This window comes from Labeo rohita, chromosome 20 (genome assembly GCF_022985175.1).
Source record: "Labeo rohita strain BAU-BD-2019 chromosome 20, IGBB_LRoh.1.0, whole genome shotgun sequence".
NCBI lineage: Eukaryota > Metazoa > Chordata > Actinopteri > Cypriniformes > Cyprinidae > Labeo > Labeo rohita.
In genome coordinates this window covers 31,488,817-31,632,995 of record NC_066888.1, presented here as the reverse complement: position 1 = coordinate 31,632,995, position 144,179 = coordinate 31,488,817, and the positions used below count along the sequence as shown (strand labels likewise).

Sequence of the window (144,179 nt, the reverse complement as noted above, 5' to 3'; positions counted from 1 at the left end):
CTTTCCTATGGAAATAGTATGATTTAATACGCATTAATTTTCTTGTTTCCGGTGGTTGTCATGTGGTTCAATTATAATCTCTACCACTCGACCCAGTGCTGATGCATTGTGGGATATCGAAGCGATATTTAGGCGCGTCGTGAAGCCATTTCCTCATGCCTTTAACGTGAGAGAACTCTGAAGAGACTTTACATATTTTTATGCCTTTTCACCATTTTTGAACGCCCGTATTCCCGTTCGACCGCTTTTAGTCTGCTCACGTGATTATTCGCCAGCTCGCCTGTGTTTATTTTAACGTTTGATTCGTCGTGCGTCTGCTCTTATGATTTCTTTTCCTAGCGGAAAGGCACATATGATGTCATATTGACAAAGTATTTGTACGTTTCTTTGAGCTGCGTGTACAATAAAATATTCTCACCAATTAGACACAATAGAAACAGATGAACGTCTGTGTTTGTACATCCCAGGTTTCACACAGTCAGCAGGTGATTTAAATGTATTAATGGATGTTGCATGATGATGAAACACGAGCAGAATTGAATGTGATTGTTTACATAACACATTCATCACAAATAATTCACTGAATTGCAATAATTTATATATATTAAAAAAACATTCCCAGAATGTTTTTATGCACACAAAATCTGCTTGTGTTTCATAAACGAGGCCTGTGAATGCTGTCCTCTGTGTCCTCATGCAATGCTTTTGAAACAAAATGGAAAAATACTTCAATACTCAAAACAAACAAAAATCCATTGACCTTTTTTTGTTTTTCCTTGCATATACTGTTTTGTTTGATATTAGAGTAAATTATTTTAGGAAGTGTGTGGAGAGGATGTATCTTGTGCGCAGTAAGAGTGTCTGCATCATGTGTTGAAATCCTAGGGAAGAAACTGTTTTAAAAATATGTGGCATTGATTTGACAGGAATGAATGAGTTGAATAAAGCTGCTTTTTCCTGTAGTTTTGATGAATGTGTTTACTGGCGAATCCAGGATCGTGCATCTTAACATCTTTCAACAAGAACTCTCTAAGGAGTCAGCAGTTATGCTCTGGACTAATTAATCCAGGACATTTGCATTAAGTAATTAATCATACCAGCATTTTCCCCAAAGAGAACCCTTTTGTTGTGCTAAAAATCCTTTTCTTAATTTGGTTTGGTTTTTTGGTGCTAATTGAAGCTAAACAAGTTGATTAAAAAAAATTATATCCAGTATTTGGTAATAATATAGCATAACATGGCAAATTTATATGCAATTTTTGTAGGTGGGTCATTTTTGACCTGGAGCACAAAAAAGTGGAGACCAGTGTTGGGAGAAACGCATTACAAGTAACACGAGTTATGTAATCAGATTACTTTTTTCAAGTAACTAGTAAAGTAACATTACTGTTAAATTTACAATAAAAAAGTTACTTTTTCACACGAGTAATGCAAGTTAATTTTCTTTTTCCATTTAACAAAATTTTTAACTTTTAAAACTTTCGGGGATTTTTATTTAAAAAAAAAAAAAAAAAAAAAAAAAAAGGAAGTCCAGCCCAGGTTACAAAAAGTAATGCAAAAGTAATGTAATGCATTACTTTTCACAAAAAGTAACTAAGTATCGTAATGCATTACTTTTTTTAATGGAGCGACACAATATTGTAATGAATTACTTTTAAAAGTAACTTTCTCCAACACTGGTTGTGACCAATGTTAATGGTAACGCATTACAAGTTACTTAAGTCATGTAATCAGATTACTTTTTTTGAAGTAACTAGTAAAATAACACATTACTTTTAAATTTACAAGAAAAAGGTTACTTTTTCATACAAGAGCTCAAGTTAATTTGTTTTTCCATTTAACAGAAGTTTTAACTTTTAAAATTTTGGGGGTTTTTATTAAAAAAAAAAAATAAGCATGCCCAGCCCAGGTGACAAACAGTAAGGCCAAAGTAATGTAATGCATTATTTTTCACAAAAAGTAACTATCGCAATAAGTTACTTTTTAAATGGAGCAACACAATATTGTAATGCATTACTTTTAAAATTAACTTTCTCCAACACTGGTTGATGGTAACGCATTACAAGTTACTCGAGTTATGTGATCAGATTACTTTTTTCAAGTAACTAGTAAAGTAACACATTACTTTTATATTTGCAAGAAAAGAGTTACTTTTTCACACAAGTAACGCAAGTTAATTTGTTTTTCCATTTAACAAAAGTTTTAACTTTTAGAATTTTTGGGGTTTTTATTAAAAAAAAAAAAAAGCAAGCCCAGCCCAAGTGACAAACAGTAACGCCTACTTTTCACAAAAAGTAATGAAGTATCGCAGTAAGTTACTTTTTTTTTAATGGAGCAACACAATATTGTACTGCATGTACTGCAAAGTAACTTTCCTCAACACTGGTTGTGACCAGTGCTGACGGTAACGCGTTACAAGTAACATGAGTTATGTAATCAGATTACTTTTTTCAAGTAAATAATTAAGTACTTTCATTACTTTTTAATTTACAAGAAAATACCAGAGTTAGTTTTTCACACAAGTAACGCAAGTTAATTAGTTTTTCCACTTTATTTTTACAAAGTAACTTTCAACTAGTGTTGGGGGGTAACACATTACAAGTAACATGAGCTATGTAATCAATTACTTTCTTCCAAGTAACTAGTAATGCATTACTTTTTAATTTACAAGAAAATATCGGTTACTTTTTCAAATAAGTAACGTCTGTGACTTTGTTTTCCCATGTATTGACTTACAGCTCTCTTGTTGCCATGTTGAGAGACAAAAACAAAGGCACAAAAACAGAATTCCAAATTCAGTTTTCCGCAAAATTAATAAAAACGTCAAGTGCAAACTCAGAATATGACGCAAAACTGCTATAATTAAATGTGTTAAATAACGCAAATATCCTTTATGTATTTAATTCTGTTTTATTAACTAATGTCTTTGCTGCTGACCTTTGTTGATTCAATTCAACCATACTAATATGGAAAAATTACTTTAGATAAACCATTTGTGCTTTTTTTATTATTACAGAAGAGTGTTAAACTTTCTTCTACTGTACAAATGTAAATTTACTTTTCCTTCAGCCTAAAGTGTATTCATTTCACTTTTGGTGTTAAAGGGCTTTTTTTATTTTAAAAACTAACAAGCAAGCCCTGCACAGATTTAAAAATTAACGCAATACATTACTTTCCATTAAAAGTAACTAGGTAACGTAATTAGTTACTTTTTTTTTTTTTTTTTTTTTTTTTTAGAAGTAACACGATATTGTAACACATTTTTAAAAGTAATTTTCCCCAACACTAGTTGTAACACCTTGTGTAAGAAAAGTTTTAGAATGTTTCAGTCTAGTAAGTTTTTGTAACATTAACATTTATAAAAAATACGAACTATCAAACTTTATTTGGTATCCATTTTAAGAAGTGCATTAAAAATTTGCATGGTTTAGAATATGTTTAAAAAAACAGATGTAATGTTGCAAATGATGTATTATGTGATTTTTATATTTGTGGTTGGTGAATCATGCTGATTTGATTAATTTGATTCTTTACACCTGTGTGAGGAGGTTTGACTTACATCCACTAAAAATGACCAAAACACCAGCTACTCCTTAGAACACATTTTATTATTTAATGCACTTAAATTTGTTCTATTTTTAAGTGTTGAAATACTTTTAGAGACCCTGTCTCAACGTCTTTCTGGAAGGAACTCACATGGGATTTCTACACTAATGATGCACTTTCTATAAATACAGGTAATTTGCATTTGGCAATAATTCATGATTTGCCTGCATGTTCTCATTCAGTCATATGTATATGAAATTTCAGTGACACTATTGCTGTAAATAACTGGTTGAAGATTGAACTTTATTAGTTAGCCATTACAGTTATCGTGTTTCCTTGAGGTCAGTCTGATATTTCAGGCTGAAGTGTGTTTATAAAATATTCATGATTCAAGCAGCATCGTCATTTATTAGAAATGAGACATTCGAAAAAGCTGTGTAATAATACACGCCATGATAGGCAACGTCCATTAAACAACATGATGTATAAAGTCTTCACAGAAATGCAATACTTTTAACCATTTAGTTGATTCTGAGACTCCAAAACTGACATAAAATTAAACAACCCGATGCAGGAAAACATCTCCATTAGTTATTTCCTAATTTGTAAACCTCCTGTGACAATAAAACCGTAATGAAGCAGTAAAGGTTAGGCTAGTCTCCAAACAGCGCTAGCCAAACTTCATCAGAAATTTTTTTTTTTTTGGTAAACTTGGTTTAAACTATTTGAGAAATTAATCCTGTAGTAACTATCACAAAATAACCAGACTGAACTATTAATCAAAGAGCGAAGTGTGGAGCGAATTACAAAACTGACATGCTGATGCTCAAACTGCTCCAGTTTCTCCTTTCACATGGTCAAGATCATATTTACTGGCTTTCTGATTCATACTTAATTAAAATATCTAAAATATTAAAGAATACAAGGTCATAGATTTTCAGTGATATTAATGAGCCATAAAAAGATTTTAAAGAAAGAAGGCCTTGTTATGCTAAATTAGCTAGCTGATACGCAGCTACCCAACACTGCTGTGGAAAAAAATAGTTGATAAACATCTAAATAAATCTCAAAAACAACATATTTAGATATTTGAGACGTTTAGTGTTGTTTTTTAGTGTTTTCATGAGCTCCACTGTATGTAGCATTAGCAAGCGATGCAGATATTCAATAAAAGCAATAAACTTGTCTGTTAAACAACATTTATAAAGGAATAGTATATCCAAAAGTTATCTTTCTGTCATTATTTACTCACCCTCACATAATCCCAAATTTGTATGCCGTTTTTCCCACAGTACTGCATATGCAAAAATCAAAGTTATATTAGTTATATGTTCAGATTCAGTCGGTTTTAAGAATCAAAAAGCTGCTGAATCGCATTAGAAATGGTTCGAAATATTCGAGATTTTCACTGAATAACAGTTTAATATTTTGTATGGCCTCAGAAAGACTTTTTTTGGTGCAAATGGTGCTATCCCAGATAGTACACGTACGTCTGCAAGATGTCTGTTAAAGATCTCTTGATCTGGAAAGCATCTGCTGTGTACAAACATCTGTAAGATGTGTTTTACATACATCCTAAATCATAAACATCTTAAAGACATCTAATAGATGTCTATTTGACATCTGATTGGAAACGTCCTATAGACGCATTGCAGATATACATCTTGCAGACGTCAAATAGACGTCTCTGAGATGTACGTGTGCTATGAGGGTTGTCTTTTGTTTCAGTCTTTGTAGATTATAAACTGGGATTGCACGAAAAAGAGACTTTCTTATAATAACAGCATACAGGTTTGGAAGATGAGGGCGAGCTGTTTCTTTAATGCAATAAAAATATAAAACCAATGGGGAGTTATGTTATATCCAAGTTATATCCATCTGTTTCCATCACACAAAAGCATTTGTACACAATTCAGTTTTTCAAACAGTTTCCATTTCAACCGCTCGTCTCTCTCTCAGATGAAGCACCGTAGAGACATCAGGCTGCGTCCCAAACTTCAGACTGGAGATATGAAGAAAAGTGTCCGATATTGCAAGGAATGTGAGAGGTGATGCACCAAACGTATCCGAGAAATATAACCTCTACTGTTCCCCAAAGTGTTTGGCTGTAGGATCTTTGTTTAGTCTTTGTGCAAAGTCTGGTTAAGGTGCAGGTAAAGTGGTTTCTTCGTCAGGAGGTTGAGTTTTTTCCTCTTGAAGTCAGTCGGTTTCTTGTACCTGAAATCAGATTAATACACAAATATATAAATGCAATGAATAGACGTTGAATAACTCTGAATAACTCTGCCACTTACAGTTCTATAACAATGGGACCTGGTTTGATTTCATCCATTTCCATGAAAGCAAAACACTTAGTGCTAGTGAATCTTTTCTTGGGTTTGTAGTGTTTGAATTCGAAGAAAATAGCTGCACCTACAGAAGAGACAAACGCAATCACGCACAAATGTATATTTGTAATATATACCATGCACGGTCTCTTATATCTTAATGCAAGATGTAGATGAGTTTGTTTCTTCATCAGATTTGGAGAAATGTAGCATTCTGTCACATGCTCACCAATGGATTCTCTGGAGTGAATGGGTGCCGTCAGAATAAGAGTCCAAACAGCTGATAAAAGCATCACAATAATACATAAGCAATCCACACCACTCCAGACCATCAGTTAACATCTTGAGAAGACAAAAGCTGCATGTTTGTAAGAAACAAATCCATCATTAATATGTTTTTAACTTTTGAAACCATTTTAAACTTGCTTAACTTAGTCCAAAATTCATAATAACACGTCCTCCGGTGAAAAAGTCAATCTTATGTTCTATCTCAATGACGCTTGATCTGTGCAGATTTCTCCCCTGATTCAGACCAGATGACTTTTTCACTGGAGGAAGCGTTATAAACGAATACATTAATGATGGATTTGTTTCTTACAAACATGCAGCTTTTGTCTTCTCAAGATCTTAATTGTTGAACTGGAGTGGTGTGGATTATTTGTGGATTATTGTGATGTTTTTATCAGCTGTTTGGACTCTCATTCTGACGGCACCCATTCACTGCAGAGGATCCATTGGTGAGCAAGTGTTGGAATGCTATATTTCTTCAAATCTGATGAAGAAAGAAACTCTACATCTTGGATGTAAAAAAAATATATTCCAATAAGAGCAGTGCAAGACCTTTTGGTAGTTTTTCTACATGTTTCTGAATTTCCACATCCACGCTAAAATGAATATACGTGTCCTCCTTCCGCGTAGCCACTGGCGTGTCCTGAACTGGGTTCAAGTCTATACCGTTCAGATCTGGATAGTGAAAAGGAAACGTATACATTTAAGAAAAATGTTAATACAGACCTAATATGTGACCCTGGACCACAAAACCAGTCTTAAGTATCACGGGTATATTTGTGCAATAGTCAAAAATACATTGTATGGGTCAAAATTATCAATTTTTCCCATATGTCAAAAACCATTCGGACATTAAGTAAAGATCATGTTCCATGAAGCTATTTTGTAAATTTCCTACCATAAATATAAACTTAATCTTTGATTAGTAATATGCATTAAGAACTTCATTTGGACAACTTTAAAAGTGATTTTCTCAATATTTAGATTTTTTTTTTGCACCTTCAGATTCCAGTTATCTCAGACAAATATTATATTCTAACAAACCATACATCAATGGAAAGCTTATTTATTCAGCTTTCAGATGATGTATACATTTCAATTTTTTTTTTTAAAAAAAATCGAGCCTTATGACTGGTTTTGTGGTCCAGGGTCACATGTGATAATAACAAGCGCTGCTGAGCTTTACCTTTAACACTGACTGTGATGTAGGGGTCAATGCACTGTCCTGCGTCTTTCAGACCGATCTTCTCTATCGTCAGCGTCAGCAAAGTCATTCCAGGCTCCGAGGGTAACCGTGGCAACAGCGTACCTGTCAAAGACGTCAAACTTTCATTAAAACCATAAAAAAAGCACAAATGAGAATTTGTTTGCTTGCTGATGGTTTAAAGTTCTCAAAAAATAATTCCATAGATGTATTAAAGTATTGTAAGTTCATCTACTGTGCATTTATATTTAATTTAATATTGCCATAACAGAGCTTGGGTTGTAATTGTTAAACTAAAACTTTTCTTTATGCGTGTAGAAGTATTTCTACACATTTTGCCATTATTATTGCTGTTCTCCTACCCAGTAATGACACATTGTTTTGTATATTTTCAAAATAAGTTTACTAAAGCAAAAACAAAAAAAACATTTAGTAAATTTCTTTTAAATTGTTTCTCATGATTTCAATTATTTACACATGATTTTTGATATTTTTTAATTTAACCATTTAAATAGAGTCCAAAAAATGAAAACAGAGAAAGAAACTAAAAAATAAGATAGAAAAAATGAAATTTAGAAAAATAAATAAAATGCAATTTGGGAAAAATAAAACTGAATTTAAGAAATAAAATGGAATTTGGGAAAAAAATAAAACTGAAAGAGGAACAAAAATTTAATTTCTGTTAAACGTTTTAATTAAAAAAGAAAAAAAAAATGTAAAAATTCAGTGCAAAAAAATATTTTCTTACTCAGTATTTTTGTCATCTTTTTTTAGAACAAATATCTAAACATCTTAAATCAAGATACATTTACTTGTAGCAAATGACGAGATATTAAGTCTCGTTTTTGAAAAATGTATCAATATTTTGTTAGTTTTTGCTTAAAACAAGCAAAAATATCTGCCAATGGGGATTTTTTGGCAGATTTTTTTTTTTTTTTCATAAAAAATGTATTTTTCAGAAAGCAAAACTAAATATCTTAAGTCAATTTACTTCTCATGTACATGTATTTTGCTTTAAGAATGTTTAGGTATTTGTAATGGAAATCCAGAGAAAAATACTAAGTAAGGAAATAATTTTTGCAGTGCATTACAGTGCAGTGCAAAATTTAATTTCAGCTAATTGCCAAAACAATACTATTATTATTTTTTATTTATTTATTTATTTGTTTTTGTTTAGCTTGAAGTTGTAGTAGTAAAATAACTAAAATGAAATTAATCTCAATCAAACTGCAGCTGGGTTATGTTGATTAAGTAAAAATACAATAAAAACATGCTAACATAACAAAAAAAACATGATTTTTGAAAATTAAAAAAATTGAGTTATCTGTTTTTGCAAATAAACTCTACAGATAAACTAAGGCATAAAACTACATGAACATATTTAAAAAGAAAAACTAATAAAAATGACAAAAACACAAAATAAAAACAAAAAAAAAATGATATTTAAGGCTGATCATGTCCATAACATAATGATTACAAGACATGCATCAAAGTAAGTCCAACTGAACGTCATGCACTATGAAGTGAATCACCTGGGACCCTTGAAGGAAATGATGGTGTTGAACCTGCTCCGGTCCCGGCATCCAGCTCCTCCTCAAGCTCAAGGTTTTCCTCCTCACCTGGTGCAAGAATCTTCCTAAAAACACAGAATCAATCATCAATCATCAATCACAGCAGCAGATAAATTACATTTGCTCACATCTGTGAAACGACAACAGATTCTGTTGGAACAAAGTATGTTAGTATAAGAAGAACAATGTTATAAATGGAACACTGAACTGACCAATCGGCATCCAGGAACGATCCATTCTATAAATAAACACTGAAGAATTACCTCAAAGGCACTGGTTGGACATCAAAAGGGAAATCTTTGTTGTAAGTCAGAATGTTCTTTATAACTGTGGAGTAACAGAGAAATGGCAGTGACACTGTTTATATAAGAGTACAATTACACTAAAAGAACTTTGACTTGATAAAAAACAGAAGACACAGATCGTGTACGACAGGTTTAACAGCAAAATTTGATCATTTAGAGACCTTCATCTATCAAATATGATACAGCGGGATTTATACAGTTAAAAATCATTTATATCCACATATTAATGTACATACTGGGCTCCAGTTTTTTCAGGTCTTCCAACTTGAAATCCTCTTGAGATTGTGTGCACTGACAAAGACAAATGAACAGCACTGATTATCTGTGTATTATTCTTATTCATTATATTCACAACGCCAGCTAATAAATAGCTGCCGGTGGGATGGTTTCAACAGTATCTTTAATTAAATGTTTACATTTTCTGGAAAAACTGTCAGTAATAATTAAAGCAGAAGTCCACTTCCAGAACAACAATTCACAAATAATTTACTCATCCCCTTGTCATCCAAGATGTTCATGTCTTTCTGTCTTCAGTCGTAAAGAAATGATGGTTTTTGAGGAAAACATTTCAGGATTTTTCTTCATATAATGGACTTCAATTGTGCCACAGATTTTGAACTTCCAAAATGTAGTTTAAATGCAGCTTCAAAGGCTCTAAACGATCCCAGCTGAGGAAGAAGGGTCTTATCTAGCGAAATGATCGCTCATATTTTTCGGAAAATAAAAATGTGTATACTTAAGCACAAAAGCTTGTGTAGCACAGGCTCTGGGATGCGCGTTTACGACACTACGTACTATTGAATCAGGTCGAAAGGTCACACTGAACTACAGACCCAGTGTTTACAAAGTGAACTCGCAAAGACTAAGGAAGTCCAAGTAAGTCAAATGCTGTTTACAAACAAAGTTTTTCACCATTCTCTAACTTTTTTAGCCAGAGTACACAGACGATGAACTTAGACATGATTCGTAGTAGTGATGGGAAGTTCGGATCATTTTACCGACTCTGACCTTTAAGTCTCACTCAGCAAAATAAACATCATTGAGTCATTTCGTTCATTTTAGCTAAATCAGCATCATGTGACAGCCCCATAAGATGAACGAATGACTCGAAACAGGTGAACTAATTCCAGATCTCCAGAAAAAAAATCTAAATATTGAGAAAATCACCTTTAAAGTTGTCCAAATAAAGTTCTTAACAATGTATATTACTAATCAAAAATTAAGTTTTGATATATTTACAGTAGGAATTTTACAAAATATCTTAATGGAACATGAACTTAATATCCTAATGATTTTTGGCATAAAATAAAAATCTATAATTTTGACCCACACAATGTATTTTTGGCTGTTGCTACAAATATACCCCAGCGACTTAAGACTGATTTTGTGGTCCAGGGTCACATATGATGTTGCGCATGCACGACTGAACGAATCGCTCCCTGAGACGACTCGTTCTTGACGAGTCACATTAAAGATTCGTTCAAAATGAACGAATCGTTCAAGAACGACCTGTGGACGTGCATCCCAGAGTCTGTGCTACACAAGCTTGTGTGCTTAAAAAGTATACAAATTTTTATTTTCCGAAAAATATGAGCGATCATTTCGCTAGATAAGACCCTTCTTTGTCGGCTGGGATCGTTTAGAGCCTTTGAAGCTGCATTTAAACTACATTTTGGAAGTTCAAAATCGGGGGCAGCATATCAGTCCATTATATGAAGAAAAATCCTGAAATGTTTTCCTCAAAAACCATAATTTCTTTACGACTGAAGACAGAAAGACATGAAGATCTTGGATGACAAGGGGGTGAGTAAATTATTTGTGAACTGTTGTTCTGGAAGTGGACTTCTCCTTTAACTCTCATCTCATCTGATGAACAATTAGACTCATTTGATAACAATACTAACCTGTAAGGCTGCACTTCGCATTTCAAGGCATGTTGCAAACTTTCCCAGGGTTTTCTGGAAAATAAGTTCATAAAATAAAAATAATAATCCACATACGTATATATTAGAATATCAATTCCAAACATGCAATTGCATTTTCTGTAATGTTAAGCATCTAAAAGTGATTGACCGCTGTCATCTCTATGAAACAGACTTACCTTCTGTTCCTCTGTAAAATCATGCGAGTTTGACGACTGCACTTCTTTCTGAAGCTGCCTTGCGAGTCTGATGAAACATCACAATTATTAGTTACAAAATGACTGAATGTCCTTTTCATTTCTACACTGAAATACTAAATATACTTCTATCCACGTTTTTGTACTTCATAGATCATGATGGGAAAAAACACGTCACGAGACTTAAGAATAATTAAAACATAACTTGAATGATCATTTTGTTTATGGACACATCTGCTGTCCAGCTAAGAGATGAAATAAAGTTTTTTGAACAGTAAGATTTTAATGTTTTTAAAGAAGTCTTTTCTGCTCACCAAGCCTGCATTTATTTATTTGATCCAAAGTACAGCAAAAACAGTAAAATTGTGAAATATTTTTATCATTTAAAATAGCTGCTTTCTGTTTGAATATATTGTAAAATGTAATTTATTTCTGTGATCAAAGCTGAATTTTCTTCAGTGTCACATGATCCTTCAGAAATCATTCTAATATGCTGATTTACTGTTGAAGAAACATTTATTATTAATAAATAAATAACTATTGAGCACATTTTTTTAGGGAACTGACAAATATAAAGATCCAAAGATCTGCATTTATTTTAAATAAAAAGCTTTTGTAACATTATACACTATACCATTCAAAAGCATGGAGTCAGTATAATTTTTTAATAGAAATTAATACTTTTATTCAGCAAGGATGCTTTAAATTGATCAAAATTGATACTAAAGACATGCTGTTCTTCTGAATTTTCTATTCATCAAAGAAACCTTTTTGAGCAGCAAATCAATATATTAGAATGATTTCTGAAGGATCATGTGACTGGAGTAACGATGCTAAAAATTCAGCTTTGAAATCACAGAAATAAATTACATTTTAAAATATTTTCAAATAGAAAACAGTTATTTTAAATAATAAAAATATTTTTTAAATTTTACTGTTTTTCCTATACTTTGGATGTTTCATAAATGCAGGCTTGGTGAGCAGAGGAGACTTATTAAAAAAAAAAAAAATCAAACATTTTTTGACTAGTAGTGTACTGTAAGAGAATAAATAATAAAAGTCCTTTACCGGCAGTCTAATGCAGTTGTTGACATTGTGAAATGCACATTAAACGCATGAATAAAATGCAAAAGTAGAGTGCGAAGAACAGACACACTGAAGCTGTTGTCAGCATTGACCTAAATGGCATGAGTTCAGATTGAGACAGTGTAACTCCACCCAGTGCTGGAGGGTGTGGCGCGCAACATAATGCAAACAGGCTGTCAAACACTCAACACTTATTTATTTACTCACCGCATCTCATGCATTTCATGCATCAGATCGAACAATGCAAGAACACTGCATAACGTACAAATGAATCTATAATTTGCCTTTGTGACGGGAAATAATTTGCAACTTTGTGTAATTGCAATGCATCACTTGCCATGTAAGTATTGTTTGTAATAAAAAAAAAAACACCCGCTCACTTTTAACCAGCTCTGATCCAGAGATCGCCAAATATATATATTTTTATTTTGATGAAAAATGCGCAACTTACATTTGATATTCATCGATGGCTTCCACCAGCTGCCCCCACGAATCAAAGTCCGTGCCCTTTTTAAAACTCGCGTGCCATTTCTGGACGGTCTTGGTGACATCTGACATCTTCTCGGGTTAAAGTTGCGCGAAAGCTCCGGGCTCTGACATCGCTGGTGAAGTTTTATCTCCAGCGCCGCATTGTTGCGCACCGCCGGGGAAACGCACTGGGCTCCGGATGCACCGGTGGCACCGCCACACACCGCCACAGGCCTGATGCGAGTGCAACCGAACTACCTGCGACTGCGCCGGAAGCCGCCTAGTAGCGTTTTCAAAATAAAAGTCACATTTCGAGTTTAATACAAAAAGCAGACGTGAGTGACAGAGGACTCTGACTGTTAACATTTATGAAAAATTTAGTGCTCTCAAATCGCGATTAATCGCAACCAAAATAAAAGTTTTTGTTTATGTGTGTGTGTTGTGTATATTTATTATGTATACATAAATTCACACACATATGCGTGAATATGTGACCCTGGATCACAAAACCACTAATAAGGGTAATTTTTAAAATTAAATTAAATAAATTATATTAAAAAATAATAATTAATTAATTATTATTATTTTTAGATATTTACATAATCGGAAAGCTGAATAAATACGCTTCCAATTGATTTATAGTTTGTTATGGTATGACAATATTTGGCTGAGACACAACTATGAAAAAATCTGGAATTTTAAAGTTTTAAATTAAGTTCTTAGCAATGCATATTACTAATCAAAAATTAAATGAGAAGAATTAGATCTTAATGGAATATGATCTTTACTTAATACCCTAATGATTTTTGGCATAAAAGAAAAATTGATCATTTTAACCTATTTATTTTTAATTACTACAAATGTACCCGTGCTACTTATGACTGGTTTTGTGGTCCAGGGTTACATATATTAAAGATAAATATGTTATGTTTATATATTAAATATATTTATATATAATGTAAATATACACTACACACACACACACACACATATTAGTGCATTCAAAATAAAAGTTTTTGTTTACATAATATATGTGTGTATACTGTGTATATTTACTATGTATATATAAATACACACACATACAGTATATATTTTGAGAATATATATATTTGCATGTTAATATAATTGATATTATATATAAATATTTTTAAAATATAAACAACTTTTATTTTGGATGCAATTCATCACGATTAATCAATGTAAACAAAAACTTTTATTTCCTATGCGATTAATCACAGTTATTCATTTTGACAGCACTTACACATGTATTATGTAAACAAAAACTTTTATTTTGCATGTGATTAGTTGCAATTAATCATTTTGACAGCACTAACACATTTATTATATAAACAAACACTTTTATTTTGCATGCGATTAATCGCGAGTATTGTTTTGACAGCACTTACATATATTATGTAAACAAAAACTTTTATTTCCTATGCGATTAATCACAATTATTCATTTTGACAGCACTTACACATGTATTATGTAAACAAAAACTTTTATTTTGTATGCGATTAATTGCGAGTATCGTTTTGACAGCACTAACATATATTATGTAAACAAAAACTTTTATTTCCTATGCGATTAATCACAATTATTCATTTTGACAGCACTTACACATATATTATGTAAACAAAAACTTTTATTTCCTATGCGATTAATCACAGTTGTTCATTTTGACAGCACTTACACATGTATTATGTAAACAGAAACTTTTATTTAGCATGCGATTAATCGTAAGTATTGTTTTGACAGCACTAACATATATTATGTAAACAAAAACTTACATTTTGCATGCGATTAATTGCGATTAACCATTTTGACAGCACTAACACATTTATTATATAAACAAAAACTTTTATTTAGCATGCGATTAATCACGATTAATCATTTTGACTGCACTAACACATATATTATGTAAACAAAAACTTTTATTTTGCATGCAATTAATCACGATTAATCATTTTGACAGCACTAACACATATATTATGTAAACAAAACTTTTATTTTGCATGCAATTAATCACGATTAATCATTTTGACTGCACTAACATATATATTGTAAAAAAAAAACTTATTTTGCATGCGATTAATTGCGATTAATCACGATAAATCATTTGACAGCACTAACACATTTATTATATAAACAAAAACTTTTATTAGCATGCGATTACTCACGATTAATCATTTTGACAGCACTAACATATATTATGTAAAAAAAGCTTTTATTTTGCATGCAATCAATTGCAATTATTTGTTTGTCAGCACTAGAGATTTGTAATAAAAGTGTAAAATTAGTGAGTAATTACATAAGCGCTATATTAATAACATTTTCTTGTCTTAGTCAATGATTTGTGATTAATATCCAATGAAACGCTGATCATATAGCAGAGATCAATAGATCAATAGCACATCCAATGCCGAAACATGAGCTAAAATTAATTCAGACTTTTATTACACAGAATAAATCCTTATTGTCATGTAAACTGTTGTCATTGTAATGGTTTTTTAAAAAAAAAAATGGCAAAAAATATGTGTAACTCTTTTCCTATCTTTAGTGACATGTAAGTCTCAAAGTGTTTTTTCCAGTTTGTAATGTATTAAACACCCCCCTTTTCTTTTTTTCTTTTATTTATTTATTTTAATTTACTTCTTGTCATTGTCTATAATTTTTTATGGTTGTATTATTGTTTGTATACTCTTTCTGAGCAATAAAAAAGATGCAGAAATGAATACATCTTATTCTATAACCTATGTTTCCTTAATTTTGCAGTAAGTAAAATGAGTTAATTGGCTAGTTGGTGGAAAAAAACGGGTTTTAAAATGTTATGGCTGTTTTTCCTCCTCACACCAAGTCATTCTGACTTATGTAAGTCGTTTTCTGTTAAAGTAAAATTTGTATCCGTTTCCTTTAGACTATTTGTACTCACAAATACAAATTATTTTTATGCATATAAAGTTAGAAACTCTTCTCTTAATTCAAGAAACAAAAATGATAATGTGCAAATACAACAAGTGATAAAACGCTACCAAAACACGCACCAAAATAATTACGTAAGCGTGGGTTTTAAACCAATGGGCGTGTGCATGACGTCAGCGCCCGATATACGTCATACAGGAAGAGCGTTCATTGTTTTGGCGTTTCCTGATCTACATCTTTGGAGTGTTGCCGATTAAAACAACAAACATCTGACAGTCGACATATTTCTGGTATAAACCCATTTCTATTTTATTTCAAACAAGCATTATGAATCTACTGTAAGATTTGAGCGCGTAGCTACTGTGTTTACTGCTGTTGAATAGCGAGTCTCTGACTCAGTTGATTTCTCTCAGGTTTTAATCATATTATAAACAACATTAAGATTTCAGGTCAGTGAGTTTTCATTTGTAGACGATAAAGAATCAACTGTAGGTGGTTTTCTAACCGATGTATTGGATCTACGTCCGTTTTCATTCATATAGATCTGTAGATAAACAAGGCCGAGATGTTATAAATAGAGCTGCCGTATCAAATGACTCATTGATCATTCACTGAACCGATAAACTGTAGTTTGATCTTATGATCTGAACTCTAAAGTGTTGTTTTGTCAATAAATAATGCTTCTTAATGGGAAAATGCACTGCTTATATTAATAGATGTGAAATACACAACCAGTCAAAAGTTTTCGAACAGTACGATTTTTGATGTTTTTTTTTTAAAGAAGTCTCTTTTGCTCACCAAGCCTGCATTTATTTGATTCAAAGTATAGCAAAATTTTTTAAAATATTTTATTATTTAAAATAACTGCTGTCTATTTGAGTATATTTTAAAATGTAATTTATTCCTGTGGTTTCAAAGCTGAATTTTCAGCATCATTGTTCCAGGCTTCAGTGTCACATGATCCTTCAGAACTTTTATTATTATTATTATTATTATTATTATTATTGTTATGTTGAAAACAGCTGAGTAGATTTTTTTTTCAGGTTTCTTTGATGAGTAAAAAGTTCAAAAGAACAGCATTTATCTGAAATAGAAATCTTTGCAACATTATAAATGTCTTTAGCATCACTTTTAAACAATTTATTGCTATATAAAAATATTAATTTCTATAAAACAAAATAATACTGACTCCAAGATTTTGAATGGTATAGTGTATAATGTTACAAAAGCTTTTCATTTCAAATAAACGCTGATATTTCGGTCTTTTTATTAATCAGAAAATCCTGAATAAATGTACTCAACTGTTTTAAATATTGATAATAATAATACAAAAATGTTTCTTGAACAGCAAATCAGCATATTAGAATGATTTCTGAAGGATCATGTGATACTGAAGACTGAAGTAATGATGTTAAAAATTAATAGCTTTGATCACAGGAATAAATTACATTTTAAAATATATTGAAATAGAAAGCAGTTATTTTAAATAGCAAAAATATTTCACAATATTACGGCTTTTGCTGTATTTTGGATTAATAAATGCAAGCTTGGTGAGCAGAAGAAAACGTTAGAAAAGTCTTAATGTTCACAAACTTTTGACTGGTAGTGTATGTTCATTCATTTAGTTGCCTATAACTTGTATATCTGTCACAAGCATTGAAAATATCAGTGTTAGTAACATCTGTGAGGACTGAGTTATATGGAAAGTCATGTCTAATCAAGTTGTTTTAGTCAACTAAAAGTGGTTCTCAGATGGTCAGGATCCAGATTTTACACTGGATGTTTGGTGGTGATCATAAAACAGCAAATAAAATTGAATGAAATATTTTCAATTCAATTCAGTTCAAATTTATTTGTATAGCGCTTTTCACAATGCATATTGCTGCAAAGCAGCTTTACACCAAATTGACATTTTTACAATATATGTACTTGATGTACATATGGCAGAGATGTGTGGTAAAGATCAATTAATGACGTAATCAAACAGACAAAGAACACTATAAATTAGTAGCAGAATTCGGTAGTGCTGTATGTTTTCAGGGTTGGCATCATCTGAAGTCCTCTGTGGGGTTGACATCATCTCTTCTTAAGTGTTCTGGATCCAGACTGGAGCTTGTGAATTCCTAGTTACCATGGGATGTCAATCCCATGGCAAAACAGAGAACAAATAGGAACATAATTAGCGTAGCTGCTGTTCAAACTAAGAAAAGGAAGATTTGTTAAACCAGAGCTAAAAGATTAATAATGAGCATTTGATCAGATATAGCTGCAGGAAAAGTTTATGAGATGCATTATTTGAATGCTTGGCTAAAAAGATGTGTCTTTAATCTAGATTTATACAGAGAGAGTGTGTCTGAACCCCAAACGTTATCAGGAAGGCTGTGTCAGAGTTTGGGTGCCAAATGCGAAAAAGCTCTACCTCCTTTAGTGGACTTTGCTATCCTAGGTACTACCAACAGTCCAGAGTTTTGCGACCTTAGGGAGCGTGATGGATTGTAGCGTGGTAGAATACTAGTTAGGTACGCAGGAGCTAAACCGTTAAGTGCCTTATAGGTAAGAAGTACTATTTTGTAGCTGATGCGGAACCTAATAGGTAGCCAGTGCAGAGACTTTAAAATTGGGGTAATATGATCATATTTTCTTGACCTGGTAAGGACTCTAGCAGCTGCATTTTGGACTATCTGTAGCTTGTTTGTTGAAGATGCAGGACAAACACCTAGTAGTGCATTACAATAGTCCAGTCTAGAGCTCATGAATGCATGAACTAGCTTTTCTGCATCAGAAACAGGTAACATATTTACCTGTTTCTTTACATTTCTTCTCATTCAGGTATCTTCTCGCCATGACTCACTGGTTCCATCGAAACCCTTTGAAAGCCACAGCGCCCGTGTCCTTCAACCTGTACGGCGTGGCATCCAGCCCCGCTGCCAATAAGATCTGCAAGTGAGCATTTTATTCAGATATTATATATTTATTGTATGTTAGGGCGACCATATGTAGTCTTTTCCTGACTGGTATTTCTGAATTGCCTAAAATATCCAGATTTTGGCTTGGTTTTCCAATAGTTTGATCAATAGTGTGAAGACCAGTCAACCAATCATGGCACATAAGAAGTCTACAATCTACAAAGAACGGCCAAAACAATGCAAATATGCATGCATATAATATGTAGAGAGCATGTCAATAGGACAACAAAGCCAAAACACGGATATATTTGAGGCATTTTAGAAATCCCGTCTGGGAAAAATAGTATGTATGGTCACCCTACTTGTATGTGCATGATCATTTGTCTAATATAAATGTTAAATCTGTGTCTTAGTGACTTGAGAACGACACGGGCCCGACTGCTGGACATGTTCACAGATGCCACATGTTCCCCAGAGATCATGAAGAAATCCAGTGATGAATATTTTGCTCTTTTACAAGGTTCGTGCACTGTTTTATTTCCTCTCGGGTCAGATATTTCCATGTTGCACGTGCTTCTTTTTATTCATTTCCATTTATTCTGTTTAGAGACATGCTGCTGTTGTTTTGTTGTTGTTTAGGATTAATTTTGCCGCTGGATGGAACCACACAAGAGAACAAGCTCCGCTTCATCCAGAACTTCAAATGGACTGACACTTTACAGGGAAATATCGCAAGGTGACTCTGAAAGATCCGGAAACTGTTACACTATGTGGTTTTGTGGTTTAGCACAGTGGTTTTCAACTGGTTTCCTTTTTTGGGACCTATATTTTACATTTCATCAACTAGTGAAAAAAGTAAACAAAAAAGAGCAAAACATGAAGCTTTTGTAAATGGATTATATAAGTATTTTGATGCATTAATTCGGCCATGTAATGCACCTTATAATGCCTTATAATTGTAAACACAGTTATAATACATTATAATAATTATTTATTCATTGTTACACTTTTAGAAACTATAATAGATTAAAACAAAAAACAACCAATTTCAAATATAATCTGCGAATGTATTTTAAAATGACAGTTCAATTGGACATAAAGTGACATGTTTTGATCAAAATTAAATCTGATTTGTGTTTTTCAGTGCCCAGCAGGATGCTGTTTTTGAGCTGGTGTCTATGGCGTTTAATGTCGCCCTCTGGTACACCAAGTTTGCCTCACGATTGGCCGGAAAGGAGAAGTAAGTTACATGTGTTACTGCTGTTTGGAATGATTGGTCTGTGACAGGATTCTGTGATTTTAAAATGTTATATGATGTTATTATATGAAGTTGCATCTACAGCTGCTAGAGTCGTACACATACAGATGGACGTATTTGATGTGGTGTGAAGTCCAAAATAGTTCCACATTTTAAACCAGGCAACCAGTTTCTACATAGTTTTCTGTGTCATTTTTCAACTAAAAGTAAAACTATTTAAAAAACAACATGCATTAATAAATAAATAACATCCTTTATCTTTATATATAAGAAAGTAATTAGAAAAAGATGACAATTAAACAAAAAATAAAAGCTAAATAAAAAAATAAATAAAATTACAAGTATTGAAAAGTGACTAGAACTTAAACTAAAATTAATAAAAATAATTTAAATTATTTGAAACTGAAATTAATGAAAAATCTGACTAATAGTGATAAATTCTATAATAGTACACTACCAGTCAAAAGTTTTTGAATGGTAAGATTTTTAATGATTTTAAAGAAGTCTCTTTTGCTCTCCAAACATGCATTTATTGGATCCAAAATACAGCAAAAGCAGTAATATTGTGAAATATTTTTACTATTTAAAATAACTGCTTTCTATTTTAATATATTGTAAAATGTAATTTATTGCTGTGATCAAATCTGAATTTTCAGCATCATTACTCCAGTCTTCAGTGTCACGTGATCCTTTAGAAATCATCTATCATTATTATTATTATTATTATTATTATCAATATTTAAAACACTTGAGTACATTTTGTTTTAGGATTTTTTGATGAATAAAAAGATCCAAAGATCAGCATTTATCTAAAATAATAAGCTTTTGTAACAAATGTGTTTTTGTTTTTTGTTTTTTTTTGGAGAAAGAGATTATAAAAATGAATACTTCTATTTAGCAAGGATGCTTTAAATTGATCAAAAGTGATGATAAAGACTTTTATAATGTTATAAAAAAATTATTTCAGATAGATGTTGTTCTAAACTTTCTATTCATCAAAAAAACCTGAAAAAAAATTCTACTCAGCTATTTCAACAGTAATAATAATATATGTATTGTGAGCAGCGAATCAGTATATTAGAATGATTTCTGAAGGATCATGTGACTGGAGTAACGATGCTAAAAATTCAGCTTTGAAATCACAGGAAAAAATTACATTTTAAAATATATTCAAATAGAAAACAGTTATTTTAAATAGTAAAAATATTTCACAATATTACTGCTTTTGCTGTATTTTAGATCGAACATTATAAAATTATTTAAATTTCAAAATCAATATTTTGTTTATTTCTTTTTTATGTATTTATTTGGTAAGTTGGCGTGTAATGAATGAGTTTATGTAAATTATGTACAGTCAGCTGGTTATTATCACAAATTAAACTGACAGACTGTACTCTAGTGTGTAATGTAATACAATTATAAGTGTAATGAATTAAAACAGAATGTTTTATTTGAGTATTTTATTAAAGAAAAGTTATTTTTGTTTTCAATTGCAGCATCACAGAGGACGAAGCCAAAGACGTTCACAAGAGTTTGAAAATTGCTGCTGGAATATTTAAAACCCTCAAGGTAAAATGTTTATTTTGTGGAAAAGCAACAGAGATTCTATAGAGATTTATTTTACCACACAGAGTATCTAAAACCCCTAAAACTTGGTCAAATCACTCCAAAGCATGGTTATGACTGTCCTACTGCTCAAGCAGTGGTAATATATTGTCTCTGTTACTTGTCTTTTCTTGCTGAATGTGCTCATGTGGTGTGTTTCCTGTCAGGAGACTCATATTCCTCGGCTCATCACTCCAGCAGAGAAGGGTCGAGACCTGGAGCCGCGAGTCATTGACACCTACATTGTGCAGAGTCAGGCAGAGGCTCAGGAGGGTAAAACACACTGATAGTCCTGATCGCTGGAGAGCTGCTCTGTGTGTGTGTGTGTGTGTATGTATGTGATGGTTCTTGTGTCTCTGTTTTTAGTCACCATCGCCAGAGCCATCGAGCTGAAGCACAACGCCTCCCTCATCGCAGCGCTGTCATTCGAGACGGCAAACTTCTACCAAAAGGCTGGTAGGTTCAGAGACTGATATTGTGCATTAAAACTTAGGGTGAACTATCACTTATATATTTAATTGAAATAACGTATTAAATATTTTACATTTATTTACATATGTTTGTGTGTGTATATATTACTGTATTATTGTGTATACATTATATATATATATATATATATATATATAATTGTAAAATATTTAATACGTTATTTATATAAATATATATATATATATATATATATATATATATTTATATTACTGATTTCCATTAAAAAATTAGCGGCCCATAAATGTTTTTATTCAGCAAGGGGACATACATTTTTTTTTTTAAGTGACAGTAAAGACATTTATAATGTTATAAAAGATTTGTATTTCAAATAAATGCTGTTCTTTTGAACTTTCTATTCTTAAAAAAAATCTGAAAAATAAAATGTATTACAGATTCCACAAAAATATGAACCAAAACAAATGGTTTTTAACTTTGCTAATAATCATAAATGTTTGTTGAGCAGCAAATCAGCATATTAGAATGATTTCTGAAGGATCATGTGACACTGAAAACTGGAGTAACGATGCTGAAAATTCAGCTTTGATCACAGAAATAAATTATATTTGAACAGATATTCACATAGAAAACAATTATTTGAAATTGCAATAATATTTTACAATATTACTTATATGTATATATATATATATATATATATATATATATGTGTGTGTGTGTGTGTATATATATATATATATATATACTTTACAAGATACATTAGGATAGTCCATCTTAAATGAAATCATACATGTATATATGTATGTGTGTGTGTATATATATATATATATATATATATACACACACATACATATATACATGTATGATTTCATTTAAGATGGACTATATACAATACTTCATCATTTATTAATCTTAGGTTATTTATTATTTAGTAATAAATTTTGAAAATGTTACAAAAAGTTGTATTGATTATGAACTAAAATGATTTGCTAATGTTAGCTAATGCCATAACTAATGTATCTTGTAAAGTCTTCCTATAATCTTATATTATTCATAAAATGTATTCATGTAATAAATACATTACATTTTAACATTTTCACATAGAAAATAATTATTTAAAATTGCAATAATATTGTACTATATATATATATATATATATTTTTTTTTTTTTTTTTTCTTGCAGAAATGGTTTTATTAGTTAAGATTAACTATCAACAATAATTTATCATCATTTCTTAATCATTTGTCTTAGTTTTTTTTATCATTTACTGTAACTGCATTTAGCAGTACATTTTGAAAATGTTACAAAAAGTTCTTTAATGTACAATGAATTAACATTAATTTCTTTTCAAGTTCATGTTAGCTCATGCCTTAATTAATGTTAACAAATAAGATCTTGTAAAGTCGTACCATATAATCTTCTGAGATTATTTACAAAATATATTTATAGAATATATGTAAAGGGTCATGCAGAGCCAAATATATATAAATTGATATAATATTTAAATAAATAAATATATGGATATGAATATTGATTTGGATTAAAATGACTGTATCATGTTGAGAGTGCAGAGAGACACGTAAGACATTGAAATAATTCCTTTCAGACAATTGTTAACATGCAGTTTAGTCATTATACAGAAATATTCAGAAATATTTTAGAGCACTGTATAATAAAATTATATATTATTTTTAAGATTATGTTTTATTTTGGCCTAGATCACACTCTGAACACTTTGGATCCAGAATGCAGCAGTAAATGGAAGAAATACCTGCAGCTGAAGCAGCACTTCTACATGGCTTATGTGAGTCTATCTAAACCTGAGAACATCTGGATATCTCTGTGATGATTTGGCATTAAATGATTGATGTTTCTAGGTCATTTTAAATGAAATAATAATTTAACATGCAATACGGACATGTCTTTCTGTTAGTTTGAACAATGGAAGACGAGTGGAGTGTTTGGATACGATCACTATTGGTCACACTAATGCAATAAATAACTTACTGTACGATTTGTTTATGTTATGTGCAGGCCCACTGCTATCATGGACAGACTCTTCTCGCAGGGGATAAATGTGGAGAGGCCATACGATCCCTGCAGGAGGCCGAGAAATGTACGCAAAAGATGAATGCCTCAGCAAATTATCATATTTTAGCCATATATGTCACCCTGTCATTGGACGATATTTGGCCGAGATACAACTATTTGAAAATCTGTAATGTGAGGGTGCCAAAAAATCTAAATATTGAGAAAATCGCCTTTAAAGTTGTCCAAATGAAGTTCTTAGCAATGCATATTGCTAGTCAGATTAAGTTTTGATATATTTACGGTAGGAAATTTACAAAATATCTTCATGGAACATGATCTTAATATCCTAATGATTTTTGGCATAAAAGAAACATCGATAATTTTGACCCATACAATGTATTTTTGGCTATTGCTACAAATATACCAGTGCCACTTAAGACTGGATTTGTGGTCTAGGGTCACACTTGATGTACTGTTGGGTATTTTAATGGACATATTTTACATTTAAAGACATATTTTGTTATTTATATCAAAGAAAGATCATTTGTAATGTTTCTTTTATTTTCATTAGAAAGGTTATAATAGTTCAAATATACATACACTGAAAAAAAAAAATGAATAGTATATAAACCGTTTTTACTCAGAAATTGGTAGTAAATCTCACAATTAATTACAAAGAAATGGCAAGTAATAAATTTGAAATTTTAAAGTAGAAAAATATAGTATTTTCTTGTAAAACACTGATAATCTTTGTTTTATTTGCAACTGAATATATTTCTTACAGTGTATTTTTCTAAAATGATGAGGTAATGGTTTTTAGTTTTAGTTTTCTCTGTGAAATCCTTCCTTTTAATGGTTGTAATGAATTTTTGTGTCTCAGTTTACTCCCGCGCTGAAGCCTTGTGTAAAGAGTACCGTCAGATGAAGGGTCCCGGCAGCACGGCCAAACCCTCCGAACAGCTCTTCTTTAAGAAACTGGGCACGTTCATCAAAAACACCCTGGAGAAATGCCAGAGAGAGAACGGCTTCATGTGAGTCAAACACGGGTTCAGATAATGTCATTTAACATGCAAATGCAGCAGAATGATAAAACGATTCCTAGAGAGCTCCATTTTCACAGCTGGATTTCTGTGTCAGTTACTTTCATAAGGTTCCTGCTGAAGCTCCAGCGTTGGAACTGAAGGCCAGTTACGGTTTGGCTGAACCGACTGCATTCGAGCTGCCGCCTCTCAACGCTCAGTGCACGCCTGAAGTCTACGCGACCTTTGACCTGACCAAAGGACCCAAAGAAGACAAGGTGAGGAGAGATTTCCGTTCCCATAAATTATACAGTTGAGGTCAAAAGTTTACATACACTTTGTAGAGTATGTAAAATGTTATTTCACCAAAATAAGAGGGATTGTACAAAATCATTTCTTTTTTTATTTAATACTGACCTGAATAAGATACTTTATATAAAAGACATTTACATATAGTCCATAAGAGAAAATAACAGCTGAATTTATAAAAATGACCCGTTCTAAAGTTTACATACGCTTGATTAATACTGTATTGTTACCTGAATGATTCACAGCTGTTTTTTTGTTTAGTGATGGTTGTTCATGAGTCCCTTGTTTGTCCTGAGCAGTTAAACTGCCTGCTGTTCTTCAGAAAAATCCTTCAGGTTGATTTTTCAGCATTTTTGTGTATTTGAACCCTACAACAATGACTGTATGATTTTGAGATCCATCTTTTCACACTGAGGACAACTGAGGGACTCATATGCAACTATTGCAGAAGGTTCGAAGACTCACTGATGCTTCAGAAGGAAACACAATGCATTAAGAGCGGAATTTGAAGATCAGGGTAAATTGAACTTATTTTGTCTTTTGGGAAACATGTAAGTATCTTCTGTAGCTTCTGAAGGCCAGTACTAAATTAAAAAAAATGATATTTAGGCAAAATAAGGAAAATTTACACATTTCCATTCTGTTCAAAAGTTTTCACCCCCTGCTCTTAATGCATGGTTTTTCCTTCTGGAGCATCAGTGAGTGTTTGAACCTTCTCTAATAGTTGTGTATGAGTCCCTCAGTTGTCCTCAGTGTGAAAAGATGCATCTCAAAATCATACAGTCATTGTTGGATTCAAATACACAAAAATGCTGAAAAACCAAAAAAAAAAAAGTTTTTTTCTGAAGAACAGCAGGCAGTTTAACTGTTCAGGACAAACGAGGGACTCATGAACAACTTTCACTAAACAAAAAAGCACATCTGTGGATCATTCAGGCAACAACACAGTATTAAGAATGAAGCGTATGTAAACTTATAAATTCAACTATTATTTTGTGTTCTGGACTACATGTAAACATCTTTTATGATGTTAGATATCTTATAAAATAACATGCATTTCATATGATCCCTCTTATTTTGCTAAAATAATTGACATTTTGCAGATTCTGCAAGGTGTATGCAAACTTTTGACCTCATCTGTATATGGTATAGCGTTGTTAAGATTTTTTTTTCTTTTAGACTGCATTTTGACAAATGCATGAAAAACTGTAATATTGTGAAATATTATTAGAATTTAAAATAGCTGTTTTCTATGTGAATATATGTTAAAATGTAATTTATTTCTGTGATCAAAGCTGAATTTTCAACATCATTACCCCAGTCTTCAATGTCGCATGATTCTTCAGAAATCATTCTAATATGCTGATTTGCTGCTCAACAAACATTTCTGATTATTATCAATGATGAAAACAGTTGTGCTGCACAATATTTTTGTGGAAACTGTGATGCATTTTATTTTTAATGATTCTTTGATGAATATTAAGTTCAAAAGAACAGCATTTAATTGAAATAGAAATCTTTTGTAACATTAAACATCTTTACTGTAACTTTTGAACAATTTAATGCATCCTTGATGAATAAAAGTATTAATCTCATTTTTTTTTTTGGCGCTTTATTTTTACAACAAGCTAAAACCTTAAAATATTAACATTTTTAAATGATTTTCCTCTCTCCAGGCGAAAGCGAAGCACGATGAGGAGATAAAGCCGGTGAAGGAGCCGGATCTGAAGCCGCAGAAGGACACGGGCTGCGTCATCTCTTAAACTCCCGCTGAAGCATCGACAGACAGGTGAAGCATGTGACGTCCTGGAGATCTGGAGGAGTCTGTAATCTTCTCTTGTGTAATTCTCTCCCCTGCTCAGATATATCCCAATATAACATAGTGATATAACAGTGGCGTCTGTCTCGTGATAAGATTCTGTTTAAGGTGTTTCGTCTACAAACGACACATGTTCTAATGAAGGATTGCGTGACTAATCTGACGAACAGTTAATCCTAATAACCCAGTTTGAAACTGAATTATACGACCATTTGATTTGTACTTGATTATCTCTCTGTAGCAGAATATAGGTGATTTTAGTCAGAAGATGATTTTAAGGTTTATCGGGTCCATTGATTAGAGAATAACTTCACTAAATTCATAAAACTAAATATATATTATTCTTCATAGTGATACTGGAAAATGATCCATTGTTCAATGCAAATGCAAAAACAGTCTCAGAAAGAAACATCAGATTTCACCTCAACATTAAAAAAAAAAAAAAGAAAATATGTCTTGCATAAAGAAAATGAATATTTATTGCATTATAACATTATTTTCATGACAGTTAAGCACATTGTCCTCATCACTACAGTATTGTTATATATATATATATATATATATATATATATATATATATACACTACCGCTCAATTTTGGAATCAGTTAGATTTTTAATGTATTTTAAATAAGTTTCTAATGCTCATCAATGCTTCTATTTGATCAAAAATACCGAAAAAAACATAAATATTGTGAAATATTATTACGATGTAAAGCAACGTTCTTCTGTTTTAATATACATTAAAAGTCTAATTTATTTCTGTGGTCAAAGCTGAATTTTTCGGCATCTTACTCCAGTCTTAAGTGTCACATGATCCTTCAGAAATCATTCTAATATACTGATTTATTATCAGTGTTGAAAACAGTTGAGTTGCTTAATATTTTTTTGGAACCTGTGAGCCTTTTTTTTTTTTTTTTTTTTTTTTTTTTTTTTACAATTCTTAGATTAATAAAAGGTTAAAAAAAAACATTTATTTAAAATAGAATCTTTTCTGTTCAAAAGCTTGGGGCTAGTACATTTTTATCCTTTCTTAATAAGAAATTAATACTTTTATTCACCAAGGATGTGTTAAATTAATTAAAAGTGACAGCATAGATTTACATTGTTAGAAAAGATTTATATTTTGAATACATCCTGTTCTTTTTAACTTGTTATTCCTAAAAAAAGACTCACAGGTTCCAAAAAAATGTTTCCAACATTGAAATTCTAAAATATAAATTCTAATAATAAATCAGAATATTAGAATGATTTCTGAAGGATCATGTGACACTGAGTAACAGCTGATGAAAATTTAGCTTATACAGGAATAAATTATATTTTAAGCATATTACAATAAAAACTATTATTTTATATTGCAATAACATTTTTCAGCATTATTGTTTTTCCTGTATTTTTGATTAAATAAATGCATTCTTGACAAGACTTCTTTAAAAAAAACATTACAAGTCTTACAGATCCCAACCTTTTGAGCGGTTGTGTATATATATATATATATATATATATATATATATATATATATATATATTATCTGTGGTTTAAATGTGCTTAATTGTCATAAATATATATTGCATTGTATAATGATATATCGTCATGCATATAATGTCATAATGCAATAAATAAGTGTTTGCAAAATAGGTTTCATACAAAATATAAGATGAGATTCATTACAGTACAACACAGTATATTAGTTTAATAAAATAAATGATTATTGCCTATAACTCACTTATTGCACTCAAAATATCTGCTGTATGTTGATATTTGTTAGCGGGAGGAGCGGACAAGCACATTTTTCTTTGGGTTGGGTTATGAAAAGAACAGAACGATTATTCCCAATTATATTTGTCATGGCCTGAGTAGTTAATTAAACTCATCCTCGTTAACAGGGTGACATGAAGTGCCATGAGCTTTGGTCTGATTATAATCTTACCATCTCTCATATCAACTTAATTTCCATATGTGTATATATTTACAGTCATTTATGAAAAAACTATTTGCTTCTGATTTGAAACCTGTCTAAATAATCCAGATACGCTGTAAAAAACACAATTTGTTGAGTCAACTTAAAATTTTAAGTTCAGTCAACTCAAATAAATTGAAATACTAAGTAAAATCTTAGATATTTGAGTTGACTACACTGTAAAAAACAATTTGTGGAGTCAACTTAAAATAATTTGTGGCTGCCTTAAAATTTTAAGTTCAGTCAACTCAAAAACAGTTTATTCAACTTGAAATGTTAAATTATACTAAGTGACAACTTAGATGTTTGAGTTCAATCAACTTAATAAACTTATTTGAGTTGACTGAACTTAAAATTTTAAGGCAGCAGGGTAACAAATTATTTTAAGCTGACTCAACAAGTTGTGTTTTTTATTTTTTACAGTGACAGTTTGGTTTGTTAAACTTTGTTGAATGAACTCAAATATTTAAGTTGTCACTTAGTACAACTTAACATTTGAAGTTGACTAAACGTTTTTGTAAGTTGAATCAACAAATAGATTTTTACAGTGTATGAACTGCTTTGCTGTGACAGGAAATTCAGCTTCCCGGTTGTTTTTGCTGGTTTAATTGGATAGGTTGGTTGTTTATTTTCTGTAAGCTCCACACTGACATTTGTATAAATATGTTTAACCGTCTTTGAGTTAGTAAATGTGACACTGGTGCTTCATTTCAAGAGTCACACTTGTAAAAACTTCAGCGATACTATATGCACTTTCACGTCGGCTACAGGTACAGAAATGATGACTAAATGTTTCTCGCTTGTTATTTTGGCCCCTGCTGTAATTCATATGCGAACGCATACTGAAAATGAAGAGTTTGTGTGCTTATCAAGGGTAAATGATTGTCTGATATTTTGCTGTATATTTATTTAACACAAATCTGAACAAGACTTTCTGTAGCATTGTAAGAGGACACTCCACGATCACTTTTAGTTTTTGTAATTATTTGCTTTGCCATCTATGCAGTTGTATGGATATGTATTCATCATCATATATACTCACAGATTACGATGTCAAACTGTAACTCACAGTCATGCATTTAATGGTTTTTCCCATTAAAATGTGTGTAAGCTATTTGTTTTGAGCAGCGTTTGTTCCAGACGTGCATGAGTTTTGAAATCATGTGGTTCATACCTGTGCAATCTTTGTGTAATACTAGCAATACGAGTATATCAAGATTATACGAACGCAAGACTGACGTCTACGTCAGCAAATATGTAACCCATGTGCCCTGGAACGAAGTTAGACAAACAACATCCGTGTGCATGAAACTAACTTCCTCCTGTGATGGTGAAGGAAACTTTCGTGTGAGGAAAATTGTTATTCGAGGATTTTTTTCTTGAAGATATTCTCAACAAAAGAGCACAACGCAACAAGAAAAGGCACAACATGCACACAGACGTAAGTGTGTTTTCTCTCAGTTGCATTAGATCAGCTGTCTTCATCTCAAGAGCAGCATGTCAGTATCTGCGTTGTTATCTTTTAGCTTTTTTAACCAAGCCTTTATTTAATGTACGTACATGTATTGCAGCACCTGCCCTTGGTAAACACCCCTTCACACTTCCTCACAAAAATTCAGGCTTAAATGCAAAATGTATGATTTTGAATGGCATATAAAGTTTATAAGACCACACAGTTTTATTGTAAACTAATAAACTTAATGTGATGCATATTTGGCAGTCGTACATAAATGAAACAGCTCATATTTCTGTAATAGTACTAATAAACTGAATGTGTTTTAAACGCACAGTAAGCAGGGTTATATATTTATTGCACATTTTAACTGAATATTGCTTGTTTCTCAGCTAGCCATATTTTAACCTTTTTAATTGAATGCATTTAATTGTTTTCACTCTAAGCAATTTGTGGAAATGCATTTTGAAAATGATTATTTAAAATCAAATAGACACTTTATGATTTTTTGAGTGCAGAAATCTGACCTCTTTATGTGTGACTGACAAATATGTATCACGTTAAGTTATTATTTTATGTTAAATGTAATTCAAAATGGATAAAAGATAAAAATTATATGCAATTCATAAATCTTAAATTTAGGCCTAAATATCATAGGTTCAGTTTTTTTTTAATTGAGATTTATACATTATCTGAAAGCTGAAAATAAATAAGCTTTCCGTTGATGTATGTTTTTTTAGGATAGGACAATATTTTGCCCGAGATACAACTACACTGTAAAAAACAATTAAAAAAATAAGTTGTTAAGTCAACTTCAAATAATTTGTAACCTGGGTGCCTTAAAATTTTAAGTTCAGTCAACTCCAAGTTTATTTAACTTGAAATGTTAAATTATAGTAAGTGACAACTTCGATATTTGAGTTGAATCAACTTAAAAGTTTAAGGCAGCTGGGTTACTTACCCATCTGTTAAGTTTAGCAAACAAAAATATCGAAGTTGTTACTTAGTACAACTTAACATTTCAAGTTGAATAAACTTATTTTAGTTGACTGAACTTAAAATTTTAAGGCAGCAGGGTAACAAATTATTTTAAGCTGACTCAACAAATTGTGTTTTTTTTTACTTTTTACAGTGTATTTGGAAATCTGTAATCTGAGGGTGCAAAAAAGTCAAAATATTGAGGAAATTGCCTTTAAAGTTGTCTAAATGAAGTTCTTATCAATGCATATTACTAATCTAAATGAAGTTTGATATATTTATGATAAAAAATTACAAAATATCTTCATGGAACATGATCTTAATATCCTAATGATTTTTGGCGTAAAAGAAAAATCGATAATTTTGACCCAGACAGTGTATTGTTGGCTATTGCTGCAAATCATCTTCACTGTAAGAAGAAAAGTTTAGTTTTGATCATCCACAATGCTGATGTACAGGAGCCGCTGAGAGACGTCAATCCTAGACAGGTGAAGGTGATTCATTTCTCTAGTGGAGAGACTCTGACAGAGGATGACAGTGAGGAAGAAGAGGCACAGCATCAGCTTCATCAAGCACCCAGTGCTTCTAACCGGGTCAGTATGAATGACACACTTAATAATAGAGTACTACATTTTTTTTAATATTTTAGGTATATGCAAACAACCAAAGGTTGTTTACTATTTATTACCTTTTAGGGAAACTGGACATGGAGGGATTATTCTCGGGTTTGGGGAACACAGATTTTGAGAAAGTCCTTGCGATGTAAGAAAAACTTGGAAAACACTTATATTTTTAAGGACATTCACAAGTCATTGTGTAATTTTATATTACATATTCATAAAACGAAAACTTTCATGCTAATAGGTAAAGATAAATTTACATGCAACCAAATAATAAATTAGTAATCGGACTGACAGCTCAATTGGACTAAAAGCCTCAATATAAAAGGATAAAACGAACCGAATGAGATCGATCCTATGGAAGCCTGTTTCAGCCATAAATTAAAAAATCGGTCATAGCGACTTTTATCTCACAATTCTGACTTTTTTCGGAATTGTGAGATATAAACTTGCAATTGCGTTTATAAAGTCAGAATTGTGAGATAAAAACTTGCAATTCTATTTTTTTAAATGTATTTCTTTATTTTGTTCCACAATTTTGACTTTTTTCTTGCTGTTGCGAGTTTGTATCGCTCAGAATTGTGGGGAAAAAAGAGAAAGTCCAATTTTGAGGGGGAAAAATATGTTCTTAAGTCACAATTCTGACTTAATTCGCAGTTGCCTGTTATAAAATCACAACTGTGAAATATAAACTCGCAATTCTGAGAAAAGAAGTCAGAATTGTCAGTCTTGCAATTCTGACTTGATAACTCACAATTATGAGTTTATATCTCATAATTCTGAGAAAAAAAGTCTGAATTGTGAGAAAAATTTGCAATTACCTCTTTTTTTTTTTTTTATTCAGTGGCGCGAACGGGCTTCCATACGATCCATATAAAACAACTGCGCAGACTTAAAATAATCCGATTAACAGGAAAGAGTGTGTAGATATGAAAGCCCACTTCCACCACTGAATTAAAAATAAAAAAAGTAATGACAACTTCTTATCTCAAAATTTTGACTTTTTTCGGAATTGCGACTTTGTATCTCACAATTCTGAACTGTGAGAAAAAAAAAGAAAAAGTCCAATTTTGAATGGGGAAAAAATATGTTCTCAGAATTGTGAGTTTAGATCTCACAGTTCTAACTTAACTCGCAATTGCGTGTTAAAAAGTCACAGTTGTGAAATATAAACTCGCAATTCTGAGAAAAGAAGTCAGAATTGTCAGTTTAGTCTTTATCTTGCAGTTCTGACTTTATAACTCACAATTGCGAGTTTATATCTCACAATTCTGAGAAAAAAAAGTCTGATGTAAACTTGCGTTTGCGAGGAAAAAAATGTCAGAATTGTGAAAAAATGTGTGAAAACATTTCCACCATTGAATTAAAAATAAAAAAAGTAATGGCAACTTTTTATCTCACAATTCTGACTTTTTTTTCGGAATTGTGAGATATAAACTCACAATTGCATGTTATAAACTCACATTTGCCAGAAAAAGGTAAATGCGACTTTTTATCTTACAATTCTGACTTTTATTCTCGCAATTGCAAATTTGACCTTGCAATCTGCAATTGCGAGAATAAAAGTCAGAATTGTAAGATAAAAAGTCGCATTTACCTTTTTCTGGCAAATGTGAGTTTATATCTTACAACTCTGAGGGGAAAAAAGTTTGAATCGTGAGATAAAAAGTTGCAATTAACTTATTTACAATTTTTTATTCAGTGGCGCAAACGGGCTTACTATCCGGATAAAAGGGTTGTGTAGACCTAAAATAATCAGATCAACAAGAAAGAGTGTGTAAATATGGAAGCCCGTTTCTGCCTCTAAATAAAAAATTAAAAAAAAAAGGTGATTGCGACTCTTTATCTCACAATTCTGACTTTTTTTTTTTTTTACTTTTAGTTGTAAGATATAAACTCACAATTACATGTTATAAACTCACATTTGCGAGAAAGAAGTCAGAATCACAATTCCGGCTTTTTTTCCCAGAATTGTGAGACATAAACTCGCAATTGTGAGTTATAAAGTCAAATTCTGAGGGGGAAAAAGACTGACATTCTCAGAATTGCGAGTTTATATCTCACAGTTCGGACTTAATAACTCGCCGTTGCACAGTATATCACAATTCTGAGAAAAAAAAAAAAATGCGAGTTTGTATAATGAAATTCTAGAAAAAAAGTCAGAACTGCGAGATAAAAAGTCACAATTACCTTAAACGATATACACTACCATTCAAAAGTTTGGGGTCAGTAAGACTTGTAATAGTCTTTAAAGAAGTCTCTTATGCTCATCAAGGCTGCATTTATTTGATTAAAAATATAGAAAAAAACAGTAATATTGCAAAATGTTTTTACAATATAAAATAATGTTTTTTATTTTAACATACTTTAAAATAGAATTTATTCCTGTGATGAAAAGCTGAATTTTTATCAGCTGTTACTCCAGTCTTAAGTGTCACATGATCCTTCAGAAATCATTCTAATATGCGGATTTATTATTAGAATGATCAATGTTGGCTAATATCAACAGTTGTGCTGCCAAATATTTTTTGGAACCTGTGATTTTTTTTTTTTTTTTTTTTTTTTTTTTTTTTTTTTTTTTTCAGGATTCTTTCATGAATAACAAGTTTAAAAAGTACAGTGTTTATTCAAAATATAAATATTTTATAACAATGTAAATTATTTATTATTAACTTTTAATAAACTTTTAATTATTAACTTAATACATCCTTGGTGAATAAAAGTATTAATTTCTTAAAAAAAAAAAAAAAAAAGAAACAATAAAAATGTACTGACCCCAAACTTTTGAATGGTAGTGTACACTGTAAAAAATAAAAAACACAATTTGTTGAGTCAGCTTAAAATAATTTGTTTCCCTGCTGCCTTAAAATTTTAAGTTCAGTCAACTAAAATAAGTTTATTCAACTTGAAATGTTAAGTTGTACTAAGTAACAACTTCGATATTTTTGTTTGCTAAACTTAACAGATGGGTAAGTAACCCAGCTGCCTTAAACTTTTAAGTTGATTCAACTCAAATATCGAAGTTGTCACTTACTATAATTTAACATTTCAGGTTGAATAAACTTTTTTTGAGTTGACTGAACTTAAAATTTTAAGGCAGCCAGGTTACAAATTTTTTTTAGTTGTCTCAACAAATTGTTTTTTACAGTGCAGTGCTGTGATGCGTTTGTTTACATCATGTATTTTTATTCACGTTAGTGGAGACTGAAGATTTTTTAAATGTTTTCTAAAAAGCTCTTGGGACATAGAAATGTCATAAATGTTTCATTTTGGACATGTTATCAAGGCAAAACAGCCATAGTCTCCCGTTCTGAAACCAGCGACTGTGCATGTGCAGAAGAGTCATTTGTGATTGAAAAATGAGTAAAAATTGCGTTTATATAATGTCTTTACTAAAGATTCAGGTGTGGATAGTAAAACAGACTTTATTTTAATTCTGAAGCATTAAGTATGAGTGATACTTGTCTAATTACGATAATACAGAAATATTGTATGTAATCATTATAACTATATGACTTCGTTTCTCTGTAGTTTGTGATTTTCTTGGAGAGAAAATGGCTGGTTTGCTGGGTCTGAATACTGCTAAATATCAGTATGCTGTTGACCAGTATCACAGAGAACATAAGGTAGCAAATTTCCTAAAACTTTCAACAGTACTCTTATATGCTTTATGTTTTTGGAGAGACCCTTTTGAATTCCTAAATATCAAAACACAAATCTAAAGAACTTATAGACGTAATGAAGCCTTGAGAAAATGCAAATATTTCATTTGAAATTTCATAACAGATTATGTTACTTACATTTGTGTGTTTATATAGTTTGATGTATAATTCAGAGTGTTTTGTCTGTGCAGAATGAAACAGAAGGAGAAGTTTTGTCTGCAAGCACCAGTGTGAATAATGACGAGAGAATTAACCTGTCAAAAACTGTGAGCAAACAGTATGGAGCCACAAATGTGCAGGAACAGACAGAACAACAAACCCTGAAAGAAACGCTACGATATAAAGGGGAGCAGAACGAAGGATACAACTCTAATGAATAATGGATCTAGAAGATCTAAAAGAATGTGAATTTTTTCATTTCCTTGATCAATATATGGCCATCAAACTAAGCATTGAAGGTATTTCTGATAAAAAATAAAAACATTTTGGTTCAAGGACATAGGTTTGATTTTGGCATTGGACATAACAGCAGACAACAGACATTTAATTGCTTGATCAAAATGATTGCTAAGGACAATTTAGTTGTCACTGGATATTAGTTGGGATGTGTCTCTAGCATCCCTACTAAATTCTACACTATATTCTTCTAAGAGAATATAGGAAAATATAACTTAATTTGTGTTTTCTGATGTTCTGTTTCTTTATTGGACCAGTATGGAAACTATCCACAGAAAAAAGTACTATCCACAAATTAACCATAGCATTTGTAGTTAAACTCTGTTTACTACACTTTTACTATAATAAAACCATGGCTGTACGTTTCTTAAGGTATTTCTGTATACTTTCTGTATTTTTTCTTTGTTTTGTTTTTATAACATTACTGCTGCATTAATAGTTTGATGTTTTCTACTGTTTTCTACTGTTTAATTTAAAGAAAGGAAATCAGAAAAAAGATTGGTGAGACTCGCTCCGAATTCGTGATCTGAATCAAATGATTCGCGATTCGAGCTTCGAAGTATCGATGTGAATAATGATTCTCGAACCATCATTTCAGATCGGGAATTTGGAGCGTGAATCATTCAGTTCGCGAAATGATTCGCGAAACCGCTCCTAAGTTCTGATTTAACAAAAAAAAAAAAAAAAAATCACGAACTCGCGCCGAATTCCCGATCTGAATCAATTCGCGAACGTGATCCTAACTTCTAATCTGAATCAAAAGATTCACAAACCCGCGGCGATTCCTAAACTGAATCAAATGATTCGCGAAATCGCTCCTAAGTTCTGATCTGAATAAAAAATATCACGAACCCGCGCCGAATTCCCGATCTGAATCAAATGATTCGCGAACGTGCTCCTAACTTCTAACCTGAATCAAAAGATTCACAATCCCGCGGCGAGTCCTGATCTGAATCAAATGATTCGCGAAATCGCTCCTAAGTTCTGATCTGAATAAAAAATATCACGAACCCGCGCCGAATTCCCGATCTGAATCAAATGATTCGCGAACGTGCTCCTAACTTCTAACCTGAATCAAAAGATTCACAAACCCGCGGTGAGTCCAGATCTGAATCAAATGATTCGCGAACCCGCTCTGAAGCTCAAATCTAAATTAAATGATTTGCGATCTGCGCTCCTAAGTCCCGATCTGAAATTAATTCTTTAACCATCATTTCAGATCGGGAATTCAGAGCGGGAATCATTCAGTTCGCAAAATGATTCGCGAAACCGCTCCTAAGTTCTGATTTTAAAAAAAAAAAAAATCACGAACTCGCGCCGAATTCCCGATCTGAATCAATTCGCGAACGTGATCCTAACTTCTAATCTGAATCAAAAGATTCACAAACCCGCGGCGAGTCCCGATTTGAATAAAATGATTCGCGATACGTGAAGTCCCGATCTGAATCGAATGATTCGCGAACCCGCTCCGAAGCTACAATTTAAATCAAACGATTTGGATCCGCGCTCCTAAGTCTCGATCTGAAACATTATTCTTGAACCATCATTTCAGATCGGGACTTCGGAGCGCGAATCATGAAAATGAATCGCGAACCCGCTCTAAAGTTCCGATCTAAATCAAATGATTCATGATGCGCGATTTGAATTCCGATGTTAATCAAATGATTCGTGATGTGCGATCAGATTGGAGCGCATCGAAACAATAAATCATTTTGAGACGCAATCTTTTGAAATTATTTTTGCTAGTGAATCGCTTGAACTGAGTGATCGAAGTCACGCGCTTGAATCAATCGGAGCGGTTCCGGCATAAATGACTCACTTAAACGATTCTGTTTGTCTGTTGCTCCGCTTTTCGCTTCTTCAGTCATGTTTACACGACACTGTCGGTACTATTCCTGTCTTAGCCCGCTATAACGTAAAGATATTACCTAGGATAAGCGGGGAAAATGTATGTTAACAAAGAAAATATCCAACATAGGCCTAAATCTACGAACATATTGAGGTGAGGTACTGCTAATTAGTAAAACACTCCATTAAAATGACGAGCAAATGAGGAGCTGCAGCTCAAAATGGAAATATTGTGCTAGATGATGGAGTTTGTAGCTTAATTCACTATATTTGAAATAGTTTGAGCACTGCAGTTCAGCTGGTAAAACCATTAAAGTGAATGTTAAAATAATCAGTATATACTGTAATTCATTTTTAAGAAATTATTGTTTTTTTCGGGCTGTGCTAGTCTATATAAGGTGATAATCAATGTAAAAAAAAAGAGCAGATGAACACAAAACAGTTAAAGAGGGTACATTTTATCTTTAAAGTTCATCTGAACTGTCCTCCTATGCAGGGTTGCCAGGTTTACACAACAAAACCCGCCCAATTGCTACTCAAAACCAAGGCCGGTTCTACGCAGGGGCAAGAGGGGGCAGTGCCCCCTCAAATAAATGTCTTGCCCCCTCAAATCAAAATTTTGAAAACTTGAGAAAGCACATGTTAATATACTCACAAAATGAATATATTACAAGTTGACAAAATGATCTGCGGTAGCGGAAAAATCCGCCGAAAAAGGGACACTACATTATACGGTATTAGATTTTCCTCATGTCTCTGTCCCTCCGCTGTGTGTATTCATTCACAGGCTGCAGCGCACGCACACACGCGCACACACACACACTCCTCCCCTGAGCCCTCGGTAAACATCCAATCACCGTCCGTATGCAAATGAGTCAAGAAGCAGGCTAACGTAGTGTTGTGTCGGATTTCAGCGCGGTCACGGAGTGGAAAGACTTTGAAGAAGCTGCAGCGTTTTTATGAAAAAAAAAAAAAAAAAAAAAAAAAAAAAAAATATATATATATATATATATATATATAAAAATGAATAAAAAAACATAATATGATCTGTTCTATAGCCCATCTGCTTTTACTTAGTTTTTTTTTATTATTCATAAGACAACCTTTCAGTTTTGTAAATATTCTAGTAATAGTGTTAAGTCTTACTTTAGGTTAAACGTTTTTGAGAATTAGACCACCCAGCTAAAATAAATGTTATGTTGTTGATTGATAAAATCTGGATTAAGGATATTTTATTTTATTTTGTTTTATTTATTTAATTTTTATTTTTCAGTTTCCCCTCTGAGGGATTGCCACCTTATTCTGGTCAGGGGGTTTGCGTGCCTCAGTGACCTTAAGAGCTATACCAGCAGGAGCTTAGTCTTCAAGTGGGACACCCAAATTGGACAGGTCTGAAGGTAGAGGCCTGACAAAGTGCAATCCACTTCTCCAGGCTTTGGACACAGCTAACAACACAATTCAGCAAGGAAAATACTGTTACTATAAGCACAGGGAAAAAAACAGTGCTCGAACATGATGTGTACACATGATGCCCCCTTCACATTTCTGACTGCCCCCCCATATGTGCCTGTCTAGAACCGGCCCTGCTCAAAACTAGCCCAAATCGCGTTCCGGGGTATAAAATACACGTTTTTATGGGTTCCCCCGGTATTTCAGGGGCTAAGTATGACGTTATTGGGGTCGCTTCAACCCGCAGCAACAGTGTTAAAGTAGCCCAGTTCCGCGGGAAAACCGCGTACTTGGCAACACTGCTCCTATGTTTGAAACACTTTGAATGCGCAGTTTTCTAACACATTCTGCATTGCAGATGCGTACGAAATTATAACAACAGTGATTAAATACTCTCTGAGCAAAATTATTGCTAGGTACACGTCTACTAAATTCTACACTCTTCTAGATTTAAAGTAGAGCAGCACTTATTACATTTTAGGCCGCTTACGGACACTACATTTCCCAGCTTGCACTTCGGTAACGCAACATGTGACTTAAAAATACGCATGCGCAGATTCCTCGCTACTTCAAACAGTCAGATTCTTACGAAATAAATCAAGCGGATAGAGTGGCAACGTGTAATTAGTATCTAATACGGGCGGGGTCTGTTATTTCTGATTGGACAGGTATGATGATCAGGCACGTCTGTTTTAAATAACTTTTACATTTTTGTTTAGCTGTAATTCACCCTCAAAACCGCTAGGAAAGCTAGGCGTTCGTTGGAATTGTCACGCGGTATATGTTACTTTTCTCCGCGCTGGTCGGGATGAACCAATCACAGCCGTGTGTGATTACTAGCGATCAATTTGTAACATCAACTTGTAGCGAATCCGCTATGGCAGAGTTCTAATTGTAAAGAAATTATTATTAATAATAAATTAAAAGATGATACATAGTTGTCTCCAATAAGACAAAAATCGTGCTTAAATGCGAACACGGTCCAATGAGAATTAGGCTTTTTGGGCCACCGAGCGCCCCCTGCAGGAATAACCGCTCATGTGTCATTACACACCGTTATTAGCTGGAAAGATTTGCCGCCCAATGCTAACAACAATGGAGGAGAGGTTAATAGCAGCGGTGTCCGACTATCCTGAGTTATACAATTCTACAATAAATTCATATAAAGACGCTGCCAGAAAAGCCAAAGCATGGAGAGCCGTGAGTCTGCAAGTTGAAATTCCAGGTAAGATTTGAGGTTTTTCAAGTTGTCTGTTGCTTACTAAACTGCTAGCTGTTAGCTTGTTGCAGAGTAGGCTAACAGCAATCCAGATTTGAAGATTTAAGTTATATATCATGAATGCTGTTTCCATTTCATCAGAGAACTATCAGAACATGTTTTTGAGTTGCAAAGGCGTTTGATGGGTGAATCGGGCTGATGTGACACTTTACTGTACGCAAACGTGAGTTGTTTAGAGTTTGGTGACCTGCACAGTAAAGTGGGATTTGATTTCATCCAAAGTTCATAGAGTTTGTGCTCTGCGTTACAGCTACAGCTGAATTTTAGTTTGATGCACAAAACGATAACTTTAATTAGAGATGCATCAGTCAGATTTGTTTTTTGTATAGTGAAAAATGTGAAACAATTAGTTTAACATTCAGTAATTGTTTGCAAAGTATGATGTACACGCATGCACTTTTTTCTGATGCTGTATGCATACATGAAATGCATGCCTAGGACCAATTTAGAACATAATTTACAGAAATAGATTACTAGATATGTTTTTTAATATGCTGGGAAAGTTTTACATATTCACTGTTGCATGTTGTAAATTATGATCTAAACTGGCCCTAGACGCATTTATTTTTATGCAAGAAAAAAAATATAAATATATATATCATTTACATTTTTCTTTTATGTTAATTAAATTTAAATATGCAATTTATACAATTTAAATAAATTGTAAAATATGTATTTAGTGTATATATACATAATTATGTTTAAAAAACTACTTATTGTAAGATGTGTTAATTACACTATTCATTAAATATGCTTAAATCAATATTTATTAATTATTGTAAAATTATTTAATTGTATTATTAAATATACATATGCTTAAATTACTACTATTACTACTTGTAAGATTTATTGTTATTGATTTAAATATGCTTAAATCACTGTTTATATTACTATAATTTATTGTTAATTATGTTATAAATTAAACATGCAGTGCCGTTGCGCTACGGGTGTCCCGAGTTCAAATCCATCTCGAGGACATTTCCCGATCCCACCCCCTTTTTTCGCTTCCTGTCCTGTATGATCTGTCCTATCATAATAAAGGCCAAAAATAAATCTTAAAAAAAAAAAAAAGGCAAAGATATTAAAGATGTTTAAAGTACAATTGTAAAATTATAAAATATGCATGTGTGTGTGTGTATATATACATAAACATTAGTAATAATTATACTATTAATTAAATATGCTTAAATCATTATTTATTAATTATTGTAAAATTATTTAATTCTATTATTAAATATACATATGCTTAAATTACTACTTATTGTTAGATTTATTAAGTTAATATGCTTAAATCACTATTTATGACAAATTTATTGTTAGTTATTTATTGTTAATTATATATATATATATATATATATATATATATATATATATATATATATATCAATATTTTAATAAAAAATACACAATTAATATAATTATTATTAATTGTTTAAATTATTACTTATTGTATGATATATTAATTATATTATTAATTAAATGATTAAATCAATAATCTATTAGTTATTGAACAATTATTTAATTTTATTATTAAATATATTATTAAATATATTAAATTACTACTAATTGTATGATTTAGTAAGTTAATATGCTTAAATCACTATTTATATTACTGTAATTTATTGTTAGTTATTTATTGTTAATTATATATTTAATCAATATTTTAATAAAACAATATAACATGTAATTAATATAATAATAATAATAATAATAATAATAATAATAATAATAATAATTATTATTATTATTATTATTATTGTTGTTTAAATTACAACTTATTGTAAGATATATTAATTATATTATTAATTAAATATGATTAAATAAATAAATTATTAATTATTGTAAAATTATTTAATTCCATTTATATATACATATGCTTAAATTACTACTTGTAAGATTTATTAAGATTTATTGTGTGAACACACTTGGTCTTTCTGATTATTATTGTTAATTAAATATGGTTAAATTGTAAAATATATCTATTTTTAATGAATATTTTTAGAATATATATATTTAATTAATATAATATAATTGTTTAAATTACTACTTATTTTAAGATGTATTAATTATATTATTAATTAAATATGCTTAAATCAGTATTTATTAACTATTGTAAAGTTACTTAACTCAAGTAGTAAATTAAATGTTTAAATTACTACTTATTGTAAAAATGTATTATTAATTAAATATGCTTAAATCACCATTTCTTGATTATTGTAACATTTATTGTTAATTATATTATGAATTTAGCATACATATTCTTAAATTACTACATCATTGTAAGATTTATTGCTAATAATATTATTAAATATGCTTAAATCACTTTTTGATTATTGTAACATTTATTGTTAGTAATATTAATTCAATATGCTTAAGTAGCTTTTTATTAATTACTGTAATTTAATTATATATATGCTTCACCATTTGTATTATAAACTGAATTATATTATTTAAATATATGCTTAAATTATGATTATTTGAGTATTGCAATTTTTTTTATATTTTAAATATTTAAGTTAATTTATTATTTTAAAATATAGTTAATGCTTAAATCCTGCATTCTGAAAATTTGTTGTTTATTAAATTATTTAAATGTACGTATTATTAAACCACTATTTGTTATTATATGATATATTGTTAATTTTATGTATAATTTGTTGTTGTTTTTTTTAATTGTGCATATGCTAAAATGACTGTTAATTGATTATTGTTACTTTTTTTTGTTAATTGCATTAAGTATTTATATGCTTAAAAACAGTAAATTGCAAAAAAAAAATTACAATGATGAAATATGTCACCGTTTATATTTCATGACTTTTTTTGCCTCAGTTGAGCGTGTATGATATCATGCATGTTTTAAGCAGTATTTGTTGCGTCTCTGTGCAGAAGAGGACTGTCGCAGGAGATGGAAGAGTTTGCGGGACATGTTCATCAAAGACAAGCGTGCGGAGCAGCGCCGGCGAGCCTCGGGAACGTCCCACCGCAGCTGGAAGTACAGCTGGCAGATGTCTTTCCTGACGCCTTTCATCCAGTCCAGATCGCTGGCCGCCGACGAGCCCGAGGAAGACCGAGACGAAGAGGACAAGGAGGAGGAGAGGACGGCGGACGGGAACTCGTCGTTTGTCGTCCAGGACTTTGAGGGGGATCACGGGATGCTGGACGGATCCTCGCACTACTCGGCGTCGGGGTCGCAGGGCTCGGGACGCAAGAGGAAGTGGCAGATGGAGGCCAATGAGGACTTGGAGGACGAGATGTTCTTGTTTAGTTTACTGCCGTATCTCCGACGGCTGCCTTACGCCAAGAAGAGCGCCGTCAAATTAAAAATTCACCAGCTGTTGTACGAGGCAGAGTTTAAGTGATGTTCTATAGTTTCTTAATATTTTTCTATCTTTTATTGAAATTCTATCCACTGCATTTTTTAACATTCATAACATATTGTATCGATGCTGGTAGATGTTTGTTTCATCGGAGATCAGTGATTAAACAGACATGTGCACTACGAGAGTGATGTTTGTGTCTGCAAATATACAAGTTATTTTTTGTACGAAACTGCATCTCAAAAAGATGAACGCTAAAATGTACTGTTTGAGTGTATTATTTTACTAGCACTGTTATTGTAATATAATTGAGATACTATTGTAGTTTTTATTAAGATTTTGGGTTTTAGATTTAACATTTAAATTTTAGTAATTAAATCTTTTTTTTAATCATTTTAAAAAATGTAAATGTTTTTAATAATTTATATCAGTTTTATTTTAGCATATCAACTAATTTTAAAATAAAATTTGTTGAAATAAAAAGTCATTTTTAATATTGTATTTAGTTAACATTATTTCAAGTAATTTATTTTATTGATTTTATTTATTGATTTCAAGTAATTTATTTTATTATTATTATTGTTAGTTGGAAAGTTTTCAAAAAATATAGTCAGATAATTAAAAGTTTTTTCTTAGTGCTTTTAACTAACTGTTATTTCAGTTTTAACTGAACATCAACTAATTTTAAAATGAAAAATGTTTTAAAGTTATTTTTTAATATTTTATTTAGTTAACATCATTTCTATTTATTTATTTATTTGTAGTAGTAGTAACCTATAATAACTTTAGTCTCAAGTTTTAAAAAATATATAGTAATCAAGTTTTTTCTTAGCACTTTTAACTAATTATTTCAGTTTTATTTTAGTACATCAACTAATTTTAAAACAAAAAGTGTTTGAATAAAAAGCTATTTTTGGTATTTTATTTAGTTAACATTGTCAAGTTATTTATTTCTTAATATTATTATTGTTAACTATAATAACCCTAGTCTCAAGTTTTCAGAAAATATGCAAAGTCAAATATTAAAAGTTTTTTTTCTTGCCACTTTTTATTTCTAGTTATTATTTATCTAATTATTATTTCAGTTTTATTTTAGTATATCAACTAATTTTAAGTTATTTTTTAATATCTTATTTAGTTAACATTATTTCTATTTATTTATTTATTTATTAGTAGTAGTTAACTATAATAACCCTGGTCTCAATTTTTCAAAAGTTTTTTTTTAACACTTTTAACTAATTATTTCAGTTTTATTTTAGTACATCAACTAATTTTAAAATGACAAATGTTTAAATAAAAAATGTTATTTTTAATATTTTTTATTTAACATTATTTCAAGTAATTAATTTATTTTATTATTATTATTATTATTATTATTAGTTAACTATAATAACCTTAGTCTCAAGTTTAAAAAAAATTTATAGTAAAATAATCAATTTTTTTCTTAGGACTTTAATTATTTCAGCATTATTTTAGTACATCAACTCATTTTAAAATATTTTTTTTTTTTTAAATAAGTTTAATATTTTATATAGTCACATTATTTCTATTTATTTATTTATTTATTATTATTAGTAGTAGATAACTATAATAATCCTGGTCTCAATTTTTCAAACTTTTTTTTTAGCACTTTTAACTAATTATTTCAGTTTTATTTTAGTACATCAACTAATTTTAAAACGAAACGATGTTTAAATAAAGTTATAATAACTATTTTTAAAACAAGATTGTTTGAATAAAAAAAAAGATTTATTTATTATTATTATTATTATTAGTTAATTAGATTAACTGGATAATTATAGCCATTAAATATTATATAATTTGTAATATGTAATGGCCCTTACCTTTTTTTTTTATTTTATCATTATTAACAATTCTATAGCATAATAATTTTTTTCAGCAATATTTCACACAAAATATACCACCTTTCATAATAAATGTCTCATTAATATAATATATAACATATAGTATAATATATACATACAGTCTTTCCTTTCAATTTCATACTAAATAATAAAATTATAATCTAAAAAAAAAAAATGCAGGATCAGTATTTCAAGTTAGCAACTATCTTCAACATCACTATATAAAATATTGATACTAAAATATATAAAGATGGGAATATTGGTTATGCTGCCTTTAAAAATAAAAAAAAATAATTTATAGCAAATAATCTTAAAATGCATCTTAAAATAGTAATGCAATACATACTGCACACTATTCGGTTAACTAGTACATCAAAAAAGGTTATTGTGAGGTGTAGTGCAGAAAATGCAAAATACTACGCATAGTGTGCTTTGTATATTCCATACTTCTAAAGCAGCCCGTGTAGTACGCTAGTGTGTTATTTGGGACACGGCCCGAGTGTTATGTTGTGTCCGGCCGATCTGCGCAGGTCCTGCGTGAATGTTCTCGGGATCTGCCCCTCACTTCCTGTAGTTCCTTCCCACCTTCCCACCCAAACAGCCAACCAACCTGCCCCGTCTCACATTATCCGCGAGCTCAGACGCCAAACGGCTGCCGGACATTGAGGTAAGATGCGTTTGGCGCGCCGCCGCTGTTACTTTGTATCTTTAATCCATTATGACGCGCCGTCTGTCCATGATGACGCACACGCGTCTGGAAATCACTGCGAACGCCGCGTTTCTCGCTCTGTCTGTGCCGTGTTCCGCTCGTTGTTCGCGGAAAATGCGATGCGAGTGTTCAGGGCACAACTTTTCAGTTCCGTCGGCGTGTTTTGGTGTGTTTCAGGCTGCTTTTGACGTGTAACCGTGAGGTTGTATGTGTGGCGCTTCAGCCGTGTTGTGTGACCGCAGCTGGATGTGTATTGGCGTGTGTTAGTGATGTGAATGGAGGAGATGCTTGTGTTGAGTTGTATTGTTGAGGTGGGATGCGATGCTCAGTATTGTTATGCAGGACTGTGTGTGTGTGTGTGTGTGTGTGTGTGTGTGTGTGTGTGTTTACTCTTCCCACCCGAGGAAACTGTTGCAGTCCACCCCCCCCCCCAATGCTTTAACATACATGTGTCCCAACATTCAGCTAGCTTTATTATCATCTGCGTAAGTTTGTTGTCAAAGAGGGAAAAACCTGTCAAAAACATGCGCAGATCATATTCAGATTCATATTCATTAACCCCAAAAAGAAAGAAAGGAGACACAATATTTGGCAAAAAAAAACAACAACTTTTTTTTTTTTACTATTTTTACTATAATTTGCATTAAATAATTATATGAAATTGTATGAAATATAAGTGGTTTTTAAAACCATTAAGATGCATTAACATTTTTAAGACATTATTTTAATGACCACAAACCAAATTTATATTACTCTGTTATACTGTAATGTAAAAATATATCTATATCTATATCTATATATATATATACACACTACCGTTCAAAAGTTTGGAGTCAGTAAGACTTGTAATAGTCTTTAAAGAAGTCTCTTATGCTCATCAAGGCTGCATTTATTTGATTAAAAATATAGAAAAAAAACAGTAATATTGCAAAATGTTTTTACAATATAAAATAATGTTTTTTATTTTAACATACTTTAAAATAGAATTTATTCCTGTGATGAGAAGCTGAATTTTTATCAGCTGTTACTCCAGTCTTAAGTGTCACATGATCCTTCAGAAATCATTCTAATATGCAGATTTATTATTAGAATGATCAATGTTGGATAATATCAACAGTTGTGCTGCCAAATATTTTTTGGAACCTATAATTTTTTTCAGGATTCTTTCATGAATAACAAGTTTAAAAAGTACAGTGTTTATTCAAATTATAAATATTTTATAACAATGTAAATTATTTATTATGAACTTTTAATAAACTTTTAATTATTAACTTAATACATCCTTGGTGAATAAAAGTATTAATTTCTTAAAAAAAAAAAAAAAAAGAAACAAGAAAAATGTACTGACCCCAAACTTTTGAACGCTAGTGTGTGTATATATATATATATATATATATATATATATATATATATATATATATATATATATATATATATATATATATATATATATTATACAACAATGCTAAAACAAATGTGTATATTATAAAGTATTTTTAAATCATTGTATCATTTTTCTTGATGCAAAATATTATTTTGATGAAATTATGTTGTTAAAAAGTGAAAACCGTGTAGATCATATTTAAAATAAAAAAATAAGAAACTATATTTTGCACTATATGAAGACTGTTTTTAAAACTATTAAGATTTAGCAATTTTGTGACAATATTTTCATGCCAGTTAAAGACATTTCCCTCTGCATTCATATTATTGTAAATAATAATAAGCAAATAAATAAACAATTTTATTAAAATTTTATAAAATAAAATATTTTGTTAAAATTTTTTTATCATTTATTTATGTTTAATATTATTTTGATGAAATTATGTCAAATAGTGAAAACTGTGTAGATCATATTTCAAAAGAAATAAGTGAGAAACTATATTTTGCATTAAATAAAATGATATGAAGACTGTTATAAAAACTTTTAAGATTTCCCACTGAATTCATGTTCTTGTGAATAATAGTAATATTAATAATAAATAAATAATTAAATAAATTCAAATGTTATAAAATAAAATATTTTATCAATCATTTGATAATCCATTTAGACTATTTTGCTTTAGGCAAAATATTATTTGGATGAAATTGTGGCCAAAGAGTGAAAACTGTAGATCATATTTCATAGTTTCATAGTTTTCCACTATATGAAATTATATAAAGGCTGTTTTTAAAACTATTGCGATTTTGCATTTTTGTGACATTATTTACATGGCAATTAAGCACATTTCCCACTGAATTCATATTATTGTAAATAATAATAATCAAATTAAGAAACAATTTTATAAAAAATAAAATACATTTTGTAAATTATTTGATCATTTATTTAGACAGTTTTTCTTGTCAAATAGTGAAAACCGTGTAGATCATATTTCAAAAGAAATAAGTGAGAAACTATATTTTGCATTACATAAAATTATATGAAGACTGTTTTTAAATCTTGTAAGATTTCCCACTGAATTCATATTATTGTAAGTAATAATAAATAAATAAATAAATAAATAAAAATTGAATAAAATATTTTATCAATCATTTTATCATTTATTTAGACTATTTTTTATTATAAAAATATTATTTTTATGAAATTGTCATCAAAGACTGAAAACTGTAGATCATATTTCAAAATAAATGAGAAACTATATTTTGCATTATATGAAATTATATGAAGACTGTTTTTAAAACTATTAAGATTTTACATTTTTGTGACGTTGTTTACATGCCAGTTAAGCACATTTCCCACTGAATTCATATTATTGTTAATAATAATAATAATAATAATTAATAATTTAATTAAAATGTATTAAAATAAAATACTTTGTAAATCTTTGTATTATTTTAGACTATTTTTCTTTCTGCAAAATATTATGTAATTAAAGAGTGAAAATCGTGTAGATCATATTTCAAAAAAATAAATGAGAAACTATATTTTCCACTATATGAAGTTATATGAAGACTGTTTTAAAAACTATTAAGATTTTACATTTTTGTGACGTTGTTTACATGCCAATTAAACACATTTCCCACTGAATTCATATTATTGTAAATAATAATAATAATAATAAATAATTGAATTAAAATGTATTCAAATAAAATACTTTGTAAATCATTTTAAATGATTTTTCTTTTTGCAAAATATTATTTTGATGAAATTATGTAATTAAAGAGTGAAAATCGTGTAGATCGTATTTAAAAAAAAAAAAATAAAAACTATATTTTGCACTATATGAAATTATTTGAAGACTTTGAAGATTTTGCATTTTTGTGACATTATTTTTATGCCAATTAAGCGTATTTCCTACCAAATTCATATAATTGTAAAGCGTAATAAATAAATAAAATGTTTTATCAATTAAAATATTATAGCATTTATACTCATTTCACTTGATAAATATATCAGCATAATTATTATATTATATTATATTATTAAATGTGACTTCCCTTGGGAAAAACAAGGTTTCTAGGCCTTGAAAAGTCCTTTTTTATGTCACAAGAAATAAAAGCGTCTGCCAAATGTGTAAATGTAAATCCAAACTCTATAAAATTATTTGTAAAAATCCTTCTGCTCTAATCTTGAAGGTCTAGAAAAGTGGAAAACTGTATTGTTCATGCGGGAATGTTTTGCTCTGCTGTGTGTAAACGTGAAAGCTTGCATTCATAGCATGCATTCAGTCGTCTTGCGTTGTGCTGCAGCGCTGCAGGTCTTCTCTTCATCTGTCCTCTGATATGTTGCTGTTTGACTAGTTGCTGACCCAGATTGTAAATGTTTCACAGAAATGCCCTTGTCTGTTCCCTTGATGTTGAAGCGTCCACTCCGGCTGATATATAGTGTCTGGGAATGACTTCAGTTCAGCTCATCTCTGCCGGCCGGATCCTTGCACCTGGCTTACTGATTAATTTCCCCCCATTGTTTGCCGTAATACTTCATCAGGCTTTCCAGGACAGAGAAAAATGAGAATATGTGTCCGAGAGGGTCGACGCTGAAAAGTTCAGCCATGTTTCCCAGGGCTTTTCCCCTGAAAACATGGAAATGTTTATCTCCATCTACATGCCGTTATACGGTCCGCCGTAGACTGCCAGACGCGCTTGAAATGAAAAATGCAATGAAATGGGAATTTAATTGAAGTTGACAAAATGATTTTTTCCCTCAAGCCTAAGCGCAGCCAAAACTGAAAGCAAGAGTGACAGAAAGAGAAAAAAACTTACTTGCAAAATACTTGAACCTGTTTTATAAAGAAGGCTTCTTTATAAAAAGCTATATATATATTTATGATTTTTTTTTTTTTTTATGCTGAGATGTGCGACCTTGACATGTTTTGGGTGAGATTCACCCATGAGCTCATCCACAAGAGGGTGCCGGTTTACTAACACATCCGTTACGAGTCCGTGTAATTTACTGAGTTGAAGTAAAGCATAAAGTTGGTTACCAGTGAGCGAGTCCGAATGTGAAATATAGCCAGACTGACCCATTATATGAGGCTCAAATGTGTTTTTGCTTTATTTGCTTTTTACCCAGGATGACAGTAAACACTGGCAACCAACACAAAGACCTCGAAATCTAATATCCAGATTCAACCCTGGTGATTTGTCACTCGTGTCCCTTTTCGTTGGCCCGAGCTGTGATTCTGGCGATGACTGGCTGGATTTCTCTTTCCGCTTGCACAGTATGTGTCCAAAAGGGATAAAAATCAATAAGGAAAACAGATGTTGTCCTGTTAACTCCGGGCTTTCATGATAAGAGGCTGTAAAAGCGATCGGGGACAGAAATAGGTCCAAACCTACATACTTTTCTTCTGCTGGGCATCTCCTTAAAATGCTCTCATTGGGAACCTGCGTCTCATTTTCACTTTTCACGCTTTAAGGACGGTTGCATTGAGCGATTAGCCAAACCAAGGACTTTTGCTGTCTCATGACCATTTCGAGACGCTTCTGCAATCGCACTTGACTGCTGGTCGTGAAGACGGCCAGCTGTTTTATAACTTGGAGCTGAATGTGTGTGAAATCGCATTAGTGTTGTGTTGTCAGGAGCCATCAGCACTTATTTTGTGTGTCGTGTCATCGTATTGCAGCTTCTGGGTCACATCAACTAAAGTTCAGAAACTTCCCTGGCTAAAATTTTTTTTTTGTTTTTGTTTGAAGAAAGCAAACATAAATAGTGGTGAATATTTACTGAGTAATCCACTGTTTTGTAGATTATTACGATTGTCACCTGAGATTTGGAGCCAAATTCCAGGGGGCTAAAAATAATTTTAGAAAGATGGCAGCATGATTACTTTATTTTTACACAGAGATAGGTAGGTCTATTAGTAAAATCTCTTGACTTTAGTTGTCTTTGTTGCATTATATGCCAGTGGAGACGGTGCAAAAATGGAAAAAGCATGTTTTTATGTTTTGACATTTTTTTTCTCTCTCTCTAAAGTTTGCATGCGTGTAACTCAAGAAGTTTTAAAGATACCCTAACGCCCTTTTAGATTTTGCTTCCTAACAAACATTTCTTTTTGCACACCAATTTTTAAGGCCATGTATGGATCAGTTCCAGAGATATGGGGATCTCAGTGTGGCTCCATGAGTAAATTGTACACATTTTCAGTGGTCCGAAACCAATTGTGGGTCACTTATGGCTGATACTTTTTAGTTTTTGTATTGTGGCTTCTGGGTCACATCAACTAAAGTTCAGAAAGTTCCCTGGCTAAAATTTTTTGTTTTGTTCATATTTTGTTTGAAGAAAGCAAACATAAATAGTGGTGAAGCCAAAATATTAAATGCCATGGATGAATATTTACGGAGTAATCCACTGTTTTGTGGAGGAGGGGTAAAATTATGATTGTCACCTGAGATTTGGAGCCAAATTCCAGGGGGCTAAAAATAATTTTAGAAAAATGGCAGCATGATTATTTTATTTTTACACAGAGATAGGTAGGTCTGTTAGTAAAATCTCTTGACTTTAGCTATCTTTGTTGCATTATATGCCAGTGGTGATGGTGCAAAAATGGGAAAAAGCACTTTTTACGTTTTTTTTTCTCCAGAGTTTCTATGCATGTAACTCAAGATTTATTAAAGATATCTTAATGCCTAATGCCTAATGCCCAATTTTTAAGGCCATGTATGGATCAGTTCCAGAGATATGGGGATCTCAGTGTGGCTCCACGAGTAAATTGTACACATTTTCAGTGGTTCGAAACCAACTGAGGGTCACTGCGTACAGCTAATACATTTTTGTTTTAAAGCGGAATGTCTGAAGAACAGATAATGTTCAAACTAATAAAGTATCTTGTATCCCTCTATCAAAATGGCTGCATAAAATTCCCGTTTGAGTGACCAAAATGTAATTTTTTCAAAGTTTGTGTGCATGTTACTCAAGAAGTATTTAAGATATCCTAATGCCCTTTTATATTCTGCTTCCTAACAAACATTTCTTTTTGCACACCAATTTTTAAGGCCATGTATGGTTCAGTTCCAGAGATATGAGGATCTCAATATGGCTCCATGAGTAAATTTGACAGTAAATTTCAGTGATCAAAAGTCATGTCGGTCCCTATGCATACAGCTGATACTTTTTGTTTTAAAGAGGGATGTCTGAAGGAGAAATAATGTTCAAACTAGAAATGTATCTTATTTCTCTCTATGAAAACAATTGCATAGAACATACCCATTTGAGTGACAAAAATCTAATTTTTTCAAAGTTTGCAAGCCTGTAATTAACGATGCATTTAACATATCTTAATTTCCTTTAAGATTCTGGTTCTTAACAAACATTTCTTTTTGTATACCAATTCTTAAGGCCCTATATGATTCAGTTCCAGAGATATGGGCGTATCAATGTGGCTCCATGAGTAAATTTTACACATTTTCAGTGGTATAAAATCAAATATGTGTTCCTATGCGTACAACTGATACTTTGTGTTTTAAAGAGGAATGTCTGAAGAACAAATACTGTTGAAACTAGAAATGCATCCTATTTCCCTCTATGACAACAATTGCGTAGAACAAAAATCACAAATATCACATTTTTTCGAAGTTTGCATGCCTGTAATTAACAATGCATTTAACATTTCTTAATTTCCTTTAAGATTCTGGTTCTTAACAAACTTTTCCTTTGGTATCCCAATTCGTAAGGCCCTGTATGGTTCAGTTCCAGAGATATTGGCATCTCAATTTGGCTCCAAGAGTGAATTTGTTAAGCTGTACACATTTTCAGTGATCAAATTCCAAATGTGCGTAACTTTACATACACATTTGGATGATGAATGACACAATTGATTAAATCGACCACAAAATGTGTTAGTTTGATGCTGTAACTCTCTACTGACTGTGTGATCCTAGTAATCTCTGAGTTCATGGGTGAAATCGGGCCAGGCTCGGGTCACTGGAAGCAGGTTTGACCCGGGCTGACGTCGCTTTGACCTTTGCTTGTAGTAGCTGCTCGTAGCACCAGATTAAGTTACAAATGCATCCCAAACACTGGCAATTAAATGGCAAGAGAACGAGAGGAAATTAGTCATTAGCCACAGTTTTCTTTTGGAGACCGCGAGCGAGGGTTCGATTTCAGGGGTAGATATGATATCCCGATTAACGACCCACTCAGGTTTAGTGGAATTGTTGAATTATACCTCAGACCGGTCATAACATTTATACTGGGGCTGACAATGTCAATTTAAGCTCTATGAATATCACAATGATTTCAGTGTGCTGTAATACTTTCAGTTTCAGTTAACTGATTGGAATTTCTAGTTCTCTTGCTAAAGATTATATTTACAGTGTTGGGTGTGTGTATATGTGTATATGTATATGTGTGTATTTATGTGTGTATGTATGTATGCGTGTGTATAGTACCATTAGTAGGTCCTTTAACAATTTTTTAGTAAGTAAATAAATAAATAAATCTTGTAGAAAATAAAGGAGCATTTTAGGACCATTACTAATTTCAAATAAATAAATAAAATTCTTAGAAAATGAAGCTTATTTTAGCACCTTTAGTAATAAAAAATTTAAATAAATTAATAAAATAAAATAGAAAAAAACATCTAATAGAAAATAAAGCCAATTTTAGTACCATTAATAATTTTAAATAAATAAATAATTTTTTTCTTACAGAATATAAAGTGTATTTCTGCGTCCTTTAACAACTTTAAATAAATTAAATAAATAAATAAATACATAAATTCTCTTATAGGAAATAAAGCCTATTTTAGTACCACTAAAAACTGTAAATAAATAAAACATTTTTATTTATTTTAGGATCATTACTAATTTTAATTAAATAAATATCATTTTTGGAAAATGGAGCTTATTTTAGGACCTTTAGTAATTTTAAATAACAAAATAAAATAATGAAATAAAAGTTCTATTAGAAAATGAAACCTATTTTAGTACCATTAATAATTTTAAATAAATAAATAATTTTTTCTTATAGAAATTGAAGCCTATTATAGGATCGTTACTAATTTTAAATGAGTAAATACATAGTAAATAAATAAATAAATGAATACAATTCTTAGAAAATGATGCTTATTTTAGGACCTTAGTAATTTTAATTAATAAAATAAAACTAGTAAAATAAAAATGACCTTATAGAAAATTAACCCTATTTTAATACCATTAATAATTTAAATAAATATTTTTTCGTATATAAAACAAAGCCTTTTTCTAGGTAAATCAACAATTTTAAATAAAATAAATAAATAAATAAACTTATAGAAAAGTAACAATTCCTAATTTTAAATAAATAAAATTCTTAGAAAATGAAGCTTATTTTAGCACCTTTAGTAACTTAAAAAAAAAGAAAAGAAAAGAAAAGATAAAATAAAATAAAATAAAATAAAAATGCTCTTATAGAAAATAAAGCTGACCTATGTCTAGGTCATTAACAATTTTAAATAAATAAATAAATAAATAAAACAATTCTTATAGAAAGTGAAGCCTATTTTAGGACCATTACTATTTTTTTAAATAAGTAAATGCATAGTAAAAACAATAAATACATAAATAAATAAAATTCTTAGAAAAAGAAGCTTATTTTAGGACCTTTAGCCGTTTTAAATAATAAATAAATAAATTACTTAATTTATTTCAAAGTTCAAAGTAAAAAAATTACAAATACAAATGTTCTTTATCTTACAGAAAATGAAGAATATATTAGCACTAATAATAATTATAAATAAAAAAAAAGAAATTCCTGTTTATAGCTTAGTTTAGTTATTTTAGTTTTATTTTATTTTTTTTGTAATTTTAGTGTTTCAGCTTTTTTGTGTCATTTTCCATTGTTTAATTTTTAATTTTTAATTTAATATTTACTTTTTATATATATATTTGATCAATTTAATGCTTCCTTGCTGATTAAAATGATTAAATTCTTAAACAAAACAAACAAACAAACATTTGAGTGGTAGTGTGTGTAATATATAAAAAGCCCTGCTCTGCACCGATCAGTTCAATTAGGTTTTTGTAGATTTTATCCAGGTCTGTTTTCCTTTGACTCATCATATGGTGGTGTGGGTGTATATCACGTCCTCAGTGTCACAGACTTTACGGTCGAGGTAATTGGAAGCAGTTCTTCCTCCGAAGGCGAGTCCGAGACGGGAGAAATCGATAGCGTGTGACGGCGTTCAGAAGTCATATGTGAAATATTACAGACGGAGCGCTCGCGTCGGGCTCTGGGCCGTTTGACCTGTCAGGCGGTGCTCTCGCCGTCTCCGTCCATCAGTCGGCACAGCTGTCACCGTGCCTGAGCAGAAACAGGTGTTGTGTATTAGTTCCACTTTTTTATTCCCCCTCACCAAAATGTCACCGGGCTGGATAGAGTTGTCAGAGCGCATTATTGTGAAATACGGCTGGAGGTTTTTGTTTGACTATTGCTACAAAACATTTTCTTTCCCCGAGGAAAGAAAAATGGGAAAAATGTCATCCAGGTGGACCGACCTCACAAATGAGAGCGGAGCGAGACAAAGCCTTTGAATTGGTGAAAGACTCCTGCTGCTTTTTGCTTGTTAATCTAGCTTAGTTTAACTAGGTTTAGCTCATTGACTAGTGCTTCCCAGTTCCCACATTCATTACTTGAATACTGAACTAAAATGGGTCCTAAATGCCACTGGATTAGTTTCAAAACACTTGTGTTGTTTTAGTATGTTTTATGTTACTAAACATATTAACAGTACTAAAATACTTTTTATAATTTATAGCTTTTATTAATATTTTGAATGATCTTTTATTAGTTTTCATTTTTATTTATAATTAATTTTAAACACACAAACACACGTACAAGCATACATACATAAAAATGTTCTTATTAAATAAAAATTATAAAGATATTTTTTTTTGTTTATAGAAAAAGAAGCCTATTTGAGGCCTTCTTAAATAAATAGCCTATTTGAATAAATAAATAAATACATAAATAAATGTTCTTGTTAAATAAAAATAATTTTAAAAATTATTACAGAAATATTAAAAAAATCTTATAGAATAGAAAGCCAATTTTAGGACCTTTAATCATTTAGCATACATAAATAAATACATAAAATGTTCTTAAAATAATACAAAATTCCTAGAAAAATATTAAATAAATATTTTTTAAAAAAATAAAAAAAGGAAGCCTATTTTAGGATATTTAATCCTTATATATAAATAAATAAATAAATAAATACATAAATAAATAAATGTTCTTATTAGATATAAATTCTTAAAAAATTAAAACATTTTTTCTTATAGAAAAGAGAGCCTATTTTAGGATCTTTAATCATTTTAAAAACATAAATACACAAATAAAATGTTCTTATTAAATAACATTTTTTTTTTAAAAATCTTATAGAAAAGAAAGCCTATTTTAGGATTTTTACTCAATTTAAATACATAAATACATAAATAAAATATAAAAACATATATATTTTTTTTCTTATAGAAAAGGAAGCATGTTTTAGGATCTTTAATAATTTTGAATAAATAAACAAATACATAAATAAAATGTTCACATTAAATAAAAATTCCTAAATATTATTTCTTTTCTTATAGAAAAGGAAGCCTGTTTTAGGATCTTTAATAATTTTTAAATAATTAAGTAAAAACAATGTTCTTATTAAATACAAATTCTTTAAAAACTATTAAATAAATATTTTTTGTCTTATAGAAAAGGAAATTTATTAATTTTAAGTAAATAAGTATATAAATACAAATTTTCTTATACATAATAAGGACAATTTTAGGACCATTAATAATTTTAAATAAATAGATAAATTTCAATTTTTCAATAAATTTCAAAAAGTTTTAGTTTTTATTTATTTCCGTTTAGTTTATTTTATTTATTTTATTTTTTATGTTTTAGTTTACTGTAATAACCCCGATTTAATTACCAAAAATGTTTTAAATGGTTTTATTTATAGTTAAATATAATAACCCTGTTTCAAAATGGTTTTATATGGATTTTATATGGCACTTTGGTCAGATTTGACCTACTACTAACAAACTAACAAAGTAAATGTTGTAGTCCGGCTCAGGATCTGTTCAGGACCTCTGATGGTTTGGAAACGGAGCGGCGTGACCTCCTGCCTCAAAACTCGGTTTCATTGCACAACCTGTTCACATTTATCATGTTTTCAGCTGATGCCTTGAAGACGGATGGCTCTACTCAAGGTCTCGCTGCAGCGTCCAAAAGTCTGCGCCCTTAATTCAATGAGATAAATTGGAAAAATGTGCAAATGCAAGTCATATTTGCGAGCCAGCGTCGGGAGTGCATTTCGTACCCCACTAAATCTTGCCAGAGTTTCATGCGCTGGGCTGCAGAAGGGCTGACACTAACCAGAGGAAAGATCTGGAAACACGGCCTTCTCTGCTGACCCTGGACACGGACCAAACGTCCCGCTCCTCAACAACACACTTGTGAGCGATTTCAGGAGCTGTTTATGCCCGGTTTGTTGGTCCGTAATGAAAAAGTAATGAATTTAGCTGTACTTTTTGAGGCAGACGTCACTGTTTCAGAAATATGCTCTTATGTGCATACGTGCAAAGCCAGATGAATGCGGACAAATGCAACGTTAATAGCTTGATTCATCTGAACTTTTGCAACCTCTTAAATACTAAACAGTGATTTCTCCTGCTTAAACCTTAATATATGAGGTTTGGGTTCTTTTGAGTTCTTCCCCAAAATATGCAAATTACATGTCCTTAAATATGCTTCGTTTTCTATACAGAAATTATATATATATGTGTATGTGTGGACCACAAAACCAGTCATAAGGGTCAATTTGTCCAAATTGAGATTTATAAATCATCTGAAAGATGAATATATAAGCTTTCCATTGATGTATGGGTTGCTATAATAGACCAATATTTGGCTGAGATACAACAATTTGAAAATCTGGAATTTAAGGGTGCAAAAAAATCAAAATATTGAGAAAATCTCCTTTAAAGTTGTCAAAAGAAGTTCTTAGCAATGCATATTACTAATCGAAAATTACATTTTGATATATTTAAAGTAGGAATTTTACCAAATATCTTCATGGAACATGATCTTTACTTAATGTCTTAATGATTTTTGGCATAAAACAAAAATCAATAATTTTGACCCATACAGTGTATTTTTGGCTATTGCTACAAATATACCCCAGCGACTTAAGACTGGTTTTGTGGTCCAGGGTCACATATATATATATATATATATATATATATATATATATATATATGTGTGTTTATATAATATTTAGTTATTTATTTATTATTTAAAATTATTACCAATTCTAAAATAGGCTTTTTTTTTATAAGAAAAAAAAAAAAAATTTTCTTAAAAATATTAATAGCCCTAAAATATGCTTTAGAATTTATAAGAAAAATGTATTCATTTTTTTATTTATTTAAAAATATTAATGGTCCTAAAGTAAGCTTCATTTCTAAAAGATTATTTATTTATTTATCTATTTGTTTATTAACAGTCCTCAAAGAGGCTTCAGTTTCTATAAGAAAAATAGTATTTATTAAAAAGTATTACCAATTCTAAAAATAGGCTTAACTTTGTATAAGAAAAATGTATTTATTTTCTTAAAAATATTAATGGCCCTAAAATATTCTTCATAATTTGTTAAAAAAAAATGAATTTATTTATTTACAAATATTAATGGTCCTAAAATAGGCTTCCTTTTTTTTATACATTTATTTATTTATTTATTTACGTCATAAATAAGGCTTCAGTTTTTTATAAGAAAATGTATAGTATTTATTTCAAATTATTACCAATCCTAGAATAGGCTTCACTTTGTATAAGAAAAAAAATATTGATTTTCTTAAAAATATTAATGGCCCTAAAATACGCTTCATAATTTGTAAGAAAAATTGATTCATTTATTTATTTATTAAAAAATATTATTGGTCCTGAAATAGGCTTCCTTTTCTATAACTTTTATTTTATTTTATTTTATTTTATTTTATTTTATTTTATTTTAATGGTCCTAAAAGACACTTCATTTTCAGTAAGAAAAATATTTATTTATTTAAAAATATTATTGGTCCTAAAATAGGCTTCCTTTTCTATAACAATTTTTTATTTATTTAAATTAAATTAACTTAATTTCTGTAAGAAAAAATTTATTTATTTAAAAATATTATTGGTCCTATATTAGGCTTCCTTTTCTATAACAATTTTTTATTTATTTAAATTAAATTAAATTAAATTAAATTAATTTTATTTTTATTCCTAAAATTTATTTTTGGTCCTAAAAGACCATTAAAATAAAAGAAAAATATTTATTTATTTATGTATTTAAAAATATTATTGGTCCTAAAATAGGCTTCCTTTTCTATAAGACAAATACTCACTTTTTAAAAATTAATTAATTAATTTATGAACCTAAAAGGCTTCACTTTATATAAGAAAAATATTTGCTATTTTGTTATAAATATTTATGGTCCTAAAATAGGCTTCATGTTCTATAAGAAAATGTATTTATTTATTTGCTTGCTTGTTTGTTTGTCCTAAAATAAGCTTGATTTTCTATAAGAAAAATATATTATTCATTTAAAATTATTAACAATCCTAAAACAGGCTTCACTTTGTATAAGAAAAAAAAAAAATTTAATATTAATGGTCCTAAAATAGGCTTCATAATTTGTAAGAAAAATGTATGCATTTATTTATTTATTTAAATGATTAATGGTTCTAAAATAAGCTTAATTTTCTATTAAAACAATATGTATATTTATTTAAAGTGATTAATGGTCATAAATAAGCCTAATTTTCATACTTTTATCCCCAAAACAACATAAAAAGAGGCACAAAAACAATTTGTCAAAGAGCCAGTAAGCAACCACCTAGCAACGGCATAGCAACACCTTTTTTGCACATACAAACATCACGTTTTCTTAAAAAAAAAAAGACACATCTGCTTAAAGCAATGTTAGCAGATGTTTGTAGTTTCTGTAAAGTGAATCGGTTCAGTAGTTCATTTGAAGTTCTCGATGTGATCTGTCACTCTGCTTCAGTTGTTTAGTTTAACTACAAAAACATTCATTAGGCAGTCTGGCTTTTGATTGTGGAAAAAAGTAAAGGATTTTTGAAAGATGAATGTGCTTCTGCATGCGACGAGTTGAGATTGAACAGAGCTGTTTTGGAGCTTCACCTGTAGCAATGTTTTATGTATAAGGTTTTAGTTTTAGCATAGACTAATTCATTATTCTTTGGACGTTTCAGTGAACCCGAGTGGTTTGTTTAATTTCTGAATTGCGTTTTTTGAGCTTTGTGTTCTTGAGTACTTCTTCGTGACCTGATGCTGTTTCGTTTTTCCAGACTTTAGTAGCTCAAGTGCTTTTCCTGGCACTGGCACACTGTCTTGATTGGAAGCTAGCACTCAATTCTTAGGCTAGAAATATACTTGATGGTGGTACGCCAGCGCAGACGTGAATGTCCGCTCGGTGCATTGCTAATGCTTTTATCAGTAGAGCTGAAAGAGAAAACAGACTGTAGAAGAAGATCGTTTTGATCACTTTAGCGCCTCTAGTGGCGGTACTAACCATGATGATGTAACCTATTAACATATATATTAACAGCTTTATTTACAATGAGATTTTTTTTTTAGGAAAAATTTATTTGTCCCAAAATAGGCTTAATTTTCTATAAGAATTTTTTTTATTTATTTATTTATTTAAAATCAATAATGGTCCTAAAACAGGCTTATATTTAATTATTTAATTAATTTAATTTTATATTTAATTTTAATGATTAATTATTTTGTTTGGATGTGTTTATATTTAACTATTATCCTAATGTTTTTTTTTTCTATAGAAATATTTATTTATTTGAAATTAATAATTATCCTAAATTATGCTCCATTTTCTATAGTTTATTTATTCGTTTATTTATTTAAAAGGATTAATTATCCTAAAGGATTCATGTTCTGTGTGCAATGTATTTATTTATTTTTATGTATTTATTTAAATGGTTAATGATACTAAAACATGTTTGTATCAGAATTAATATTAATATTAAATTTGCATGTATTTATTTATTTAAAGTTAATAATGGTAAAAAAAACATGCTTATATTTAATTATTTTGTTTTAATTATTTCTAAGTTTGTTTGTATGTATGTTTGTTTTTGTTTATTTTTTATTTATTATCATTTGTTTTATTTTCTATAAGAGATATTTATTTAAAATGATAATACTGATCCTAAAATACACTTTATTTTCTAAAAATGATATATTTATTTATTTATTTATTTTATTTTATTTTTTTATTTTATTTTATTTTATTTTATTTTATTTTATTTTATTTTTTAAAGTATTAATCGTCCTAAAATAGGCCTCATGTTGTGTAGAACATTTTATTTATTTATTTATTTAAATTGTTTTAAATTTATTTAAAACATATTTATATTATTATTATTATTATTATTATTATTATTTATTTTTTTTTTTTTTATGTATTTATTTATGTATAGTTCATAATGGTCCTAAAACATGCTTACATTTACTTATTTTGTTTTAATTACTTATTAGTTTGTTTGTTTGTATATGTTTATTTGTTTTTGTTAATTTTTTCTTACATTAATTTCTTCATTTATTATCTTATTTAGTTAGTTTTTATTTATTTAAATATTATATATTAATAATGATCCTAAAATATGCTTTATTTTCTATAAGGTATTTATTTATTTGCTTTCTTAGTTATTTAAAACTATTAATGGTCCTAAAATAGGCCTCATGTTCTGTAGGAAATGTATTTATTTATTTATTTATTTATTTATTGTTAATGGTACTAAAACATGATTTTTTTTTTTAAATATCAGAGGTATTTATTTATTTATTTAACCAAATGTATTCATAGTTTTAAAATAGGTTTCATTTTCTGTCAGAAAATATATTTATTTATTTTAAATTATTAATGATCCTCAAATAGGCATAATTTTCTATAAGAAAAAATAATGTTTGTTTGCATATTTGTTTATTTTAATTATTAATGACTGTAAAGTAGGCTTTATTTTTCCATAACAAATTTTTATTTATCTAAATAGGCTTAATTTTCTATAAGAAAAAGGTTTATTTATTGTTTGTTAGTTTACAATTTGTGCTTTTACTTCTGTCTTTCTGTCAGATGTGACCCATACCCAGGATGGACTTTATATTCCATCTCACATTTTCCAAATGCATGAAATGGCGACAGTGACTGTTTATTTTCCCCAAAGACGCTACACAGCATTTCCTTTTCTTCAAAGGACGCCTTTGACTCCAGCGAGCTCTTTACGTATTCAGCAAACACTCAGATGTGCTCATGTTTGGCAGCCAGAGACGGGACTGAGCTCACTTTCTCTTGACACTTGTTGATCGTCCCGTGATACCAGAGCGAATGCTGAATCACTCCGTCCAATACGCGCTCCTCCTGCATACTAACAGATCCCGGCTTCGTGAAATTCAAGCCAGATTGAACGATTAGAGGGCAAAGATCAGGATCGATCCAAGTGTGGGATGTGGGAAAGAAAAACATCTTTTGTTGCATCCACAAAATACATTTTCCTAAGAGAGCTGGACTGTAAATGAAACTGTATATGAGTCTGTTTTAAGCATGAGTGCTTTAAAGCAGAGCCGCTTCTGCGATATCAATCTGACGCGGCGGTTAGCAGTTTTTAGATGATTGATACACAGTCTGGTTTTTGTTAGGTAGAAAATGCACCCTCAGACCGTCCAAGATGTAAATGAGTTTGTTTCTTCATCAGATTTGGAGAAATATAGTATTCCATCACTCGCTCACCAATGGATGTGAATGGGTGCCGTCAGAATGAGAGTCCAAACAGTTGATAAAAACATCACAATAATCCACAGGTAATCCACACCACTCCAGTCCATCAGTTAACATCTTGAGAAGACAAAAGCTGAGTGTCTGTAAGAAAAAAAAAATACATTTTTAAGATATTTTAAAGTAAAATACAAGTCTATAATCCATACTAACGCTTCCTCCAGTGAAAAAGTGGTCTGGTCTGAATCAGGAGAGAAATCTGCACAGATCAAGCACTGTTTAAAACCGCTCTAACAGCTCTAAACATGGACTTTTTTTTACTGGAGGAAGCATTATTATGGATTATGGACTTGTATTTTAGCCATAAGCAATGGTATGAAGTTTAAAAAATGTCTTAATGATTAATTTGTTTCTTAGAAAAACTCAGCTTTTGTCTTAAAGGAATAGTTTACCCAAAAATGACAATTTGTTAAAAATATGCTCACCCTTAGGCCGTCCAAGATGTAGATGAGTTTGTTTCTTCGACAGATTTGGAGAAAAGTAGCATTGCATCACTTGCTCACCAATGGATGTGAATGGGTGCCGTCAGATTGAGAGTCTAAACAGCTGATAAAAACATCACAATAATCCACAAGTAATCCACACCACTCCAGTCCATCAGTTAACATCTTGAGAAAACAAAAGATGAGTGTTTTTTGTAAGAAACAAATGCATTTTTCAAGATATTTTAAAGTAAAATACAAGTCCATAATCCATACTAACACTTCCTCCAGTGAAATAGTGGTCTGGTCTGAATCAGGAGAGAAATCTGCACAAATCAAGCACTGTTTATAACCGCTCTAACAGCTCTAAACATGGACTTTTTTTACTGGAGGAAGCATTATTATGGATTATGGACTTGTATTTTAGCCATAAGCAATGGTTTGAAGTTAAAAAACGTCTTAATGATATATTAATTTCTTACAAACACTCTTTAAGTTAAGTAATTCATCATTAAGACGTTTTTTAACTTCAAACCATTGCTTATGGCTAAAATGCAAGTCCATAATCCAAAATAATGCCTCCTCTAGTAAAAAAAAAAGTCCATGCTTAGAGCTTTTGTATTTTACTTTAAAATATCTTTAAAAATGGATTTGTTTCTTACAAACACTCAGCTTTTGTCTTCACAAGATGTTCACTGATGGACTGGAGTGGTGTGGATTACTTGTGGATTATTGTGATGTTTTTATCAGCTGTTTGGACTCTCATTCTGACGGCACCCATTCACATCCATTGATGAGCAAGTGATGCAATGCTACATTTCTCCAAATCTGATGAAGAAACAAACTCATCTACATCTTGGATGGCCTGTCACCCACAGTATGTTTTCAGCAAATTTTAATTTTTGGGCAAACTATTTCTTTAATGCTGGAAAGCTCTCTGTGTATTTTTTTTGGTCAGCCTCATTTTGACTTCGAGCGTCATCTTGCATTCAAAAAAGACATTCATTTTTGTTTTCAGCTTGAGCAAACCAAATAAAGTAATTTTTCTAGCTCCAAACCACTTCCTCTTTCACTTCCCCTGAAATGCCAATTAGCTGAGTGACTGTTCCTAATGAAGGGAATTTATGAAGTGAATCCACTCCGATGTGAATAAAGCCTGTTTGTTCACTTAAGTCCAGGTGTTCCACGTCCATTTTTCCCCTCTTATCCAATTTTTTAAATAAGAGATTTATTTAATTATTTATGATCATAAAACAGACTTCATTTTATAAGACACTTATGTGGAGTACCAGTCAAAAGTTATTGAACAGTAAGATTTTTGATGTTTTAAAGAAGTCTCTTCTGCTCACCAAGCCTGCATTTATTTGATCCAAAGCACAGCAAAATCTTTGAAATATTTTTACTAATTATAATAACTGTTTTCTATTTGAATATATTTAAAAATTTAATTTATTTCTGCGATTTCAAAGCTGAATTTCATTACTCCAGTCACACTAAAAAAAAAAAAAAAAAAAAGATTCTTAAGCATGTCTCTGTTTAAACTGATGGGTGGAATAATGATGCTGAAAATTCAGCTTTGATCACAAAAATAAATTACATTTTAAAATAAATTAAAGTAGAAAGCAGTTATTTTAAATAGTAAAAAATATTTCACAATGTTACTGCTTTTGCTGTATTTTGGATCAAATACATGCAGGCTTCTTTAAAAACATTAAAAATCTTACTGTTCAAAAACTTTTGACTGGTAGTGTGTGCATTTATTTATATAAAATTATTAATGGTTCTACAATTGGCTTCATTTTCTATAACAAAGCATGTCTTTATTTAACATGATTATAGACTATTTTCTGTAAGAACATTTTATTATATAGAGATTAAGAGATAAACTAATATAATGTATGTAATTATATTTTCACTCTCTTTTCCCTTGTCTTTGTTTTTGTTGCCTGGACAACAAAATAGTAATGTGGTTTTGAGCTGACGAGGTGTGTGTGTGTGTGTGTGTGTGTTTCTCAGAGCTCTGTGTCGGTGGAATGTCTCTGTTTACTAGGCAAACGTTCCTGTCAATCCAGAGAGACGGATTCTCTCAGGAATGGGAGCAATGCAGACATCAATCACTGGCCAAATAATATTAAGCTACTTTGTGAAAACCATAATTATTTTACTGTGTTTTTTGTTTGCCCATTAGGTTTCGTAGTGTGAGAGTGTTAAGACGGACTTGTTTTAACACCGTCACTCATTTGAAGTGCAGTAGCAAAAATACTGTTAGACTGCCATTCATTTAGTGAATCAGATCAAACTGACAAACTCTGAATCTTTTATTCGTTTTGCATCATCATTCAAATATATTCAGAGAGTATTAGTAAATATATACACTACCAGTCAAAAGTTTTTGAACAGAAGAAGTCTTCTGCTCACCAAGCCTGCATTTATCTGATCCAAAGTACAGAAAAACAGTAAAATTTTTAAACATTTTTACTATTTAAAATAACTATGTTCTATTTGAATACATTTTAAAATGTAATTTATTCTTGTGATTTCAATGCTGAATTTTTAGCCTCATTACTCCAGTCACATGATCCTTCAGAAATCATTCTAGTATTCTGATTTGCTGCTAAAATAACATTTATTATTACTTTTGTTGAAAACAGCTGAGTAGATTTTTTTTCAAGTTTCTTTGATGAATAGAAAGTTCAAAAGAGCAGCATTTTTTGAAATAGGAATCTTTTGTAACATTATAAATGTCTTTATCATCACTTATGATCAATTTAAAGCATCCTTGCTAAATAAAAATCTTAATTTCCATAATTTCTTACTCAACTGTTTTAAATATTTATGATGATGATAATAATAATGTTTCTTGAACAGCAAATCAGCATATTAGAGTGATTTCTGAAGGATCGTGACACTGAAGACTAAAGTGATGATACTGAAAATTCAGCTTTGATCACAGGAATAAATTACATTTTAAAAAATATTAAAATAAAAAGCAGTTATTTTAAAAAGTAAAAATATTTCAAAATTTTACTGTTTTTGCTGTACTTTGAATCAAATAAATGCAGGCTTGGTGAGCAGAAGAGAATTCTTTAAAAACGTTAAAAATCTTTTGACTGGTAGTGTACATGCAATAAATTGCCTGTTTAATCTATTTTAGAACAGAAATGCATAGATATATAGGTATATTTTCAAACTGCTAAAAACATACACTACCGTTCAAAAGTGTGGGGTCAACATTTATTTTTTTTTTTTTTAATTAATACTTTTTTTCAGCAGGGATGCATTAAATTAATCAAAAGTGACATTAAAGGCATTTATGTGACAAAACATTTCTATTTCAAATAAATGCTGTTCTTTTGAACTTTCTATTCATCTATGAATATTGAAACAATAAAATTAGCAGATAATCAGCATATTAGAATAATTTCTGAAGGATCATGTGACACTGAAGACTGGAGTAATGATGCTGAAAATTCAGCTTTGATCACAGAAATAAATTACATTTGACAATATATTCACATAGAAAATGGTTATTTTAAATTATAAAAATATTTCACAATTTTACTGTATTTATCTTCTTTCAAATACATCAAAAAGTCTTACAGACTTCATACTTTTTACCGATAATATCACTCTGCGCTACTTAGACATCTGTATATTTAGCCATATAGTAATAGCATCAGTCTGTACAACGGTATCTTTCAGGTATTTGAATTTCATGAGTTTTCCATCTCTATAAGCATGTGGCTACTCTACAAACGTCTGCTGACTATCAGCATGTCAGACTTCATTGCGGTAATTGGCCGGCTGTGCGCTGTGACTGCAGGGGATGCGAGTTTGAAATATTTTCTTAGCGGGATATACGCGATTAAGACTGCCAGATCTTATTTAACGTCAAACGAAACGAGTTAAATGCTTTCTCTGCTTTTGTTCTTCATGGAAGTGAAGCTTGTTAGCTGAGATCCACCTTTTAGCAGATTGAACAGCTGTTGTTTAACATCTATGAGCAAAAACATAAGAAATGTGGCCTAAACTCTTATGGGTCATGGTTGTTAGTGAATATTTTTAATGCCATATGTGTTTTTTTTGTCCTGTAAAATGCTAATGATGAGACTTGCCGCTGTAATTCAGACCACATGCTTCATGCCGTAAACATCTGCAATTGAATCTTGGATGCAGTTGTAAAGGAAGTAGGTACCTATGTAGGAAAAAATGCATTAACACACCCGTGTAGTTTAGACTGGATGACAAAATTAGACATATGATTGTAGTTAGATTCTAGTGTTAGTTGCAAAGTCAAGCGTTGCTTTGTTTGTGCTACTTGTTGAGTGTCATGTGTTGCATTATTTTACTTAAAGTAATAGTTTACCCAAAACTGAACATTTGAAGCTGAAATGTACTCACCTTTAGGCCATGCATGATGTAGATGAGTTTGTTTCTTCATCAGATTTGGAGAAATGTAGCATTCCATCACTTGCCCACCAATTGATGTCAATGGGTGCCGTCAGAATGAAAGTCCAAACAGCTGATAAAAACATCACAATAATCCACAAGGAATCCACACCACTTCCGTCCATCAGTGAACATCTTGAGAAGACAAAAGCTGTGTGTTTGTAAGAAACAAATCCATCGTTAAGACGTTTTTAACTTCAAAACATTGCTTCTGGCTAAAATATAAAGACCATAATCTATAATAATGCTTCCTCCAGTGAAAAGGTCCGTCTCTTGTTGTCTCTCACATCTAAATCCATCCACATATTTGTTTAAAGCTGTGTTTTGCTTGTAAATGCTGTTTGATCTGTGCAGATTTCACTCCTGATTCAGACCAGACCACTTTTTTTAATACTGGAAATTAAAAACGTCTTAAAGATGGATTTGTTTCTTACAAACACACAGCTTTTGTCTTCTCAGGATGTTAACTGATGGACTGGAGTGGTGTGGATTACTTGTGATGTTTTTATCAGCTGTTTGGACTCTCATTCTGACGGCACCCATTCACTCCAGAGGATCCACTGGTGAGCAAGTGATGGAATGACACATTTCTCCAAATCTGTTCCTATTAAGATTTTCATTTTTGGTTAAAATACTTATATTTTAAAATACTTTACTTTTTTCTAAATACTTTATATCACTTGAATATATTTGTCTGTAAAAAGTTTTTTCCAGTTTCAACTTAAAAACTTAAGTTCAGCAGCTGCCTTAATTTTAAGTTAAATCGACTTAAAAGTACAAGTCATTGCAACTTACTACAATAAAATAAGTTTAAATTACTTGTACTTTTAAGTTGATTTAACTTAATTTTAAGGCAACTGCTAAACTTAAGTTAAAGCAACTTAAAAGTACAAGTCATTTAAACTTATTTTATTGTAGTAAGCTGCAAAGACTTGTACTTTTAAGTTGATTTAACTCAAATTTATGGCAGCTGTTAAACTTAAGTTTTTAAGTTGAAGCTGGTGAATTTTTTTTTTTAAAGTGTATGAACTTTTTATTTATAATGCATGTGGAAAAACTTCTCAGGTTCACACGGTTGTGTGTTTATCGGCTGGTTTGTGGGAATTCTCATGTCACTGTGTTTTTGAGAAGACCTTTAAGTTCCTGTAATCTTCACTTTGACCCTTTGAAGCCTTATTAACGGCTCAGGCATGGGCAGAGGGGCCCTGACCCCGGTTCTCTGGGGCCGCGCGGCCCATGCGGCCCATGCGGCCCATGCGGGAGCCACCATTATGCTGCAAGAGTCTTGAAGTGGCATTTGAAAACCCTGGGAGGTGTGTAACACTTTCTTCCCCCCTTTTTCTCCTAATTAAACTCATTTTCGGTCCCCACAAGAGGCCTGTATTAGTTAAGATTTTATTTGCACAGTTGTTTTTTCAAAATAAAGGGTGGTATCTGAAGTTTGCCACAGTGCATGAGAAACTTATAGCTAGTGAAGAACTCTAGTTCTCTAGACAACTGTGTTCAATTTTGATAATAATCAGAAATGTTTCTTGAGCAGCAAATCAGCATATTAGAATGATTTCTGAAAAATCATGTGACACTGAGGACTGGAGTAAAGATGCTGAAAATTCAGCTTTGCATCACAGGATTAAATTACATTTGACAGTATATTACAATAGACTAGAGAACAGTTATTTTAAATTGTAATAATATTTCACAATTTTACAGTACTTGGTGAGCATAAAAGCTCATATTTGTGGTCAGTCATTTCAATGAACTGCTAACCAGATGTAATTCAAGCACTTTAAAATACAGTAGAATGACGTTCTGTACACTGAAAACTAACTTTTCCTGTTGGCCAGTGATTTGTAGTTAGTTGCTCCGCCAGTGTTGAGTTCAGGATGGAAATTCAGGCCTCTTTCAGATCATTTCCAACATCTATTTGCCTGGTTTTCCATGGATATAAGCCAGGTGACAGATAATGCTCATGACCTTTTTCCGTATTACTTTAGAGCTGATTAAAATCAACTCTTTAAGATTTGTTTTTCTTACTTGGCCTTTTTAAATTAAGAAGATTTTCAGGTCATATTTTATAACGAAAGAAAGAATGAATTTTCAGTAAGAAATGAGAAAAATAACCCTGTTTTACCACAATGCAGAAACATTTTATGCACATTACAGTAATAATATAAAGATATTTTATGTAAATTGCAAATTACTTTACATCATAGTAGAATTTGTTTTTTTATTTTATTTATTGTTGGTATTTGTTTTTTTTAGAATTTGTTTTCATCCCGGACGAGCCCCCAATTTATTAAATTTTAGTGATTATTGCAAATTACTTTTATGTCATGGTAGAATTTGTTTTATTTTATTTATTTTGTTGGTATTTGCTTTTTAAAACTTGTTTTCATCCCAGACGAGCCCCCAATTAATTACATTTTGCTGATTATTGCACATTATTTTTACATCATGGTAGAATTTGTTTTATTTTATTTATTATTATTATTATTATTATTATTAATATTATTAATATTATTTATTTATTTTATTTATTATTTTTTTAGAATTTGTTTTCATCCCGGACGAGCCCCCAATTTATTACAGTTTGCTGATTATTGCAAATTACTTTCACATCATGGTAGAATTTGTTTTATTTTATTTATTTTTTTATTTTATTTTATTTTATTTTATTTTTTGTAGAATTTGTTTTCATCCCGGATGAGCCCCCAGTTTATTACATTTGGCTAATTATTGCAAATTATTTTTACATCATGGTAGAATTTGTTTTATTTTATTTATTTATTTATTTTTATTATTTTTTTTTTTAGAATTTGTTTTCATCCCGGACGAGCCCCCAATTTATTACATTTTGATTATTATTGGAAATTACTTTCACATCATGGTAGAATTTGTTTTATTTTATTTATTTTTTTATTTTATTTTATTTTTTTTTTTTTTGTAGAATTTTTTTTTCATCCCGGACGAGCCCCCAGTTTATTACATTTGGCTAATTATTGCAAATTATTTTTACATCATGGTAGAATTTGTTTTATTTTATTTTTATTTTATTTTATTTATTTTATTTTTTTTCAGAGTTAGTTTTCATCCCGGATGAGCCCCCAATTTATTACATTATGCTGATTTAATAAAATAAAGAAATCTTACACTAATGAGAATCTAATAAAAACAGATGATGATAATAGGAAAAATGTTTTTAAACATCATTAAAATAATGTCAAGTCACCTTTTTTCCAATAAAGATTATTTCAAAGCAGCTTCATAATAAAAAAACAGAAAAATAACGGTGTTAATGTTGCAAAGTTCTTCATTTATTAAACAAGTACAGTTTCACTTGTAATGCAGCTCTTAAAAGACATTAAATGTCACAATGCTCTTAAAAACTAGGCTTATTTTCTTCATGAACAGTTATTATGAGACTCAAGTATTAACATGCTGTCATTGTCTCAGCCTTTCTGACTCACGGGTCTGTTTCATTAAAGGTGAGACTTTCAGCTGCAGAACTTTATTTAATTGGACCCGCACGCCGAAGACGAGACGAGAGGAGTCTTGAGTTTTGCTGCGAGGCGAGTGAACAGCTGTGTTGATGGTGCCGTCGTAGGGAGTTGATTACAAACAGCAACTTTCAGGCGTGCCTGCGTTTCTCCACCAGGACGTCCTTTGATCATCTGCCGTTGTTAAACTTCACGATTGCCCTGGCGTCAGATAAAACTCCTGATTATTGTCTTAATGACAGGGCTGAAGTGCAGCGCTGATCCCATGATGCTCGGCTTTCAGACTGTTTGTTGTTTATGCCAATATTAATAACTCGAGCGGCTTAACGTTCACAGCTATTATAAATGTTTTCGTTGAAACGTGTTGCATGAGTGCTAGGTTTTCTTTTTCAATCCAAGAAACCATATTTTTGATCTTCCACACTGGTTTTTATTAAATGCGCATGAGGAAGATTAGTATGTAGACTACTGTTTAAAAAGATTGGGGTTGCATTTATTTGACCAAAAATAAAGTTAAAATTGTGAAATATTATTGCAATTTAAAATATCCACTTTCTAGGTAAATGTATTTTAAAATATAATTTATTCCAGCGATGCAAAGCTGAATTTTCAGCATCAGTGTCACATGATCCTTCAGAAATCATTCTAATATGCTGATTTGCTGCTCAAGAAACATTTCCGACTACTTTTGAACACCAGTGCATGTTTTTATGAAAACATGAGTGTTTTTTTTTCACTGAAAGCCGCCCTGTTTTGCTTCTATCCGGCGAATCCCTCGCAGTCTTGCTCAACTCTGATAGATGTGGTGTGGCGGTTTTTGCGCAAGCTGCTTTCAAAGAGTTTCTTCCTGAAAGGAGTCAAAGCTTTCCACTAATTGAAAGAGCGTAAGTGATGGTTGAAGATGCCGAGATCTCCGGATTCGGTCTCAGGAAGGAGATCGGAGGCCTCTGACCTCCCGCTACAAAGAGGCTCTTCTCATCCTAACATCCTAAGCTGGGAAGAGCAAATATTTAGCAGCCTCACAACAATGACAGACTGGGAAAAATGGATCGCTAAGTGTGTTTCATTCTTCAAGACCGCTAAGCTCTTCAGAATGGGCTGAAAAAATACAAAAAACAGTACCAAGAGTAATTATGGAGGTTTCCTCTAGGCTGGATTTGCTCTAATAGCCGGTGGCATTATGGCGCTACATTTTTCTTTCTTCTTTAGTGAAAAAGTGTGTTAGGGTTCCTCCTATAAATCTTCAAGGTGGATATTCGTTTGGAAAACTACTTAAAGCCTATTATACCACAATATATTCACTGTTTCCCCCCTCTGTCTCGGACGTTAACACTGACGTGATTGTCTGACACGCTGTTACCATTTTTATGGCTCTGGTGCTGCTTTGAAACGTCTCTTTTCACATCGTCCACCGGTCTTATGCCACATTAATTGCCCGTTCTATACAAATATGCAATTGTGCATCAAAATAATAATGGTTTTACAGCAACAGGAAGTGTTTAGAATGAGCAAAGCAAGGATGGAGGTGATTTATTGAAACTTTTAAAGCTTGGAAAGTTCCTGTAAGAGCTTCACAGGTGCAACAGGAGGGTTTGGTGAACCAAATATTTGGTTGAAACTATTACAATAGTCAGGTTCTGGATGCAGATGGGTAGTTGACAAATAGACAGTAAAAATGCTTATTTTGTAAAAGACAATTTTTGAAGAAGAAATGCATATATTTATGTAGTGTGATCTTTGAGAAAATATAAAGGGACCCTAACTTTGTCAGTTCTTTCATTGTGTGCTTTTATTTTATTTATTTATTTTTTTTTTTAAACATTTTTACTGAACTGTAAAAAACATCAGAGAAACACAAAAATAGCAAAAACATCAGAAAATAGTTTAGTTAATGTAATTATTGCATTTAAGAACACTGAAAATAATAATAATAAAAAAAGTGTTATGTCCTATGGTGTGACATGGCAAAAATGAATAAAAACTAATTCTTAATAATGTATAAATAGCATGAGAGAGATTTATCTTCATCAGCATTTAAGAGCACTGAAAATAATCACAAAAGAATTAAAAGAAGTTAAATCTTATTTAATTATTTAAAATGCTATTTAAAGAGAGCTTGTCCTCTGGTGTGACATCTTTGTCCTGTGGTGTGACCGTACAGGTGTCACACCGAACTGTACCATAAATTTGTCCTATGGTGTGACATAGCAAAAATTAAGAAATAAAATCTTAATAATATATAAATAACATGACAGAGATTTATCTTTATCAGCATTTAAGAAGACTGAAAATAATAAAAAAAAAAAAAGAATAAAAAGGTGTTAAATCTTATTTATTTATTTAAAATGCTATAAGAAAATAATTCTGGTGTGACTGAGATTTATCTTCATTTGTTAGACAAAAATTAAGAATTTAATTATAGTGTTATTTATTTAATATGAAATTATAATTAACATAGTTTTTCCCCGTGACAATTTTAAGACAAACTTTGACAACAAGACAAACTTTACTATCATCCATTCAAAACGGCTGAAAATTATACCATTTTAAGATGAGAGATATTTATATCTTACATATTGCAATACTCAACAGTTTTTTTTTTTTTTTTAAGATATTTTGAGATGAAAACAAATCTGTGGTTCTTTTATGTGTCACACCATTGGACAAAAAAAAAAAAAAAATAAATAAATAATGCTTTTATAACAACAGGTCCATTAGGACAAAGAAAAGTTTAACCATTTACTGCATTTTAAATAACGACAATATTAATTATATTCATTTTTATCTTTATTTACTAAAAGATATTTAAGGTAAGTGGTTGCAAACTATTTATTTTAGCTACATTAAATAAATAAATAAATGTAGCTAAAATAAATTGATTGCAACCACTTACCTTAAAAAAATAGTAAATTTAATTAACCTTTAAATTAATCTTGAAATAAACTGCAGAAATAAAAGCAGAAAATATAAAAATAAAATTCAATTCAGTATAATAACTCTTCTCATAATGTCAGCCATACTAAAATAACACTGGTTGGAGCACATTTATAAAATGCCTTAAAATACTGTTTCCGTAGGCAGATGGCTAGCTTTTGAAACAGAGCTACAGTGTCCTAAGAGTTTTCGCACATTTTTATGACACCACACTGAGAATACAGAGCGTTTGCCGGATGATATAAGTTTAGCTGCTGAGCTCTGGAAAATGAGTTTGTGCAGGGCGTTTTGGACAGACTCAGTACTTTTCCCATTTCTCGCCCTTTCAGCCTTTTTCTTCACTCGGCCCTGGGAAATTCGCAGCGTAACGTCCACTGAGATGTGCTCCTGTCAGATCGGCTCCTGATGTCATTGATGTTAATATGTTTTGACCTCATTTAGCGGATGAAGGATTAATCGCAGGGCCCAGCGGGTTCTGGGTGGAGAGCGTGTTGTAGTCAGCTAGTCATTTTACAACAAGTTTAGTTAAGAAATCTTCTCGCACACACTCGTATAATCATCTAATAAATCCAAGTATGGCAAGAGCGTATGTGTTTCTCGGTTTTAGGGTCTTGGATATCAATGTTTGGCTGCCAAAAGCGCTACGCACACCCCATTTATTGTGAAAATTCACACTCTTAGATTCGTAAGTGTTTTGGAACGACCATCGTCTGGGAATATAAACAGAGAGAAAAAATGTCCTTATCGTGGACGTTATGCACATCTCAGTATATAGAGATGAAGAGTTGATATGCTTAGAAATTTAATATTTGATTCAGTGTGTTACTTGTTTTTGAAATACTATCATTTTCTGAATGAAAATTGTTTCTACCCCAAGTTTTCAGATTTAAGCACCAAGATCTTGACATCTGATCTGTCCTTTTAAAATCCTCAGGGTTAAACATACAGAAGTGCCCGGATTTCTCTTTTTGGAGCCACTATCGCTGTCATTTTCCTGCCACAGTATCACTTTTCTTACATTATTTGATGTTAAATAGTGGAGGAAGTGAGTTCAGTTGTCTATAAACGTCCTAAAATCACTGATAACAACCGAGCATTAAGTTTTGCATGGGCAAAATCACATCAGAAAAACAGACTTGTCATTTTAAGTATTAAAACAATGACACACATACAGTTCTAGAAACATTTGTTAGTGTGGTGGACAAAAGTGCACACATGTTTGTATTTATAGGACACATTTGTCAAAGCATACATTCGTCATTTGGTGTATCTGCTGGTACCCTGATGGTAATGTTTCAGATGCAGTTCTCAACAAAAATGTCTGTTTTGCACACTTGACAGTTGTCAATATTGCATTTTTGTATGATTTAGCTGGGGTTTAAAGGAATAGTTCACCTAAAAATGCAAATATGCAGAAAATTTGCTCACCATCAGGCTATTCAAGATGTAGAGGAGTTTGTTTCTTCATCAGATTTGGAGAAATGTAGCATTGCATCACTTGCTCATCAATGGATGTGAATGGGTGCCGTCAGAATGAGAGTCCAAACAACTGATAAAAACATTGCAATAATCCATAAATAATCCACACCACTCCAGTCCATCAGTTAACATCTTGAGACGCCAAAAGATGCATGTTTGTAAGAAACTAATTTGTTGTTTTTAAATACAAATCCATAAAAATGCTTTCTTTAATGAAAAAATGGTGTGGGCTAAATCAGAAGAAATATCCGCACAGACACAAACAAGTCAAAACACCTCGAAACAAATACATGGCTGGATTTTGATTTGGGAGACAATGTACTTTTTTGCTGGAGGAAGTGTTATTATGGATTATGAACTTGCATTGGTTTGAAGTTAGAAATATTAAATGATGGATTAGCTTTTTTCAAACACACACCTTTTGGTTTCTGAAGATGTTAATTGATGGACTGGAGTGGTGTGGATTACTTGTGGATTATTGTGATGTTTTTATCAGCTGTTTGGACTCTCATTCTGACGGCACCCATTCACATCCATTGGTGAGCAAGTGATGGAATGCTTAATTTCTCCAAATCTGATGAAGAAACAAATTTATTTTCATCTCGGATGGCCTGAGGATGAGTACATTTTTAGTAAAATTTCATTTTTTGGGTGAACTATTTCTGTACAGCCAGTCAGTGTGTGCGATTTATTTTACAACCAGGAACATTACCAAAGTTGATTTTGACCTTAAGTTGACGTTGCACAGACTTTAAACGTGTTTAAATCAGTTTGACTCATCTGACATGGACAGTATGCAGAGTTTCTGTTTATATTTTCCGCCCAGTGGGAGACAAATAACCAGCCGCCCACTGGTACTTGTGTTTTTGCATTGTCAGCATACTTGGAAGCACTTGTAAGATAACAAATATGTGATGATTGCATTTTAGTTTTTATTTTTTTTTCCAGAAGGACTTATCAGGTTTTTTGAGGCGACTTGAGAGCAAGAAGATGGGGATTACAAAACACTATAGAATCAAGGATATCTTGTTATTTAACCCTGTAGAGCCTGACTTATGAAATTATAGTCCAAAAAAAAAAAACAGCTTATTAAGCATTTAGACGAAATATAGAAAGTTACATACATACATGTAGACTACCAGTCAAATGTTTTTGAACAGTAAGATTTTTAATGTCTTTTAAAGAAGTCTCTTCTGCTCACCAAGCCTGCATTTATTGGATCCAAAGTACAGCAAAAACAGTAAAATTCTGAAATATTTTTACTATTTTGAATAACTGCTTTCTATTTTAATATATTTTAAAATGTAATTTATTTCTTTGATTTCAAAGCTGAATTTTTAGCATCATTACTCCAGTCTCATGATCGTTCAGAAATCATTCTAATATTCTGATTTGCTGCTCAAAAAACATTAATTATTATTATTATTATGTTGAAAATAGCTGACTAGAATTTTTTTGGGTTTCTTTGACAATTTAAAGCATCCTTGCTAAATAAAAGTAGTAATTTCTAAAGAAAGAAATATCATTTCTTTCTCCAAAAAAAAAAAAAAAAATAAAAAAATAAATAAAATTAAATAAATAAAAATCATACTGGCTCTAAGCTTTTGAATGGTATAGTGTATAATGTTACAAAAGCTTTTTATTTCAGATAAATGCTGATCTTTGGATCTTTCTATTCATCAAAGAATCCTGAAAAAATGTGCTCAACTGTTTTAAATATTGATAATAACAAAAAATGTTTCTTGAACAGCAAATCATCATATTATAATGATTTCTGAAGGATCGTGTGACATTGAAGACTGGAGTAATGATGCTGAAAATTCAGCTTTGATCACAAGAATAAATTACATATTAAAAAACATTTAAATAGAAAGCAGTTATTTTAAATATTAAAAATATTTCACAATATTACTGCTTTTGCTGTATTAAATAAATGCAGGCTTGGTGAGCAGAATAGACTTCTTTAAAAAACATTAAAAATCGTACTGTTCAAAAACTTTTGACTGCCGGTGTATAGTTTGATAAAGTGAGAATATGAAGGGTAAAAATGGCTTAATTTTATTCAGGGGCCCAAACTGAGCAAAAACATGAACAAAAAGTGATGAAATTCTGATGACTGTAATGTAAATCAATAAGATTTTTATAACAGTTGTCACTCTGTATCTCCAATAATAACAGAGTCTTAGTGAGATTATATTTATATGATCAAAACATAATGCAATGCAATCAAATGATGATTTTGAGATAAAAAAATAAACGTTCCTCAAAAGCCTGATGAACATTTTTGAGACTCATTGATTTTCCTAAAAAATGACATCTGGTTTCTTAAGTCCAGTAAGTGTTCATTTAAAAATATAAAAGTTATTCTTATGTTTACTTTTTAAAAACCAGTAAAAACACTTGAAGGTGTATGTTTGTACAATTACATTAAAAGGCCTTTTACTTGTCAGAAGGCATGGGGTAGATTGCGAACAACAGGTTTTTCAGCAAAGTTTGTATGATCATGTTAATCATTATAGAGGGCTTTGCATATCAAGTATGATAACAGTACGCTTTAGATAATTGATAACATAATCCTATAGCATCAAATCTGGCACAAAATCCAGCCAGACACGGCAAAAAAGCCAGAAAACAGCCCTTTGGGGGGTAAATTTACTGGTATTGCACTTTACCGCTTGCAGAAAGCTGAAAAGCATTTCTGGTCTGAATCCAGAATCCTAGTGCAACTCTGAATGCACCGCAAATGTGTGCGATTGTGCATAAAGCTGGTGATCCGACACAAAATATAGGTTAAAATGGGATAAGCTTGAGCACAACTAGCTAATCTGGAGGTGAATGAATGCATAATGTGTGAAACTCCCAAAACATAATACATTTCCAATGCAAAATGAACAGATTGTTTTGTGTTGTTGTGTGATTTTCACATTTTTAATGTGGCCAGCAGCTGTTGGTTCACGACGCTCATTGGAAACATGACACAGGCAGGATGCCAGCAGTCTTTCCCCAGCAGAGCGCTGTTAGTACGGGCCTGTTCATTAAAATCAGACCCAACACACACACACACACACACACACACACACACACGTCCATCTTTCCTGGGGCTGTTGAGTGAAATCATGCAGGGTGAGGTGATTTGGTTTGTGTTGGCATGAAAGCGGAACGAGACGCAGACCAGGCTGCCGCTTTGCGGGTGTAACCGCGCAGCAACAGCTGAAATTTATTAAGCACTTATGATATTTTTGCGGTTTTTGTGGTCATTTATCACAAATGTACTCATAATTTTTTTGTGGTTGGCTTGCACAAATGTTTGTGTTACGTTTTCAGCAGTTAAGGATTTATGATTTAATTCTGCCGTGTGGAATCCACTTTAATCTAATGGTCTGATAGTGGTGTTAATGCCAGATTGTGAGTTTCTAGATGCATTTATGCATAATGCTTTCACAACATAAGACTGTAAGGGAAGGTTTGAAAGTAGAAGTGTGAGGCTTTGTGGCCTAATTTGACCTTTTAGGAACTACTTTTCTAGGTCAGTAAGGATGCATTAAATTCATCAAAAGTGACAGTAAATACATTTATAATGTTACAAACTATTTCTGTTTGAAATAAATGCTGTTCTTTTGAGCTTTCTGTTCATGAAAGAACCTTAAAAAATAAAATGCATCAGTTTGCATGAAAATATTGGGCAGCACAACTGTTTTCAACATTGATAATAATCGTAAATGTTTCTTCAGCAGCAAATCAGCATATTAGACTGATTTCTGAAGGATCGTGTGACACTGAAGACTGGAGTAATGATGCTGAAAATTCAGCTTTGATCACAGGAATAAATTATATTTTAAAATCTATTCAAATGGAAAGCAGTTATTTAAAATAGTAAAAATATTTTGCAATATTACTGCTTTTGCTGTATTTTGGATCAAATAAATGTAAATTACATAAAAATTATACTATATATATATATATATATATATATATATATATATATATATGTATATACTTGTGAATATTTCCTAAATATATACATAAATGTGTTTGTATAAATATATACATAATAATTACACACAGTACACACACATATATTAGGCAAACTCAAACCTTTAGTTTTATTTCTTTTATTTCATATTTGTATTTATGCGATTAATCGCAATGAGTCGTTTGACAGCCCTAAAATCAATGAGATCTTTATAACAGTATAGTTGTCACTCTGTATCTCCAATAATATTTCTTAGTCAAAACATATGTGATCAAATATTCTAAAAATATTTCACAATTTTTACTGTATCTTTGATCAGATACATGCATCCTTGGTGAGCAGAAGAGACTTTAAGAGAAACATTAAAAAACATTATTCCATATTTGGTTTTGGTAGAACTGAACTTTTGATTTGAAACCCATAGCATTCTTTAAATATGAAATTAATTAATTTTGTCTGATATTAAGGTGCATGTAGTTTAAGCAGATTTAAAGCCTGTTCCATCCTCAATAAATAAATAAATAAGTATAAAAATTATTATTTTATTATATTATATTATATTATATTTTATATATATATATATATATATATATATATATAGGGTGGAACAGGGTTTAAATTTGCTTATTCCTGTTATAATACTGTCAGACTGCTGTTTCTTTTCATTTTGGCCTTGAGACATGTCAGAATTCCTTTGGCCCCTGAACCTCCCTCACTTCGGAATCTGAGGCCCCTAGAGAAATTTGACATCCACACTCCAAAAAGTGGGTGGAAGTCCAGAAGACTGTGTCTGACAGACGTCCTCCCTTCTCCGGCCGCTCTGTTCCTCTCCACCCCCTCGTCCGCCAGGAGGAATTCCAGAGCCGCTTGCTGTTTGCTGAGCCGCGGCCAGATCTCTGATCGACTCTGTATCGCCGGCGTGGAGTTTTGGGCCGTTCCTCAAAGGATGAGCCGAACAAGCGCTGAAATAGACAGTCACTCTGATCTTTTATCTTTTTACCAGTTCATTTCTGTCTATACATAAACTTTTGTATTCAACGGCATCCAGAATATAGACTCTATAAATATAGGTTCAAAAAGTCAGGCCATTCAAGATGTAGATGAGTTTGTTTCTTCATCAGATTTGGAGAAATGTAGCATTTCATCACTTGCTCACCAATGGATGTGAATGGGTGCCGTCAGAATGAAAGTCCAAACGGCGGATTAAAAACATCACAATAATCCACAAGTAATCCACACCACTACAGTCCATCAGTTAACATCTTGAGAAGTCAAAAGCTGTGTGTTTGTAAGCTTCACACTTGCTTTTGAAAATATGATTCCGTAATCCATAATAACATCCGTCCAAGAGTCTCTTGTTGTCTCTCACATCATAATCCACCAACGTATTTATTCAGAGCTTGATTTGGTTTGTAAATTCTGTTTGATCTGTGCAGATTTCTCTCCTAATTCAGATGAGATGACTTTCACATTGGAGGAAGCGTTATTGCGCATTATTACGCATTATTGACTTGTATTTTAACTGGAAGCAGTGTTTTGAAGTTAAAAACATCTTAATGATATATTCATTTCTTACAAACACTCAACTTTTGGCTTCTCAAGATGTTAATTGGTGGACTGGAGTGGTTTGGATTACTTGTGGATTATTGTGATGGATTATTTTCAGATGTTCGGACTCTTATTCTGACGGCACCCATTCACAACCATTGGTGAGCAAGTGATGGAATGCTACATTTGACATCAAACGACATGTCAGTCATATATAACAAACCTACCGTAAGCTAAATGATTGTTCGTCACACAGTTTCTGCTCTCGCTCCCACCTGAGAGCCGTTAGGCAACACTTGTATAAGGAATGTAAATCAGGAACACACTCACATATTTCATTTCCAGCCAAATGTCCCATCCCTCCCTACTTTTATGGATCAACATTTTTGTAGCATAGAATAAAAGGCTGCATATGACTGCGCTTGGGCCTGCCGCATGCATGGCTTACATCTGCAGCAGCGTGCGCGAGTGTTTGATAAACAACAACGATTAATCTGAAAGCTTTGACTAAATTAAACGCTACTGTCAATATACTTTTCTTATTAGATGTCTAAACATTTACTTGAGTTCTTAAGAGTTCCCAACTGTTTCACTTTGATCCACTCCATAATTTGTTTAGCTTGTATTGATCTGTATCCAGCGCAGTAAAACACATGTGGGACTCAGAAGGCCCAAAGAAGCAGCCAGGAGTCGTTCGTCCTCATTTCAGAAAGGCGTCAGAGAAATCTGGTCCCCTAGAGTTTCAGAAAAAAGACATGCAAGAAACCTGAAGGATTCTGGGTACAAGTTCTCACTGAGAGCTGCACTTTAGGGACAGCAGAAATTCATAAACTTATTTTGTCAGTCGAAACACTTCAAAACAAAACAAAAATTACTTGAAGATTAAGTTAGTTTGTCAATAACTGAACAAAATTTGCATGATCTCGGAGGAATATTCCTATAGTGTAAATAGTAAGTCTGTAATGTAATCTGTTTTTATCAAAAACCTTTCCGTATTAATGTGTCTAGTTGACTTTTTTTTTTTGCCATCCATCCATCCATCCATCCATCCGTCATTTGGTCCATCCATTTGTCATTTGGTCCATCCATCCATCCGTCATTTGATCCATCCATCCATCCATCCGTCATTTGGTCCATCCGTCCCTCCATCCGTCATTTGGTCCATCCATCCATCCATTCATCCATTTGTCATTTGGTCCATCCATCAATCCATCATTTGATCCATCCATCCATCCATCATTTGATCCATCCATCCATCCGTCCGTCATTTGGTCCATCCATCATCCATCCATCCATCTGTCATTTAGTCCATCCATCCATCCATCTGTCATTTGGCCCATCCGTCCATCATTTGGTCCATCCATCCATCCATCCATCCATCCATCCATCCATCCATCCATCCGTCATTTGGTCCATCCATCCATCCATCCATCCATCCATCCATCCATCTGTCATTTGGTCCGTCCATCCATCTATCCATCCGTCATTTGATCCATTCATCCATCCATCATTTGGTCCATCCATCCGTCATTTGGTCCATCCATCCACCCATCCATCATTTGGTCCATCCGTCCGTCAGTCATTTGGTCAGTCCATCCATCCATCCGTCATTTGGTCCATCCATCCATCTGTTGTTTGGTCCATCCAAAATTTGCATGTTCATGGTAGAACATTCCTATTGTGTAAATAGTTTGCCTGTAATGTAATCTGTCTTTATCAAAACCTTTCCGTATTGAATAAAATGTATCTAGTTGACTTTTTTTTGCAATCTTCATTGCAGAATTGCAGGCTTATAATTACAAGGAGATATCACAGAATGCCCATTATGTTTCTATATATCTTTGCATCTATATTGCACTCTTTGCTATCTATCTAGGCAGCATGCTAGGTTTTGGAACAGACCCTGGTCTTACTATATCACTGGTGTAAATCTGTTTTTAAAATGCTGCATTTTCTACTTAGTATCTGGCTTTAGCTGACTATAAAGTGATTAGAAACTGTTACCTTATTGCATTTTGAAGTAGAAAGGTACTATCCAGGGCTCAGACAACAACAACAACTCACCCTTCCTCTGTGACCCTCGTCCTTCTGTGATGTTCTTTTTCATTTCTTTTCCCTTCTTTTTTTCCTTCTCTCCTGCTGTGTTGTTGGCTGACCTTGTCAGCTTTGATGAAGTGCTGGCGATCGATACAGAGTTCGCCCGGAGCGCTTTGATTACAGCTTCATCCAGTTCCAGTGCCCTCTCTCTGTCTCTCTCTCTCTCTTTCTCTCTCTCTCTGGAAGCCTCTTCCCTTTGAAGTTCAGCTGCCTGTTGTTATTTCAGACGGGCATCTTTACTCAGACCCTCATAGTCCTGCAGATGAGCATGAACATGTGGAGTTGGGATGGATCTGTCTGTCTATATTTATATTTTTCATTCTATCCATCCACCAGTCCTTCTGTCTGTATGTCTAAATATCGGCCTTTCATTCTGTCCATCCATCCATCAATCCATCCATCCATCCGTCTGTCCATCCGTCTGTTCATCTATTGATCCATCTTGTTCCATCATTTATCCATCTTTGTCTTTTTTCCCATCCATCCATCCATCCATCCATCCATCCATCTGTCATTTGACCCATCCATATATCCATCCATCTATCCACTCATCCATCCGTCTTGTTACATCCATCCATCTTTTGATCCATATCCATCCATCCTTCTGTTTTTGTTCCATCCATCAAATCAATCTGTCATTTTTCCATCCATCCATCCGTCTTTTAATTCATCCATCCATCTATTGTTTCATCCACCCATCATCCATCCCTCTGTTTTTCGTTTCATTCATCCATCCATCCATCCATGCTTCCATCCATCATCAGTCTTTCATTCCATCATCTATCTGTTCTTATCTTTCATTTCATCCATCAAATCAATTTGTCTTTTTTCCATCTATCTATCTATCCATCCATCCATCTTTTAATTCATCCATCCATCCATCCATCCATCATCCATCCCTCTGTTTTTCATTTCATCCATCCATCATCCATCCCTCTGTTTTTAATTTCATCCATCCATCATCCATCCCTCTGTTTTTCATTTCATCCATCCATCCATCCATCCATCCATTCTTCAGTCTTTCGTTCCATCATCCATCTGATCTTATCTTTCATTTCATCCATCAAATCAATTTGTCTTTTTTCCATCTATCTATCTATCCATCCATCCATCTTTTAATTCATCCATCCATACATCCATCCATCCATCCATCATCCATCCCTCTGTTTTTCATTTCATCCATCCATCATCCATCCCTCTGTTTTTCATTTCATCCATCCATCCATCCTTCCATCCATCCATCCATCCTTCAGTCTTTCGTTCCATCATCCATCTGATCTTGTCTTTCGTTTCATCCATCAAATCAATCTGTCTTTTTTCCATCCATCCATCATCCATCCATCTCCCTTTTGATCCATCCATTTTTTTTGTTCCATCCATCCATCCGCCTTTTGTTCCATCCATCCATCTTTTGATCCATATATCCATCCATCGTTCTGTCCATCGATCCATCCCTCTGTTTTTTGGTTTCATTCATCAATCTATCAGTCTCATTCCATCATCCATCTGTCTTTGTCTTTCATTCCATCCATCAAATCAATGTCTTTTTCCATCCATCCATCCATCCTTTCATCTTTTGATCCATATGTCCATATGTCCTTCTGTTATCCATCCATCCATCCATCCATCCATCAATCTATCCATCCTTTCTTCTTTTGATCCATATATACATCCGTCCTTCTGTTATCCTTCTATCCGTCTTTTGATCCATATATCCATCCATCCATCCATTCGTCTTTTGATCCATATATCCATCTGTACTTCTGTTATCCATCCATCCATCCATCCATCCTTTTGTTTTTTGATCCATATGTCCATCCGTCCTTCTGTTATCCATCCATCCATTCATCTTTTGATCCATATTATCCATCCGTCCTTCTGTTATCCATCCATCCACCCATTCGTCTGCCTTTTGTTCCATCCATCATAAATGTGAATGTGAAAATACAAAATCATTTATATGTTTTGTGACCTTTCATGCTTGTGTTGGAAACATCAGTTTCAGTATTTCTTGTAGACATTATTTATTAAAAGAGAAACCTACTCTAGAAATCACACTTCTAATCTAATCACAAATTCCATATCCTTAAATTGTACCTTTTGCAGAAGAACATCTTGCTTTTCTCAACTTAGCCTATGTCTGGAACAAATCCAAATTATTCATCATCATATAAAATCTTTTGTAAGCTGCAGTACGACTTTCTATCAGCATGATCTCATACACTGGTGAAATCTGAATTAAAACCAAACTCAAAGGCTGAAACTGAGAAACTTAGCAGACCTGCCAGATTTCTCTTTATATTCATCTCTTCTGCTTGCGTCCGACCCTTCAATAAATCAACGCAGCTCCGTGTATTATAATGAGAGCGCTCTGATTGGTCAACCGACCGCTGACGTCAGGGATTCCGTGCTTGCGGTGCAGCCCGCTTGACTTTATGGAAGCGCTGTAGTGTTTGCTGCGTCGCGTAGATGGAGTGTTTGAATGCGCTCCGTTGTTCTCAACAAATGCGCGACGTAACTCGCTCCTTTCGAAAGGATTACAGCGTTTTATTGCGATCGAGGAATGTTATCCTGTCTCCGGTTACGAAACGGTGCTTTTAAAGCAGACTTTAGGTTTGTTTACGGAGTTTCGGACGCGTTTGTTTGGATGTTTGTGGCACAAAAGTTTGTCGCGTCCGGGAGAAGTAAATAACGCGGTTTGCAGAGACTGTTGGCGCTTGAGCTGGTGTTAAACTGAGTGATAATACGACTGATGAAGACATCTGAACATAATATATGACCACATCTGAATCTGTCTCATCAAAAGACTCGTTTTAATCAGTTTTGTGTCTTGGACTCGTGTAATGAGTCTTTAAGGAATGGAAACCTGGGATCTGTCCTAGCTCTGTAAGTCTGGCTTTTGTTTATGAGTTAACGTTACATTGACATGGTTTTATCTATCTATCTATCTATCTATCTATCTATCTATCTATCTATCTTTAGCTGTTAGATGCAAACCTGTTGGGATGTTCTATGAATCAGTCATTGTTTTTTTTTTTTTTTATATATATACACAGGCACACATATATTTAGTTTAAAATATAGCTATTATAAATGCCATTGCATTAGATAAACTATCAACGCAAGCAAAACATTTGGCAACTGTATACAGTTTGAAATGCTAAAATAATTAAAATAATAACAAACAGTATATTTTAAGCATAATTCATCAATGGATATAACAAATGATGTAAACATTTACTCGAGTAGTTCATTTTTGATGATTCGCAAACACTACTGTTTAAAAGATTTTCAAAATGATTCGAAAAGTCAAACATATGGTAAAAATTGTGAAATATTATTACAGTTTAAAATAGCTGTTTTCTATGTGAATCTATATTAAAATGTAATTTATTCCAGTGATCAAAGCTGAATTTTCAGCATCTTTGCTCCTGTCTTCAGTGTCGCACGATCCTTCAGGAAATCATTCTAAAATAATGATTTGCCACAAGAAATATTTCTTAAAAAAAGTGTGTATATATATATATATATATATATATTATATATATATATTTTTTTTCTTTTTTTTTCCTTTTTTTACTCACACGCACACATATATAATTAAGGAATATATTTAGTTTGAAATATAGCTATTATAAATGTCATTGCATTAGATAACAAACTGTCACCACAAGCAAAACACTGGGAAATGGTGAAAATTGTGAAATATTATTACAGTTTGAAATAGCTGTTTTGTATGTGAATCTATATTAAAATGTAATTTATTTCAGTGATCAAAGCTGAATTTTCAGCATCTTTGCTCCTGTCTTCAGTGTCACACGATCCTTCAGGAAATCATTCTAAAATAATGATTTGCCACAAGAAATATTTCTTAAAAAAGTATATATATATATATATAAAATATTTTTATTATTATTATTATTATTATTATTATTATTATTATTGTTATTAATATTATTATTATTTAAAAAAAAAATTTTTTTCTTTTTCTTTTTTTTCCTTTTTTTACTCACACGCACACATATATAATTAAGGAATATATTTAGTTTGAAATATAGCTATTATAAACGTCATTGCATTAGATAACAAACTGTCACCACAAGCAAAACACTGGGAAATTTTATACAGTTTGAAATGCTAAAATAATACATAGTGTTGAAAAAGAAGACAAACAGTACTGTGTGACTTTGTGAACCATTACTGTGAAAATGTTGATAGTTAAATTGATGAATTACACCTGTGTTTCCTCTGCTGGGACGTCTGTGTGAACTTGAGGAGAACTGACTTCAATACATTCACTAAAAACCACCAAAACACCAGGTGAAGAGACGTTCAGATACAGACGCTGCGTTTGATATTTTATTATCTAATGCAAAGACATTCATAAGGTGACTAAAGTGTCCAAATACTTTACAAAAACGTTACGTACGTTTTGACAAATCGTAATTGCTTTTCAAACACCAATGCTTTAATTTCTCCATCTTCCTAACAGAATGCATATTTGTTTCCTTCAGGCTATTTCTGATTGTTTAAACGTCTTATCGTCTTCCTCCAGTGCGCAGCGTTCAGAACGGATGCACGAGGCGTTCAGCATTACACTGAGCATTCATAACGCTGCACATGTTTTCCCTCCCTTGGGTTTCCCTTTCAGAAAGCTCTCTCTATCTGGCTGGTTTTTAAATGGATGCGGTTCAACTGCGAACACAACCGGATTTGTTGGTGCGAGAAGGTATTTTGGACGCTGTGTTTACAGGACAGTCAGAGGGAAAACCTGCTCACCTCCGTATCAAACGAGACCTTTCATGATCCCGAGCACCTATTTTGGATGCTTGTTTTTTGGTTGTCCGAGGCGATCTTCGGTTTCCATTGGAGTCTTGCAGGTCTCCACCTGTCACGTAAGAACGTAGGTGATTTACTTCACAGAGAGCGCTGACCATGGCGTCAGTGTGCGCGTCTGGGCAAACTTCCAGCGTCGCGGGCGTGCGTTTTACCTGAGTAATACGGTTGGATCTTATTTTACTGCGATATGCATGGCGTGCGCCTTAAAACATCCAGTGAAACATTTAATATCGCAGAGGCGGCCCATGTCATTCCTCTGCAACAATTTCCTGGCCATGGGGGCTGAAATTCAAGCATACCATGAAACGTCGACTCCTCTGCTGTCTGTCCAATGTGTTTGAACCTGTTCTTTTCAATCAGACAGCGCCTTTGAAATTCGCTTTGTTCACAAAGCCATTCTTCCTTATATTGCAGTAGGGTTGGTAATCGAGAACCGGTTCTCAGTCTGAAGTGGTTTCTTTTTTGGGGGGGGAAATACTGCGACCAAATGATTTCCTTGAGTTTTTTTTACAGTAGCAGTTCTTGAACTTGTTCTGGAACTAAAATCCCATTTATTTTCTACATAGAGGAAATTATTTTTGGCAATAACATATCAATATTTAATAAATGCTTCTGCAGGAGCCACATGTCAGTTTTTCCTTTTAAAAAAGTGTATAATAAACACTACCAGTAAGATTTTTTTTAAAGAAGTCTCTTCTGCTCACCAAGCCTGCCTTTATTCATCTAAAGTACAGCAAACACTGGTCAATTTTGAAATATTTGTACTATTTAAAATAACTGTTTTCTGTTTTGAATGTATGTTAGAATGTAATTTATTCTTGTGATTTCAAAGCTGAATTTTCAGCATCATTACTCCAGTCTTCAGTGTCACATGATCCTTCAGAAATCGTCGTAATATTCTGATTTGCTGCTCAAAAACATTTATTATGTTGAAAACGGCTGAGTAGAATTTTTCAGGTTTCTTTGTTGAATGGAAAGTTCAGAAGAACAGCATTTATCTGAAATAGAAATCTTTTGTAACATTATGAATGTCTTTATCATCACTTTTGAAAACATCCTTGCTAAATAAAAGTATTAATTTCTATAAACGTACAATTCTGAGAAAAATTCTTACCTTTTCTCAGAATTGCAAATATCTCACGATTCTGACTTTATAGCAAAATTACAAGTTATTAAGTCAAAATTGTGAGAGAAAAATCAGAATTGCATGATATAAACTTCTGAGAAATAAAGTCAAAAATGCGAGATATAAGCACAGTTCTTACTTTTCATGAGTTTATATCTCATGATTCTAAGTTTTTTCTCAGAATTGCTGGTTTGTCTTGCAATTCTGACTTCATAACAAAATTGTGAGTTTAGTCAAAATTGTAAGATATAAACTCGCAACTGCAAGAAAAGTCTGAATTGTGAGCGATAAACTCACAAATCTAACTTTTTTCTTAGAAAAAAAAATTCAGCTTTGAAATCACAAGAATAAATTACATTTTAACGTATATTCAAATAGAAAACATCTATTTTAAATAGTAAAAACATTTCACAAATATTTTTACTGTTTTGCTGTACTTCAAATAAATGCAGGCTTGGTGAGCAGAAGAGACTTCTTTAAAAGAACATTAAAATCTTACTGTTTTTAAAAACTTTTGACTTATTTATATAGTTACTTCATATTTCAATTGTTAATTTCCCGTTACTTTTGTGCTTTAAACTTTTTAATGAAAAAAAATCTCTATAGAGAAAATAAATGAGAAATGCTTTCAGAATCAAGGCTGTCAAAAAGATTTGTGAACAAATGACTCTTGTGAGTCACTTCTCATCTTAAACTCACGAGTCATTAGTTTGAATTTATTTTGAATTTGTTTTAAAATTATTCAAACTGGATTCAAATCATAAGTTATTAATGACGGAATCTTCTTTTAATTGGAATCAGTTGAATCACCCGAATTGTTACTAAAATAAAATAAAATAAAATTACTTGAAATAAAATAAACTTTAACCGAAATTAAATTATTAAAAACTATTTTATTTCGGTGAACTGAAATAAAATTACTATAAATAAACAAAAAATTAAAACTGGGATAAACACAACGAAATAACTTAAAATAATTAAAAAAAAAAAACTAAAAATACAAATTGAAACATTTAAAATATTAAAAACTTCAGGGGGCCGTTCACACAGAACGAGTTTTTGTATTCCAATGTTTTTACTTAATTTTTTTGTGTGACCGTTGCGCTCGCTTCTTTTGTAGCATCTCGTACACAAGCGCCGCATTTTTAAGATGTCGTTTCAAGTTAAATTTCAACTTTTACATGCGGCGCCGCCCATTAAAGTCAGTTCCAAAACAGTGGACCAATCAGAAGGCCCCGGAGGTGGGGCAAGTGTTGCAAGCTTTTGTTTACAGTAAAAAGTTGCCATGACAACTGCTTTTTTTTTTTTTTTAAATCCTGACTGTTGCATCTCATGATTTTAGATGCAAAGACACGTTCTGTGTGAACGTCCCTCTAACGGTGTTTTAATATTAACAAAAGAACAGTGGTTTCCACACATATTTTAATTGCTTTAGCTTTATCTCAAGACTTAGTTATCAGTGCGTTTGACCTTTATTGTAAACAGTTTCAGTTGGATCAGTGTGCACGAGTGATCGTGATTGTGTGTTTACTTGCAGATTAAGATCCTGATCAGCGTGTGGTCCTCGGGCGGGAAGGATCATGGCCCTGAGCGAGGGCTTCACCACCAGCAATGGCGGATCCTCAACAGGCGCCGGTTACCCTGCCGCAAACGCCATTGAAGAACCAGAGGACGAGCGGGAAGTGTCGGCATCCACGCAGCCCGACGAGCAGACCCAGCCGACGCGGTCGGGTCAGAACGGAGGACTCAAAACCAACGGAACAGTACGTCCGTCTTCGCCAGGCTCCGCCTCTTCTTCGTCGTCATCGTCGCATGTCACAGACTCTCAGAGGCTGGCCGTGCTGCTGCCCAACGCGCTGCCGCCACCCTGCTGCGTTTACTGCTCGCCGCGACAGCCCGTCTGCTGCAACGGGAACCAGCAGGATTGCGCCCTCTTCCAGAGCGCCGTGTCGTCGGCAGCGCTTCACATGGGCTCGTGCTGCGTTCAGGGCGTGCGCTGTTTCTGCATGCAGCATCACTGGCCAGAGCATCTCCAGAACCAGCCCAACATGGCCACACTGAGGTGAGCTGGATTATTCTCTGTATGACGTTTTGTTTGCTGGCGTTCATGCTTTCAGACAATTATTTGTTTCTACGGCAACGCTCAGAACGTCACAATGTATCCATGGGCAAAATATGGCATTGCTACATTTCAAGCATATTTCAACACTATATTCTTTTTTAAAATATCATAAACACTACCGTTCAAAAGTTTTTCAAAAGTCAGAAATGGGGTAAAAATTGTGAAATATTATTGCAATTTAAAACAGCTGTTTTCTATGTAAATATCTGTTGAACTGTAATTTATTTCTGTGATCAAATCTGAATTTTCAGCATCATTACTCCAGTCTTCAGTGTCACATCATCCTTCAGAAATCATTCTAATATGCTGATTTGCTGCTCAAAAAACATTCCTGATTATTATCAATGTTAAAAACAGTTGTTCTGCCCAATATTTTTGTGGAAACTGTGATACTTTTTTTGGTAACATTATTTTTTGTAACATTATTAATGTCTTTACTGTCATTTTTGATCAGTTTAATGCATCCTTGCTGAAAAAAATATTAATTTCTTTAAAAAAAAAAAAAACTTGCGATCTAACTAAAATAAAATAAGCTCTAAATGAACTAAAACTGAAAATTAAATCAAAGTTGAATAAAAATATGATATAAAAAATAATAATTTTAAAAGAACAGCATATTTTAAATTATTTATAAAATGGTCATTTTTGATCAATTTAATGCATCCTTACTGAATAAAAATATTAATTCCTCTAAAAAACCTTTAAAAAAACATTACCTTGCCAACTAGCTAAAATAAAATAAGCACTAATTTAACTAAAACTATTAAATAAAATAAAATCAAAGTTGAATAAAAACTGTAAAAAAATATAATTTCAAAAGAACAGCATTTATTTGAAATAGAAATCCTTTGTAAAATTATGTAAAAATGTCTTTACTGTCCTTTTCTGATCAATTTAATGCATCTTTGCTGAATAAAAATATTAATTTCTTTTAAAAAAAAAACCTAAAAGAAACATTACCTTGCCACATAACTAAAATAAAATAAGCACTAAATTAACTGAAACTGAAATAAAATCAAATCAAAGTTGAATAAAAAAAATTATTAAAAAATAATAATTCTAAAAGAACAGCATTTATTCAAAATAAAAATCTTTTGTAGCAATACTAAAATAAAATAAGAATAAAATACAAAATAAAAATAAAAAACTGAAGTCAAATAAAATCAAAGTTGAATAAAATTTTTAAAAAAACTATTTTAAGTACTAAAATAACTAAAACAAATACATTAAAACTAAATAGAAAATTAAAAACATTACATTCTTTCAAGGTTGTTTAAAGGTTGTCTTCATCATCACCTTTGACTAATTTAAAGCATCCTTGCTGAATAAAAGTATTAATTTCTTAGTGTAAAAACCCCAGCGTTTCATCAGAAGTGGGATTTAGGTCAAAAAGTGCTGTCCTTATTTACTGTGTTGGTCTAGATTTTTGATGAGGCAGGTTGCTTTAAATAAAGTCAGAGATGAAGAGGAACCATATGAGTTCTTCTGCTCTGTAAATCAACATGTTTTATTCAGACAGGAGCACATCATGTATCTGTTTGATCTGTTTCTGCTGGATTAAGTTGAGGATAATTGACAGTGATCCAGAGAATCACCTCCATGATTCTCCGTCTGCCTTTTGATCTCACTTGATCTGATATACGCACTTGTCCACACGCACGTCGTCTCTGAGTTTTCAGGAATCTGAGTAGCTCTAAAGCAGGTGGTTGAGCAGCCCATTGTGCTGTCATGATGTTTGACTTTTCTTCACCCTCATCTGGAAGCACATGAGAAAGATCAGTGGAGGTTGGCGGCATCGTTTATCCTCAGGATGGAAACACTTTGGCTTTCTCAAACAGATTCGTAGTTTTGCCATGCACTCATAAATAGGGCCGATACTAGTGATAGACACATTTATATGACTCTGACTGAGTAATAATCAGTATTTGATCAGAAACTAGGGCTGTCAAACGATTTAACGTGATCAATGGCATCCAAAATAAAAGTTTGTTTACATACTATGTGTTTTTATTGTATATATTTATAATGTATATACATGCACACGCACGTGCGCATTTTAACAAAAATATTTTTATGCATATATATTTATACTTGTGTGTCCTTTAGATTACTTATAAATATAAATGTTTTATATATAAATCAAAATGTATATATACATAATAAATATACACAGCACACACACATACAGTATGTAAACATAAACTTTTTTTTTTTTTGGATGCGATTAATTGCGATTAATCGTTTGACAGCCCTATCAGAAACTATTATTTTATTTTATTAAACTAATTTAGGAAGGATTTGATCTGATCTGATTCACAATAAGATTCAAATTAATTCGTCATATAGCCACATTTCATTCAAGTATTTTATTTTTATTTCCACAGGTTTTCTTGTTCTGGATATAACAAATGTCATATTTTACCAATTTTTTTTTGTCAGTGTTTTTTTTTTTTTTTTTTTTTTTTACCTATTATTATTATTATTATTATTATTATTATTATTATTATTATTATTATTATTGATGTTATTGTTTATTATTATTAGATTTATTGTTTTATTTATTTTGGTTTGTCTTTGGCACTTTGGTAAATCATGTTTTTTTCCTTTTTAATAACGAATTTAAAAGAAGTTTGTTTTACTTTATTTGAACTCAGTTTCTTCAAGGTCTCATGTGTTTAAAAAAAAAAAAGAAGAAATATTTTAAGCGATATTTTAAGCGATACTTTACCAAATTGATTCGTTTGATTTTTTTTTTTTTGTTTATTCTTTTTACTTATTATTATTATTATTATTATTATTATTATTATTATTATTATTATTATTATGTATTACGTATTATGTAAATTTTATTTATTTTGATTTGTGTTTTGGCACTTTGGTTGTTGTTTTATTTTTTAATTTTTTTATTAATGAATTTTATAAAATTTTATTATAAGTTTCCTTAAGGTCTCATATGTAAGAAAAAAAATGCAGTTAATGTTTATATATTTTAAAATATTGATACTTTAAAATATTGAAAATAGTGATACTTTACTAAATTGATTAATTTGATTTTTGTTTAATGTTTTTTTTTTTTTTTGTTGTTGTTGTTGTTATTATTATTATTATTATTATTATTATTTATTATTATTAGATTTATTATTATTTATTTTGGTATGTTTTTGACACTTTGGTAAATCATGTTTTTTTTTTTTTTAATTAATTAATTAAATTTGTTATTTTAGTTTTAGTTTTATTTCGTTTCCTCAAGGTCTCGTATGTTAAAAAAAAATTTAAAATGAAAAAAGAAAAAGAAAAAAATTCAGCAGTTAATGTTTATATATTTTAAAATATTGAGCGATACTTTACCAAATTGATTCTTCATTATTATTATTATTATTATTATTATTTATATATTTGTTATTTTATTTATTTTGGTTCGTGTTTTGGCACTTTTTTTAATGAATTTTATAACATTTAATTTTATTTTGTTTTAACTCTCTTTCCTCAAGGTCCATATGTAAAAAAAAATAAAAAAAATAAAAAAAATCTACAGTTAATGTTTCTATTTTAAAATATTGAGTGATATTTTACCAAATTGTGATTCATTTGATTTTTAGCATTTTAAATTATTGACCAAAACAAACTATTATGATTCAGATATCCATGTTTCAAGATGATGCATATGCATTGTCAGGATTTGTATTCGGGTGCATTGGGAAAACGAATTAATTTTACACCCGTATTATTTTAAAATCGGTATTATTAACATCTCTTGCTGTTAAATGAAATGTTCATACCTAAAACACATTAGGAGAAGCGTTTACATAATCCTATAAAAATTGCATTAATCGAAATTGAATTTTCTTGTGAATTGAATCATTCTGAAACCAGTGAATCGTGAATCAATTCACTGTCTGACTGAAGATTCAAGAATGACGCGGCCGAGACGGACCGCAGCCAGTCTTCCTCCCGAGGAATGATGAATGGCTTTTGTTGACTGAAAAAGAGGGAGCTGACATGTAGCCATCTGGGGTCATGTCACATGCTGAACCCTTCCCGACACGCTTCATTTACCTGACCAAAACTTTTCTTCTGCGTTTCCCACCCTGCCCTAACCAGGTGCAACGCGCTGAAGCGAAAACCGAGGATGTGCGAATGACATTTTGTTGGTCGTTTTAGTTCCTGCACCTCTCAGCTGTTAATTAAACATCAAATGCATTCTGCTTTTGAAGTGATTCACTTTCACTTAGGATAGAAACGATGCTTAACGGTGGAAACTTGTCTTGTCGTGCCTCTGTAAGTCAACAGATGCTTCAGTCAGCTCGTTCAGCTCCTTTTCAGGAAGATGTTTGATCAATGTCAACCCAAAATGTTGATAAATTTGTCCCGGTGTTTAAAGAATCACATGAAGCTTCCAGTTCTTTGTTGCAGGGCAAGCCTGGAAGATATTCACGAAACGTACAGAGTGTTGTGTGTGTGTGTGTGTGTGTGTGACAGCTGCAAGCCTCGACCAGCCAACGAGCCTGAAAATGATCTTTGTGTTCTCAATTTCAGGGTGTCATTTTGAGAAGTCTTTACGCGTTATCAGGAACAACAACTGTTTAGCTCGTGTCTTTCGATCTTCTGAACTTGAATTTCCTCAATCTGACGTCTCCATTTCAGTCTAAGCAAGCAGAAGCTCAACAAGAATATCACAAAATTAACACAAAGAAGCATATTTACGTTTTTAAGAAATATTATAAATATTATGTATTTAGCTAAAAAAATCTGTAGCTATATTTCTGTTTAATCATGCCTATTTAGCTAAATAACTAAATGCATATAAAAACAGCTAAATAATAATTACATTTTTAATTTCTGCTTTTTTGACTTCGTTCTGTGACTTCGATTTCTTTCAGTTTTTGATTTCTTCTATGACTTTGACTTCTTCTGACTTCTGCTTTGTCTTATTATTTTTTTTATTTTTTTGGCACTTTGGTAAATCATGTTTTTTAAAGGTTTTAAATTTTTATTAAAATATAATAAAATAAATAAATAAATATTTATTATAATACAATGTTTTATTATTATAAAATGATTAATGTTATTATAAATATTATTTAGCTAAATCTGTTTTAATCATAACTGTTTATTTAGCTAAATAATTAAATGCATAAAATAGCTCAAATTTAGCTATTTTTATTTTGTTAGTGCTTGAAACTGAGCAATATAATATAATACAAAATAATATAAATATTTATTATAATAATAATATTTTATATTTTATATTATTATCATAAAACAAGGAAGCATATTTCTTTTTGAAATGTTTATTTATATTTTTTAAATAAAATAAGCTAAATAAATCTGTTTTAATCATAACTATTTAGCTAAAGTAAATATATAAAAACAGCTAAATATTTTGCTGTTTTTTATTTTTGCATATGTTTTTATATTTCTAATGATTTTATTTAAACTTTTTTTTCACTAAATTAACACAAGGAAGCACTTTTTTTTAAATGTTATTATAAATATTATTTATTTAAATAATCCAATTATGTTTTAATCATAACTGTTTATTTAGGTAAATAACTAAATACATAAAAACAGCTAAATATTTAGCTGTTTTTATTTTTTATTGCTTGAAACTTCTGTGAGCATTATAATATAATAAAAAACAATATATAAATATTTATTCTAATGTAATATTTTATTTTAAAATTTGATTTTATTTGAATTCAGTTTTGCAAGGTCTAAATTAACACAAGGAAGCATATTTATTTTTTTTAATGTTATTATAGATATTATAAATAGCTAAATATTTAGCTGTTTTTCTTTTTTATTGCTTAAAACCTATAATTATAATTAAACCTCTAATTAAACCTATGATAATAGTGCTCCTGAAAGAGCACTATAATATAATAAAAAATAATATATATTTATTATAATATATTTTATTTTTATACATAAATTAACACAAAAAAGCATATTTAATTTATTTTTACATTTTAATGTGAAGAATATTTATTTAGCTAAATGTAACTATATTTCTGTTTTAATCATAGCTAAATAACTAAATACATTAAAAATGGCTAAATATTTAATATATTTTTAATAACATTAAAAATTTTATATTTTATATTTTATATAACATGTCATAATATAAAATTAAAATATATTTGAACAATATATTTTTTTATTATACTACTGCTTTTAGTACTTTTCAAAAACATTAAGTGATGGGACCAAAAAGTCATTAACATGTTAACATATTTATTATTTATATACACGATATTTATATTAACGTCTGTGTCTAAGTTTTTTGACTGATATGACAAAAGAGTCATTTTGAATTGATTTATTGAATTGGCCAGATTGAATTGATTCACGGAATTGAATCAAGCTCTAAAACCATTTCTGTTAACGGCGTTTATATTTTAGAGATTAAAACATCTGTTTTTGCTTTCGTACTCACGAATTCAAAGACAATGATGGATTTTTAAAATTTATTACACTTACTGAAAGTGATGCAAAACCATCATGAATATATTATTGCAAGTATTAGATTTATTTATTTTTGTCCAGCCCTAGGCTGCACATTTCCTTTTGGTGTTTTTGGAAGTTGACTTTCACTTAAATGCGTAATAAATGCTGTCATTTGTTTTCTGAATGTGTCACAGTCCTGGAAAGACTGATACACAAACACTACAAGCGTTTAATCCCTGACCGGCTCGCTTTAGCTCCGAACAGAAACACATGCAGTCGAGCGGAACCGCTCGCTCTCCAAAATCCCCCGGTGCTCGTCATCTACCACACCGCCGATCCACTTACTTCAGCATTACTTTTGGCAGCTCAACTGCATTTTAGCCCTGGCCAAAGGATGTTTTTCTTAAACAAAATGGTGCCATAAGCTATTTTATTCAGAGTGTGTGTATAAAAATCTAAGTTTTGGGTGTGCTTTTGGATTCAGTCACAAGCTATTACGACTAGTTTTAAGAGGTCCTGTCAGGTTCTGTACAATGTTAAAGCAATAGTTCACCCATAATAAAAATATGCTGTTAATTTACTCACCCTCAGGCCTTCCAAGATGTAGATGAATGTTTTTTTTCTTTAGTAGAGCAGTAAAAAAGATTTTTAGCTGAAACCGTGGTTATTAGTGATTCATAACGTGCAAGTCAATGGCTGCCGGCACTTTGAGAGTCAAAACAGCATAAATAAACAACACAAAATGAATGTCTGATTATACATAAAGGTCTTACGAAGCAAAACGATTTGTTTGTGCAAGAAACTAAACATTATACCTGTAATCCAGAGACAGTCCAGAGTGATTCCTTTGAAATGATTCTTTTTAGTGAACTAGGTGAATCAGTTCACCAAATCGGACTGAAGCGTCTGAAACAGTTTGCAACCGAGCAGCGCAGATTTACAAGTTACTAAGTCAAAACTCACTTTGAGACGCCTAACTGTCATTTTAACTCGAAATGAGACAAAATTTTGGTGTATCTGATTCTATGATGAATGAACTGATTCAGCGCTCCAGTTCCTCCAGCTGAACCGAACAGAAAAACTGTTTGACTCGGACGGAAGACCGTCGAGCCTCTTATATTGGCACGCGTGTCGTTGTTTGATTGTGTAAACAAACTAGTGAATTGAACCAGTTCATTGAAATGAACGGTTCAGAAGAATCATTTTGGAATCGAACTGAATCGGATTGGAAAAGAATCATATATCCTTGTTTGTCGGAGGCTCTGGATTAAAGGTATTAATTTTGTAAATAATGTTTAGTTTCTTGCACAGACTGATTTTTTTTTTTTTTGGTTCACAAGACTGTTAATTTACTCACCCTCAGGTCATCCAAGATGTTGATGACTCTTTTTTTTAATTTTTTTTTTATTTTTATTTTTATTTTTCTTTAGTAGAGCAGTAAAAAAGATTTTTAGCTGAAACCGTGGTTATTAGTGATTCATAACGTGCAAGTCAATGGCTGCCGGCACTTTGAGAGTCAAAACAGCATAAATAAACAACACAAAATTAATACCTGATTATACATAAAGGTCTTATGAAGCGAAACGATTCGTTTGTGCAAGAAACTAAACATTATGTGCAACATTATTACATGTGATCCAGAGACTCAGGCAAACAGTCCAGAGTGATTCCTTTGAAATGATTCTTTATAGTGAACTAGGTGAATCAGTTCACCTAATCGGACTGAAGCGTCTGAAACAGTTTGCAACTCGAGCAGCACAGATTTACATGTTACTAAGTTTAAACTCAGTTTGAGACGCCTAACTGTCATTTTAACTCGAAATGAGCCAAAATATTGGTGTATCTGATTCTATGATGAATGAACTGATTCAGCGCTCCAGTTCCTCCAGCTGAACCGAACAGAAAAACAGTTTGACTTGGACAGAAGACCGTCGAGCCTCTTATATTGGTGTACCGAACAATTGAATAACGGAGCGAAATGAACACTTTTAAGGTTTCTTCTTGTTCGTGTGAAAAGATGAGCTGATAAAAACTAGTTTATTCACTTTATATGATTTTGACATGTAAAACATCCACATTTCACATTATTATTGGATGCTTTAGTGATATAATTTCATATGTTACGTCGTTGTTTGATTGTGTAAACAAACTAGTGAATTGAACCAGTTCATTGAAATGAACGGTTCAGAAGAATCATTTTGGAATCAAACTGAATCGGATTGGAAAAGAATCATATATCCTTGTTTGTCTGAGGCTCTCGATTAAAGGTAATAATTTTGTAAATAATGTTCAGTTTCTTGCACAGACTGATTGTTTTGCTTCACAATTTACTCCCCCTCAGGTCATCAGCACTTCAAGAGTCAAAAAAGCATTAATGCACTACACAACACAAAATCAATACCTAATGATACATAAAGGTCTTATGAAGTGAAAAAATCAGTTTGTGCAAGAAAGTGAACATTATGTACAGCATTATTACCTGTAATCCAGAGCCTCAAGCAAACAGTCCAGAGTGATTCTTTTGAAACGATTCTTTTTAGTGAACTAGTTGAATCAGTTCAGCGGCTATTGACATTTTGAGAGTCAAAAAAGCATAAACGAGATCTACAAGTAACCCAATCAAAACTCACTTTCAGATGCCTCACAGTCACTACGACTTGAAATGACCAAAATATTGGTGTATCTGATTTTATGATGAATGAACTGATTCACCACTACAGTTCCTCCAAATGAACTGATTTATTGAGATCTCGATTTATTGAGATCTTATGAAGCGAAACAGTCAGTTTGTGCAAGAAATTGAACATTATGTATAACTTTATTACCTGAAATCCAGAGCTTCAGGCAAACGGTCCACATTAATTCTTTTAAAACGATTCTTTTTAGTGAACTAGTTGAATCACTTCACCAAATCGGACTGAAGCGTCTGAAACAGTTTGTGACTCAAGCAGCATCTTCAAGTTACTCAGGTAAAACTCACTTTTAGACACATGACAGTCACTCTGACTCAAAATGAGCCAAAATATTGGTGTATCTGATTCTATGAATGAACTGATTTACCGCTACAGTTCCTCCAAATGAACTGAAAGTTTATTCAATCTATATTCTTTAGAAATGTAAAACATTCATATTTCGAATCATTATTGTGTACTTTTATAATATAACTGTGTATAAGTTACGTAATTGCATGGTTACATAAATGATCTAGTGAATTGAACCAGTTTCTTTAAAAGAACTGTCCGAAAGAATCATTTTGGAATTGACTGAATCGGGTTGGAAAATAATCATTTTTCCTTGGATTACAGGTAATAATGTTGTAAATAATCTTCAGTTCCTTGCACAGACCGATCATTTTGCTTCATAAGACCTCAATATATATCATAATGAGCCACTGATATTAAGTGTGTGTTTCTTGATATGCTTTTTTCTAATTTTCAAAAACCGGTAGCCATTGGATTGCATGTTATGAATCACCAAGAACCATGGTTTCAGCTAAAAATCTTTTTTTTTCATGGTTGGTCATGCCTTGTTGGCCTGAGGGTGAGTAAATGAACAGCAAACTTTCATTTTTGGGTGAGCTATCTCTTTAAGAGGTTTTTAGCTTGTTGTTTTGGATGTAATGCGAGGTCAGACGTCCATGAAGAGGTTGACGCATCTCTCAGGTCTCTTCCTGGTCCAGGGTGCGTGAGGAACCCGTAGAGTCGGTGAAGATGGCCAGTGAAGATCAAAGCCCATCTGATCCCATAAACCACGATCAAAGACGCCGAGCAAGCAGGACCCAGTCATAACCCCAAATTAGGCCGATGTCTAGCTTGCTTATTCTCGTTTACTAAACAGATTGAAGCCTGTAGAGGGGTGAGGGAACAGCTGGAATGTATTAAGTCGATCTGGGACCGTCTTGTTTTTGATGCGAGCGCTACAGGTGCAGTTATTATGATCCCCATCAAAGAGAGGATCCTTGCAGCATTTGCACTTGAAGATTTTTTTGTCCGCTTCTAATAAAATGTGGCTTTAAATGTTGCATGTACAGTTGGATCAGGGTCTTCATATTGGGTCTTCATATCGGTGTCTGAAAGTTGAATGTACGTGAATCAAAATATTATAATGTAGTAATTTGTTATATATTATTGCCAAAATGCGAAACAGCATAAGAAATATTACTATTGTAATAATTCACTGTATAATATTAAGAAAAATATAATAAAAGCAATAAACAATTTATCATCTTTTTAGTATTTTTATTATTTCTACTGCTAATGCATATATTAAACAGCATATTTATTATTGTAATATTTTACTGCAAAAAAATATTTTTAAGAAAAATATATTGTAATTTATTTTATTATTGCTAAATGTTAAACAAAAGACATATTGCTATTGTAATATTTTAATGTATAACATATATTTTAAAGAAAAATATAAGCAATAAACATTTTTTTTTTTTAAATTATTTTAGTATTTTTATTATAATTACTGCTAAATACATATATTAAACAGATATATTACTGTTGTAATATTTTACTGCAAAATAAATATTCTTAAAAGTATAACATTATAATTTATTAATATTTTATTATTGCTAACTATAAATGTTAAACAAAATAAGAAATATTGCTATTGTAATATTTTAATTTATAACAAATATTTTTAAGAAAAATATAATAGACAATAAAAATGTTATTATTTTAGTATTTTTATTATAATTACTGCTAAATACATATATTAAACAGATATATTACTGTTGTAATATTTTACTGCAAAATAAATATTTTTACGAAAAATATAATATTGTAATTTATTATTTTATTATTGCTAAGTATAAATGTTAAACAAAATAAATATTGCTATTGTAATATGTATAATAATTACGTATAATGTATAATAATTATTTTAAGAAAAATATAAGGAAATATGTTATTTTAGTGTTTTAATTATTACTAATACTAAATACAAATATTAAACAACAACGCATATTACTTTTGTAATATTGTATTGCAAATTTTTTTTTTTAAATGTAGTAAACAATAATTTATTATTATTATTGCTGCTAAATATAAATATTAAACAACAAGAGAAATTTTACTATAAAATAGAAATCTTTCTTTATATTACTACTACTGCAACCACCAAATAAAATATTAAACTACATTACCATTGTAATATTTCACTGTAAAATAAAAAAAACCTAATTTTATTTTACAGTACAAAATGTAAAATTGCAATGCTAATTTTTATGGCTGTCTTAATTTTAAAGATTAAAACATCAAGCTTTTATTTTGGTAGAAAACTTATCTTTTGTTGACAACAGATTACTTTGCGCCTGTTATTATAAGATTTGGAAGATGGTTGGTGCATGTTGTATTTGCAAATGCAACCGTATCATTATTTTGCTTTTATTTCAATTAAACGTGCAGCTCTAAGTTCCAGTAAGACATTTTCCGCAGAAGTCCGTCTATCTGTCTTGGCATCTCTCAGAGTCTCAGTTCTTACCTGTCTCTGCTAATTTCCTGCCTTCTCCTTTCATTTCCTCTCTTCCAGGTTGTGTTTTCCAGTCTTATTCATACTCAAAACCTCCTTTTCACCTCCACCTCTTGAATCGCACACCCTCCTCTGAATGTAGAGCTTGTGACATTGTTTTATTTGATATTCAGTGTTGTGTTGCTGAGACTCATGTGAAATACTGTCTGGGGTCATGAACTTCTCGTTCAATCTTGCGTCCTATAAAAGAACCTGAGTTTAGTGAGGGAATCAAGCCCAACCTTTGAGTACAAGAGAGATTTCACAGGACTGCAAAGAGCTGCATCTGGATGTTGTACGCAAACAAAGAGCTCTGCCTGCGGTGTGCTGCTCGCTAAATGAGTTTGGCCCGTGTCTAGACATGCTTGATATCAAAGCCGAGCCTCTGTTGCTGTTCACACACTCTTGAGTTGAATGAAATGATTCTTGAGACTTTAATGGTAATGTGCCAGCGATTTCTGCTGGTAATTTGACTCGTGCGCGGTTTCGTTCCAGTATTGAAAGCTGTTACGGTGATCGTGTGATCCTCTTTTAGATGAATGAATGTGGTTTTAGCAAGTATTTAAGACTGAAAAAAAATGTTTTCATTTGCACTTTATCCGTGTATTGTCTATTTCTGGCTAAGTTGGTTTGGTAATCTAAGACACTACAGAAAAAAATGATTTTGGGCTACTTTGCATTTCTTAAAAGTGTTGTTTCAGACTAGTGGAATGAACATCCAAAATATAGAGATGTTTTGTGTTCATCTGCTTCTCCCATTTGCAGCTTGTCATATTAATGGAGTGTTTTCTTTAGTTAGCAGTTAACCTGGAAATATGGATATTTTATTTGTAAACATAATACTCTTTTGCTCATTTCAGTTAATGTCATAAAACTAGCGAGCTAAGCCAGTAGTAATATTGACAGTGTTGTGTAAACATGGCTGAAGATGCGAAAAGCGGAGGAACAGACAAACTGAATTAATTGAGTCATTGTCATTTACGCTGGAACCGCTCCGATTGATTCAAGTTCGTGACATCGGTCATTCGTCTAAGCGATTCACTAGCAAAAACCAGATCAAAAGAGCCATTCATATTAAAATTTCAGCATCGCTTGTAATGATTTTAAAAAGATTGTATAGTCAAACACTGCAAACTGAATGAATGATTCGTGATTCATGCTTTGAAGTCCTGATCTGAGTGTTTGCGATTCATTATTCAGATCAGGACTTCTTTGGAACAGGTTCAGGAATCATTTGTTTTATATCTGAACTCCAGAGTGGGTTTGCAAATCATTTGATTCAGATCGGAACATCGAGCGGGTTCGCGAATCGGTTCGTGAATTGAATGATTCGTGATCCACTCTTCCAAGTTCTGACCTAAAATGATGGTTTGCGAAACATTATTCAGATCAGGAGCACGTGTCGCGAATCATTTGATTCAGATTGGAACTTTGTTGCAGGTTCACAAATTATGTGACTCAGATCGGAACTTATGAGCTCATTCGTGAATCTTTTGATTCAGATTGGAACTTCAGTGCTGGTTCGCAAATCATTTGATTCAAATCAGAACTTTGGTGCAGGTTCACAGATCATTTGATTCAGATCGGAACTTATGAGCTGATTCCTGAATCTTTTCATTCAGATTGGAACTTCGGTGCAGGTTCACAAATCATTTGATTCAGATCGGGACTCTGGTGCAGGTTTGTGAATCATTTGATTTTGATCGGAATTTATGAGCAGAATTGTGAATCTTTTGTTATTAGATTGGAACTTAGATGAGGGTTCACAAATCATTTTATTCAGATCAGAACATCAAAGCGGGTTCACAAATCAATTCGTGAATTGAATTATTTGCAATATACACTCCGAAGTCCCAATCTGTAATGATAGTTTGCAAATCATTATTCAGATCAGGAGCATGGATCAAGAATCATTTGATTCTGATTGAAACCGCTGAGCGAATTTGTGAATCTTTTGATTCAGAAAGGAACTTTGTGTGGTTTCACAAATCATTTGCTTCAGATCGGGACTTCTGAGCGGATTCGTGAATCTTTTGATTCAGATCGGAACTTCGGTGTGGGTTCATGAATCATTTGATTGTGATCGGAACTTCTGAGCAGATTCGTGAATCTTTTGGTTCAGATTGGAACTTCGGTGCGGGTTCATGAATCATTTGATTGTGATCGGAACTTCTGAGCAGATTCGTGAACCTTTTGGTTCAGATCGGAACTTCGGTGCGGGTTTATGAGTCATTCGATTGTGATCGGAACTTCTGAGCAGGTTCGTGAATTTTTTGATTCAGTTCAGAACTTTGGTGCGGATTTATGAATCATTCGATTGTGATTAGAACTTCTGAGCAGATTTGTGAATCTTTCGATTCAGATCGGAACTTCTGAGCAGGTTCGTGAATCTTTTGATTCAGTTCAGAACTTCGGTGCGGGTTCATAAGTCATTTGATTGTGATCGGAAATTCTGAGCAGATTCATGAATCTTTTGATTCAGATCGGAACTTCTGAGCAGGTTCGTGAATCTTTTGATTCAGTTCAGAACTTCGGTGCGGATTTATGAATCATTCGATTGTGATTAGAACTTCTGAGCAGATTCGTGAATCTTTCGATTCAGATCGGAACTTCTGTGCAGGTTCATGAATCATTTGATTGTGATCGGAACTTCTGAGTGGATATCGCAAAACTTTTTTTTTTTTTTTTTTATGAAACATTACAAAAAAATCAAACCTTTAAGACTGTTATGTAAAACAAAAAATAAAAAGTAAGTAAAAAAAAAAACAAAGGGGGGAAAAAGAATAGAGAAATACAAAAAAAGTATTTTTTCTTCTTTAAAGCAGAAAGAAAAGTCACTTACAAAATGAGATTAGATGAACATAAATAAATCTGATCAGAATGTTTCTGTGTGGGTACATTGCCAAACAGGTGAATAATTTTTCCTCAAAAGAGTGACAAAAACAGCAACTCACTTTAGTGTCTGATTTGTATTATAATTATATCCATAAGCTTTTTGCGAAATTTGGATCAAATCTCTTTACACTTGAATTTAATACTTTATTTGTCATTTATGCTGCACCAAGTATGTTTTGGCCACTTTAAGTTGAATACAAGTGCTGAAAAGTCAGATTAAAGACGTCTGGCCTGTCGCTGGAATCACAGAGTATCACATTATTCAAAGCATGTTGTATTCTGCATTCCATAGTCTGGAGTTGAAGCTGTCGAATTCTTGCAGTAGGAGGCCAATAGATAATGAAGATGTTTCTTGGACAGCTTGTAACTGTTGGCCACAGTGTTGAAATCCAGCCTCCCTGTCTGGAGTCCATATATCCACGTATGTCAAAGCAAAGAATGCGCAGATATCAGGAGTCGACCTCTAGACCTCGCAGAGCTCGTGGATACAGCCTTCTCTGTTTCTGAGCAGATGCATGTGTGCACGTCATTCACGTGTGCGCTTGGGTTTGTTTCTCTGCCGTTGCTATGATTATTATTGCAGTAATGTCAAATTAAATGTTGTAAACATTTGACATTTCAGCCTGAAGATTCTACATCATTCTAATTTGTTAAATGTTTTGTATACTTAAAGAGGAACGTTCTGTATTCGAAAAAAAAAAGACTCTCAGCATTGCATTTATTTGATAAGTAAAAATAGTAAAATTATGAAATATTTTTATTATTTAAAATAGATGTTTTCTATGTTAATATATATTAAGATGCAATTTATTTCTGTGATCAAAGATGAATTTTCAGCATCATTACTCCAGTCTTCAGTGTCACATGATCTTTCAGAAATCATTCTAATATGCTGATTTGCTGCTCATGAAACATTTCTGATTATTATCAATGTTGAAAAGGCAATATTGTTGTAGAAACCATGATACGTTTTATTTTTCAGGATTCTTTGATGAAAAGAAAGTTCAACAGTATTTAGTTGTATTCAGTTTTTGACAATATTCACGGCTGATACAGTCAGGCAGTCAGTTGTCACATATAGTTTAATCAGTTGTAAATGTGTTAGACTGAACTTGAATGTTGTTGTTGTTTTCTCTCATTTTTTTTTTCCTGTTCCCTTTTTTGACCTCTGACCTTCAGCTACTGTTTCACCCCCGTGAATTCAGATTCGTACATCGTTGCAGGTTTGCAAATCATTTGATTCAGATCAGAACTTCTGAGCAGATTCATGAATCTTTTGATTCAGATTAGAACTTCTAAGCAGATTTGTGAATCTTTTGATTCAGATTGGTACTTCGTTGCAGGTTTGCAGATCATTTGATTCAGATCAGAACTTCTGAGCAGATTCGTGAATCTTTTGATTCAGATCAGAACTTCGGTGCAGGTTTGCATCTCTTGATTCAGATCAGAACTTCTGAGCGAATTCGTGAATCTTTTGATTCAGATCGGTACTTCGTCGCAGGTTTGCAAATCATTTGATTCAGATCAGAACTTCTGAGCGGATTCGTGAATCTTTTGATTCAGATCGGTACTTCGTCGCAGGTTTGCAAATCATTTGATTCAGATCAGAACTTCTGAGCGGATTCGTGAATCTTTTGATTCAGATTGGTACTTCGTTGCAGGTTTGCAGATCATTTGATTCAGATCAGAACTTCTGAGCAGATTCGTGAATCTTTTGATTCAGATCAGAACTTCGGTGCAGGTTTGCATCTCTTGATTCAGATCAGAACTTCTGAGCGAATTCGTGAATCTTTTGATTCAGATCGGTACTTCGTCGCAGGTTTGCAAATCATTTGATTCAGATCAGATCTTCAGTGCAGGTTTGCGACTCTTGATTCAGATCAGAACTTCTGAGCAGATTTGTGAATCTTTTGATTCAGATCAGAACTTCGGTGCAGGTTTGCATCTCTTGATTCAGATCAGAACTTCTGAGCGAGTTCGTGAATCTTTTGATTCAGATCAGAACTTCAGTGCAGGTTTGCAAATCATTTGATTCAGATCAGAACTTATGTGCGGCTTTGTGAATCTTTTGATTCAGATTGGTACTTTCGTTGGAGGTTTGCAAATCATTTGACTCAGATCAGAACTTCTGAGTGGATTTGTGAATTTGTGAATTCCGACTTGCTTTTTAACTTGCAATTCTGACTTTTTCCTGAGAATTTTAAGTTTACATCTCACAATTCCATTTTATATAAAATAAAAAAGGTAACTGCAGCTTTCTATTTCACAAAAATCTTAATTCTGAGGAAAATGGTGAGTAAAAGTTGAGATTATTCCATGTTGGAAACAGGCTTCAGAACTAATTTTTTGCATAGTGTGAAGAACATTTTAATATCTTAAAGAACTCTTTTCCACTGTAAAATGCAATGGAAAGTTTCTTCATGGAGCCATCAACGCCAAAAAGAAGCCTTTATTTTTAAGAGCGTATGCTAAAATGCTGAACTAATTTCCAGAGAACAAAAGATGCACACATCCAAATATGAAATAATAATCTCCAAATCACGCGTGGGGAAACTCCCAAATAGCGATGAAGAAGTGTTGCACTCCAGTGGAATAATCCATCCCGATATCTCATAAATGTTATTCCATTTTGGACCATCTCTCATTCACGCCCCTGAATTCCTCAGCCGTGGCCCAAACATGGAGCGTTCGCTGATAGCGCACTTTATAAATCATCGCATTGGTTTTTTCCCCCCGCCGTCCTCGCTGCTTAGCACAGGAAGCGGAGGAAATCTGCTCCTCGTTATTTACTTTTGGGTTCGGTTATTTGATTATCGGCTGTCTGCGTGTACTTTTCTCTGATTGCACGGAGAAGGACGTGCACCTTTCTGTTTTTTAAAGCCTAATGGGACTCACCTTGAGCCGAATATGCAGATGCTTCAAAGCCTGCGCGCTTGCAACATCTGGTTGTTGTATTAACGTGTCCGTTGAACTTTCAAAGGGATTTACGGCCTCTCGAGAAGTCGCCCTGTGGTGAAAAATTCTTGCCAATGGCTTTTGTTCATCTGTGCCTCCCAGTGCCATAGCAACCACTAATTATAGCATTCCACGGATTCCCTTTTAAGACGATGAGGAAGAAAATTACAGCCACCTCTTGGCCCTGTGACCCTACTGCTCCCATCACTGTGCAAGAGAGCAATATTGGTTGTCGTTGTGGTTCTTCAAAGATGGCTGATTTGTTATTAGTGGTGGCGTCATTATATTTAGAGTATTCAGCATCCTGCACCATTTATTCTCCAGATTAGGCTTTTCTCTCAATGCACCTGCGTGCACAGGCCATTAATGCGTCTATATGTTACACGAACGCACGAAGGCGGCTGATTGTGAACAGCTGTGCATTGGCGCGTGGTGATGCCGTTTTGGCCTCTAATGTGAACATCCGCAATGGTTTCGATTTGGAAAAGCAGCACGAGGAGTCGTGGCTGAGATTTCCCCCACAGGAATGTGTGGTTGAACGGAGAGATATAGACCTCATACGGTGTGCGGTTAAAAATACGCCTTCATGAAAAAGCACGTCTCTCCACACAGGTAGTTTTAATCCACTGTTTGGCTGTTAAATCTAATCCCTATTTATGCTTCCTTTTGTCTTTCAGCCCTCCAAGGCCTTTCCGTTTTCCCAAAAGGTAAGCATACTTTTCTTTTTTTCATGTAATTATTAAAAAAAAAACAAAAACAAAAAACATGTAGTGTCAATTTTGTTAGTTGCTGATAAAGTCTTAGCTATTTATATGTGCTACAATGCATTACATAACAGTTTCAGTTAATGCAAAATTATTTTTAATAAAATTGAGAATGAGGTATTTTTAAAAATGTTAATTTTAAATGACATTGTAATCATTGCACTATAAAAAAATATAATTTTTTTTAATTTATTTTATAATTACATTTTTATAGTATAAAAATGCTTACAATATCATTAAATTATTTACTTGTTTAATTATATTGCAGTATTAAAATATCTTGCATTACAATTTCAATTAAATGAAAACAATTAACTAATAAGACTAAAATTTGTATTTTTTTTAATGTTAATTTTAAATGACATTGTAAGCATTGTACAATAAAAAAAATCTAAAATTATATTTTTATGATTTTTTTATTGTAGAAAAATGCTTACAATATCATTTAGTTATTTATTTAATTATAGTGCAGTGTTACAATATATTAGAATTTCAATTCATTGAAAATTATTAACTAATAATTAAGTCTAAAATGTAAATTTTTAAATGTTAATTTTAAATAACATTGTAAGCATTATACAATAAACAAATCTAAAATCAGATTTTTTTTAAATAAAAAATGTATTGTATAAAAATGTTTACAATATGATTAAATTATTTAATTATATTACAATATATTACATTACAATTTGAGTGAAAACAATAAACTAATAAATACTAAAATATGTCATTTTAAAATGTTAATTTGAATGACATTGTATGGATTATACAATAAATCTAAAATTGTATTTTTACTTAATTTTACAATTAAATATTGTTGTATAAAATGTTTACAATGTCATTTTAAAGTATTTACTTAATTATATTGTAATATTACAGTACATTATGATTAACTAATAATTAAGTCTAAAATATTTTTTTAAATGTTAATTTTAAAAGATATTGTAAGCATTATACTGTATTTTTAATGTAATTTTTTATTATTTATTTGTATAAAAATGCTTATAATATAACTTATTTATTTCCTTAAATATATTGCAATATTACAATATATTACATTACAATTTTAATTAATGGAAAATTATTATCTAATCATTAAGTCTAAAATATATTATTTTTAATTTTAATTTTAAATGACAATGTAAGCATTACACCATAACCCAAATCAAAAAGAATATTTTAATTTAATTTTATAATATAATTTTTGTGTAAAAATGGTTAAAATATCATTTAAAATGATTTACTTATGTAATTATATTGCAATATTACAATACATTACACCACTATTTCAATTAATTAAAAATGATTAACTAATAATTAAGTGTAAAATATATTTTTTAAATGTTCATTTTAAATTACATTGTAAGCATTAAAATACATTTTTACTGTATAAAATGCTTACAAAATCATTTTAAATTATTGCATTGTATTTAATTTAATTAAATGTTAATTTTAAAAAGACATTGTACACATTATACAATAAATAAGAAAATTATATTTTTAATTTAATTTTAGAATTAATTTTTTTTTGTAAAAACAAACAAACAAAAAGCTAACAGTATCATTTTAAAATTATTTATATTTTTAAAATTATATTGCAGTGTTACAGTATATTACATTACAATTTCAATTAATGGAAAATGTTTAAACAATACAAAAAGTGATTAAAAAAATCCTAATTTGTTTTGTAAATTAAAATGTGTAAAATCTATAAATGTAATGCATGTACAATGTTGTTTTTAAGGTTAGACAGTATTTATTATTCAGTGACTTATATATCCAAACGATATGTGAACCTCTCAATTGCAGTTACGCTGAGCTCATTGCTGATTGGCCGGTGGTGGTGTTGGGGGTGTGTACCGTTCTCATAGTGGTTTGTGCGCTGGTCGGTATCCTCGTGCCCGACCTTCCTGACTTCTCAAACCCACTGCAGGTGACCATGAGTAGCCTTTTTGTGTCTAATATTAGATTTATTTTTTATTTTTTTTGATGCATCAGGTTGCAATAGATTACAGTGACATGATACTTAATAATTAGTGAATTAATAAACTAAACCAAATTCTAAATGGGCAGTTTGAGTGAACGTTTTTTTGTCATTTTTCATATTAGGGATTTGAACCGAGAGGCACTGCAATAGGCCAGAGACTTGTAACATGGAACAACATGGTGAAAAACACAGGCTACAAGGCAACACTGGCCAACTACCCCTTTAAATACGCAGATGAGCAGGCCAAAAGGTAACAGAGTCCACTTATCTGATAACTGTACTTTCCTGTTCGTATTCGTCCAGAACAGCACTAGATGACTGACGTGAGCCAAGTGAGGATTAGGATTCAGGATCGGTCAAAATTGGTGCGTCTGTGGGATTTTGGTTTTGCAATAGAGGACATGACCTATTTATAATTTATTTGCAAATATGCATCTTAAATGCACATTGCAAAATGGACAGCACATCAGAAATGAGACTGATCGGATTTAAGCCTCTGGTTGCGTTCGGGTCAAATTGACCCAGAGAAGATTTTCTTTTTCCCAGAAATACTAATTAATGTTATTGCATTGGACTGGAAACTTACTGACTTTGTTCACACAGGGTATAAGTACTTCTCAGAATTTTGTTTTATTATTTGGGTTTTATTTCACCTAGTCACATTTGTCAAAAAAGACTGGACTCCAAGCAACTGCTTATAAATCTGTCATTATGCTGTATTATCACCAAATATTGGATTCATTCTTTTTGTCAACTTGTTTTCTTTCATTTAGGACTGGTTTTGTGTTTCTATTTGCATCTGATTAATCGTAGGCCTCATTTTTCTAAGAGCAGGTAATTTGTTTTTCAGTGAAAAAAATTTTTATTAATAATTTTCACAAAATGAGATAAAAAAAATTGTGAAAATGTGCACTGTTTATCACACTAGTGTGCTTTAATGTTTAATCAGGAAGTTTGCATTTAAATGCTTTTATTTAGTCACACTTGTCAAAAATGGCCAGCCATTGAAAATGAATGGGAAAGATCACAAACAGGACCTTTATTTTGAAATGCTTTAATTTTCTGAAAAGAGGCACAAAGGACACTTATGCTGTTCCTGTTAAATCTGACCATCGTGACATACAAGAAAGAACACATCAAGATTATTAAGTTGTCTTGAGAAAGCCAATTTACTGATCTACTATTTAAGATTATTCTTCTTCTTCTTCTGAGCCAAATTTCGGTATCTGTCTCCTCCTAGAGCTTTAAAGCTAGAACCACCAAACTCAGTCCAGACCTTCAGACTGGTCTGACTCGGTGTGCTGTATCTTTTCAGACTGATCCGGCTTACGGTCTTCATAAACCAGACTATCAAAACCACCGAAAATCCCATAGACTTACATTGACGGAATGTTCAAATGGGCCAACACTCTTCAACACATCCCAGAATCCCTTGAGGGATGCTAGTAACATGCTAATCATGCTACAAACATACTGGTAACTTGCTAATCATGTTAACAACATGCTAGTAACATGCTAATCATGATGACAACATGCTAGTAAGTTGCTAATCATGCTAGCAACATGTTAATCATGTTAGAAACATGCTAACAACATGCTAGAAACATGCAAATCATGCTAAAACATACTAGTAACTTGTTAATCATGTTAACAACATGCTAGTAACATGCTAATCATGTTAGAAACGTGTTAACAAAATTCTAATAATATGCTAATCATGCTAACAACATGCTATTACTTTGGTAATCATGCTTGCAATGTGCTAGTTACATGCTAATCATACTAGAAACATGGTAACAACATGCTAGTAATATGCTAATCATAACAAAATGCTAATCATGCTAGAAACATGCTAACAACATGCTAGTAACATGCAAATCATGCTAAAACATACTAGTAACTTGCTAATCATGCTAGCAGCATGCTAGTCATGTTAGAAACATGCTAACAACATGCTAGTAACATGCGAATCATGCTAAAACATACTAGTAACTTGCTAATCATGTTAACAACATGCTAGTAACATGCTAATCATGATGACAACATGCTAGTAACTTGCTAATCATGCTAGCAGCATGCTAGTCATGTTAGAAACATGCTAACAACATAGTAGTAACGTGCTAATCGTGCTAAAACATACTAGTAACATGTTAATCATGTTAACAACATGCTAGTAACATGCTAATCATGATGACAACATGCTAGTAACTTGCTAATCATGCTAGCAGCATGCTAGTCATGTTAGAAACATGGTAACAACATGCTAGTAACATGCAAATCATGCTAAAACATACTAGTAACTTGTTAATCATGTTAACAACATGTTAGTAACATGCTAATCATGATGACAACATGCTAGTAACTTGTTAATCATGCTAGCAGCATGCTAGTCATTTTAGAAACATGCTAACAACATGCTAGTAACATGCTAATCATGTTAGAAACGTGTTAACAAAATTCTAGTAATATGCTAATCATGCTAACAACATGCTATTACCTTGGTAATCATGCTTGCAATGTGCTAGTTACATGCTAATCATGTGAGAAACATGGTAACAACATGCTAGTAACATGCTAATCATAACAAAATGGTAATCATGTTAGAAACATACTAACAAAATGTTAGTAACATGCTAATCATGTTAGAAAAATGTTAACATGTTATTAATATGCTAATCATGCTAACAACTTGCTAATCATGCTAGCAGCATGCTAATCGTGATAACAACATGCTAGTAACTTGTTAATCATGATAAAAACATGCTAGAAACATGTTAACAATATGCTAATCATGCTAGTAACATGCTAATCATGCTAACAACATGCTAGTAACTTGGTAACCATGCTAGCAACGTGCTAGCTACAAGCTAATCATACTGGAAACATGCTAACAACATGCTAGTAATATGCTAATCATGCTAGAAACATGTTAACAACAAGCTAGTAACATGTTAGCCATTTTAGAAACATGCTATCAATATGCTAATCAGGCTAGAAAAATGCTAGTAACTTGCTAATCAGGCTAACAACACTCTAGTAACTTGCAAATTATGGTAACAACATGCTAATCATGCTAACAACAGTGTAATCAGCCTATAAAAATACAACCAACAGGCTAATCATACTAAAACATGTTAACAACATGTTAAATCATGTAAGCAATGTGTTAAATCATGCTAGCTGCTTTCATACTTTTACAACTGCTTTAAACTTTCAGGCTAGGCTTTCTCAAGACAACTTAAAGTTTGTTCTCAAACTTTACTCATCTAGTTTACATTATAACGTTTCATGGAACAACAAACCAAAACTGTTGTATTTCAGTTATGTATATCCTGCACACTGTCAGTAATATCATGAAACAACAAACTGAAGCTCTCTCTGTGGCTAAATACAAGGCAGTTTGAGCATGTGAGAGAGAGAGTTATCATAAAAGCAGATTGCATGCATTTTAGGGTAGGATGAAATGGGTATAATACTCACATTAGTAATGAGGTGCCTACATTCGGATAAATGAGGCCTACGATTAATCAGGTGCAAATAGAAACACAAAACCAGTCCTAAATAAAAGAAAACAAGTTGACAAAAAGATTGAATCCAATATTTGGTGATAATACAGCATAATGACAGATTTATAAGCAGTTGTTCGGAGTCCAGTCATTTTTGACCGGGAACACCACAAGTATAACAGGAATCCGAAGTTGCATTTTTAGTTTTTAGTTGTGCATTATAAAGTCAATATATTGTTGGCAGGCAGTTTTGACATTTTGTTACTGAATGCAATAATAATCAGATCAGTGCAGATACTTTTGGGCCCACTTTATATGGATTTTTGGCTCTTGAATAATAGCAGTGTTTGGTAATGCGATCATGTTGGCTGTATCATGACTCATCTGATCCGGATCATTGTGAGCTGGATTACACATCATGACAGAAGCGGTCTGAAAGAGAATGAGCGTCTGTATGGCACGGCTCCGTCTCAGCATGTGCATAGGCGTCTTCCCTCTGATTAAAGAGACTTCCTGTCTGTGGAACAGGATGTGCTGTCAGCGGCAGTCCTGCCCTCTGTCAGTAATAATGATAACGGTCATTTCAGTCGCAGATCTCTAATGGCAACAACGTGAGGAGGCTGAAATCGTATGCTGCAGCGTGCTCTGGACTTAATAATTAGTGCAGTGTTTTGTTTCCTTAAAGCTGTCTAAATCTGACAAGAATCAGACTGCAAGTCGTGAAGCATTAGATTATGGTTTGTGGTGACAGGGATTTTCCTGAATAACTTTCAACCTAGAGCAAGGATTAATAGGCTAGACCATTATCAGAGTAGATGGAATATTTCATTTTACATAAATGAATACAATTTTTATGTTTTTAGCTTGCATTGATTTAAGTTGCAAATACTCTCCTTATCCTATTTCAGTCACCAAGATGACAGGTGGTCCAAAGATCATTATGATCGAAAGAAAAGACAAGCGGAGTGGGATTTCAGTAAAGACAGTTTCTTCTGTGATGTGCCAGGTGAGTTTTGACTAATTTACTTTTGATTAAATACACTACCAGTCAAAAGTTTTTGGACAGTAAGATTTTAAAATGTCTCTTCTGCTCACCAAGCCTGTATTTATTTGATACAAAGTACAGCAAAAACAGTAAAATTGTGAAATATTTTTACTTTTTAAAATAGCTGCTTTCTGTTTTAATACATTTTAAAATGTAATTTATTTCTGTGATCAAAGTTGAATTTTTAGCATCATTTCTTCCAGTCTTCAGTGTCACATGATCTTTCAGAAATCATTCTAATATGCTGATTTGCTGATCATATTATCAATATTTAAAACAGTTGAGTGCATTTTTTTCAGGATTCTTTAATGAACAGAAAGCCAGAAAGAAACAGAAAGCCATCAGCATTTATCTGAAATAAAAAGCTTTTGTAATTATAGAAATGAATACTTTTATTTAGCAAGGATGCTTTAAATTGATCAATTTATTTATAATTATAAACATTTATAAAGTTACAAAATGTTTCAGATAAATGTTGTTTTTCTGAACTCTCTATTCTTCAAAAAAACCTGAAAGAAATCTACTCAACTGTTTTCAGCATTTTGAGCAGTAAATCAGAATGTTAGAATGATTTCTGAAGGATCATGTGACTGGAGTAATGATGCTAAAAATTCAGCTTTGAAATCACAGGAATAAATTACATTTTAAAACATATTCAAATAGAAAGCAGTTATTTTAAATAGTAAAAATATTTCAGAATTGTACTGTTTTTGCTGTACTTGGGATCAAATCAATGCAGGCTTGGTGAGCAGAAGAGACATCTTAAAAAAAAAAAAAAAAAAAAAAAAAAAAGGCCATATATATAATACAGTTGGTAATAACAGTCATTTTGTGAAAGATTATTACAATTCAAAGGAATTTAATTTTAAGATATTTTAAGAGATGTTTTAAAATGTACTTTATTACTGTGCTGAACTGTAATATTCAATCAGTTTAATGTGTCCTTGCTAAAATAAAGTATGAGTTTCTTTCAATTTCACATTTAAGACATTAATCAAATCTGCCACCTAGTGGCCCATTTAGAAAGGCAACTGGCTTTTGTTTCACTCTTAGAAAAAAGGTACAAAAATTGCCACAAAGGCAGTATTCTTCCAGAAGGTATAAATTTGTTAAATAAACTGGTTATTAACTCCTAAAGAGTGCATTAGGTGCATTAGTACCTAAAGTGTACATATTAATACATTACGGTACCATATTTGTGACCCTGGACTATAAAACCTTAAGTAAGTCTTAAGTAGCATGGGTATATTTGTAGCAATAGGCAAAAATACACTGTATGGGTCAGAATGATAGATTTTTCTTTTATGCCAAAAATCATTAGGATATTAAGTAAAGATCATGTTCTATGAACATATTTTGTAAAATTCCTACTGTAAATATATCAAAACTTAATTTTTAATTAGCAATATGCATTGCTAAGAACTTCATTTGGACAACTTTAAAGGCGGTTTTCTCATTATTTAGATTGTTTTGCACCCTCAGATTAAAGATTTTCAAATAGTTGTATCTTGGCCAAACCATACATCAATAAAAAGATTATTTATTCCACTTTCAAATGTTCTATATATCTCAATTTCAAAAAATTGACCCTTATGACTGGTTTTGTGGTCCAGGGTCACATTTGTAGCTTTTTGTACCTTGTTTAGTGTTTAACAACCAAACATTGTCTCTTCACAGGTGACAGCTATTCCCGAATCGTATTTGCATCTGCAGAAGGAAAGAACCTGTGGAATATACAGGCAATAAAATCCATGTGCAATTTTGACAATACACGGGTATGTAGCATTGCTTTGCATTGCATTTATTGATTATGCATAATGCAGATGCATATTAGGATGTTGGAAATTAGTGTTTCACTTCTGTTTTTCATATCTGGTCTTCTAGGTTCGCTCTCATCCTCAGTATTTGGATTTGTGTCAGCGCACCACTGCTGCCTCATGCTGTCCCAGCTGGACACTTGGGAACTACATAGCCGTCCTTACTAACAAGTCCTCCTGTCAAAAAATCACAGAGCGAGATGTTTCCCACACCCTGAAGATCCTGCGCTCCTGCGCAAAGTATTACCACAACGGCACCCTTGGTCCTGAGTGCTGGGACATGACGACCCGTAAGAAGGACCTCAAGTGTGGCAATGTGCCACGGAAGTGTACAAAATATAATGCCGTGTATCAGATTTTTCACTTTTTGGTGGACAAAGACTTTCTGAATCCAAAGAACGCGGACTACCTTCCACCTAACCTCAAGTACAGCATGCTCTTCTCTCCGACGGAGAAAGGAGAAACAATGATGAACATTTACTTGGACAACTTTGAGAACTGGAACTCCTCGGATGGGATCACGACCATCACAGGAATAGAATTTGGTATCAAACACAACTTATTTCAAGACTACCTTCTGACGGATACCATGTATCCAGCCATAGCTATTGTGATCGTGTTGGTGGTCATGTGCATCTACACGAGATCCATGTTCATCACCCTGATGACTATGTTTGCGATCATCAGTTCGCTGATCGTCTCGTACTTCCTGTACCGTGTGGTCTTCAACTTTGATTTCTTCCCCTTCATGAACCTCACCGCACTTATCATACTGGTTGGAATTGGCGCTGATGACGCCTTCGTGCTCTGCGACGTCTGGAACTACACAAAGTTTGACAAACCCAATTCTGAGCTCTCTGAAACGGTCAGCGTCACACTTCAGCATGCGGCGCTTTCAATGTTTGTCACCAGTTTCACCACGGCCGCTGCTTTCTACGCCAACTACGTGAGCAACATCACTGCCATCCGATGCTTTGGTGTATACGCCGGTACTGCTATCCTGGTAAACTACATACTGATGGTAACCTGGTTGCCAGCTGTGGTGGTTCTACATGAGCGGTACCTGGTCAACCTCTTTACGTGTTCTCGGGCGCAACACCACCAGACGCAGGGCGCTATGACGTTTTGGACAAGCCTGTGCCAGATGGTCAACAAGTGTCTTTTTAGCATCTCCGAGGCCTCTCGGATATTCTTTGAGAAGGTTTTGCCTTGCATCGTGATCAAGTTGCGCTATATGTGGCTCTTGTGGTTCTTGGCGATGATGGTGGGTGGTGCCTATGTTGTTTGCGTGAATCCCAAAATGAAACTGCCCTCTCTGGAGCTGTCAGAGTTTCAGGTTTTCCGCTCTTCCCATCCCTTCGAACGCTACGATGCGGAATACAAAAAACTCTTCATGTTCGAACGGGTCAACCATGGGGAAGACCTCCACATGCCAATCACCATAATTTGGGGAGTCACTCCAGTTGACAATGGAGATCCTCTGAACCCCAAGAACAAGGGCAAGCTTACGCTTGACACAACCTTCAACATTGCGAGTCCTGCAAGTCAAGTATGGATTCTCAATTTCTGCCAGAAGCTTAGGAACCAAAGCTTTGTGTTCCAGTCTGAAGAGCAAGACTTCACAAGCTGCTTCATGGAGACCTTCAAGCAATGGATGGAAAACCAAGACTGTGACGAAGCTTCTGTCTATCCCTGTTGTAGTCAATCCACATTCCCTTACCGCCAAGACGTCTTTGAGTTGTGCATCAAACGTGCAATTATGGAGCTTGACCGAAGCACCATCTACCACCTTGACAGCAAGACTCCAGGGCCGAGGTTTGACATCAATGACACAATTCGAGCAATTGTCCTCGAGTTTCAAAGTACCTACCATTTCACTCTGGCTTACGAGAAGATGCATCAGTTTTATAAGGAAGTGGATGCTTGGATTCAGGAGGAGCTGAGGGATGCTCCTGAAGGACTAAGCTACGGATGGTTTGTGAGCAACCTGGAGTTCTACGATCTGCAGGACAGCCTTTCTGATGGGACTCTTATTGCTATGGCACTGTCGGTGGTGGTGGCCTTCAGTGTTATGCTCCTGACCACCTGGAATATCATCATCAGCCTCTATGCCATCATATCAATCGCCGGAACCATTTTTGTCACGGTTGGGTCACTGGTGCTCTTGGGTTGGGAACTGAATGTGCTTGAATCAGTGACCATCTCAGTTGCCGTAGGCCTCTCTGTGGACTTTGCCGTCCATTATGGAGTGGCGTACCGCCTTGCACCAGAACCAGACAGGGAAGGAAAGGTGGTTTTCTCCTTGAGCAGAATGGGCTCGGCTATAGCGATGGCAGCACTCACAACCTTTGTAGCTGGTGCGATGATGATGCCGTCCACAGTTTTAGCCTACACCCAACTGGGCACGTTTTTGATGCTAATCATGTGCATTAGTTGGGCCTTTGCTACTTTTTTCTTTCAATGCATGTGCCGCTGTTTGGGACCTCAGGGCACTTGTGGACAGATTCCTTTGCCAAAGAAACTCCAGTGCTATGCCTTTTCAGAGCACACGTCTGAAAACCAATCTAGTCCGAACCAAGGTAAACTCGGTGCTTGCTACTCGCCCCGTTACCAGATAAATAACGCAAGAAGTGAGGGACGACACGAACACTATGAGCTTGAACCCTTGGCATTGAATGTCAGAGGTGAGGTTAAGGCCTCTGATGAAGAACAGGAAGCGTGTACACCATTGCACAATGGCGTCAGTTCTCATCACGCAACCTTGTGCGCACCCCATACTCCCGTGAAAAGCAGCACCGACCCAAGAGAACCAAACCCTGAGATTGAGAATGGCATAGAGCTTTCACATTTTCATCAGTACGCTTACAGTACAAGATGCAACTGTGAGAACTCCATGCATCAGTATATGAGGGAACAACAAAGGACTCCTTACCATCCTTGCAGCCAATCTAGAGAATGCCAATGCCCTGCTAAACAGGCCAATCACTTACCTGTGGGGCATAACCTTCAGTCCTCACGGGACATGACGCAAACTCCTGATTGTTATGTGAACTGTGGCCACTTCCAACATTGCTCACCAAGCCAAACATCAAGGCCATCCCCTCATAGATGTTTCCATGGGGGCTACAGCATGCACGCAGTGCACCTTTTACATCAGGCACTGTTGTCCGATACCGCAACGCACGATGAGTCCCACATCAGTGCATGTGGCCCCAATTCGCCTCTAACAGAGAGCCAGAACTTTCCAGCTCACATTCAGTTTCAAGATGTTCAGCGCTGCGCTGTACCTGACACAACTCGAGTCTGCAACGTTAATCACGATACACAGAAGACAGGGGACCTAGCATTAAATTCCCAGACTCCTCAAAAAATACCATGGAACCACGTAAAAACAAAAGTAAATGGCACTTGCGTTATGCTGCAGGACAGTCGTGAGATTCGCGAAGCGATTCCAGTAATACCCGAAGAAAGTGTCAAATGCAATCTGAGTGACAAAGACGATTATGAAAGGGCAGCGCCTGTATCTCCCAAAAAATTTAACTGTTTTAAAGGAACTGTAAAAGTAAAGTGCAATTCTGTAGAGTTTCACAAGCCAAAAACCAGCGTGCCTACTATTGCTATTAACTCAAAAGCCTCATCTGAGAGTTTATGCTAACATTTAAAATGAGAGCATTAGCTTGAGATATCAGAACATATTGCCATATTAAGATTTAGCACAGGAAAGTTTCTTGACATTATGCGCATGGGAATCCTGACATGACGTCAAGGAAAACTTTTGTCTGATTTAAGAGGAAACTATTTTGACCCACTGGCTGGTGTTGTGTGACATCTGTTTTAGATTATTTTTTTAATATCTGGCCACAGGCCATCACTTTTTCATGGGAACCGAAAAGCATAATCAGAATTATTTTCCTGCACATTTCATATGAACTTGTATATATTTTATGTGTGTGTTGTGTATGTATCTGAGTCATGCACTTTTTTGTTGATGCTGAATTGAATGTTTCGCCTATAAAGTTTTTAATACTTCACAAGTAAACTTCAGTAGTTTCTGTGATGGTGAATTGAAAGACTCGTGCTTTGTTTCAAAGTCGTCTGCTTTTTTCCAGGTTCTTAGATAAAAGCGCCCTCCTCCTGCAGTGTGCAAATATTTACATTAGCCTCAGGACTTCAGGGAAATTGAGTCAGTTTATGTGACTTTACACAAAAGAAAATGTTTTTGTCAAACACATGCAAAATTAAGTATTGTTTCAAGTGTGCAAATGTGTTCTTGACATATACTGTGTATGTCTCACCAGAACATTATTTATTATGTAAATAATTTCTAGAAAATTAGGTTCTGCTTCATTTTTCTTTAATAGAAACATAATCACAAATTCTTACACATTTTCTGTGTTACTGTTATTTAATATTGGGTGTACCAATAAAGGCTGCTATCTGGTGTAATAATAATAGTAATCATAATAATTTAAATGTATAACAAAATTTGGTGAATTTAAAATGATTGGAAATATATGTTGTATCCAGCATTTGTCCCCTGATATGTCCATCTGGTGTTTGCCAAGGTTTAACAAAACAAGCATGATTTTACAAAGTAGTACATTATCTTTAAAAGTCACATTTTATTTAAAAATTAAATAGTGTCTAACAGATATTTGGACACATGTGAATTGTAACACACAGTATGATTGATTCAACTTTATGTGCCAAAGCCTGAAACAGTATGAAAATAAAAAATAAAACAGTGTACTTACAAAATATGTGACCCTGGACCACAAAAGCAGTCATAAGGGTAAATTTTTTGAAACTGAGATTTCATCATCTGAAAAATAAGCTAAATAAGCTTTTGATTGATGTATGGTTTGTTAGGATAGGATTCAACTATTTGAAACAATTTGAAAATCTGGAATCTAAAGGGAATCAAATGAGGTTCTTAGCAATGCACATTACTAATCAAAAGTCAAGTTTTGATATATTTACGTTAGGAAATTTACAAAATATCTTCATGGAACATGATCTTTACTTAATATCCTAATGATTTTTGGCATAAAAGAAAAATCAATTATTTTGACCCATACAATGTATTTAAGAATGGTTATGAATGGTTTTGTGGTCCAGGGTCACGTGTAAAACATTATGTAAACCAATTACAGTGTTAATGCAGGTATCTGTAATGTCACATTTATATTACACCAACTGACTGAGAAGTTCATGCTACTGCACATTTTGGATAATACAAAATAAACTTTTATAACTATACAATTCAGTATGGTGTCAAGCTTAATACACTTCATTTTTGCAGACGTCAGTGTCCAAAAGAAAACAGGTCAAACACAGTAGACCAGTTGAGAACTTCACCAAGAGCAAAAAAAGGTATGTTCATACAAAGTCGTTCACAGTTACACTGCTGTTTCTGCATGAACATTTGCTGCTTCAGAATTGTTTTTGACCTCTTTGTTTTTTTCTGTAGTATTTGTTTGTTTAACCTTGGCGTTTTGCTTGATTTTATGCAGAAGTTGGTCATAGAACCATTCCAAGTCCTGGTCGTCATCCGGCCACAGAAGGTACCTTCTGTTCTCAATGTAGGATCTCAGTTGTTCATACTTCAGTAACCTGTACTGCGGTATGTTCCCTACAACCAGCACCAATAGAATGTCTTTAAGCTCCACTAGCATCCTGCACTGAGCCAGGTTGAAGGTTTCTAAGCACCAACCATCCTTCAGGAAACGTTCAGACACCACACAAAGAGTTTTGTGACTGTTCTGGATAGCATTTCGCATGTTGGTAAGATGGTCCTCCCCAGGTATGAAGTCTCGCTCCTCAAAGCAGCAGCGGAGTGTATTCTGTTTTGAGAATTGAGAGTCGAGCCTCTGCAACAGCGCTCTTTCTACCCACTTCATATCACTGGAACTGAAACAAAGATACAGGTCGTACAAGAACCGATCACGGTTGAGCTCCTGTTGCTTTTCATCCACAAGTTTGCCAATGAGTTTTTTGTAAAGCTTATATATGTATATATGTCGACAGACGTAAATGATGATGCCAGTAGTGAATAATACGAACAGTGTGGAACAGAAAATGAAAAGCACAAGCCTTAGTTTTTCAGCGCTCCTCTCATCCTCTTCATCCTTACATTGTATGTTGGACCTCACAACCGGAACCATGTACTGATCCTCAGGACTGGCGCATGTCACATCCTCAATGGGGTGAAGAAAAGTTATGTCGGTTTGATTTAGCCACGTTTGGAAATCTCTTAGGTTGCAATCGCAAAGAAAATCATTGCCTTGCAGGTTGAGGTAGCTGAGGGTGCTAAAGAGGTTTGGATCTACTGAATAAATAGAGTTGTATTGAAGATTAAGATATTGAAGGCTTTTGGGGAAAATACCATTAGGAAGGTACTTCAAAGAGTTGAAGGACAAGTCCAAAAAGAACAACATAGTAAGGTCTTTGAAAATGTCTTTGGGAAGCGACTGAAGTAGGTTGGAATTCAGAAAAAGCGCTTCTAACTGGCGAAGGTTATTAAATACATTTAAACATTTTCCTTCTGACCAGATAACTTCCAAACCTGCGTTTGCAAGATCAACGATTCGTATTTGTTGTGAAATCACTTTGTGTTCGTCATGAGGGCAATCAACAAGCTGGTTACCTCTTAAGAAAATTTCCTCAATTTGAGGAAAGTTCTCCAGTATCGTGTAGAGCTCTGACATGGAAGATATTTTGTTAAAATCCAGGTAAAGGGTTTTGAGGTTTGCAGCAATGCTGGGTAAATAAGACACGTGTGAAATTTTGTTGTCACCGAAGTAGAGCTTCTCCAGGCTTGGTAGGGTTGCAAACTTATGTGTGTATTTGAGAGAATTTCCTGTTAGGTTTAGGCTGAGTAGATTTGGAAGTCCTTGAAATGACAGAAACCCAAGCATCCATATATGATTATATGACAAATCAAGCACCTCAAGTTTCTCTAGATTCTGAAAAGTTTCAGAATTTGTACTACTCAGGAGGTTTCTAGACAGGTCTAGCTTTAGCAAATTTGTCGTACGCAAAAATGCATTCTTTTCGATCTTGCTAATATGATTTTGTGCTAATGAAATTTGTTCCAAATTTGGCAAATAACCAAATACTGAATATGGCAGAACAAAAATATTTGAATTGGACAGATCAAAACTCTTAATACCACTCGCCTCAAGACCTCTGAATGTAAATCTTTCTGGGTCTTTTGAATTATTACCAGAAGATCTGCCCAGGTTGCGACTGTTACTCAAAATTAGACTTTGGATTTGGGTACCAGTGATTTTGTTAAAAAAACGCTTTGCGGTATTAGCATTAAAGCCGTTTCCAGATAAGTCCAATGTAGTTATGGACATGTTCTTAAACGGGTTTCCACACTTGTCCCATCCTAACCAGTCCTCTTTCATGTCTTGCAGTGTCAAGGAGGCCAGTTGCAGAAACATGAAATGTTTACCCTGAAATCTAAGGAGGTCTTCTTCACAGATGCTGTTCACTTTGTTGTAAGAGAGATCTAGCATATGGAATCTCCTCATGTTTAAAAAGAATGATGCCGGCTGGATACTGTGAATGTTGTTTTCATGTAAGACAAGCATCTCAAGAGACACTAGAGGTTTGAGGACGTCACCAGACAAAATGGAATCATTTAAACTGCATTGAGTGAGAGTGAGATTTTTAAGGTTGGATAATCCGTTCAATGCTCCTGCATCCATTTGTAGCCTTTGGTTGTAGTCTAGCTGAAGTGATGTTAAATTAGAGAGTCTTCTGAATGTGTTGTTTCTAATCACAAGGCCTGGTGTTTGGTGCATCAGTATGAGAACTTGTAGACCTTCCATCTGAGAAACGGATGTTTCATGGAGTTCAGCGATGCTGTTGTTACTCAGATCCACTTCATTTACATGCGTGGGAAGCTTCGGCACCTCTTTAAGGCCTCTATCTCTGCAGAGGACAACAGAGCCGTCAATTAAACACACCGAGGTGCATTTCACAATTTGAGTGCTTATGCATAATCCAAGGAGGATCAGAGATAATGTGTGTCTTCTTTCCATTCTGAAATCACTGTTGAAAAAAAGAAAAGCATGTTATACAAAGGAAGATTAAAACAGATTTACCCAAAAAAGACAATTCTGTTATCAGCAAAAATGTTATTTTGCTTTTGCATTCTGCTGCAGTAGAAGAAAGGCAGACACCCAAGGGTAAGTACATGATGGTAAAGTTTTCCTTTAAATTGTCTGTTTTAAGTTTGCAGTTGTGGACACAAAAATAAAGAGTTGTGAAATGCAAATCAAACTAATTTAGTTCAGAATAACATCACAGAATAATATATGTGACCCTGGACCACAAGCAGTCTTAAGTAGCAAAGGTATATTTGTATATAGTCAAAAATACATTGTATGGGTCAAAATGATCGATTTTTCTTTAATGCCAAAAATCAGAATTTTAAGTAAATATCATGTTTCATGTAGATATTTTGTAAATTTCCTAACATAAATATATCAAAAACTTTTTATTAATCATATACGTTGCTAAAAACTTATTTTGGACAACTTTAAAATATTTTGATTTTTCTTTTTCTTTTTTTTTTACACCCTCAGATTCCAGATTTTCAAACAGTTGTATCTCAGCCAAACATGGTCATAACCTAACAAGCCATACATCAATGGAAAGTTATATATTCAGATATATTCAGATTATGTATAAATCTCAATTTTAAAAAATGTACCCTTGTGACTGTTTTTGTGATCCAGGGTCACATATAATGTATCTACATGCGCAGTGTACAGCTACTCCTGTAGAACAAGTTTATCTTCCGAATTGTTTGCTTGTATTTCAAGGTCCAATGACTTTAGGAAAAAATACCCGTTTTTAGTGTGGTATTCATTAAACTCTTACGAGATTTTACTATCAATGATCCGACACATAAAGCAATGTATTAGCTTTACTGCGAGGTTCATTAATACTAATAATAACCGATCAATGGTTTAGCGTCTTACCTGCTCCGCCATTAATCCACAGTAGTACACTATTTAGCGGTTTCTTCAGTCATACGATTAGATTTGTAGAGCTCCGTACGGCGATAATGTGGAGTTCCTTCTCTGTGAGAGTTCCTCTCCCTTCTTTGGATCATGTGTGTTTCTCAACATATCTGAAATAGGAAATAACTTTCTGACCCAGTGACTCATTTTCCGGTAAGGGATTCTTCAAGAGTGAGTACTGAACAAACGTTCATACTACAATTAACAGAACGGTGAGACATTAAGCACATTAATGGTGCAGTTTTGTACGCCATGTCCCGCTGCCTTTTGTTTCTTCGCCCTTAGTGATTGTAACTGCAGTATTACTCCACTCCGCACCGAGCTCAACTTGTTTACTAAGCTTTAGTACCTACTACATAGGATCAGCCCGTGTTAGTGATGTAACTTTGTATACTTAATTATTAAACAAACAATTACATTTGTAAAATCAGCTGCGCTGCGAATACCGTCATAATTAATATTTTAACACCTACTTTAATAATGAGCAGACATGATATTGTAACTACTGAACTGTTTTAATTAATCTTCCTGTATTCTGACGATGAGGAAAAATAGTTAAGCATAAATAAATGAATTTAGCCTAAATTAATATTATTAATCCAAGAATTAAGTCGAAAACGATTAGCTTAAATCGCCACTCTTTAGGGGGGAAAAGCGCGGGCGCTTATAATTCAAAAATTAACGGTCACTTCGAAAAGCTCTTTATTCACCTGACGGGTTATTTAACGTATCGCTCGTGTTCGGAGTTTTTAGACATTAAAAACACTCCTTTAAAACACAATTATCGACCCTGAAATCACATTGTTTTTATTTTCACGTTGTTTATTACTGAAAACCTGAATCTGAAGGGAGGATGCCTCTGCAAAGCTAACCAGTTTAAGGGTAAGAACTTAAGAGAGCGTTCAAAAATATTTTTTTTGCTGTTTATGAAAGCTATAAATGAGTTTTTCATATTACGTGGTATCTGTTTTGCTGCTTTCCCAGGATTAGTTATTAAAAACAGAAGAATTATCATTCAGTGCAATGGTGTAAGAGGATAGTTAGGTAATAAATGAAGTAACTGTCATAGAGAAAAAAAAATATGGTTTTTGATGTCAGATCTTAATATCGCAATTGTGTGAAATAAATTAAACACAATATACAATAGAATACAGTAATTAGTGGGAGATGGCAATTTCACTTTATTGTGGTGGATCTAAAAAAACATTAAAATAAAAATTACACACTGTGACTCTGACCAGCAGAATATTCGGCAGAACCCTTGGGTTCTAAATCAGGTCTTATGTATTTAATAAAAAAAAAAAAAAAAAAAAAAAAAAAAAACTTTGAAATGGTTTAAATCCTTCTTTCTTTGAAAGGAACATTTGAAGACTTTGGTCAGCTATGTTTGCTCAAGGTGTCACTGAAAGATTGCTTTCTGTACATAAATCACAATGTTAATATTAGCTTTGCAATGTTGTCTTTTTATCTTTTTATTTTTTCCAGTTCCTTATTAAAATGAAGGGATCATAACAGGAAATTATGCCAGACGGCATTGTGAGGTCAACCAAGGATATATTATATGATCAGTTCTTCAATGAAGACTGAGTTCCCTGACATGGTAAGATTTCAGTTTAATATTTACTTAATCAGGCATGTGATTGCTACTATTTCCAACCTGTTCAAAGTACACAGGCCAACACTTAAATGACACAATTTGTCCATTTTGAAGTTTCCTTACAAATTTCATTAACCATGTGCAAACCGTTATTACCATGAGGTCAGATCGCAATTGCATTATAGTGTTTTCACTATAGTGGCTTCCCTGTTTTCCTTTTGCTTGTATTTAGAAATTAAGTTGAATAATAGAGTGTACTAGCGGTCTTTTTTTCCCCCCGTTATCATTTATAGGTTGCAACATAGATTTACAGAGTATGTTTTCAGGGAACTTACTGAAATTATCAGCAGATTCACATACAAATATTTTTATTTATAATATGTTTTCATTATAAATCATACATTTATAAACAGAAATCATGAGAAAATTGCACTTAATCAACACCTGTTTGGTAATGATAATAAACATCTTATTTAATTATAATAATAATTACAACCCAGAATATACAGTCAGCAATTATACCACAATTATACTGCTGTGTTTGCTTGACCATTTGCATCATCCTTTGTTTGTTCAGTTGGTTGATTTGTTTGTTTAACCTTGGTGTTTTTCTTGATTTTTTGCAGAAGTTGGTCATAAAACCATTCCAAGTCCTGGCTGTCGTCGGGCCATGTAAGGTACCTTCTGTTCTCAATGTAGGATCTCACTTGCTTGTATTTCAGTAACCTGTACTGCGGTATGTTTCCGACAACCAGCACCAACAGAATGTCTTTAAGCTCCGCTTGCATCCTTTTTTGTGCCAGGCTGAAGGTTTCCAGGCACCAGCCATCCTTCAGAAAACGTTCAGACACCACACAAAGGGTTTTTTGACTATTCCGGATAGCATTTCGCATGTTGGAAAGATGATCTTCCCCAGGTATGAAGTCTCGCTCCTCAAAGCAGCAGCGGAGTGTATTCTGCTCTGAGAACTGAGAATCAAGCCTCTGCAACAGCGCTCTTTCTACCCAATTAATATCACTGGAACTGAAACAAAGATACAGGTCGTACAAAAATCGATCAGGATTGGGTTCCTGTTGCTTTCCATCCACAAGATTGCCAATAAGTTTTTTATAAAGCTTGAAGATGTACCCACGTCGTTGGACATAAATGATGGCGCTGGCAGTGAGTGATATGATCAGTGCAGAACAGAAAATGAAAAGCACAAGCCTCAGTTTTTCAGCGCTGCTCTCATCCTCTTTATCCTCACATTGAATGCTGGATCTCACAACCGGAACCATGTACTGATCCTTAGGACTGGCACATGTCACATCCTCAATGGGGTGAGAAAAGATTGCGTTGGTTTGATTTAGCCATGTTTGGAAATCCCTTAGGTTGCAATCACAACGGAACTGGTTTTTCATCAGGCTGAGGTGGCTGAGGGTGCTGAAGAGATTTGGATCCACTGAATAAATGGAGTTGTATTCAAGATTAAGTATCTGAAGACTTTTAGGAAATATTCCATTAGGAAGGTACTTCAAAGAGTTGAAAGACAAATCCAAAAAGACCAATGAAGTAAGGTCTTTGAAAATGTCTTTGGGAAGTGACTGCAGCCCGTTGGAAAACAGAGAAAGCTGTTCTAACTGGTAAAGATTGTTAAACACATTTAAACATTTTCCCTCTGACCAAATCAGCTGCATGGTTGAAAGCCCTAGATGAAGTAGTTGTAGTTTGTCTGATGCCACGACTTGTCTTTGATTATAACAACTCGAAAACATGTTACCTTGGAGAAAGATTTTTTCTATGTGAGGAAATTCCCGTAGTATAATGTACAAATCTGACAAGTCAGTCAATCTGTTAAATTCCAGGTCAAGGGTTGTGAGATTTTTCGCAATGTTGGGTAAACTAGCCACAGATGAAATTCTGTTGTCACCCAGATAGAGTTTCTTAAGATTTGGTAGGCTTGCAAATTCATGAACTGATTCCAGAGCATTTCCTGTTAGATTTAAGTTTAGTAAATTTGGGAGTCCCTGAAATGATTGATCTCCAAGTACCCTGATGTGGTTATAAGACAAATCAAGCACCTCAAGTTTCTCTAGATTCTGAAATGTTTTAGAATCAATACTACCTAGGGCATTTTGGGACAGGTTTAGCTTTTGTAGTTTAGTCATACCCAAAAATGCATTGTTTTCAATAATGTTGATCTCATTTTGTGCCAATGTCATTTGTTCTAGATCTGAAAAGTGGCTAAATACAGAATTTGACAAAGCAAAAATGTGTGATTGGGACAAATCGAAAATCCTAACGCCACTAACCTCAAGGCCCTTGAATGTGAATTTGTCTGGATCTTGGAAATTGTTATGACCAAAAGAACTGCCCATGCTGTAGCTCTTACTGAGAATGAGACCTTGAATTTTGGTACCGTTGATTGCATCAAAAAAACGCTTTGCCATGGGAACTTTAAAGCTATTTCCAGAAAGGTCCAACACAGTTATAGACATGTTCTTAAACGGGTTTCCACACTTGTCCCACCCTAACCAGTACTCGTTCATGTCTTGCAGTGTCACAGAGGCCACTTGCAGAAGCGTGAAATGTTTACCCTGAAAGCTGAAGAGGTCTTCTTCACAGATGCTCTTCACTTTGTTGAAAGAGAGATCCAGAACGTGGAATCTCCTCATGTTCATAAAGAATGATGCCGGCTGGATTCTTTGTATGTTGTTATCTCGTAAGACCAGCAAACCTCTAGAGACACCAGAGGTTTGAGGACGTCACCAGACAAAACAGAACCATCTAAACTGCACTGAGTGAGGGTGAGAACCTCAAGGTTGGATAATCCGTTAAAAGCCCCTGTCTCTAATTGCAAAAAGTGGTTGTAGTCTAGTTTAAGCAATATTAGATTAGAGTGTCTTCTGAATGTGTTGTTTCTGATCACAAGTCCTGGTGTTTGGTGCATCAGCATGAGGACTTGTAGACCTTCAAGACGAAAAAATGATGTTTCATTGAGTTCAGCGATACTGTTTAAACTCAGATCCACATAATTTACATGCGTTGGCAGGTCGGGCACCTGACGAAGACCTCTGTTTATGCAAAAGGCGGCATAGCCATTAATTGAACACACCGAGGTGCATTTCACAACTTCAGTGTTGATGCACAATCCAAAAAGGATCAGTATAAATATATATTCCATTCTGTGAGCACTGTGGAAAAAACACATGCATTTTAGTATATCTTACTCATTGCTTGCTTAAGTAGTTTAGGGTTCACTCATTTACTACAACACAGATGCTTTTAACGGGAAAAGATCTGATACATGCATCAATCTGAAAGTTGTAGGCTACTACGAAGTCATGACTAATAACAGAGCAATAATGCAGCGTCTTACCGGGTTCCGTCAATAACCCAGACAGCGTTTTGGCGTGAAATAATGAGAAAGTTTCAAAAACGTAATATTAGCATCAAGTAAACAACTATCCGTCCTCTCTCTTGAGTTTCTTGCGGCGACAATGAGTTCTTCCTCCGTTCTCTCTCCCTCTTCATTGCATCTGTGTTTCCCAACATTTCTGAAATAGGAAATAACTTTCTGACCCAATGATTCATTTTCCGGTAAGGAGTTTTTCAAACGTGAGCGCTGTAAACTGGAAAACTATAATCATTTTAGCTTCTTTAATACAGTTGTAAGTTTTCATCGGTAGCAATATTTTAACAGCAGCAACAGTTCGTTTTTAGACCAGTTTCAGAATCGTCCTTTATTTATTTACAAAGAAATAAGCAGCGTAGAAATTGTATGCAATTGTGCAATACAGGAATCACCAAGGATTAGTCAAGGATTAGTACCAACTGTGACATTAACTCTTGCCTTTCTTAAAGATAAAACATTTTATTTTACGTGAGCGGTGAACGATTATGAAGTAACCTAAATGTACTTGAAACTAGTTCCTTACTGTCCACTAGAGGGGGTCATTTACCAGCATTACGAAGACCAGCTCTAAAACCTAAAAAGGGAAGTAACAAATAAGATTACATAAAACGTTTAAAGATCACAGAAATTCTAATGGTTTCCACTACAAATGACATTGCAAGGCATCAATTTTTAACCATTAAAATGTGACCCTGGACCACAAGACCAGTCATAAAGGTCAATTTTCTAAAATTGAGATTTATACATCTGAAGATGAATAAATGTGACCCTGGACCACAAAACCAGTCATAAAGGTCAATTTTCTAAAATTGAGATTTATACATCTGAAGATGAATAAATGTGACCCTGGACCACAAAACAAGTCGTACGTAGTACTGGTATATTTGTAGCAATAGCCAAAAATACATTGTATGAGTCAAAATTATTATTATTTTTTTTATGCCAAAAATCATTAGGATATTAAGTAAAGATCATGTTCCATGAAGGTATTTTGTAACTTTCTGTAATATATCAAAACGTAATTTTTTTAATAGTAATATGCATTGCTAAGAACTCAATTTGGATAACTTTAAAGGCAATTTTCTCAATATTTAGATTTTTTTGCACTCTCAGATTCCAGATTTTCAAATGCATCTCAGCCAAATATTGTCCTAACAAACCATACATCAATGGAGAGCTTATTTATTTAGCTTTCAAATTATGTTTAAATCTCAATTTCAAATCAACCCTTATGACTGGTTTTGTGGTCCAGGATAACAAATAAGCTTTCCACTGATGTATGGTTTGTTAGGATAGAACAATATTTGGCCGATCTGGAATCTGAGGTCCAAAAAATATTGAAAAAATAGCCTTTAAAGTTGTCCAAATGAAGTTCTTAGCAATGCATATTACTAATCAAAAATTAAGTTCTGATATATTTACGGTAGGAAATTTACAAAATATCTTCATGGAACATGATTTTTACTTAATATCCTAATGATTTTTGCCGTAAAAGAAAAATGTATAATTTTGACCCATACAATTTTTGGCTATTGCTACAAATATACCTGTGCTACTGAAGACTGTTTTTTGTGGTCCAGGGTCACATATGGTTTCCTGCAGTGTGTTTTGGGACATATTCCATTAGGATTTAGTGGTTTTAACAAGCCTCAGATGACCAATTAACAGTAAAGACCAACAGGCACCATTACAGTTTCCATTACAATACAGAAAAACCATTACAATTTTTTTTTTTTTTTTTAAGCACGGATGTCATTTCCAGTCTATCTGTATATTTTGACAAAATTGTAGAGACAGAGGGAGGACAAAACAAGGTAGGTTACTGTAAATTAAATTTACTACACGTTATATTAAAAAATAGCATTTATTCTCTTAAAACAACAACATTCAGCAATACTGACATTCATGACTTCAAACATGTGCAGTAAGTTTCAGTTTGTTCTAACATTGTCTAGGTCTAATATATTCGTTACATACAAAATAAAATATATTTACTATTATGTACTATTTACGTTTCAGTTCACTTCGCGTCTGACTTTAAGTGTCTCTTTTTATATATCGATTTGGAAATATCTGTTATGTGCTGTGTTTTTCAGTGATCACCTGTTGAAAATCGTAGATTTCATTGTGGCCTTTGTCCACGTCATAATGGTGCATTTTACTAAGCCGTTTCATTATGCAGTGAGCGAGGCAGACCAGTAAAAGAATACAAACGACAATGCAAACCATTATTCCCAAAAGACTGCCAGCTGAGATGGACGTCGGCTTGTCGGTTGGAGATCTGCTCGTCGGTATAAAAATATCAAAAGGCGTTGAGCTGCCTGAACCTTCAAAGTCTTCTTTTATACATCTGTTCGTGTCTGTAAGCATGTATCCTTCATAGCAAGAACATTTAAATCCTCCAGGTGTATTTTCACATGCATGGTCACAGAAACCACTATCGCATTCATCAATGTCAACGCAAAATTGGTCTTCAAGTAGGAAACCATCGGGGCAGTTGCACAGCGCGTTATTGTTGGGATCACAGTCAGCTGGGCAGATGCTTTTCTCACAGTGCATTTTACATTTGTGCATATCCTCTGTTGACTCAATAAATCCTGGAAAGCACTGGCAGTAATAGCTACCGTCAGTGTTGATGCATTCATGCTCGCACGGTTCAGGCTCGCATTCGTCATCATCAACGCAAACGCCACCTTCAATGTGAAAGCCGGGTTTGCAATGTTCGCAAGACTTGACATCCGCACCAAGTTGAAACCCCGATTGACACGTGCAAGCGAATGCATTGCCAACTCTCGTGCACTTACGCACACATTTCGCCAAATCACAAGGGTCATCGTCCTGTTGACTGCATGTGACTCCGTTGTTGTCGAGTTCGAATCCAGGCGGACAGATGCAGGCGAAGCTTCGTCCATTCTGAACGCACTTATTCTCACACCCACCATTAAAAACTTCACAATTCCAAGGTGCTTTAAGCCAGTAACCTTCGACACAAATGTGTCTCGTTCTCAGCGGCAGCAATGTCCCATTGGTAAATTGAGGAATCTCTTTGAGTTCTTCCTTTGCTGTAAATCCGTAAAGAGTTTGATATGAGACTGATGCATCAGTGCTAAGCGGCGGACAGTAACCGGTGTTGTCGTATTCGCACAAATAACCCTCAATTTTGTCATTGCACGGTCTTTCGGTCCATTTAAGCCCATCTTTGTGTGATACTGAAACACATAGTGGAGAACAAACCGTTAAGTCGTTTTTCCAGTTGACGTAATGGGTTGTGTTGTCTCCAGTCACCCATTTGAATCCCTTTAACCCATCGTTTGGGTTTGAACACTGATTGTCGGCGTATTTCAGCCCAAGCCAAAAGTTTCCAGAAGCGCCGTTCAACAACCCACCGAGATCATCGGCCACTTTTTGGCTGCGTACGGTCATCAGATGTCCGCCTTTCTCTTGACAGACGAGCTGGGCAGCGTCAAAACTCGAGCTGTCTACGTGGACGACGAAGCATTTTCCATCTGTACAAAAACCGTCACTGATGTTTTCTCCGCGAACCCTCAGAACAACGAGCGCCAGCGCCATTCCTATGATGTCTCTCATCTCTGCTGACCCGTTATGTAACGGTCTTTACGAAGTTATGGAGAAGTGGCCGGCGTGTTGTTAGCACGTTCATGAGTTCGAGGTGTGCCGTGCTGCTTTTATAATCACATCCATGTCTCCAAAAATTCAAGGAAGTTCGTGTTATCTGGCAGAGATCCCGCAACGCGAATAACTGTGCCTCTCCCCCCTCTCTCTCTCCCTCCCTCTCTCCTCCTCTCCCTCTCTCTATTTTTTCCTATCCCTGCTGGCGCGCATGGGTTTGGATATACGATATTCATCTTGAGGATTAATTTCCAAATTAGTTACCGCGAATAGATGTCCCCTTTTCGCCTAACTATGTTTTGGTCAAGCTATACTCCTCCTAAAATAGATAGATATGTACACTATCAGTCAAAAGTTTTTGAACAGTAAGATTTTTAATGTTTTTTTTTTTTTAAGAAGTCTCTTTGATCCAAAGTACATGAGTTCGAGGTGTGCCGTGCCGCATTTATAATCACATCCATGTCTCCAGAAATTAAAGGAAGTTCATGTTATCTGGCAGAGATCCCGCAACGCCATTAACTGTGCCTCTCTCTCTCTTTCTCTTTCTCTTTCTTTCTGACCCTGCTGGGGCGCATGGGGTTTGGAAATTAAATTTGGAATTTAATTTCCAAATTAGTTACCGCGAACAGATGTCCCGTTGTCGCCTGATTATGTTTTGGTCAAGCTATTCTCCTCCACATATAGACAGATAGATAGATAGATAGATAGATTTAAAACAAAAAAACAGTTATGTTAGTTACTTTTTATGGAAAGTAATGCATTGCATCACCTTTGCGTTACTTTTAAAATCTGAGCTGGGATTGTTTGTTTTTAATAGCCTATACTAACTTCTATTTTTGACAATTCATCGCCTTAGAATTATAAGGTTCTATCTGCATTCTGAGCACTTTTGGGATATTGAGCTTCAAAATTTTTGCGTTCCATAGACTTCTATAGATAGAACCATTTTTGCTTTCTAAAAAGAGGCCCAAAATGTACACAGTTTACAAAAGAAACATCACATAATGTAAATAAGTTGTCACATAATAAGAATATGTGAATAACTCAGTTTTGACAAAAATGTCAGATAGAGCCTTATAGTACTAAGGTGACCAGTTGTAAAAGCCCTTTCACACCCAAAGCTTCAGGGTGAAGGGAAATAAAATGAATGTACAGTACAGAAGAAGATCAACACTTTTCAGCAATAAATAAAGCAAATGTTATCTTGAGAAATCTTTCCTTAGTAGTATGGTCAAATTGGATCATCGAAGGTTAGCAGCAAAGACACCTGATTAATAAAATGGGATTAAATAGCCTAAATAAAGGATATTTGTATTATTTAACATATTTAATTATTGCAAGTTATGCTTCATATTCTGAGTTGCATTTGAATGTTTTTATTCATGTTGAGTAATACTCAATCTGTTTTTGTTTTTTTGTGAGATGAATTAGGTAATGCATGTTCACATTTATTCTAGAATTAAAGTAACATCTTACTCCGGATTTCTCTCAGCATGGGCACAGGAGAGCTTTCAATCAATAAATGGAAAAAGGAACTGGCAAAATTTGAAAAAGTAGCGTAACGCTGATATTTTCTTGTAAATGAAAAAGTAATGCATTACTTTACTAATAATCAGATAACGTAACTCATGTTACTTGTAATGCATTAACCCAACACTGCTCAGAAATTTCTAGTGAATTTCACAAATAATTAAAAAGAAACGTGAAATTTTGAAGTAGACTGAAATAGTATTTTCTTTGCTTCTTTGTTTTTACATTTTTTTTTACAAAGCATATTTTAATTCAATGTTTATTTATTTTTATTTATGAGTTTATTTTTCCTAAAAAAAACTTGTTTAATTATTTAACTCATTAAATAGTATAATTATGCATGTGCACAAATGTTTGTTCTTGTAATTTGCCATGAGAAAATTTGTTTTGCTCCATGCATTGGATACTTGATTCATGCTTAACTTAAATTACACTTACTTTGAGTTAGATCTTGTCAGTTAATGCACTAATGTTGTTTATTTATGTTATTTATTTATTTATTTATTTATTGTGACTTAAGCATCCAAATACTTTTCAGGGCCACTGTTTTGTAAATATATTTTTTATATCAACTGGACATAAATATTTATTATATTTTATTATATTTTAGCTTCATGTTGATTCAATTTTAAAAAAAAAAAAAATTAGTACAGTGAAATATTGTAAAAACATTTAATATAATCATCATTAAGAAGTTCTGGATTTTTTTTTTAAACAAAAGGATTGAGGAAAAATGAAAGAGAATGTGTTTAATTGTCACCAAAATTCTACTGTAAAAAGAAGCTTCATTTACTTCATGCAAAATGTACTTTTTGGTTCTTGACTTTGGCTTAAATACGATTTGTTGTCGTATTCGCACAAATAACCCTCAATTTTGTCATTGCACGGTCTTTCGGTCCATTTAAGCCCATCTTTGTGTGATACCGAAACACATAGTGGAGAACAAACCGTTAAGTCGTTTTTCCAGTTGACGTAATGGGTTGTGTTGTCTCCAGTCACCCATTTGAATCCCTTTAACCCATCGTTTGGGTTTGAACACTGATTGTCGGCGTATTTCAGCCCAAGCCAAAAGTTTCCAGAAGCGCCGTTCAACAACCCACCGAGATCATCGGCCACTTTTTGGCTGCGTACGGTCATCAGATGTCCGCCTTTCTCTTGACAGACGAGCTGGGCAGCGTCAAAACTCGAGCTGTCTACGTGGACGACGAAGCATTTTCCATCTGTACAAAAACCGTCACTGATGTTTTCTCCGCGAACCCTCAGAACAACGAGTGCCAGCGCCATTCCTATGATGTCTCTCATCTCTGCCGACCCGTTATGTAACGGTCTTTACGAAGTTATGGAGAAGTGGCCGGCGTGTTGTTAGCACGTTCATGAGTTCGAGGTGTGCCGTGCTGCTTTTATAATCACATCCATGTCTCCAAAGATTAAAGGAAGTTCGTGTTATCTGGCAGAGATCCCGCAACGCGAATAACTGTGCCTCTCTCTCTCCCATTTACTTCATGCAAAATGTACTTTTTGGTTCTTGACTTTGGCTTAAATACGATTTGGACTTGTTTTTTGGAACATTCACGTAACTCACTCTCTTGGGTGACCCTATCAGTACTTTCTGTAAGAGCTACAACAACAAATCCCTGCACACATCTTACTTGCATAAAAAAACAGTTTAAGACATCACTCTCAATGCAAATGCAGTTCCTAATGGTAGGCGGTTTTTAATTATGGTAGCTTCAAATGCACTGAAACTAGAAATGTTGATAATAAATATACTCAGAAGTCATCCAATATTGATATGCATTGATACAATATTTTTTACTCATATTCATTTAGTGTTATGCATGTTCGAATATCCAAGCATTTCTCTCACATCACCTCCATTGAAATGAGTTGCAGACCAAGTCTCCTGTTTCACTGGTATGACACAGTTATGAAGACAGGGATGGTTGAAATGTTACTTTTTATTAAAACCTGTTTCTGTTTACATTTCTAGGTTCCTTTTATTTACTCCGCAAGGTTGTGAAAGAAAGCATCTGTGCTCAAAACTGGTGTGACAAATGACTCTGATCCTTGTTGTTGGTGCCAGCATTGGTGGACAGTGAAAAAGATGAAAAGTGAGTAATTAATTGCACAAACGTGAAAATTCCAAGGTTTGAGAATCATGATGAGGTGTAAAGTCACAGTAGTATTTTGAAGCAGGTTTTGATGTGCTGGACAGACTGTTGGGCTCCAAACTAGTACTCTGTGACTTTTTTTTTGTTGTTGTGGTATTTAACAGTGGTTGGAAAAACAACAATTGTAGTTTGAAAATGCATACGGGCACGTTTCCCGAAAGCAACAATGGTCGTAAGTTCTGTCGTCACCAATAGAGTTCAGTGGAAACAAGGATCATAGTTACATAATGATGCTTTTGGGAAATGCACCCCTGATTGGTCAACGCCCATTTTGGTTCTGCACGTGCACTTCAGCAGTCTAATTTAAGCTTCCTTATTAGAAAGAAAACACAGGTGCATCCTATACACAAGTCTTGTTTGTTGAACAACCTGACATGCATGACTTCTCTGGGTGCATCAGAATATATTTTATCAGCACATTAACTGAAAGTTGTTAAAGTGTTTCAATAAACCATAACTTTTTTATTCATAAGTGTGTTATGTCTGTCACTTTCTCATAAACACAGGTTGTAGTTTTTGTGATGGTGTTTCTGAATGAAGATCACTTGCATTCCTCACATTTAATACAGACTCAGGAATATGAACGATTACCTGAAACAGTAATGAGGGAGCAGGGCACAAAACACAGGATAAGACCAATTCCCAGGTCCGGTGACGATCCTGTTGACTACAACTCAAAGTATAATCAATGCCATCATTATGAGAAGGGTGCTTCTCATTTCTTTAATTGTCCATACTCCTCTGCCTTCACTGCTACTACAGGAAAGAAGGCAAGGTACTCTAGTATTATACTAAAGTATAATATTCTTGCTCACATTTATGTCCCTTGCACTTTAAAGGGGTCATCGGATGTAAGTTCACTTTTACATGTTGTTTGAACATTAATGTGTGTTGTCAGTGTATGTACAAATCTACCCTATAATGATAAAAATCCATGCAGTGGTTTTTAATTCATCTGTAAAAATAATATCCCCTTTTTCAGATCGAGCCGTTCTCAGATGCCTGTCGTTGTTGCGTCACACCCACAGAGGCCGCCCGCACGATAGTTGATTGACATGAGCGTTTTACCTCAGATCAGCTGTAACAGTCCAACCTCCATTGTTTCGATGCTGGAGCAGGGATGTAAGTTAGACAAGAATGTCTCCGATTGAGCGATTGAGGTGTTGTGTTGTTGGTTGTAATAATGAACATAGTGGTCGTCATTTACTCCCGACATCTGAGACGCTGAAGATGCAGTAGATTACGTTTGTTAGTGAAGGGAATGCGCTTCCCGATCTACATATATCCGTCTATGTTCGCGCAAATCGTTCATGATCCAGCTTCACTTATAGCAGAAGTGAGTATATGTATTTTTTTATGAATCTTTGCGATCGCCTTTCCTAATAAAGTGCTAGTTAGCAAGTTTAGCGGTTAAACGCGGCTAAAGTAAACAGGCTCGTCACTCCACAGAGAGAAGAGAGGGGCGGGGTGAGCAGAGCTCATTTGCATTTAAAGCAGCCTCGACCAGAACAGGATGATTTTTGCAGAGCTGATTTTGGCAAGGTAAAAAGGGTGTTGTTTTACACAACCATTGAGAATTTTTAACCAAAGTATATTATAGACTTTTCAATAAGACCCTAAAGAATCATATCAACTTGTGGAAAATGGGCATCCGATGACCCTTTTAAAGAAAAAAAAAATAATAATAATAATAAAATAAAATAAATAAAACTACAAATATCTGTCAACTGTTGCTTCCGGTTATGGCGGCAAGGTGAGCAGATGCGTTTTCCTCGTGCTTAATTGCTTTTCAATAAATCCTGCATAATATTCCAGAGAGAGATCATATAAAGAAACAAAATTGTAAGCATAAGAGTAAACTACTTCAAACATGCCAAAAAAAGCGGCTAAGGAGAAGAAAACGATGGAGAGCTGCGAGGATGTAGGCCAGGAGCTAGCTGAAGGGGAGCCATGCTCACCGGAGCAGGCACATGCTGGCGTGTCCGCGGACGCTGAACAAGTCATAAACATGGACAATCCATCAACAAAGGACCTCATGCTTGCCATAACCTCATTCAAACAAGACTTTAACACAAAAATTGACGGTGTACTGACGGAAATAAGAATTGTCCAAACGGACGTGAAAGACTGTAGTGGGCGTATCATGGAGGCCGAAATGCGAATATCTACGGCAGAAGACGAGATACAAACCCTGAAAGAAACTATCGAAAAACTTGAGAACAAGACAAAAAACCTCAATAACAAAGTCGAAGACTTAGAAGGGAGGAGTAGACGTAATAACCTGCGTGTACTGGGCATACCCGAGAAAGTAGAAGGTAATGATACCTGTTCCTTTATGGAAAAATGGATAGCGGATACTCTGAAGATAACGCCGCCGGTTTTGGAGAGAGCGCACCGGATAACAGCGAGCCAAAGTTCTACTACGTATCCGAGAACTATCATCATCAAGTGCTTAAACTACAAGGACAGAGAAAATATCTTGAAAGCTGCGCGGATACAGAAAGAGGTGATGTACCAAAACAACAAAATAAGATTTCTTCCTGACCTGCCAACGGAGGTGTATAAGCGACAGAGGAGTTACGACGGAGTGAGGAAGCGGTTACGGGAACTCGGTCTGGATAAGCACCGGGTAATATACCCCGCACGGCTCCTGTTGACCAACGATGACCACACTGTCGTCTTCAATACACCAACGGACGTGAATAAGTACATCAAGAAACTGGAGCCAGTGACTGAGGATGACTAAATTAAGTGTGATTTGATGAGAACTTTTATTGAACTTAAAATCTCGTTAGATGTGGCTGCTGGAAACTAAGAGGTATGTAGGGCCTAAATTTGCTGGAAATGTGACATCGTACTACTTACAGACTTGATTCTCTTAGAATACTAATATAAAGTTTTAAATAAGTCCTGTTTAAAGATATATTTTATTTAGTTTTCTCTTTTGTTTTCTTCTTAAAGTGCAATTAGGTGCTTCTTATGTGAGCGCTGAAAAGTATGTGCATGTAGTATAACATATATTTTATTTTCAGTTGATAGATAAAATATCTTATCTGGATTATTTTTTCTACATAGACAAGTAATTGAGCTGAGTTTTGGTTTACAGGAGAATAGTTCCTCAGTATAGTGTGGACCTATTCCTGATAAGGGAGGGAAGTTATTTAGGGGTTTGGGGGAGCCTGTATGTTCTAGTGAGTCAGGCCTGGGTTCTGGGTGGGTTGCTCTCTTCCTTTTCGTTCTGGATTTTATTTCAAATGGTACCCTTTATAGGTTTTTATTGTTATTCTTGCACTAAGGTAATTTACCTTTCTTT

General features: G+C 32.9%; 9 protein-coding genes across 12 annotated transcripts in view; 5 read left to right on the top strand and 4 right to left on the bottom strand.

Moving 5' to 3' along the window:
• Positions 1-962, top strand: part of mia3 (MIA SH3 domain ER export factor 3) — a 31,486-nt gene extending 30,524 nt beyond the window's left edge. For all 3 annotated transcript variants that reach the window (XM_051138195.1, XM_051138194.1, XM_051138193.1), the window contains one exon: positions 1-962. This exon is cut by the window's left edge and continues 433 nt beyond it. The gene's annotated coding sequence lies outside the window, so the exon portion shown is untranslated.
• A 2,866-nt stretch (positions 963-3,828) lies between these two features.
• On the bottom strand, positions 3,829-13,171 carry aida (axin interactor, dorsalization associated). Its single transcript, XM_051138196.1, has 10 exons — positions 12,898-13,171; positions 11,343-11,409; positions 11,146-11,199; positions 9,478-9,532; positions 9,200-9,263; positions 8,898-9,001; positions 7,348-7,470; positions 6,714-6,836; positions 5,841-5,958; positions 3,829-5,763 (listed from the first exon to the last, which is right to left on the bottom strand). Exons 1-10 carry the CDS (start codon positions 13,002-13,004, stop codon positions 5,667-5,669), a joined length of 912 nt encoding a protein of 303 aa, XP_050994153.1. The 5' UTR covers positions 13,005-13,171; the 3' UTR covers positions 3,829-5,666.
• A 2,837-nt stretch (positions 13,172-16,008) lies between these two features.
• On the top strand, positions 16,009-30,300 carry brox (BRO1 domain and CAAX motif containing). The gene is made up of 13 exons (XM_051139082.1): positions 16,009-16,126; positions 18,666-18,779; positions 19,156-19,262; positions 19,382-19,478; positions 19,887-19,982; positions 21,497-21,569; positions 21,773-21,878; positions 21,972-22,061; positions 23,769-23,854; positions 24,085-24,166; positions 24,962-25,112; positions 25,219-25,378; positions 27,086-30,300. The coding sequence occupies exons 2-13, from the start codon at positions 18,679-18,681 to the stop codon at positions 27,170-27,172; spliced, it is 1,236 nt and encodes a 411-aa protein (XP_050995039.1). The 5' UTR covers positions 16,009-16,126; positions 18,666-18,678; the 3' UTR covers positions 27,173-30,300.
• A 140-nt stretch (positions 30,301-30,440) lies between these two features.
• On the top strand, positions 30,441-36,708 carry LOC127183196 (protein FAM177A1). The gene is made up of 5 exons (XM_051139083.1): positions 30,441-30,627; positions 32,076-32,210; positions 32,313-32,379; positions 35,769-35,863; positions 36,091-36,708. The coding sequence occupies exons 1-5, from the start codon at positions 30,616-30,618 to the stop codon at positions 36,277-36,279; spliced, it is 498 nt and encodes a 165-aa protein (XP_050995040.1). The 5' UTR covers positions 30,441-30,615; the 3' UTR covers positions 36,280-36,708.
• A 4,021-nt stretch (positions 36,709-40,729) lies between these two features.
• On the top strand, positions 40,730-44,433 carry LOC127183238 (uncharacterized). The gene is made up of 2 exons (XM_051139169.1): positions 40,730-40,877; positions 43,818-44,433. The coding sequence occupies exons 1-2, from the start codon at positions 40,736-40,738 to the stop codon at positions 44,288-44,290; spliced, it is 615 nt and encodes a 204-aa protein (XP_050995126.1). The 5' UTR covers positions 40,730-40,735; the 3' UTR covers positions 44,291-44,433.
• Positions 44,434-46,638: 2,205 nt separating this feature from the next.
• disp1 (dispatched homolog 1 (Drosophila)) lies at positions 46,639-123,171 on the top strand. Of its 2 annotated transcripts, none has more exons than XM_051092201.1 (8): positions 46,639-46,780; positions 91,989-92,513; positions 111,065-111,094; positions 112,961-113,084; positions 113,261-113,388; positions 117,553-117,650; positions 119,367-119,464; positions 119,574-123,171. In XM_051092201.1, the coding sequence occupies exons 2-8, from the start codon at positions 92,032-92,034 to the stop codon at positions 123,159-123,161; spliced, it is 4,548 nt and encodes a 1,515-aa protein (XP_050948158.1). In that variant the 5' UTR covers positions 46,639-46,780; positions 91,989-92,031; the 3' UTR covers positions 123,162-123,171. The 2 variants fall into 2 exon arrangements, with proteins under 2 accessions (XP_050948158.1, XP_050948157.1); XM_051092200.1 differs by lacking the exon at positions 46,639-46,780 and adding an exon at positions 86,925-87,372.
• A 1,543-nt stretch (positions 123,172-124,714) lies between these two features.
• LOC127151852 (toll-like receptor 5) lies at positions 124,715-128,881 on the bottom strand. The gene is made up of 2 exons (XM_051092203.1): positions 128,503-128,881; positions 124,715-127,567 (listed from the first exon to the last, which is right to left on the bottom strand). Exon 2 carries the CDS (start codon positions 127,555-127,557, stop codon positions 124,906-124,908), a length of 2,652 nt encoding a protein of 883 aa, XP_050948160.1. The 5' UTR covers positions 127,558-127,567; positions 128,503-128,881; the 3' UTR covers positions 124,715-124,905.
• Positions 128,882-130,530: 1,649 nt separating this feature from the next.
• Positions 130,531-133,309, bottom strand: LOC127151853 (toll-like receptor 5). Its single transcript, XM_051092204.1, is given in 2 exon segments — positions 130,531-132,855; positions 132,858-133,309. Coding segments are annotated over 2 exon segments (2,634 nt in total). The 5' UTR covers positions 133,305-133,309; the 3' UTR covers positions 130,531-130,668.
• Positions 133,310-135,380: 2,071 nt separating this feature from the next.
• Positions 135,381-140,264, bottom strand: thbd (thrombomodulin). Its single transcript, XM_051092205.1, has one exon. It carries the CDS (start codon positions 137,121-137,123, stop codon positions 135,612-135,614), a length of 1,512 nt encoding a protein of 503 aa, XP_050948162.1. The 5' UTR covers positions 137,124-140,264; the 3' UTR covers positions 135,381-135,611.
• Positions 140,265-144,179: the final 3,915 nt, after the last annotated feature.

Bases quoted from the DNA above. Each gene is read 5' to 3' on its own strand.
- brox (XM_051139082.1), top strand. From the start codon at position 18,679: ATGACTCACTGGTTCCATCGAAACCCTTTGAAAGCCACAGCGCCCGTG. The intron at 18,780-19,155 runs GTGAGCATTTTA...TCTGTGTCTTAG, and splicing joins GCTGCCAATAAGATCTGCAA to TGACTTGAGAACGACACGGG. The intron at 25,113-25,218 runs GTGAGTCAAACA...TTTCTGTGTCAG, and splicing joins CAGAGAGAGAACGGCTTCAT to TTACTTTCATAAGGTTCCTG.
- LOC127183238 (XM_051139169.1), top strand. From the start codon at position 40,736: ATGCTAACAACAATGGAGGAGAGGTTAATAGCAGCGGTGTCCGACTAT. The intron at 40,878-43,817 runs GTAAGATTTGAG...GTCTCTGTGCAG, and splicing joins TCTGCAAGTTGAAATTCCAG to AAGAGGACTGTCGCAGGAGA.
- LOC127183196 (XM_051139083.1), top strand. The intron at 32,211-32,312 runs GTCAGTATGAAT...ATTACCTTTTAG, and splicing joins CACCCAGTGCTTCTAACCGG to GGAAACTGGACATGGAGGGA. The intron at 35,864-36,090 runs GTAGCAAATTTC...TTGTCTGTGCAG, and splicing joins AGTATCACAGAGAACATAAG to AATGAAACAGAAGGAGAAGT.
- thbd (XM_051092205.1), bottom strand. From the start codon at position 137,123: ATGAGAGACATCATAGGAATGGCGCTGGCGCTCGTTGTTCTGAGGGTT.
- aida (XM_051138196.1), bottom strand. From the start codon at position 13,004: ATGTCAGATGTCACCAAGACCGTCCAGAAATGGCACGCGAGTTTTAAA. The intron at 9,002-9,199 runs GTAATTCTTCAG...CTGTGTTTTTAG, and splicing joins GTCCAACCAGTGCCTTTGAG to GAAGATTCTTGCACCAGGTG. The intron at 5,764-5,840 runs GTAAGTGGCAGA...ATCTGATTTCAG, and splicing joins GGTCCCATTGTTATAGAACT to GTACAAGAAACCGACTGACT.
- LOC127151852 (XM_051092203.1), bottom strand. From the start codon at position 127,557: ATGGAAAGAAGACACACATTATCTCTGATCCTCCTTGGATTATGCATA.
- disp1 (XM_051092201.1), top strand. From the start codon at position 92,032: ATGGCCCTGAGCGAGGGCTTCACCACCAGCAATGGCGGATCCTCAACA. The intron at 111,095-112,960 runs GTAAGCATACTT...TCTCAATTGCAG, and splicing joins CCTTTCCGTTTTCCCAAAAG to TTACGCTGAGCTCATTGCTG. The intron at 113,389-117,552 runs GTAACAGAGTCC...ATCCTATTTCAG, and splicing joins GCAGATGAGCAGGCCAAAAG to TCACCAAGATGACAGGTGGT.